Raw genomic sequence first — 144179 nt, forward strand, 5'->3', positions numbered from 1 at the left:
CCTCCGGTGGTGGCACGGTCAGCAGCCAGTCCCCAGCCCAGAGTCGTGGGGACGCGCCAGACAGCTGGGGTGCCCCAGTGGAGCGGGCCGTAGTCCCTCGGGCAGCTCAACCGCCCTTTGGGTTTTGGTTGCATTGCACACACAACGCACACCTGGCCCCACCGAGGAAAAGCAAAATAAAAACAAGCCAGGCCCATGCACTTTCTGGGGACCCGGCCCCACGGGGCATTGGAGTAGCGAGGTACAAACTCGGGCCACAGGGAAGCAAAAGCTGCTCACATGAAAGCCAGAACCTCAAATCCAGCGACTTGTAAATTGGGGTCTGCAAACACCCTGAGAAGCACCAGATATATTCCGGAGGTCCCTGACCCCTCTATGAGAATTTTAATTTTCTTTTGAACAAAAATCTTAAAAATTAATGTAAACATGCTCCACATCATATGAAGAGATCATCTCATAACTGTTTCTAGAGATTTTTAGAGCCACGTAGTATTTTTAAAAAGAATGGGAAGGAGGACTTCATTCATGCACAACATCACAGTATTCTTCTATGCAAGTGGGATGTTTGCAATTTTTCCAGTGGAGGAAAGACACAGAGTAACTGCTTCATCACACCACACAGATGGTGTCACTAAGCACGATATTCAGTGTTCGGTTCAGAAAAATAACATGGCAGATCGTATTCAAGAAAGCGTGCTCCCTTGAGTTTCATTGATGTAGAGACTTTCTGCAATTCATTAGTACACTGGTTTTGGTTAGAGTTATGTGAGGGCTATTAAGCATACAGAGCTTAAATAGTGTTGTGTTCATAGTTTAAAATTTAAGTAATATAAGTAAAATAATTTGTCATCATTAGACTTTTGGTTTCCCTTTTTAATTTATTGCTTTATTTTTTTTTAAGATTTTATTTATTTGAGAGACAGAATGCGAGCGAGGGAGGGGTGGGGGAGAGGCAGAGGAAGAAGCAGACTCCCCGCTGAGCAGGGAACCCACCATGAGGCTGGATCCCAGGACCCCAATATCATGACCTGAGCCGAACTCGGATGCTTCCCAGGTGCCCCGGTTTTCTTTTTTTAAAGAGAGGTTTATACATGACTCAGATTTTAAAATTATCACTTTGGTGTTCAAATTAGATATCCAGAATTATCTAGAATGAAGGTTGTTGATGCTGGAGCAGTCTTTCAGGGTTTAAGACTAGCCAAGAAGAGGGAACATGTGGGAGGTATCCTATCACTTGTATGTTTACTAGGAGCTGAGTTTAAGCAGAAACTGTTCATTACTAGTGTCCTTACTTGTGCCTGAAATCTTAGTTTCTAGTGCTTTGTGGTCAATAAGAAGTGAATTTCATGCATGTGCCAATGCCTAAAGGACAAAAGGAAATATGATTTGAACACACCCCCAGGCACAGCCCGCCCCCCCCACCCCCACCCTGGAGCAGGCAGGCAGGCAAGGTCATCACCCAGGAGTGAATGGTGGCTCATCACCCACTCTGTCTCCTCAAATCCTCCCCGGCCTCACTCGCCTGTGGGTTGCGGGTCATCTAGGTTAGGTCTCCGCTGTCATGCCATGAGGGCAAGAACCACAGCTTGGTTTGGGTCATTCTCAGAGCAGGGCAAGAGGTTTAGAAACGGTAGGTTCCTGCAAGTCATGAGCAGTCCATGAGGCGGCAAGGTGTCCCGCCCCACCCCCCGAGATGTGGGAACCCCACCAGGGAGCAAATCTGATCCACAGTCCTTCTGGTGCTTCCAGCAGAGCCAGTGTTTTCCTCCGGCACCAGCAACCCTCAGGACGGAAACCCCAGAGATCTGGGCTCTCTGCCTTCAGAGAAGAAACCTGGTAGAATGCTCTCATTCGGAAGGGGGTGGTTGGTAAAAGAAGATGGACTAAGGCTGGCAAACAGACCCAGACACTAAGGGAGCAAACGAAGCACTCGGAAGGGATTTTTCAAAAGCTGGATACTACAAGACCAGGTGGGGTGGAGGGTGTTTCCAGGGAGGATGGGGGTTCATACCATCCATCAACCATCCATCATCTCTGTCACCTGAGAGTGTCTGACCCCACCCCAGGTGTATTCGTGTGCCCAGGCTGCCAATAACAAAGCGTCACAGACAGGGGGGCGTCTACACAACAGGAATTTATCTTCTTACAGTCCTAGAAGCTGCAAGTCTGAGGTCAAGGTGTTGGCAGTTTTGATTCTCCTGAGGCTTCTCTCCTTGGCTTGCCCATGGCCACCTTCTAGCTGTGTCCTCACGTGGCCTTCTCTCTGTCCGTGCTCATCTCTGGTGTCTCTCCCTCCTCGAATAAGGTCACCAGTCCTGCTGGATCAAAGACCACATGTACAACCTCATTTAACATACGTACATCTTTAAAAGCCCTATCCCCAACTACAGTTACAGTCTGAGGTATTGGGGATTAGGACTTCAACATGTGAATTTGGGGGGATGCAGTTCAGTCCACAACACCAAGAAGATGGCATTGTACAAGTGTGGAAATTCTGGCCCCACACCGTGCCCTTGCCAGCAAAGGTCATGCAGAGCCCCGCACCGCCACCACACCCCCTGCCCCATGCCAGTTTGGTTCAGATTCATAAGAAGACTATGCACTAGTTCCAGGAATGCCCTGTCTCACCTTTCCCTAGCCCCTGACAAGGATGGGCCGACTCTGACCTTTGGCTCAGACTCCAATTTTTGAACTACAGGCTGTTGAACCAGCACTGAGCACTTGTTGTATCCATCTTTGTGAAAGTGGAACAAAGAGACTATTTTCGTGTTGACCTGTAGAGGCTAGGTAGGCCCCAATGGCCCTGGGCCCTGGGCATTGATCCCAGATCTGCTCAGGACAGCACAGGCCACCTCAGGTGCCCTTCTGGATTGTGTTTACCCAGACAGCTAGACAATATGTCCAGCTCGCAGGGCTGGCTGTCACACACACCGCCCTCAGTGCGCCGCAAGCTGGGTCTGTGAGTCACCTTCCCCAGACACCACTGATGCGAAAGAGCTATGGGATTCGGACTACTGTTAGCAGCAGTACCTGCCTCCAGACCTGCTCGACAGTCTCCATCCCCACGACTGTAGTGAATAGCGTGCAATTTCCACTGCCATTAACGACAAACGAGGTAAGCCAGACCAGCGCTTGCACCAAGGCCAACTAGAAAAGCTGGATTAGATATAAAAGTTTTTAAAGGCATCAGAGAGCTAACGTGAGACTGAAAACTTAACAGGACCAAGGTCTCACGGGGAGCAGAAGCTGAGGTAGGTAAGGCACGCGGTCAGAGCCTGGGTGTATTTGCTGATACACAGAGGGCGGCAGGTGGGAGATGAGCCTTGCTTTGGCAAGCTTCGCGGGCTACTGGGCAGGCACATGTAACTGCAGTAACATATGTATCCGAGATGAGTAAAGAATTCAGATTTTTGTAAGGTGCTCATATTGCCAAAAAAGAGAGAAAAATAATCATTTCTTTTCAAAACTTGAGAGCTCAAAAAAGTATTATAATCTCCAAGTTTGACCACTAAAAACCATATTTTGTAAAAAGTATAACTACCCAACTAAGAGAGGAGATAATGAGATCATTTAAAAAGAACTAAAGAAGGCAAGAAAGAAAAGAGAAGGAAACTTAGACTGGGACAAAAAGAAAATAATAATAGCATTTAAGCCCAAGTGAATTAGTAATTAAATTAAGATGTAAATAGACTAAATACGCCAATTAAAAGGTAAGCTGACTTGATAAAAACAAAACCCAATCATAAGCTGCTTACAAGAAACATGCCTAAAATAAAAAGAGAGAGAAAGGTTAAAAGTTAAAGTACGGAAAAAAAGACAGCAATCAAAAACCTAAAGAATGTCAAAGTAGACGTTAATATCAGGGAAAAAATAGATTTCAGGGTGCTTAGCTGGCTCAGTCGGTGGAGTGTGCACCTCTTGATCTTGGGGTTGTGAGTTTCAGCACCACTTTGGGTGGAGAGATTGCTTAAAAATAAAATCCTTAAAAAGAAAAAAATAGATTTAAAATCAAGAAGCAGTACTAGAGGTAAAGCGGTATTTCCTAGCAATAAAAATTTTGATTCACCAGAAAGATCTAGCAAATCTAAATTCATATGTGCATAATAAAATAGCCTCAAAAATGTAGAAAGCAAAATGTTGATGACTTAAAGAAAAAAATAGCAATTTTATAACTATAGTGAGGAGATTGTAACACATTTCTCCCAAAAATTTTGGGGAAACAAAAAGTCTGAAAGGAATTGAAAGGACATACATACCACTTCATTGATCCCACATGACCAATACCAAGCCATTGCCTAGTAAAATATCGGACTTTAAAAATAAGAAGGAGAAACATCTTTTGGACATCTAGGCAAAAAGACTGAGTAACACATAAGGAAAAAAAATTCAATTGTTCAAAAACATTTTGACAGCTACATTTTATGCCATAAGAAAATGGGTAAGATATTTAAGATACCCAAGGAAAGAAAATGAGAACCAAGGACTTTTTTACCTAACCAAGCTGGCTCTTAAATATAAATATTACAACAACAACATCATGCAAAAATGCAGGGAATGTGGGTTCCATCGCCCTTGCTTAGGAAACTACTAGAGAATGAAGTTTAGACAACCAAAATGACAGCTGTGTGTGTGTGTGTGTGTGTGTGTGTGTGTGTGTGTGTGTGTGTGTAAAAGGAAGGCTGCATGAAGGGTATAAAAGAGAGAGTATCATATGTATTAATGGTCCTAAAAGAAGAGGAGAAAGGTGTGGAATGGAATGAGCACATACACACAAAGTAATCTTTTCAGCTGTTTTAGTAACCAAATTTTGATGGTAGTGTATCATTTCCCACTGAAAGAAACCAGTGTCTCAAGGAGAAATGTCTGGGATGAGAATTGTACAAGATGAATCTAGAGTATCTTGTCCTAGGGGATGGAAAAGAAGCTATCAAAGACACAGGAGCCAAGTAGAATTGGCCAAATATGGGACAATTTGAGTATCAAGAACAATTACTGAACAGAGTGAAACATGAAATATGCCCACAAGTTTCCCTTCTCTGTGCATGACTTGCATTGACCCTTGAACCACATATGTTTGGGCTGTGCAGTCTACTTACATGCAAATTTTTTCCAATAAATACAGTGCCGTACTGTCAATGTACTTTTTCTTCCTTATGATTTTCTTAATAATAGTTTTCTTTTCTCTAGATTACTTTATTGTAAGAATAGAGGCTATATTACATGTAACATACAAAGTATGTTCATCAAATGTTTCTCTTGTCTGTAAAGCATCCAGTCAACAGTAGGCTCCTAGTAGTTAAGTTTTGGGGGAGTCAGAAGTTATACGTGGATTTTTTACTGCACCCCTAAACCCTACGTAGTTCAAAGGTCAACCGTATATATTTTTTTTCTTTTTTCATCCCCACACAAGCAAACAAATGAGCATTCTCCAGATTTGGGGAGCTCTCAATGGACAAGTCCATATTAGGCACCCCTGAGAAGCATTTCTGGAAACAGGAGCCCTACCACAGGGCTCACACTACTTGTTGGAGTTGGGGGTAACAAGGTTGACAGGAGGTGTTCGGAGACTTAAGGATAAGGTCCTACCCAGGGACAGGCTACACCTCTTTTTTTTTTTTTTTGCCTATTTGCCTTGTTTTTGTTTGTTTGTTTGTTTATAATATATTGAGTTGATTCAAAGGGCTTAGAGTCCAGTTGGGGACATATGTGTTTATGAATAAAAAAAAATGTAAGACTTCCTGGGAAATGAATATGCTCTCAGGCACATGTATCTTAAAGACACCATGGGCAGTAAGAGTTAAGGCGGGAGACTTACTTAGTGCTGGAGCAGAAAAACTTTGGGCTCATAATGGAAAATTTGGGTTTCCAGCTTGGCTCTGTGTGACCTTGGACAAACCCCTTCTACCTTTCTTCGTCCTCATCAGGAAGTCAGCAAAGGAAGCCTCAAAGGTTTGCACTGAAGCTCTTTGTCCACAGGAAAGTCTTATAGGCCTCTTGGTTAGGACCAACTTTCTGTTCAGGCTAGTGGGTGGCAAGGGAAGGGGCAGAGGCCAAAGAGACACAGTTGGCGGGGGGGTGCAAAAGAACCCACAGAAGAGCTCTAAGAAATCAAACAAGGGCAGGCAGGGGTGTCTGCCTCTCAGAAGGGGGCTTCAAGCTGCCCTGGATTCCCACTGGCTGAATGGGGCCAAGACGATCCTGTGTCTGGCAGGTCACAGCCCCCCGCCCCCACCCACTGCTCTCCACTTCCCTCAACCTTTAGTAAGGAGGCTCAATGAGTTCTATATCCCTGTCATGGATCTAAGTACTGCAATGAAAATTCAAGTTTAATTCATCCTAAATAATCATCCAGCCTGGCAGGATCTACATTTTTTGAAATCTGGACCCAGAAACCTGCTCTCAACCTAGGCTTGCTGATGAGTCCAGCCATCACGCTGCCCTTGTTGTCCAAGTGAGTGACTATAAAGTGTCTTGTTGACTAATCGGCACCAAGGGCTGGGAGGAGAGAAGGGAGGGGAAGTGTATGACCAGAAAGCCCAGAGGACCTGGGCTGGAGAGAAATCCTTAAGACACACAGAGGAGGTTGTCTTAAAATCCCATTGGCATCTCTTTTCCTTTTCCATTTTTTTTTTTAATTGGAAAATCTGAATTTGAACGTGTGCTTTGAGTCCCGGCCAAGCTGCCAAGCAATAGATCTGGCTGCCACAGCTGCTGCTTCCTATCTCTATGATGGGTCTACAGCACTGCTCTCATGTTATGGGGAGAGAAAAGAATCGTGTAAGGAAAGCACTGTGTGAACTCCAAGTGTTGGGCATTGTCTGTTCATTTCTTCAGACAGCTTCTGCAGGACCACCAAACACGTCCTGGGCACAGCCAGCAGTGTGGAGGGCAGCTTTCGCCCAGAAAATGACGCTCCTGCACATCCAAAGGAACATGTGACCTCATTACAAATTCTTCATAACCAATTCTTCTAGGTCACCCAAGAACCCCTGCTTGGCGAGGGCCCCAGGTCACCATGGATGTACTGGAATGTCCCGTAGCCTCATGGCCTGAGAAATATGATGCTGCTGGACTTTTCCAGGACCTCAGCGGGGAACCCCACCCCAGAACCTTCCATGAATCGGGTACTTTTTGATTTGTTTCCTTTTTCGATTTGTACCCACGAGGACCCTGGTTCCCTGCCACTCCCTGGGAGGAGGAATCACGCAGTGGTTGCTGGGCTGAACCTGGTTACACTGGCTCACTGGATGTCCTTGGGCAGGTCACACTGAGCAGCAACCTCTGGGAACCTCCCCTCTGGTTTCTCATCTATGTATGCAGCAGGGAAACCATAATTCCCCCTTCACAGGGTTTTTGTGGTGAGGATTCAGTAATTCACACAAGGACTGAACGATGCCTAGCGCCCTGCAAGTCTTCAAAATGTAGTAGTTAATTTCTCACGGGGAAAAGTTAAAGCTATGTGAAATGCTTATTTCTCGGAGGGGGAGAGAAGCTCATGGAGGCCCTCAGTTGTGACCTTAAGATATGGACTCAACATTATAAATGATAGCTTTTCTGGCTGGTGCACCTTCCAGGTCTGAGAAAGGGCAGCCAGATGGGCGCAAACTGACCCAAGCCTCAGACTTGAGGGGTAAGTTCATGCACAGGAGCCAGGAAAGGCTTGTCATCAACGTGGATAGTAACTGAAACCATCTACCTGCCCAGCAGGGGCTGCCAAGGACTGTGACTCCAAACAGTAGGCCTCAGGGAGACAAGCAAGGACCCCTTCACTCGTGCTGCTCACTTTACACACATTTAAACATTGTACAATGCATCCCACAGCACTTGACGCAGAAGTGTGAGGACCTCCCAACCCCCAGCCACGGCCACCCTGCCCGAGGCATGATTCAGTGTCCGGGCTTATTTATGAGAGACCATGAGTTCATTTCAAAATGTCAAATGATCCTTGGTGACTAATGGTCCCCGCTGTGCTCAATATCTTCACAGAGGTTGTCCTTCCATGCTCCGAGGGCCTCTGTGCTTTGGGAACATCCATCTGGGTGTCTGTTGCAAGGAGCTACGGTGTCATCAAATCACCCAAAAAAGCCGGGGAGCCCAGAACCTTCTGGGGTGAGCCCTGGGGGTGTCCCAGCAACAAGGCACACCCCAAAGAATGAGGGAGGCAATAGCTGGAGAATGGGAGATATACATTCCACCACCGAGAAAAAAATAAACGGTGCATTGGACAAGTGGGTCGCATGCAATGTGTTCGGAAAACAATTTTATTATTTTACCATTTTTGCCCATAGCTTACCCATTGAAACCTGCTCTGTGGGGCTAGCTCTGATTTTACCCATAAGTGAATCTCTGACAGGTTCTGTGCCTCTCCTTTTAAAAAGTCCTCTGGACACTATTTAGAAACTTTTATTATGGAAATTTTCATATACAACCAAAATTTTTAAAACGCTATAATGAACCCCATGTAACCAGTCACCCAGCTTCAATAGTTATGAACCATCTTGTCTTACCAGTTTGCATTTCCGCCAGACTTTGTGTGTGCTGGAATATTTTTTTTATGATTTATTTATTTATTTATTTATTTTAGGAGCAAGCATGAGTGGGAGGGGCAGAGGGAGAGAGAGAATCCCAAGCAGACGCCCCAAGAGTGGGACACTCAACCAACCAGGCGCCCCTATGCTGGAATATTTCAACACAAATCCTCTGGTTACTTTTAGAAACAAAATAGTCTTCGTTCAGTAATGAGTGAACTGGGTCTGGTGAAATAATCTAGGATTCCAAACTTCCAAACCTCATTTCAAGTTGAGGCTCACTCTCCCACCTGGAGGCTGCTGCAGGCTGGCAGCCTGTCTTCTCGGTTCCCGACTTCAAGGTCCTCCTCTTCCTCCCGCTTACAGCTCCTGCGGGGTGGGGTAAGGGAGAGGGGAAATGTTCCCGCTGGCTCTCAAAGGCTAAAGGCTACAGGGTCAGCTATGGCCCCACCGCAGCCTCCTTATATCTCCCCCATGCACATCTTGCCTACTCAGGACCGTGCCCGGAGCAGATGGGCGAGGGGTGGAGACAGACACCTGTCAGGTTGCCTGGGGTGGAGAGCAGAGCATACCGGGTAAACGGGACACAGTATGGCCACCCTTCACTATGAAGACATTTTTTTCAGTGGAAAGAGAATTTCGGTGGGAGGAAAGGAAGATATGCCCTGCTTGTGTGCACAAGGTGAAAAGCAGAATTCTCATTCCCACTTGCGGGACCTGGCACCTCGCTTGGGAATGTGGAAATAGTTGTCCCTTCTTGCCTTGGAGCTCTGCTATGCAATGTGGAGGCCACGAGCCACATGTGGCTAGAGAGCACTGGAGATGTGCCGTAGGGGCAAACCATACCCTGGGCTTCCAATAATAAAACAATACCTTACTACTTGTTTTAAAATTGATTACATGCTAAACTGATAATACTTTTATATTGCATTAAATCAAATGTACTATTGAAATTAATTTCACCTATTTCTTTTCATTTCTTAATGTGGCTACTAGAAAATTTTAAATGTAAAATTGAAAAATGTTACATTGGAGGCTCCCATCATATTTCTGTGGACAGTGTGGCCTTCGAGACTCACCTAAAACTGTGAGCGAAATTGTTGCATTTTAATATCGTGTTAGGAAAACTCCTCCTCCCTCCCCACCAAAAAAAAAAACTAATTGTCCTAGAGAGCCAACAAAGGTTTGATCTGGATGAGTGCCCAGTTGGCCCCCTTCCGCGTTACAGATGATAAAAGGGAGGCTCAGAGAGAAGTGACTGGTTTGGCTGGGGTCACTGAGTGTCACTGTGGAGCATGCCAGCGATTTCCAACTGCTCCTGCAAAATAGTGGGAACTACGGGGGCCAAACTTCCAGAAACCCCTCCTGCATCGCTGCCTCACATTGAAGTCTGCCAGTGTCTCCCAGCGAAATTCGGGGTGGGTGGGCGGGTCCGCGGGGACCCACCCCCCCACACACACACCTGCGCCCGGCTGGGTGTGCACCCGCAGACAGCGCAGGGCCCCGAGAGGTCTGGGCCTGAGGTCAGCAAAGCTGCAGACGGAGGCCGAAATCTGGCCCTCAGACCTGTTTTGATTGGCTCGCGACGTTTTACAGTTTTGTGAATCACTTGCCAACGTTTCAACATTAGGAAACGTCAATAAAAATATGGCTTCCACTTCTGCAGAATGAGCTCTGGCGACACGAGGCTGGTTTTCCTGCCTGGCAGCCACCTGCCGGCGCTCCCAGCGGCTGCCCCTCGGAGGTGGGGCGGTGGCTCCGAAACCCCATCCCCGCAGCCCTCACGCTGCCCGCCCTCTCCCTGCGGGGCCCTGGGGCAGCCCGCGCTCTAGTCAACTTGACCTGCCCTTCTTCCTGGAGCAGGGGTAAGAGGAAGGGGAAATGCTTTCCATACCTCGCTCCATCTCCATACCCCGCTCCATCGAGGCCAAGAAAGCAAAGCTAAGCCAAGAGGGCTTCGTGTTCCAGCGACAAAAATCTTTTCTCCCCAGCTCCTTCCTCACCAGGGACACCTGAGTTTGCCACCCACGCTAATTTCTTTCTGCTGCACCCAGGACAAGAGGGAAGGTGGGCATTTTAGTCGTTTGCCCTGAGAAAACTGAAGCCCTGGGAGGTGGCCATCCACCAGATACAGGGAGCTGTCTGGGAGTGGGGACCCCGAGGCCCAGGGTGTCTGAGATCTGGGGCTTCTTTCCAGCCCTACGCTCCAGGACCAAGTCACCAGCATTTGTTGGCCATTTGTTGGTTCTTCTGCCCCAGGGACAGATAATGTATCTCAGGGTGGGAGCCAAATTCGATGCCTCCCCTCCCCAATCCCCCCTCCGCCCCGCTTTTCCCAAGAGCCACATCTAGGCTCAGGAAGGAAAAGGGCTCGAATCAGCTGGGCTGAGGGCAGTCACCACTGGTAAGATGTTCAGCTTGGCATTTCTGCTACTTTCCCGACCATCAGGCCATCCTCTGTTCCTGATGGCATCCCACCCTCAGGGCACTGGAGCCCAGTCCTGTCTCCAGGATGTGGGGCCGGCCACACCCAGACACCTGCAGCTTTCAGAACAGGGGGAGCAGAGTCCCAGACAAGGCCTGCCGCGGGAGGTCAGCACTCTGACCAGAACGGGGCAGCCCCCCAAGCCAGGGCCCCTCTCAGCCCCCTCACAGTTGTGGGGACAAGTGCCCAGCAGGTACATGCTCCCAGCAGCTGGTAGAAGCCTATTCACTTCTAGTCCTCAAAACCGATGAATCAACGTGGAAACAGATACTTGTGCAGTCGCCTGGAGTGGGGAGCCGTGCTTGCTGGGTAAATGGCAAAGGATGTAAGTCCTTCATTTCACTAGAAAATGAGTGGAGAGAAAGCTCTGGAGTGGAAGGAGGTGGCGCGAACTTCTTTGACCAACCAGGTGAGCTCTCAATGCGGAATCCTTTGACCCTTTGTTTCTCCCCTTTGTTTGTTTAGGGAAAAGTACCACGCACCGCACCAGTGAGGCTGAGTGAAAAAAAACAAAAAACAAAAAATGAGCAATGTGTTTAGAATGCTACTTTTATGGTAGAATGAGGGGGGGGAAAAGAATCTCATTCAGGCTTGCTTGGATTTACATCAAGAAAATATGCAAGGATACACAAGAAGCTAACAAAAATAGCTGCTGGGGACAAGGGAGAATACATCTCAGAGTATACATTTTAAAATAAAATGTAAACGAAAAATACCACAAACAACTGATAAATAGTTTAAAAAGCAGAGGCGGAACTCCCACCCCTAATCCTACTCCTGTAAAAGCATATTCATGTGTGCTTATTCTCTGTTTTTATCCCTATTCTCTTATATTTTATACGTGCGTACAGCCACAGGGCACAGAAAAGTGTCTCCTAATTATTTCACTGAACATCAGAAGCGCTTCACAGGGTGCCAGGTAGGATTCATTTTGGTCGGATACATAAAATTCCATCAGCTTTCTTATTTCTAAAGACCCTCAGTCTGGGGCTCCTGGGTGGCTCAGTCGGTTAAGCGACTGCCTTCGGCTCCGGTCATGATCCCGGAGTCCCGGGATCGAGTCCCGCATCGGGCTCCCTGCTCAGCGGGGAGTCCGCTTCTCCCTCTGACCCTCTTCCCTCTCATGTGCTCTCTCTCTCTCATTCTTGCTCTCTCAAAGAAAAAAAATAAAGTCTATTTTTAAAAATAAAATAAAGACACTCGGTCTTTATTTCTTCCTTTGTACAGGGTTGATTCACTCTAAAGCTCATCACTCAGCCGAATCATGGGTGCGACCTGGTCTGTGGAAGAACAAAACAGAGACTGTCTCCTCCCAGGGCACAAGCAGAAAAACCCAGCCAGGACCCACGCCTTTCCCCCAGGCCACTGGGATTGCTCATCGACCTAACACAGCGGGAGTTCCCACCAAGGGTTTGCATACCCCTTAGAGCTAAGAGTTCTTTCAGATCTGTTTACCTTTCATTTTAAAATGATGAGAGACTCACAGGAAGTTGCAAAAATAGGACAGAGAGGGCCCAGGTACCCTTCACCCAGCTCCCCGCCCCCAGTGGTTACATCTTAGATTAAGTACAGTACAGTATCAAGGCCAAGAAACTGACTTTGATACAATGTGTATAGTGCTGAGCCATTTCGCCACAAATTCCCATAACCACCACCCCAGGCAAGATATAGAACTATTCCAGAACCAGAAAGGTTTCCCTCACACGGCCCCTTCCGCCCACCCCCAGTCCTGTCCCTGGCAACCAGGAAGCTCTTCTCCATCTCTCTAATTTTGCCATTTCAAGAATATATAAATGAGGGGCGCTTGGGTGGCTCAGTTGGTTAAGCGTCTGCCTTCGGCTCAGCTCATGATCCCGGGGTCCTGGGATTGAGTCCCGCATCGGGCTCCCTGCTCGGCGGGGAGTCTGCTTCTCCCTCTTCCCCTGCCTCTGTGCGCGCGCTCTCTCTCTCAAATAAATAAAATCTTTTTTTAAAAAAAGAAGGTATAAATGAAATCATACAGTATGTGACCAATTTGAGGTTGCCTTTTGGGGGCCTACTCCAAAATAAACTATTATGAATATTCATATACAGGTTTTTGTGTGGACATAAGCTTCCATTTCTCTGGGGTAAATGTGTCATTGCTAGGTCACACGTCGGCTTAGTTTTGTTTTTTTTTTAAAGATTTTATTTATTTTGGGGGGGTTTTATTTATTTATTATGTTATGTTAATCACCATACACCACACATCATTAGTTCTTGATGTAGTGTTCCAAGATTTTATTTATTTGAGAGAGAGAGGGAGAGCACGGCGGGGGCGGTGGGGGGGCGCGGTCAGAGGGGGAAGCAGACTCCCTGCTGAGCAGGGAAGCCCAATACGGGACTCGATCCTTGCACTCCGGGATCATGACCTGAGCCGAAGGCAGTCGCTTAACCAACTGAGCCACCCAGGCTCCCACGACTTAGTTTTGTAAGACACTGCCAGACCATTTTCAGAGTGTCTGTACATTTGACTTTCCTTGCACAATGTACGAGAGGCCCAGTTTCCCAGCATCCTCACCAGCATTTCGCAAAAATGGGCCAGCCAGAGCCTCTCCCAGACGGTAGCTGGCGATGTGGACAGGCACATTCTTTACCGTGAGGTGTATTATGTTTTGTTTTTTTCTGTATTTCTGATGTTTTATTATCTGGGGCCTTGCTGACCCTGGCAAGACTGCCCCTCGCAGGGCTAGCTGGTTCCTAGAAACAGCAAATGATTCTCCTGCCAGCAAGCCTTCCAGATGCAAACTAACCAATCCACAGCCCACGCCCCCAACCCCCTCCTTTGCTGGGCTCTCTCTCTGCCCTAATCACCCCAGAGCCCGCTGAAATGATTCAAAATAGCCAATCCTAAACTGCTTAGCCTGCTTACCTGGCTCATCCATGCCCACAAAAACCGTAGTAAAGGCTCCTGCCCTGGTTTTCTTCCTGCCCCTCTCTGCTTCCTCACCTGCATGGCCCTGCTGGAGGCGGTGAGGCATCTCTAGGGAAACGTGAGTAACAAATGATCTTTTCAATGGCAGTTGCCTCCTGATTGGTTGGCCTCACCTTATCTGAATAATAAACCCACATTTTAAAACAGGAAGGCAAAGTAGGCTTGTAGTTGCTGGTGGCTGCCCTTACCCTCCATGAGGAGAGCCTACCTGGGAACCAAGCTCATCCGAGGAAGCACAAAAGAGAGAGACAGCATGTCATTTCTGGCCCCAGATCAACCTGTCCCTGAAAAGCACCCCAGACTTGCTAGTGACATGAGCAGTCGCCTTTGTACCATGGTTGGCTTCAACTCTTTGGGCTTGGATGGTCTGTGCCTGGCCCCCCGACTGAGGCACAGATAGGCCATGGTGCTCTCCCCTCCCCGGGTGCGGAACTATGGTAAGACTCAGATTCCTGGGAGCGCAATCCTGACTTGGCCGCAACCTGGCAGAGAAAGGAGCTGGTGGGTGCTGGGCACAAGGCCCAGGTGCTAACAGGGAGAGCAGCTCTTCCCTCACCTGTAGGAGAAATGATTAGGCTGGATGTCCCCATGGGCCCTCCCTGCTCAAAGTCACTAGTTCTCTAAGTTTTCACTTCGAAGGAAAAATAATACCATTGACCCTTGAGCAACATGAGTTGGAACTGCGCGGGTCCACTTGTACACAGGGTTTTGTTGTTTTTTTAAATAAATACAGTACTGTAAACATATTTTTCTCTTATGATTTTCTTAATAACATTTTCTTTTCTCTAGCTTCCTTTCTTGTAAGAATACAGTATATAGTACATAGAACATACAAACTACGTGTTCCTTGGCAGTTTGTGTTTTCACTAAGGCTTCAGGTCAACAGCAGGCTATTAGTAGTTAAGTTTTCGCGGAATCCAGAGTCCTACTCCGATTTTCAGCGGTGTGGGGGTGCGGGGAGGTAGGTCGGTGCCCCTAACCAGACCCCCCCAGACCCCTCATTGTTCAAGGATCACCCGTACTTGCCTGCGCTTACCAAGCATTCACTGCAAGCCAGCCGCTATGCCGAGTGACTCAGATACAAAAATTCATCGAATCCTTACACAGCCCTATGAGGGGCGTGAATAGCCCCATTCTACAGATGAGGAACCGAGGCTCAGAAGACCGAAGCCCGGGCCCGTCAGTGGAAGAGCTAGGATCAGACCCAAGCAGCGGGGCTTGGTTGCTGGTGACCGGCCACTGAGCCCTGGCCTGCCTCTCTGAGACTCCCTCCAAAGGAAACCCTCCTACCTCTGACCTGAACCTGCCACATTCTCTTTCCTCTGTCTTTTCTCTCCCAGACCTACTCCTTGGCAGCTGATCCTCGACCTGCAGTGGGGTCACATCCTGATAAACCCACTGTGCGGTGAAAATCCTGTAAGTTGGAAATGCATTTACTGCAGCGAACCCATGGAACACCATAGTTTACCTCCTGTAAACGTGCTCAGAACCAGGGCGTGAGCCTGCTGTTGGGCAAAGCCTATTTTGTAAGAAAGTGTTGCTTATCTCAAGCAATGAGAGTGAAGAACAGAATGGCGTGCGGTACAGATGGTTGTCAGCGTGTCGGTGGTTGACCACTGTGACCCCTGGTTGACGGGGAGGGACGGCACCGCCCGCCCGGCATTGTGGGAGAGGGTCGTGCGGCCAGGGAGCCTCCAAGCCTCCTTGCCTTGGAGCTGGCGGGGGGGGGGGGGGGGGGGCTCTTCTGTAACAATAACCTTGAAGGTTCCTGCACCCTGGCTGGTGGGAGTACATCATTCTCCAGGAGCCATGTACCCAGCAGCTGTTTGCCTACCCACATGGGCCATGGGGGAGCTCAGGGGGGCCTGGGGCAGCCGTGCAGGCAGTCTGAGCTCTCCCTGCAGAGGCAGCTCTGCCGGAGGCCCGACACCCACAGCATGCCCTCCGCCGGCTGTCCCCCCCCCCGGGGGGTGGGGCGCTCCTCACCCCTGCCCCCCCACCCCCGGCCCGCGCTGGAAGGTGTCTGATGAGTTCAATCCTCCTGGGGCCTCAGAGGCCGTCCCTGTGGAACCAGGCCTCCCCGCCTGGAAGGAAGTGACTGCAGGGTCGCCCTGGCCTGCGCGGGGCGACTCGAGACCCAGGTTTGTGCCACGTCCTCTTCGCAGTTGCGGGACTGTGGTGGAGCTTCGGACCGCCGCGGACCAGCCCCTTCAGTTCCATCTCTGCCCAACCTCGCCCCCAGCACACGGTGCACACACCCCCAAATGCCCGCCTGTCGGGGGCCACCAGTCGGCACAGTCACTCAAGGACTATCCCTTCCAGCTTCGTGTCTAGTGGTCAAGCTGCCTCTTGCCCACACCGGGAGGCTTTCCATCCACGGGGTGAGAAATCCCAGCCAGGGTGACCTCCCAGGATTTGCCACGGCGGCGGCACTGCGCGCCCTCTCCACCAGGGGGCGATTGAAGAGAAAAATTCTCGGGCTGTTCCTGAGAAGCTTCCCCCCAGGCTCGAGGGCAATTTTTTCTAAGGCTCTCGTTCCACCGCCTGTATACAAAAAACCCCCCAAACAACATTTTCCTGGTCTCACCCTTCCACTTTGCCACTTATTCACCATGAAATTGCCTTCTATTTCAGTAAAATAATTTCTGGCTAACACGGTGGGGGGTGGGGGTCTTCCCTATGGATCCGCCAGTCAGTGAACTCCCTGCACATGGGGTCTTTAGAGCACTTTCCTTCAAAACTGTTGGATTCTCAGGAAACTGAGTCGCAGGGAGGCTTAGGATCTCTGTGCCTCACTCCCCCTCATCTTTACTACAGTGATCTTATTCCCTGATAAAGTCTTTATGAGGATTAAGTAATTCCAGGTAATGTGCTCACAACAGTGCGTGGCATGCAGTAAGTGCTTACTAAATGCCAGTCGTTTTTGTTTTCCTGCCGCCTGGGCCTGGCTGTACAATTTCCTCGCTGGCCTTCCGCTCTGCATGCTCAGGGCGGCTCCCGTAGCCTTTGAGCCACGGGGGCTCCTTGGAGAGCTGACGCCGGGTGGGGGGTAACGACTTCCCTTCTGATGCTCTGCAACCCAAGCCACTAGCTTGGAGGGGAAGCTTCCGACCCCTCGGGAGCCCCGCTGGGCCCCAAGAAGAGAAGGGGCTCAGGAAGCCTAGAGGCCTCCAAGCTGGACAGTCCCAGCGACGGGGCCTCTGTCCCGAGCAGAGCTCACTGCGCCAACTTCCAGGACCTGGCTTAGTTCCTCTGCAGGACCGAGGCTCTTGCGGACTAAAACAGGCTATCTCCCAGGAGACCTTGCAGCATCGGATTAAGCATCCTTACTATGCAGAAATCTAGGTGTCAGGAACATCAGAGTCAGTCTGGTTCCCAGGCCTTAGGGGGTAGCCCGTGTGTCCGCAGGAGGTGGCCCAGCTCACTCTGCGCAGGCCTCCGCCATCGGGCTTTGGTGCCACTCAAGGCTCGGACCGGAATGTCATCTTTGCAGGACCAAGTCTAACTCGGGAGGTGCTGGGGAAGGAGGGAAGGAGGAGCCTCTGAGGACCGACGCTCCCACCGCCTTCGCGGGGCAATGGCGACACCTGCTGGTCGTCGCAGGAAGCGAAAAGCTCGGAGAGGCGCCTCCCGCCTCCTCTACCTGCTCCCTGGTGGGCCCCGCGCTCCTTCCCTCGGCTCGCGGCCGCTGCTGGCCCTGGGACCGCGCTCCTCCGGCCCCTGCCAGTTCGCCCCTGGCCGCTCGCCCCGGTTCCTCCGCCCTTCCTGGGGACAAGCTGGCTCGGGGCCAGGGTCCCACTGGCCACACCTCCGACTCCAGTCTCCCCACCCCCCAGGATACCTGTCCCCTGACTGTTGTCTCCCCCATGAACACCGCTCCTGCCGACCCCCTTGCCTAGCAGATCTGGGGAATTTAGAGCCGGTGCTGAAGAAGAGCCCCCCCCCCCCAACCAGGGGACCGAAGAGGTCCTCTGCTTGAAATCCGGTCGTTGGTGCCCAGAGCTCGGAGCATCAGCCCTCCCAGGGGCCAGATCAGGGGCTCCCAGGACATGCCCCAGATGGCAGGGCCTGCAAGGGGTAAGAGGAGGAGGGCACTCGTGCCCAAATGAGGAGCTTAAAGCGGAGGGGGTGGGGGGCACATTGATAGGATGGTCAGGCCTGTATATCAAATCAGTAAAGGACATCCCCCAAACATACTGGTTTTCCATTAACAGTCTTCTGGTGGTGGTGGCCGGGGCTGAACTGTATTGACCCCTTCCTATGCACCGGCACGTTGTTACCTACTTTTACATACATTGTTCTCATTTCATCCCCACCTCAAACCTAAGACCTTAACTATGTCTGTTAATGTTGTCCAGGTAAAGAAACAAACTTAAAGAAGTTCCAGAAGTTGCTGAAGGTATAATAATGAGTAACCTCGGGCCTAACAGGTGCCAAGGCCCTGGTCTAGGACAGAGGCTCCAGGTGTCTGCCAGCTACGGAGTTACGGAACCCGTGCGGAGATTTCTGCAGACGTGTTTTCACTCTCGAGAGATTTTTCGCCTTACTTCCTCTCCTTCCTGAGCACCCCCTTCTGTGGGACCTCAGTGTAGCATGGAATGGCACCTCCAGCACCCCAGGAAGTGATCAGCAAAGTCCTGCTGCTTGAACCTTGTCCTGGGTTATTTCACAGTCACTACTATCCACTCCACATGCCCCACATGTCTTTCCAGATTGAGGCTCCGGTTCTCAGCGGGCTCCCCTCGGGACCCTGTGACACCTGCGGCCAGCATCTCACCCTGCAGAGAGCTGGCCTGAAGCCTCCCCCACCCCCGCTGCACAGAGCCCGGCTCAGTGGGCACACGCGACGTGTTTGAAGAATGAACAATGAATGTCGTATTAATTTCCTGCAGCTGACGTACACAACAAAGTACCGCAAGCCAGGTGGCTTAAAGCAGCAGAAACTTATTTTCTCAGTTCTGGAAGCCAGAAGTAAGCAGCAGAAACTTACTCTTTCACAGAAGTGCAAAATCCAGGTGTGGGCACAGCCATGCTCCCTCTGAAACCTGTAGGGGCGAACTCTTCTTGCCTCTTCCAGCGTCCGCTGGTGGCCGGTAATGGCTTTCCTTGGCTTACAGATGAATCTCGGGGCTCTGCCTCCGACCTCCTGTGGCCCCCTCCCCGCATGTCAGCCTGTCTCTCCTCTTCTATCCATAAGGACACTGGTCCTGTCGGGTTACAGCCCACCCCAATGACCTCGTCTTAACTCGATTACATCGGCAAAGACCCTATGTCCAAGCAAGGTCACAATCACAGCTCCCAGGAGTTAGGACTTCAACATATCTTTTTGGGGGGACACAATTCAACCCATAACAAGTGGCACTTTGCCTGTGGTCTGACTCAGTTACAACTACAGCCCTCAGGGCATGGTTTGTCCCAGCCAGCAAAAGGCCGGAGCACTTAGGGGGTGCAGGCTTCCCCACTGCAAAGATGTACTTGTTTCCGCTGAGTCCTGACCCTCCTCCTGGTTCATCAGGGATACTTTGGTGGTCTTGGTGATGCCTGTTTCTCCCTCTCTCTCTCTTTCATGTTAGGTGTTAATGTGGAATATTAACTTGGACTAAAACCTCTCCCTCCCGGGCAAGTGGCAAAAATTATTCTAGTGTCACAATGAGTCCAGGTGACCTGGCATCCTCACCAAAGTCTGAACTCCTCTGCCTTGTCTAGTCCAGACCCAACTCTGCGCTTCCGCCGCTGCTCATCTGCACACACGCTCTCTGGGGGGCCCCCCTGCACACTGCTGCTTGCCCTTCTAGAAAACGCCCACAGGCTTCCACATCCATTCCTTTGCCTTGTCATTCCTGGAATCACCCTTCCTGTGTCCATCTCTTCCTGCTGAAATTCTTCCCAATCTTCAAGGTCAAGTTCAAAGTACACCTCCTCCAGGAAGCTTTCCCTGATCCCCCAGCTTCTTTCACAGACTAGTGACCCTGGTTGACCTTCACTTAAGGCACTGACTACACGCTGCTTTGGCCTGAAGCAAATTTATGTCTTTGCCGTGCTCTCTCTACCCCTACCCAGCAGGAGAGAAGTAATGGAGAGGAGTCTAGAGGCCGTTTCCAAGAAGAAATAACCGAGGTTGCTGGAGATGCTCACTTGGAAAACAGAAGACATCCAGGAAGTTGTGTGCCCCCAGCTTCCTTTAATTGCTAACCCTATCAGACTATGAGCTCCTTGTAGAAACTATACCTGGGCTTCTCTGGAGGTGCTCTACACACACACACACACCCCACCCGTGCCTAGCACAGAACAGTGCTCAAAAATAACCTCCAACCCAATGGAAAAGATCTCTCTTTTGCACCCCTTTCAGGTGATGTGATAAGCAGAATTGTGAGGTGGATCCCAAGATTTCCTGCACTCCAAGTGTATCTCCCCTGAATAATCCCCAGGACTGTGAGATGCTGGTTTCACACCTGTGATTGGGGACATTATATGGCACAGTTGACCTTAAAATAGGGCGATTATCTGGGTGGGCCTGTCCAAAGTATATGGGCATTTTAAAAGCAGTTTTCTTCAGCTGGTCACAGAAGGGGAAGTCCAAGAGCTCAAAATGTGAGGGGTTTGACTCGAGGGAGGCCCTCCATGGCTGACATGGCCGCAAGGCAGACCCAAGTGCAGCTCCTAGGTCCCCTAGGAGCAGTCCCCTACCAACAGCTAGCAAGACCACAGGGACCTTGGTCTTCCAACTCTAGGGAAATGAATTCTGCCAACAACCTGAGGAAGCTTTGATGCAGATCTTTCCCTAGTCGAAGCCTCCAGCTGAGGAGGACACTCTGATTTCAGCCTCACGAGAAGCCATCTAAAATGTGTTGGACTCCCGAACCATGGAAACTGGGCGCGAACAAGTGGCAGTTGTTTTAATCTGCTCTGTGTGTGGTAATTTGTTACACAGCAGTAGAAAACTAGTCCAGGTGGTCAACTCTCTAAGGAGTGGACACACCTTCTCCTGCAAATGGAAAAAGAAAAGCAATGAGGGGAAATTTACCCTAGGAGGCATTAAAGCATATTTTAAAGCCAGAAGAACTTTCTTGGTATTGGCTCAAGGATACAGATAGATCAATCAGATCAATGGAATGCAGTAATGGGCCCAGAACGAAACATACGTAAATGAAAGTTTTGTTCACGATAAAGGAGGCATACCAAGAAATAAATCAGCGACCAAATGGTTTATTTAATAAATAGTGTTGAATCAATTAGGTATCCCTTTGGAAAAAATGGAAGTTTGGTCTCTAAATCTCACATTATATATAAATCACAATGGAATTAAATGACTGAAATAAATAACCATACAACCTGTAAAATACCACAATGTTACAAGACAGAAGAAGAATATTCGTATAATCTTTGAGTGGGGAAGGCTTTCCTAAGGAAAACATAAAACACAGAAGCTTGTAAAGGAAATTTCTGAGAGATATGACTCCATCAATTCAAAATTTCTATTAAACATTGCAACCAATAACAAAACTAAAAGGAAGGATCAGCCTGGAAGAAATCATTTATATATATATAACAGGCAAAGGATAAATATCCAGGTCCGGAATATATAAAAGCTTGTACTGATAAATTTTTAAATTACAAACAACTAGATTAGGAACAGGCCATTCACCAAAGAAGTAAGTGGACCATAAACACACAAGAGCTTCTTTTCTTACTAGTAATCAGGCAAAATCCAAAGTAAAATCACAACAAGGCATCATTCCTAATCGATATTGGCACAATTTCTAAGCTGATAATGTCCACTATGGGCAAGGCTGAGGGATAGACACTCTAAGACACATTGTTGAGACCTGCAACAGATAAGGCCTTCTGGGGGACCATTCAGAATTTTAAATGGGCAAACTTCAATCCAACAATGTGACTTCCAAATCTCCACCCTAGAGAAATATTGAGGATGAATGGTAATTATTGTAGCATTTTCATAATATTTAGAAACAAAACAGATATCCCTAATAGAATAGTGGTTAGATAAATTGTGGTATATCCACACTGCGGAATACTGCAGCTTTTCCCTATAAAATCTTAGGCAGGTCGACATGAATAAACATGAGAAGATCTGCACATATCATTAGCTGAGAAAAGGAAGTTACAGAAAAATACTGACATATTTTATCAATTGATTGAGACACACACCTTAACCCATTTCAACACCTCTGAAAATCAGAAGTCACCTTACAACAAATGGCTTAAGTGCTATAGGCTAAGGGCCAGTTGAGATACCGCTGTGTTGCCTGAGCATATGTGAGCCCTGAAAATTTCAGTTAACAAAACGATTTAAGGACCATCTGATGAAGGAACATGAGTCCTATCATCTAACAACTTTCTGTGAACTCCTGGGAAATCAAGAAAGTGCTAGCATCAGCAACTGTAACTTGGAAGAAACTCCCTGAGACAGTAGCAAAGTCATCTTTTAAGAAATGCTGCACCACACGGTTCTTGATGGCACATGGAAGGATACGGTGTGTGCAATCAGTCACCACAATTCGGGGCCAGGAGATTCGGGAGTCAGATTCTGAAGTCAGATTCTGAACATGCAGAAATTTTAGCAAACACCTGAGCCACCTTAGGTTTCCATTTAATGTATGGATTTGAGAAATAATACAAAAAAAAGAACCACTTTGTGTAAATAAGTCTAAACTCTTCCAATAAATGTCAAATAAAAATTCTAAGTGAAAAGAAAGCATATGTCATAGTTTACCTGGCAGTATATTCTCTTCTTGGTAGTATGTGTGTATATTATTATTGATGGCATCCTGTAGCTAATAAAATGCTGTAATATAACTCCACTGGTGTGAGCAGAAAATAAACTATGTGTATAAATATGAGAAAACACTAGAAAGACAGAAGGCTATAAAACATTGGTGAAGGGAGGGTGCCTGGGTGGCTCAGTCATAAAGTGTCTGCCTTCAGCTCAGGTCATGATCCCAGGGTCCTGGGATCGAGCCCCGCATTGGGCTCCCTGCTCCGCGGGAAGCCTGCTTCTCCCTCTCCCACTCCCCCTGCTTGTGTTCCCTCTCTCGCCGTGTCTCTCTCTGTCAAATAAATAAGTAAAATCTTAAACACACACACACACACACACACACACACACACACACACCACCATTAAAAAAAAAAAACACTGGTGAAGGGTTAGTTAGCTTTAGGGGGAGAAATGAAGTAGGAGGTGAACAGTAAAGAAATTTCTGTTATTGTGCTCTGTGTGTATTGGGATTTTTTTTTACAGTAAGACTGCACTAGCCCTAGGACATTTAAAATATATTATTACATATTCAGAGATTCTAAATATGTCGTATATTAATATACTAATATGACTATATATTAAATCACATGTATTAAATTACAAATCTATAGGAATTTAAATAGTATGGTAATAATACAGGAATAGGCAAACCAATGAAACTGAATAGAAAACCCAGAAATAGTTCCAAGTAGGTGGGAATGTGGAAGTGTGACCCCATTTATTGGCTGTGGAGCCAAGTACCTGCTACAGGAAGACTTCAGGGTATGACAAAAACCATGAGATGCTAGTTACGGCAAGAAGTCTAGTTCTTGCCACCTTTTGGCCTCTGGCCTCCTGTTAAGTCCCCAGGGCTCCTGGGTTCCTAGCACACAGCACAAGATGTGGCGTCTCTGGCTGGGTCCTGTGGTCTGAAGGGAGGCAGCCCTGCTTGGGGGAAAAGCTGTTTTTGGAGGGGATGTTCTGAGTTTAGCAATGAAGACGGAGTTTCCTGCTCCAGCCACGAACACAGGAGTTGAAATGGAAGCCTTGCCCAGCGCTCGATTTTTTGGTTGTTTTTGGTGAGGTTGATCCCTGCTCAGTAGACCTCAACTCCAGGTGTTACTTCTCTTTGTGACATGTTCTTTCAGTTCACACACGTTCATCTTTACCCATGGAACAATGCAATAAAATCTCTGAAGTGCTACAAGAAGAAAACTGTCAGCCTAGAATTCTTTATCCAGTGGAATTTTCAAAAACGAAGCCAAAACTTTCTCAAACAAAACTGAGAAAATGTATTGCCAGCAGAGCTGCCCTGTAAGAGATGTTAAGGAAATTCTTGAGGCATAAAGAAAATATGCCAACTGGCAACTCAAATCTACACAAAAGAATGAAAGTCACCAGAAATAGTAAGTATAGATGAAAATAAGGGATTTTTTTTTTTTGCTTTTTAAATTTCTTAAAAGATAACTGATGGTTTCATTTTAAGTGTTATAGTAATGACTTTTTTCAAGTTTTTTGTTATAGTAAGGACTTAAAAAATTTAATTTTTTTAATTTATTTATTTATAGCACGAGCAGGGGGAGGGGCAGAGGGAGAGAGAGGATCTCAAACAGACCCCACACTGAGCCTTGACCCTGAGAGCACGACCTGAGCCACCCAGGTGCCCCCAGTGGCTTTTGTTGTTGTTGTTGTTGTTTTTAATTTTACTGTGATAAGAACACAACATTGAGATCTACCTTCTGAACAAATGTTTTAATTGGACAAATGTCTTAAGCATCAGATGAGGGACAGTTAAAAGAGGATCTAAGAAGTAGAGAGGGAGATCGAGCAGTGGGTTCTAAGGACTATGTGCTGCTCGTGGGAACTTCGCAGGTTCCAGAAAATGACCTGCCACTCAAGACCACTCTTGCCTTTGCTCAGGAGTAACCGCAAGCACACTCACCGCAGAGCTATTTGGGGCTCAAAGCCCCAACCCTGGAGTTGGACACTCAGTAATGATTTTTAAGTTAAACTTTTTATTTTGAAACAATTATATAGAGTCACAGGCAGCCGTAAGAAAGTTACAGCGAAATCCCCCACACTAACACCTTGCTAAGCTCTAGTCCAGTACCACACCAGGACATCCACATTACCAGTCAGGATACACATTTCCATCACTACAAAGACCCCTCTGTTATTACCCTCTTACCCTCACGAACCCACGGACCTCCCAGCCTGTCCCTTCCTCAGCCCCTGGCAACCCCTGTATGCTTTATATGTTGCTGAATTCTATTTGCTAAAATTTTGTAAAGGACCTCTTTCCATGTATATTCATAGCGGATATTTTTTGCATTGTCTTGTTTTTTTAATCAGGAGAATACTAGCTTCATAAAGTGAATTAGGAAGTGTTCACTTCTATTTTCTGGAAGACTGTGCAGTTGGTATAATTATTATAATTATATATTTCTATAATTCTTTGGTAGAATCTCCAGTGAAACCATCTGGGACTGGAAATTTCATTTTTGGGATTTTATTTTTTAAAAATTTTTTACGTTTGTTTTTTTAGTAATCTCTGCACCCAGCATTGGGCTTGAACTCACAACCCTGTGATCGAGAGTCACATGCTCTTCCAACTGAACCAGACAGGTGCCCCTCTTTTTGGGAATTTTATAATTATGAATTCAATTTCCTTAACAGCTATAGAGCTATTCAAATGATTTATTTCATAATGGGTGAGTTGTGAAAGTTTATTTTTCAACAAACTGTTGAAAATTAGATGTCAAAATCAAGTTGACAAATTGGTGCCTAAAGTTGTTTTGTCATTCCATTATTATCCTTTTAACGTTTCCTGAGTCTGGAAGTGATATCCCATAGCCCATACTGGTGATTTATATCTTTTCTTTGGTCAGTCTTGCTAGAGGTTTGTTGACTTTACTAATCGTTCCAAATAACCAGCTCTTTGTTTCATTGATATTCTCTATTGTTTTTGTTTCAACTATATGGATTTCTGCTCTTTATTTCCTTCCTTCTGCTTACTTGCTTATTTGGGGTTTTTCTAGGTGTCTGAAGTTGAAGCTTGGATTTGAGATTTTTCCTCTTCTCTAATATTTCCATTTAGTGTCATAAATTTCCCTTTCAGTATTGAATTAGCTGTATCTCGCAAATATCAGTATGTTATATTTTCACTTTTCATTCAGTTCAGTGTTTTATGGGATTAAGTGTTTGTTTGTTTGTTTTTAATTTCCCCCATGGATTGTTTTTAGAAGTATGTTGTTTCTTGTTTCTATGTGTTTGGAGATTTCCTGTTCTCTATTATTCATTTCTAATTTGATTCCATTGTGGTCAGAGAATATCTCTGTTATGACTTCAATTTTTTAAAAATTTGTTGAGTTTTGGGTCTACCCAGGATATAATTTATCTTGGAATATGGTATGTCTGTACTTGAGAAGCATATGCATTTTGGTGGTGTTGGGTGTCTTCTAGATCTTTGATGAATTTACATCTAGTTTTTCTATCAATTTTTTAAGATGTTGACGTTCCCAACTACAGCTGTGGATGTTCATTTCTCCAGTTCTATCACTTTTTGCTTCACACGTTTTGCAGCTCTCTGGTTTACTGTACACACATTAAGGATTACTGTATCTTCTTGATGGGTTGGCCTTTTATCATTAAATAATGTCCCTTTGTCTCTGTTATTGTTTTTGCTCTGAAATCTGACATTAACATAGCCACTACTGCTTTTAATTTTTACCTTATATATATTTTCCATACTTTCAGCTTGCCTATATTACTATATTATTGAGGTGTGTTCCCTGTGGCCAGTTACAGTTAGATCATGTTTCTTAATTCAACTTGCCAATAACTGTCTTTTAATTGGTATATTTAGACCATTTACATTTAATGTAATTATTGATATGTTAAAGCTTGTCTGCCATTTTATTTTCTGCTTGTTTTCTTTGCTGCCTCACTGTAAGTTACTTGAGCTTTTTTTTAATAATTCCATTTTTATTTATCTACAGTATTTCTGATTGTCTCTACATAGCTTTTTCAGTAGTTTCAAATATTCCCTCTATATACATTTAGAATTACCTTAGGCAGTGTTATACTTTTTGCTTCAACAATCAAACATAAATTTAGAAAACTCATGATGAAAAGGAAAGCCTACTGTATTTGTATTTATGCTTACCATATTTTTTCTTTTTCCCATTTTCTCTCCTTTTATCATTTCCTGTTTAGAGAACTTCCTTTAGCCATTCTTTTAGGGTACATCTGCTGGAGAAAATTCTCTGGTCTTCTGAACCCGTTCTGTCCATCTGTCTGAGACCAAGTGGTGACCACTCAACAGAACTACATCAAAATATAGAAGTGGGTGCCATCCCCAAAGTATGGCCAGAACCAAAAATAATTACTTTTAGAATAGAAAGGGTTGAGGGGAAAGGACACTGCAATTTATCACAGTGAGATGATGGGGATAGGAAGGGTTTGAATGGGATTTGGAGTTTTGAGTTTACCATATGTGGGAGTTTTGATGAGGGAGGACATGGAATAAAGCATAAAGAATTAGGGGTCAAGAGCAAAGGGCAGAGATGAATACATACAACTACCCTTTATCCTTAAGTGCTTCATAAAGAAATGTTTTTATTTCCCCCAAAGAATGCCAAAATGCTACCCCTTTCAAGTTCTAGCCTAAAATAAAATACTGTAAACTTTAGGTCAGGTGAGAACAAGTCTCTCAGCCTAATAAACATCTCTGGAACTCATGTCAGCAAGATCAGAAATATTGATTTGGTCATGCAACTTATAAGTCATTGCCATAGAGTCACCTTACCTGACCTCATCCCCCCTACCTTGAATCCCAATTCAGAGAAGTGGGAGCTAGAAAGCTAATAGCTTTCCTTAATTCTTAGATGGGCAATGGCAGGGTCGCCAATTTTCAATGTCTATCTCTCCTTAAGCATCTTGGTTCTCATAATCCCTCAGCATCCACCCCTTCTCCATCCACCATCTCTCCACCCTGTCTCCTTTTAGAAATGAGAAAAGAAAGGGGACTGTTCTTCCATGGTCATATCTGAAATGTTGTATGTTCCATTTCAGTGGTCACAAAGCAATGAAGGAAACTGTTGTCCTCAAGTTTGAGAATTCTCTAAGTGATTAGGAACTCTTTCCAGATTCAAGACATCCACAAGCTTAAGAAAAAGAATGAGCACATAATGATTTAATTGGCTTTCTCTTTTAATCAAAAACATACTTTGTTACAGAGTTCTCAGGAAAGGTTCAACTATTTTTTAGCCACAGACTTCAACCAGGCAAAAGTATACAGAAAGCCACAGAGGAACTACCGGAGCTTTAGCTGACCAGTTTTCCCAAAAGCAGAAGCTAAGTGTGGCTCTTCTCTGGGTTTTGGCATAGCTACATTACTCTGATTTCAGGGGAGGAGACAGAGTTGGGAAATACCACCACCAAATCAGTCCCCAACCCCCCGTCACTTCCTCCAGATGGTTCTGCAGCCCACCAGGTTTGCATCATCTACAAGCATTCACACTGTTCCCTTAAGTCACATGTCCAAGGCATTGGCCAGAACCCCATACTTGAAGGAAGTTTCTCGACTCCCTGTTTATAGCCTTTTAACCAATCCAAGCCCGAGTCCTTCTAACAATGACAAGCAGCCATGGCAACAGCAGTTGGTTTCATTGTTTCCTCTCCAGCTAGCACAGAGCTGGCCTCTACCAGGACTCCCCAACCCCCCGACCCTTGACCCACTCCCAAGGAAGGCTCTCAAGGTCCTTGGAAAAACCACATTCATTAATTATACTTATCCAAGAATAGGCTGGAAAAGTACTCTGAAAGAACACTCCACCCAAAAGTCTTCTAATCAAAATGGACCTAAAAAGAGCCAAGAATAGAGGGAATGATCATCCACTGGTATTGTTTTCTTCTATCGTATGAACCACTTTAATTAACTGATGCGATTCAGAGGAATTTCCCTGTTTTGAACATAAAAGAGCTAAGAAACCAAAGACCAGAAGTAATGACCTCTAATATCATTAGGCATTTACAATAAGTTTTCATTTTAGTCAAGAAAAAATATTACCAGCACACAGCACTTAAGAGGACGGTGTCAAACACATACCAACCCAAAAGATGGAATGCCATGCATGACTCAAAAAAAGCCTTAAGAAACCTTTAATAGAGATGATGGGAAAATAAAATGAAGGTTTTTCCCCTCCTCTCAGGTTTTTTGTTTAAGTATTTATTGCAGCCCCCAAGGTGGTGCTAGGCCTTTGGTTAAATTTAAGTCTCAAGGACATATTATGTAACTTCTTGTCCATAGGAGAATAGTAATAAAATATCAAGCCTAATCTCATTTGAATAACGTGGAAATAAGTAAAAAGCCCCCTCAAACAGCAGAGCAAAAGTAAGGAAGAAATCAAAACCTGCTGCAAGGTAGGCAAGGTCACTTAAATTTCAGAGCTGGAAGAACACATCTAATCCAACTCCCTCATTTTACAGATGAGGCAACTGAGGCCCAGAGAAGGTAAATTACCTGCCCAAGGTCACACATCAGATTAGTGGCAGAGTGCAAGCCAGAGCGTACCTGGTGCCAGACCAGAGCCACTAGTTTCAGGTTGAACAAGAACACGGGCTCTGAGAGCTGAGAAAACTATCCACATCAACAGAGAGAAATGATTGTCTTCACCTCGGTCCTTCCTATGAGAGAGAGAGAGAGGGAGAGAGGAAGGAGAGAGGAAGGAGAGAGGGAGGAAGGAAGGAAGGAAGGATGGATGGATTGCGGTTCTTTCATTCATTCAAGTCTGATGTTAAAATCCCTGAAAACATCAGCAATTACTTTAGCTATTCCTTGGGGCAGGATATCAGACCCTCAATTCTCATAAAGGCACCTATAGGTCAAAAACATCTGTAGAGGAGGAAGGCCAGAAGATAGGGCTCAAAAGGGGATACCCAAACCAACAAAACAACCTTCCCAAGTTTATTTTTTGTTGTTGTTCGGCTTTTTTGCTGGTATCCTCTAGGCAACGGTACTGCTCTGACTACTGATGCTAATTTAGTGAGTCTTGTGACCCCAGTTTTTGAATGAGCAGCATGGAGGTGGAAGCAACAAAACTTCAAAATCTTTCAAAGGGGGAAAATATGAGTCTGATCCACTTCTCCATACCTCAATTACCTGGAACTCAGCAAAGAATCAGGAAACATTCTAAGCAAACTGATGTCAGACACCAAATCACTGAAGGCCTTCTCGGTACTTCACAGGAAAGTTTCTTGGGACCTTTCCTAGTTTCTCCTTGTGTTTTAAAGGTAGTTCTGGTAAGTCTAGTTACCTGGTTTTATTGCCCAAGCAGTTGGAAAAATGAATCAGAAAGGAAGGAAGAAACTCCGAAGGTTAGGTACAACACACGAAGGGGTCAGAAGGGGAGAATACTGGAGGGTATGTGTGTAAAAAAAAGTAAACGCTCAAAACCGTATGAGTCTACGACCATTTAGTTTATCAAGGCAAAACCTTAGCAGCCCCGAACATCTACAAAGACAGATAGGGACAAAAGAAATATGCCTAGTACGTTCTTGGATATACATATTAAATAACTCCATCAAAAAAAAATGGCTAAAATAAAAAAGGTTTACTGCTTAAATAAGGCAAGTTTGGATAATGCAGAAAATTCCATTCCACAGTGACAGCAGGTAAACAAGATAAACAGCCCAGCAGCACTGGGACAGGTACTAGGGACAAGACCGAGCCAAGGATGCTTCCATGAATGCAACCACTAACCTTATACATCCTTCCTGATGTATCTTAGGAGGAATTACCTAGTTGTCAGAAAAAAAAAAAAAAAAAGGAAAGGCTTGCACAAAAGATTCTCAGAGCCTATCTTCTATAATCTTTGCAAAGAAGAATTAGGCAACTATTTACAGATAGCTATCTGCAACAAGATGAGGTCTGCCTTTAGAAAGAAAAAAAAAAAGCATTTCCTTCCCTCTAACCCCTTCTCACAGAGTTACTGTAAAGATCAAGTGAAACAGTGTAATAAAGAGCTTTGAAAACTGAAAAGAAAGAAAGCATTTCTTCATGTTATTGTTGTCTGCTAGTCTTAGCTCAGCCCCATCTACTAAAAGTTGTTAGGTGATTTTACAGGTAATTGCTTTCATATACTCATTTACCTCAGTAACCTAAAATTCATCTTCCCAATCTGCTATCGTTAAATAAAATGCCAGTAAAACGACGTAATGATGAAGGGAGCAAACTATAGAAAACCATCAACAAAAAGGATTCTGCCCTACTCAGAATAAACTGCTTCTTCCAAAAGGCTCTGAACTAATCTAATTTTGCATAATAGCTAGTAACTATTGACTAGTTACCACCAAACCAGGAATAGAAATATTTCACCTCCATAGATGCGTAAGGAGCACCATGGGAAAATGTAAAATTTCCCTTCTCCAGATGGGCACAGTCAAAAAGATAACTGCAATAAACTTTTAAAGTAAGATGTCTATCATCTGGAAGACAGAGCATTTTATTTTGCCTTCAAAATTTCTATTACAAATATCCCCCTCTACACCACACCCTTTCCCACAAAAATGAATTTTTAACTTTGAAATACAATACAGCTAATATGTCTTCAGTTTACATGGATAATTTGAGTATGGTAATCCTTAAGCTAACCACCCAGCCTGTAAACCTACAATGATTACAGGAGGAATGGGATAGGAGACCTATTTAGTGGGTAGGTTGATACAAATGAGCCGTGCTTCTAGAAAAACAAGGTTATATGGCAGTGATTTATTATCATTATCTTTGTATACCAGGGGTAGCATATTATAAAAAATGAGATAGGCTATATCCCATAAAACAACCTACTCCCTGGAAAATAAAGGCAACACCATTAAGGATTCCCTTTGATAACGCACTGAAAGGCACTGGACCAAAGTGGAATGGCCTCATACTGGATTATAAAGGTACTTGGTTCAACTCTCACTCAGCTTTCAATGAAATTCAACATTTTGAGATATGAAATAGCTGGAGAAAATCTACCCAAAACCATATCCTCATAATAATCAGATTCTGAGAACTGCAGAAACTATCCTACCCTAAAGTAGCCATAAAATTTTAAACCTAGTGATTTGAGTCTTACTCATCAAAGATGACTACCTCTAAGAAATGGAAATACTGTTTAACAACTAAGCTCCTCAAAAATAACTGACATTAACATACTAGGTGTGTTCTCAAAAGCATGTGACTGAATCTAGGTACAAATATAAAGTAATTAATAACTAGAAGTACTCCTATGTACTGGTAGTAACATTATGGCTCTTAGCAGAAAGAAACCAAGACAGGTGGCTTGGCTTCAAAGACAGACTTCTTAGCAAATATTTTCCACATACTTTCCCCAGATGATTAAACATGAAAACCTTTTCCTTAAAGGAGAAAAGGAGGCAATGGATGATATCATAGCATGCTAATGATCCTAATCAAATAATCTGAATTTTTTAAATCTCTCCCTTCACTCCTATTCTTCATTCGCAGTAAAATAGACCTAAAGTCAGCAATTTCTAGAGAATGAAGATATTTAAAAAAAAAAAAAACTGCCAATAAAACTTAAATCACCATTTATAGATTAAAATTAGGTCTTTAACAAAAGTATCTGTAAGTACTCAAGAGTTCAAATGAGCCAGTAGAGAAATTATTTTAAAACAAAATTATTTTAAAACAAAAGACATGTAGCTCAGATCAAGATCTATGTTTACATCACAGCAATAAGCAAACTCAGTGGTTTCCAGAATGGTCTTACGAGGAAGACGTTCTGAGCAAGGACACAGACGACTTACCCATTTAAGTCAACAGAAGGATGACTATTATGCATAGTGTTTCTCAGATCTCAAACTTGTAACACACCTTAAAGAATCAATACACTTACGAAGGCCCTCCAAGCAAAAAGTAAAAGGATCTGAAAGATAACCCTTGGTTTTATTTCACACTATTTATCCTGTAGACAACCTATTTATCTTGTAGACAATCAGGCCTATTTTGCTACAGTAAAATAAAAGCTAAAAAAAACCCAAAAACAAAAAACAACAACAATCAACTCTACACTGGATACAGAATGTCCACGGGGAAGTCCTGGCAGAGTGTGAGGGAAACCAAAGCTGCCGGATAGTACGGGCTGCTGCCTGTCATTTAGAAGGTGTCTTGCTTCTGAGGTTGAACTCAAAAGTGCAAAAGAAAAAACTTTTTTAAAAATCAAACCTAGAATTCAACTTTGTACGTTGAGATTCGGTTTTATTTATGCTACTAGCTAAGTAAAAAGCATACATATTGTGTCTGTGGTACAGTCAATACATTTGCAACTTTTCTACGTAAATTCTCTATACAAAGTCACTGCCAACTGATATGATCATTGATGGCAAAGGGCTTAGAATAACCAAAAGGTATAAAAAAGTTTGCAGTCTTGCCCCAAGATACAAAAACTGAATTTTAAACAATGTCATAACATACATGATTTAAACAGTATACGAAAAAAAAGTCACACATCAAATCAAGTACAAAAATACCCAAACTACCTATTATGAACTGTAATGTTTCCATTATTCTGCACAGTATTTAACATAGAATTTAGCAGTTTCCAAAATACTCACTTAGTTTAAGCATTGCCACCTTTGTAGAACAGTGAGATATTAAATGGAGTGACACTGCTTTTAGTGTTTTTTAAAAATACAAAAACTTTCCTTATGAATTCATGAAGGAAAGAAATTCCTCTTCTAGGCTTCTTAGTGACCAACCTTGTGCCTAGAAATATAGAATACATCTACTGTATAACAGGGCAAAAGAATATTTCTTGATAAATAGTTATCCAACAGGGATAACAAATGTGAATTTTAAATGGTTTTTCTTTGTGGGGTTAATTGTAAGGAATTCTCAATATACACACAGATTAGTGTTTTGCCTTGGCAAAAATAAAATTGAAGTTGCAAGACCATCTGAATTGAAATCATCTTCACTAGTTTAACTTGCAAAAAAATATTTTGGATAAAAGGTTATAATACATTAACTATCTTATTTTTTAAACACAGAGTGAAGTTGCTCTTGGTAAAATTAACTCACCCACATGGCACAATATTTGGAGTAAAGTATGTTCAACAATAACAACTCGCACACAAAATAACCTAGGTGAATTAACTTTGAGAACTTCTCTCCTTTAAAATCAGCAATATTGAATTTATTCTGTAGAATAACACATGTATCAATGTTCTGCATATAAAAGTCTCTAAGACATTTTAAAGGGCTAAATTTTCCAGCACTGGAATGATTCCTTCATACATAACTGGTGAGGATTTAATAAGAATGTGTTTTTCCTGATCTTCAAGCTCTGAGCCATGCCTGAAAAGTTCTAAGTAGGAAAAAAAAATTGTTTTAATCCAGTTTCTGTCTGCTAGGAGCAAGGCAGCAAACACACTTTTCAACCCTTTATGAAAAGATAAAGCAGAACAAAAGTGAAATATATCTTCAGATTATAAACAGGATTGTATTTCGTAGTCCACCATCCTGACAATGTTAAGGGCCCCGACAGTGAAAGACCTCAGTCTAAAGGCTGTGGGTCAGCAATAGGCATGGTGTGAAGCACTTCATCTAAGAGCTGGAGGGCCCGGTGTAAGTGAATCTCGATCCAGCAAGGCGTTTCTTTGATGCTCTGTCTTGGGTAATCCGGTCCCCAGCCTTTCACGAAACTCATCCTGAGTATGCACAAGCGACGTAGGTCATCAACGCCAATGCCGGCAGCTGCTGACAAACCTAACAGAGAGGATTTGGAAGACGTCAGAGGGACAGGCTGGTATCTTCCATCCTCCCTACACCTTATTAATAAAGTGACCAGCTTTCTTTACTTCATGCTCCCCAGCATATAACTTCTCTGTCAAAGTGCCAAGAAGTACGTGTAGATCTACACTTTCGGACCGAAAACTTTTGGTTAAGACAATTCACATTCCACATGAGTCTTCTAGCTACCAGCAATTATAAAGTAAGTTACCACAATCCACCAACACCCCACCTATGTTTCTCTTTAGAAGGAGAGGTGAAGGGTAAAAAAAAAACAACTTGTTTTTAAGAGGTAGCACATGTCCACAGGTTGGTTCTAAGAACCTTACTGTCTGTCTGAACAGCCTCGTTCAAAATAAGACCTAACAGTGAGACAGTTAATAGTCCTGGTTCCACTAAGAATTCTTGGATGACCCAAAGGATGTCTGTCTCTCAGTTTCACAATGTCACAGAGACACCGTGCAATTACTCAATGGGGGCAGTAGTTAAGAATGAGAAATTTAATAACAGTTCTGGATTCTTTAGTAAAAGCATGTTTATAACATCAAAACTAGCAAATTAATGGTTTAGATGCTCAAATTTTTTTAAAAAGTCAAATTCTCTAAATTAAAAAGTCAAATTCTCTAAATGAATATGTCTTATCTACCTCTACACTGTAAACTCCTGAACATAAGTCACAAAGGAGATTCTGCAGCTAATTTTCCAGTCAGAACATACAGTCATATAGTCAATCTCCACTCATCAATATCACAGTGAATCTAATGGGAGGAGTCTGCATGTGCTGTAGAGAAACCTGCAGGGCCACTGCAGTTTTCTTAGCCAGTGTGATTTGCTTACCACACTGAAGAGGTTAAGAACAGGGGTTGAATGAATCACTAGTTATGCCTTCAGACGTGGAAGATGGGTGCCACGTGTTTCCATCATAAAAGTCTATAGTCAGGAGTTTAACTCTGCAGTAAAAAATTCCCCATCAGTGTGAAACCTGGCACACAGTTCAATTTTACCCTAAAATTAAAAAAAAGTCTACAAGTTATCAAAATACCACCCTCACTTAGTTTTCTCTCCATGCTTAGCATACTTAAAAACTTGGAGAGATACCTAATTCTGAAATTGAAATATGCTTTCCTTCTAGAATAAAGCCAAGCATGTCAGTGATTACAACCCACCCTTGCTGGTGAGGCAAGAATTAAAAGCATCAACAACAACAAAAAAAAACCAGGAGATTGATCAATATAATCTAACAATAACCCCCTTTCTCCTTTATCCCATATTCCCTTTTTGATACAAAAAGAATGAAAACAGGGTCCTAGACAAAGGGCAACTATTATAGAACAGTTTTTTGAAGTTCAAAAATGTTATTATCCCAGTAAAAAAAAAAAAGTTTAGTTTTCTATTATTGCCTAAAGTAACTAATCAACTGAGTGAATCAAGATAAAATGCCAACTATTACACTTTACAACAAAAAGCCAAAAACATACTTACTGATAGCTGGAGCTATTCCACCTACTGATCCGGGGCCGGGGATGTTTCCAGCCACGGCTGCTGCCTGAGCGGCGGCAGCAGCCTGCGCCGTGGCCGCCTGCTGCTGCATCTGACGGTGACACTGACGCAAGTCAAAGACCTTGAAACAAACAGTGGAAGTTCAAGGCTAGGAGTCCATCAGAAATGATGCCCCCACACATCAAAAACCAATGCACAATTTATTTAAAACTCATAGCTCCATGTAGCTCTAAGAAAATAATTAATTTAAAAATTTAAGTTTTTATGGAGATTCTAACCAGTGTTAAGAGAAGGGGACTAGAGCTCAGCAGGAGGCACATTTCACTATCAAGAGAGTTCTGGGTGCCACACGCCTCTACAGCCTTTATCTAGTTCAGTGTGGTCAGTCATTGTCCCCGTGAAAAACCCCCACCCTTTCATAACCGAATTGCTGAGAGTGCTCTTTAGGCTGAACTGATGGTCTTGGTCACATGCCAACTTCTTTATCATTCTAGCTATTTGGAGGACTGTAGTAAGTGGCACTGTCACTATTTAAGAAAGCATCTATATTTTTTAGAGATGTATACTTTAGTACATAGGAGCAAAATAACATGATTATCTAGGACTTGTTTTAAAATACATAAATAGGGGCACCTGGGTGGCTCAGTCAGTTAAATGTCCAACTCTTGGTTTCTGCTCAGGTCATGATCTCAGGGTCCTGAGATCAAGCCCCACGGTGGGCTCCACGCTCAGCGTGGAGTCTGCCTGTCCCTCTCCCTCTGCTCTTCCCCAGACCCCCACCCCAGCTCTCTCTGCTCTCTCTCTCTAATAAGTAAAAAAAAATTTTTAAATACTTAAGAAATAAAGAAAAAAGGATAGATCAAATATAAAATCTTAACTACTGAATCACGGTGATGGGTGTACAGGACTTCATTAAACTAGTTTCTCTACTTTTCTGTATATTGAAAAATGCTTATAATTTTAAAAAGTTTAGCTTTGGATCATATCACTAATATCTACTAATTACATGGGCTAACCTCTCTGGAGCCTCAATTTTCTTATCTATAAAATGGGAATGCTAAGAGTACATGCTTTTCACAGAGTTGTGGCAAACTCAGCATAATATACAGTAAGCTGTCAATAAATGTTAATCTAATATTTTGGTTTTGGCCTCCCCTGAACCATTTACCTTTCAGGACAAGTTAAGGAGTTTTTAAGTAATTTCAGGGTTGTTTACCAGCCACACCAAGGGCTGGTATACTGAGGAAGGGATTGCAACTTTTATCTTTATCCTCATGAAAGTACTGACATGCTCTTTAAGTAAGCAACAAGTTATGAATATCATCTTTTTTCTAGGAAAAAAACAACTTCCTAAAATAATGTATTTGCTTATATTTGCTTTTTTAAAATAGCACTGAAAGGGGTTTCTGGGTGGCATAGTCAGTTAAGTGTCTAACTCTTGCTTTCGGCTTAGGCTGTGATCTTGGGGTCATGAGATGGAGCCCCGTGTCAGGTTCCGTGCTCACTGAGGAGTCTGCTTGAGATTCTCTCTCTCCCTCTGCCTCTCACACTCATGCTCTCTGTCTCTAAATAAATAAATAAATAAATAAATAAATCTCTTTTAAAAAGCACTGAAAGACTAACAAGCAGAGTGGTCATCTACAGAAGCCGTAGGAAAGGAAACAAGGTCAGAGTAGAAACAGGCTACTCAATACAAACTTTTTATATTATTTTAACTTCTGAACCATGTGACTATATTCCTTATCCAGAGAGTACATTAAATTTTTAAAAATCCTCTTAGTATGCACAAAACCCAGTATGAGCAAGCGTAATTATCCTTGACCAAAAAAAAAAGAAAAAGAAAAAAATCAAAGAATGTATAATATACTTTATCAGATAAACAAGATATGGAACCCAAACCACTAATTTTCAGATGCCTTAAAAGAGAAATTCTGATTGTCTTTAATCATGATATTTGGTATTAAGAAGTAAGAACAAAGAACTATCCTAAGTTGCAAATTATATTCCTATTTACTTATTTCTCTATTCAATGCTGATCTTCTAGCATCAATGAAGGACAAAACTTAAACTATTTCATTCTCTGAAGAGGTATAAATTTGTCAAATATATAGGAATTACCCAGCCAAATTATAGTTCTAAAAGACTGCAGGATAGAAAGCATGAGAGTCAGGTCTGAAAATCAGAAATCTCACAATGCCCAGAACAGGAACCACTATTTTTTCAAGATTTCCCAAGAGTCCATTAGATTCTGAACTTTTCCGCTGGGCTATGACGTTTCAGAAGGCATTACCCAGCACGGCACAAAGCAGGAACTCAAATATTTGAAAAGCCAAACAGTTCTACAACCACTTTTTTTTTTTTTAAAGAAGGAATTAATAAACCTTCTATTTTAGAGCAGTTTTAGGTTCATCTAAAACTAAGCAGAAAGTAAAGAGTTCTCTGTCCCCACTCAAGAACAACATCCCCTGGCACAGTGATACATTTGTTCTAATTGATGAACCCACACAATCATCACCCAAGGTCATAGTTTACATTAGGTTTTACTCTTGATTTTATATATCAATATATATATATATATTTTATATATATCCAACACCGTAGTACGATAAAGAGTAGTGTCAATGCCCTAAAAATCCTCTGTGCTCTGCTTATTTACCCTTCCCTCCTTATCCCTGGGAACCACTGATATTACTGTCTTCATAGTTTTGCCTTTCCCAGAATGTCATGTAGTTGAAATCATACAGTATGTAGTCTTTTCAGATTGGCTTCTTTCACTTAGTGATATGCTTATAAATGTCTTGTATGTCTTTTCATGGTTTGGTAGCTCATCTTCTTGGTGCTGAACAATATTCCATCACGTGGATGTATCATAGTTTATTTACCCATTCACCTACTCAAGAACATCCTGGTTGTTTACAAGTTTTGGTTATTATTGGCAATTAAAGCTGCTATAAACATCCCTGTGCAGGTTTCTGTGTGGACATAAGTTTTTAATTTATTTGGGTAAATACCAAGGAGTGTGAATTTTGGGTGATATGGTAAGAGTATGTTTAACTATGTAAGAACTACCAACTGTCTTCCAAAGTGGCTGTACCACTATGCATTCCCACCAACAATAAATGCAACTTCCTGTTGCTCCACATCCTTGCCAGCATTTGGGCTGTCGGTGTTAGACTGGCCATTCTACTTGGTATATAATGGTATGTCATTGTTTTAATTTGCAATTCTCTAACAACATATGATGTCCAACATCTTTTCATATGCTTACTTGCTATCTGTATTTTCTTCAGTGAGGTATCTCTTCAGGTCTTTTGCATTTTTTAAATCAGACTGTTCTCTTATTGCTGAATTTTAAAAGTTTCCTATATTTTAGATACCAATCCTTTATCAGGTATGTTTTTTGCAAATATTTTCTCCCAGTCTGTGACTTACAGTTTTCTTGACAGCCTCTCACAGTTTTTAATTTTAATGAAGTGCAGCCTATCAACTGTTTCTCATGGACTGTACCCTTGGTATCATACCTAAAGTCACTGCCCCACCCAAGGAGATCTAGGTTTTCTCCAATGTTCTCTTCTAGGAGTTTTGTAGTTTTGTGTTTTACATTTAAGTCTTTACAACCACTTAAAAAAACTGTTTTAAGCATCACTAACCAAGTATGGTACGTATACAATCTTACTACCTGGAAACAGGGAATATACCTTACTTATAAACTCCAAGGTTTCAAATATGTTCTCAACATACTCCCACTCCCCACCATGAATCATTAAAAATAACCAATAGATCTTCACACATAGATTCCTTACAATGTTGTAAACAATCACAATTATGAATGTCCTAGCCTAAATCTAGACCAACACCAGCCACACATTATTATAGGTAGCCACAAAAATGAAATTTTAAAATATTATGACTTTTATCTGCAGATGCAGAGATGATTCATTAAGCACCTCAGCAAATCCTTCCACAGATTATTTATGTAATTAAAGCACTCAAACCAGAAAATTTATGATTACTGGCTATACTGCTAAGTAAAACCTGGGTCGCCTCTCTACTCTACACTGTATCTGATCCATTAAACCATAATAGATTTTATCTGTTATACTGGATGGCAAAATGAAGGCTATCATTGAAATGCAATCATCTTCCTTGCAGAATCTGACTGAGTTGTTAGTAAAAACAAAGGAACCAAAGGTTTAAATATCCTTTTGGGCTCAGATCAAAGTTATTTATTTATTTGACTGATTGTTAAAGATTTTATTTATTTATTTGAGGGGGGGCCAGAGGGAGAGGGACAAGTAGATTCTGCACTGAGCACAAAGCCCAACGTGGGGCTCGATCCCAGGACTCTGGGATCATGACCTGAGCTGAAGGCAGACACTTAACTAAGCCACCCAGGCACTTCCCAAAAGATATTTCTGATCACCATTCCTGACTTAATCACTTTATTTAAGCATGTTTCCTATGGTTACTCTCATATAAGTTTATTACAAACCTATTACTTAATACAGGTGAGTCTTATAAAGCTCAATGTGAACATCTTCAGGATACTGTCTTTCAACCAGGAGTCAAAATTTTGGCATTTTTCATATATAAGGCTTAATTACAATACTCTCAGTTTAAATCAACACCAAGAACTAGTAACCCAGAAAGAGAAACAGATAACTGTGTTGGTATACTGGGCATTTGAACATAAGACTGCATTAAGAATTTGCTAAGTTACTAGACCTGGAGATAAGAATCACAATATATGGTAATTGAGAATCAATTTAAGCTGGGATTATAATAACCTTCAACCTAGCCTACCTGTGGTTTGGAAGCATCCCCTAACGGGCGCCTGGGTGGCTCAGTTGGTTAAGCGACTGCCTTCGGCTCAGGTCATGATCCTGGAGTCCCGGGATCAAGTCCCGCATCAGGCTCCCTGCTCAGCAGGGAGTCTGCTTCTCCCTCTGACCTTCCTCTCTCTCATGCTCTCTACCATTCTCTCTCTCTCTCTAATAAAAAAAAAAAAAAAGCATCCCCTAACATATATGTGTTCAAAAACAAACCTGACTCGACAGCATCAGAGAACTGCAAACCAAAAACCAGCAAATGAAATCAAAATCAAAAACCTCACACCCACTAGGATGGCTAACATCAAAAAGACAGATAATAACAAGTGTTGATGAGACTATAGAGAAACTGAAACCTTCCCACACTGCTGATCAGAATGTAAAATGGTTAAGCCACTTTGGAAAACAGTTTGGCAGTCCCTCAAAATGCTACAAAGTTACCTTAAAATCTAGCAATTCCACTCCTAGGTATATCCAAGAGAAATGAAGACATACATTCACATAAAACTTGTACACACTAATGTTCATAGTAGTATTATTCATAGAATAGCCAAAACGTGGAAACTCATCTATCAACTGATGAATGGATTAGCACACAAGATGTGGTATATGGAGTATTACTCAGCCATAAAAAAGAATGAAGTACAGATATACGCTGTATGGATGGAGCTTGAAAACCTTCTGCCTAGTGAAAGACATCATGTAAGACCACACTATACGAGTTCATTTATACAAAATCTGCATAGGCAAATCTGTAGAGAGAAAAAGTAGATGAGTGGTTGTCTAGTGCTGAGGGAAATGGGGGGCACTGAGGAATGACAGCTAAAGTGTACACGGTTCCTTTCTAGAGGGATAAAATGCTTGAAAATTGATCGTGATGATGGTTGCATAACTGTGAATATATTTTAAAAAATCACTGAATTGTACAGTTTAAATGGGAGAATTACGTGGTATATGAATTATATCTCTATCTCAATGAAGCTGTTAAAACTCTGACTGCCCAGTAGTAAGCACCACAAAACAAAACAGATCTTACTTTTGAAAGCAGAACAGTAAGGCCACTTAGAATTCAAACATTTGCTTCATGTAAAGCTTGTAAAATGCCATTTCATTACATCAGATTTTCATGAATGTCAGAGGACTACAATGTCATGAAAGATTAAGGGAAAAAAATCAACATCTTAGAAGAAACCCCCCCCCCCACAATTTAGTTCTAGCTTCTTGGTTTATAAAATAAAAGAATGTGTCTCCGAACCTTGGTTTTCTTCATTTTAATTAAAAGGAGAAAAATGTGCTTGTGTGTGCATGTTTAGGGGGCTAGGGGGAGGTGTATTCCCAATGTGTGGGCACTCCTTTCAGAGGTTTGTGTTATCTGAATATAATTCACCCCAGTAATATTATCTCTGGTGGGAATACGACAATTTAAACAGCACTATACAAATCCCTTAGTTACTACTGCCTAAAAAATTCACAAATGAAGAAAATGCCAATGGTTAAGACTTAGTGTATACTTGCATCTCTTTTTTTCTGGCTAGTAAGAGTCTTCTGAAACAATAATATGCTTGGTAAACAGAAATAATTCTTTTTAAACCTTAAACAGTTATTATGACAAAAATGGGATGTTGGTTTTTACTCCACTAAAATGTCCTAAAAGATAGGGGCGCCTGGGTGGCTCAGATGGTTAAGCATCTGCCTTCGGCTCAGGTCATGATCCCAGGGTCCTGGGATCAAGTCTCGCATCGGGCTCCCTGCTCAGCAGGAAGCCTGCTTCTCCCTCTGCCTCTCTCTGTCTCTTATGAATAAATAAAATCTTAAAAAAAAAAAAAAGTGTAAAAAAAAAGTCCCAAAAGGTAATTATTGTTCATGGCAAAAGCCTGAGATTACCATAAAAATTTATCCATGACAGTGTTTTAGCAAGTGATGATATGTCTCATACCTCAGGGGCTTCTTAAGAGCCATCTGTACCAAAATAGAGATGTTACATTTATTTGAAAAATCCTAAAAATTACTTTAATTATACAAGATTCCACATTTTTAAAAAAAGATTTTATTTATTTATTCGACAGAGAGAGACACAGCGAGAGAGGGAACACAAACAGGGGGAGTGGGAGAGGGAGAAGCAGGCTTCCCGCTGAGCATGGAGCTCGATGCAGGGCTTGATCCCAGGACCCTGGGATCATGACCTGAGCCAAAGGCAGACACTTAATGACTGAGCCACCCAGGCGCCCCAAGATTCCACATTTTTTAAGCTCAAACGTTTTAAATATGACCCTACATTGAATAATTCATAACTCCCATCTGACACATAGTATATATAATCAACACCATAGTTCTTTATCCATTCACTGCAAATTACACAAGTAATCCAGAGATTTCCAAGTCAAGATGGATGAGTAGGTATGTATGAACAGCTTCTCTCTCTGCTATGAGCACAAAGGACAGAACTATTACAAGTATATATCCTTGAAGCCAACAGTAAAATTCACATGGAAATACAAAGAGCAGTCAATAGCCAAAACAATGCTGAGGCAGGACCAAGTTGGAAAACTCACATTTACCAATTTCAAACCTTACCACAAAGCTTCAGTAATCTAGTCAGAGTAGTATTGTCATAAGGAGTCATTCAGATCAATGAAATAGAATTGATAGCACAGAAGTAAAAGTAACGTTTACATTCAAGGTCAAATGAATTTCAACAAAGGTGTCAAGATAATTGATAAGGGAAAGAACAGTTTTCAACAAATGGTTGCCAGGACAAGTGGATGTTGTCATTCAAAAGAACAAAGCTGGATCCCTTCCTTACACCATATACACAAATTAACTCAAAATGGAGCACAGACCTAAATTAAAGAACTAAAACTATAAAACACTTAGAAGAAAACATGAGTAAATCTTCATGACCTTGGATTAGGCAATGGTTTCTTAGATAAGACACCAAAAGCAAAAGCAACCAAAGAATAGATAAGTTGCACCACATCAAAATTAAAAATTTTTGTGTTGCAAATCATATCATCAAGAAAGTGAAATGAAGGACAAGCCAAAGAAAGGAATATGCACAAATCATGTATCTTACCCAAAATATATAAAGAACTCTTACAACTCAATAATAAAATGACAAAGAACCCAATTTAAAAATGGGCAAAAGATCTGAATAGATATTTCTCCAGAAAAGATATACAAATAGCCAATAAGCACATGAAAAGATGTTCAGTATTATTAGCCATTACGGCAAATTAAAACCACAATGAGATGCCGCTTCACATCCACTAAGATGGCTAAAATAAAAAAGACAGATAATAACAAGTGTTGCTCAGAGTACAGAGAAACTGAAACTCTCATATATACATTGCTGGTGGAAATGTAAGATGGCATATAGCCACTTGGGAAAACAGACTTGGCAGTCCATCAAAATGTTCAACACAGACTCAATCTTACCATCCAGCAAATCCACTACTTATATATCCAAGAAAAGGAAAACATCTATCTAAAATCCTGTACAAGAATGTTCAGAGCAGCATTATTCATAAGAGCCAAAAAGTGGAAATAATCCATGTGTCCATCTACTGATGATGGATAAACAAAATCTACAGTAGAGAGCAGGAACTAAAGACAGGAGGTACTTGGGGTACAAGACCAAAAAAAAGGTGTAGAGGTTAGTAATTCAACTTCTTATTGTAATATGGAAAGAGACAATAGCCAGGCTCTCTGAGGGCTACAACTGGGTACCTGCCCATGATTTAAGTGCTGGTAAAATACTTTGACAGCTAATTCGGAAATGCACCTAGGAATAAAATTCTTGCCCATGGCAGAGATAAGCATCAGAAACCTATGTAATAGGAATTAGGCCCTGAGCATACCTGGGGATTGGAACTCAATTTCCTCATGGGACAAAATTCCTCTACCTCCTAAATAAAAGAACTGGTACTGAGATGTGGATCCCAGGGTGCCAGACTAAGGCAAAACTGCCCTATAGGGAAAAGCAATAACAGGGAGGAAAAAAATAAAAAATAAAATGAATTAATTCTCTCAAGACAAATTTGCCAACCAACATAAAATAGACTGTAAAGCATATAAGGAAATCCAACACCACTTAAAAATAACAATAAAGCACAAATAACTAAAATTTCTTGTGGGAAAAACTGGAAAATGCAAATGAAGATAATTCCAACTCCCAGAGACAATTCCTGGTAAGACACTGTGTACACGATTCTAGACTTGTAGGTGTATATAAAAAATGAATACAAATATCCTTGATATTATTTCTTTTATAAAAATAAGATCACATTCTACATATTATCAACATTTCCACATCATAAATATCCTATCAATAAACGTATTTTAATATTTTATTGTTCTATTCTATTCCACTGTTCTAACACATCAACAAAGATTCTCTATTGTCAAGATTTTCAACAGGGAATTACTATTAATTTTGTTAGGTGTAATAAATAGCATTGTGATTATGTCTTTTAGAAATATTCACCAATTAGTGATTTACATTAGAGTATTTTATGAATGAACTAACATAGTATCTGGAATTGGCTTTAAATTACTGGAGAAAAAAGTACAGTGATAAACACAATAAAGATTGATAAAATGCTGATGAATGTTAAAGCTGGATGGTGAGTACATAAGGATTTGTTATTTTCTCTATACTTGAAAAATCTGAAAGTTTCATATTAAAATAAGATCCCTATATCCTTTAACTGAACTGCAGTAACTGAAAATGAGATACTAAGTTTGTTGTTGTGAGGCCATCAAGCAATTCCATTTCTGTATATGCTATTTGACTGTATTATTTGTACGCTAAGCAGTTTCCTGGGAATAAGTGATGAGTTACAGTTAATTCCACTTACAATGGCCAACAATGAAGATGCTTAGGATGACTGTAAAAAACCTGAAATTAAAAATATATTTAGGCTTTCTAATTCCAACTATCTTTCTTTCAAAAGCGTGTATGTTATAAACTAAAACTGATACGGGTTGAATAAATGATAAACACCTCAGGCTTAATAAGCAAAATGATAAATAAAACTCATTTAATGTACAAAATAACTTTTTAAAACCTGGTATTGAAGAATTTTTCATTTCTCAGGTTCTTAATTTGAAAAGCTATTAATTTTAGAATTCCCCTCCATACAATCCTGAAGACTGGCTAAGATAAATTTCTAGAGTCTGATTTTTACCGTTCATGTATCAAAGGAAGGCAAATTTCGAGATTTCACTCAATATTTTCAAGAGCCTGTGTATTACTCTAAAACATGTAACAAATTTATTAGTAAAACAATAGGGCATGAATGCAACCATAAAACTAGATATAGCCAATCATGTCAATAAATGCCCCAGGAAATGTGTTTTATACACAAACATAATTTCTGATTATTTAACACATAAAAAAGACATTTTTCTTCTCCTCCCACCTCCATCTCAATTCTTTAAACAAATAGAGCTTTCTAAGTCTAAAATGTTTGAGTAAAAGTGCAACTAACCTTTATGTATGCACTTGGGTAGATCTTATGAACAGCATCTCCAGGTGCACGCCCAGCTTCTCTGTCTAAGTAGTAACTCTGCACAAAGACTGCATGGTCACTAAGGCACCTGACCCAAACATCACCTTCACCTTTACATTCCAACTGCACACCTTTGCCTATGTGCAACCTTAGGAAGAAAAAGGGAATTACATTTTATTTTGATAAGTATTTAAATATAAATTTTAGTTCAGATTATACAGCATACCAAATATTAAAATTAAAAAAAAATAAAAGATGTTATATAACACCATTACTGAAAGATACCCAACTGTTAACATTTTTATATATTTCCTTTTTTAATATCTCATTCATCTATAATTATGAGCATATATAATACTTACTCTGTGCCAAATATTTAATATAAATTCTCACTTAACCTTCACAATTCAGTAAGGTAAATATGATTATTCCCATTTTATAAATGAAACTAAGGCATATAAAAGCTTATAGCTACACTGTCCAAATCAACAGCTACTAGCTACATGTGCCCATTTAAATTACAAAATTCAGTTAATCACATGAGTTGTATTTTAAGTGCTCAACAGCCATATTTTAATGTAGGCAGTGGCTATTGCAGTGAACAGCACAGATATAAACTATTTCCTTCATCACAGAAAATTCTTTGACAGCACTGGCTTAGAGAGTAAGGAATCTGCCAAAGTCACACAGCTAGTGATGATAGAGCTATGACTATAAGCACACACACACTTCCTTAAAGATCTGAGATCATATGGTACCTAAAACTATGAATATTTTCTTGTAATATTTCATCTTAAGCATTTAGATTCACTATATAAACTTTTAATTAACATTTTAATACATAAAAAATGAAAGTTCATCAAAATTTACTTAACCATTTCCCTTCTATCATTTTTTCCAATATTATAAATAATACTTGCAGAAACATGTCCTCATTTTATATTATTTCCTCTCAATAGATTTGTAGAAATAATATACAATAAGAGAAAATACAGATTTGTTTCTAACTGGATACCAAAAGGTCTAGTTTACTATTCAAAACATAGAAACATCACTAACTTAAACAAAAGACCATTTTTATCATATTTTAAATAACAAACATCTATAATTACAACGCAATGTTTACAAATTCTGAATTTTCAAGATGACCTTTATCTATATTCAAAACCTTATAAATCTACATTGAAAAATGTAACTTCAAATAAATGACAACGTACTATGTTGAAGTTTTAAAATAACTATACAATCAACAATACCTTGCTCTCTCAATGGCTTCTGTCCTGTGAACATTGGAGAGTTGACCCAAGCAAAAGCGATCTCCTCCAGAAGGGTCCACATATCCATCAACAGTAACAATGGGGCAGCTTGAGGGAACCTTAAATGTCTCTCCTACTTGAACATCCATTTCAAAGTAAGCGATGGAACACCAATACTCAGGAGCTACAGGAGGTAGATAGGAGAGAACATCTACCCATGTAAGAGAACATCTACCCATACATTCATGTTCATTCCATAAGACAAAGCTTTTCCTAAAAGAAAGGGTGAAGGAAGGGGAGAAGCACCTGAAAAGCACCCAAAAGAATCTGATTAAAATGACAACGCATTAAAAAGTAGGCACCTCTATGTCTTCCATTTTTCAGCTCAGTACCTAAGCATTCTTGAACTCCAGTCATTTTTTAAAATCTGGAAATTGGTTCTTACCTCAAAGGACTCATCCAACTAGGAATTCAAAGAAGAGAAGTAATCAGATTCTAAAATTATTTTATCACAATGTTTCATTTGACTGTACATAGTTTCTATATAGTCTGAACTTTTATTTTTTTTAAAACACACAGACTCTAAGACATATTCCAGGGAAGTGTCCTTGAGTAACATCAATTTATGACATACTTTTATAGATCCCTAATTGAGAGAAAGGGCATAAGCAAGTCAGCCAACACAGACTAGAGTCAAGGTTAATTACACTCCATTATACAGTTGCTGAGAGCAGGAATTCTCAGCTGTCTCTTGGGTGAAAGGTCATTTGTCCCATCTGTATTTTTAGTGAAGTCAATTCATGTTAACTACTACAATTTTAACTTTGCAGATGTATTTAGTGTATTCATTTAAACAACAATAAATGACTTAAAATAACCTTAAGTGATTGGGCAAAAAAGGCACTATTTGGTGTGGTTTGCAAATATACTTGATCAAATATTTCTAATTTTTGTTTGAATAAAACTATTATTACACAGAGATAACATACATGGAAATTACTTGATTTTCCTTTTTTAACTAATTTAATAGATATACAGAGAGTATCTAGGAATTATTCTAGGCACAACATACACAGCAGTAAATAAGATAGCTATTGTCCCTATTCTCATGGAGATGCAGAGGCAGACAAATAAGGAAATAAATGAATAAGATGACTCCAGTAATGATAAACACTGTGAAGAAAATAAAATGGGGTGTGGGATAGAAAATGACTGGAAAGAATCCTTCATACTAGATGGCAGGGGTACATCTTATCTGAAAAGGTGAAATTTGAAAGACCATGTATTTATGTAAAGACTGTGAACAGAACATTTCAAGAAGAAAGTAAATGCAAAGGCCAAGTAAAAATGGATTTGACATATTTAAGGGGGGGGGGGGGAGGAAGGCCAGTGCCACTTATTAGAGAATAAAGTTTTCTGCTGATGGGGCACCTGGGTGGCTCAGTCGTTAAGCGTCTGCCTTCGGCTCAGGTCATGATCCCAGGGTCCTGGGATGGAGCCCCGCATCAGGCTCCCTGCTCAGCAGGAAGCCTGCTTCTCCCTCTCCCACTCCCCCTGCTTGTGTTCCCTCTCTCGCTGTGTCTCTATCAAATAAATAAATAAAATATTTTTTAAAAAAAGAGGTTGTCTAAGACAAGATAACAATTACCCAACGTTCTAGAAGCAGAAAACAGTAATAGCATTTAAAAGGGTCTTTAAACCATCCAAACAGTAAATTCTGTTACAAACAATGCCCTGAAGTCATGAATGTTTATAATGCTGAGTAAAAAATAAGGTCCAAGTACATGCATTTCCTAGTTCACACTGAGTAACATTATCCAGAAGTAAAGTGCCATGGTGAGCAACCTCTTTCCATGAGAGTCAATTCAGGAGAGAAAAAGAGAGCTGTATAACCTCTACATTTAAATAAGAAAAAATATACTTTTAATTATCATGAATTATAACATCTGCAACTGCACTTAAACCTTATTATTTTCCAGTCACCAAAGGGGTTTTTGTGTGTTTGCCTAATATCTCAGACACAATACAACAATGATGGTTACATAAAGCTGCATCTCTGAATGAGGTGACCTGCTACTACTGTGAAGAAGAGTTTTAAGAAACGTGAAGTTAACAGAAATTGGCATCAGAATTGCACCACAGATCAGGGATGAAAAAACAACCACCTGTTAAGAGATTGTTAAGGCCTAAGAAAGCAAGAGGAAGGGGGTTACTATCTGTGAAGACAGAGAACTAGAAGTAATCTAAGTGGGTTCCAGAAACCTTGGAAGTCCTGGGATACAATATACCATGTGAAAAACCTCTACTACACTCTCAATTTGCTAAACAGCCTGGAAGAAACTTTTTTTTTTTTTTTAAACAGGAGAAGGTTAATAGGAAACACTCATTAAGATTTTCTAGATCTCTCTTTGCTCTTTGCTCCAAGGACCAAATGCCATATTAAGCGACAAGCCTGCAGCTTCTCAAAACCAGTATTAACAGGAGGATGAAATTACTCAGTTCAGAGAGTTTTCTTAATGTCCTAATTCATATGAAAGGGAGTGGGGCTGTTATGTGCTTGCTGATGTTGATATTTTTAGCTTCTTGTTGCTGAATTAGTGAAGTTGAGCTGATCTCATGAAGCCTATGGACTGTTCATCACTGGCCAGAGAAAAGGTTTTTAAAAGGCTGAGTTAATGATTTTTTTTTTTTTTTTTTTTTTTACAATTTAAGAACTTAGCTAAAATACTTTTTTATAATGGGGAAATGTATTATAAAGCACAATTACACTGAAAAATATAGTCTCCAAGGCATTCTCTTCAATTTCTGAAATAAAGTCATTCAAAAAGTTAAAAACTTGGTCCAAGTGCCCAAGAGACTCATGAATTATTTCTTTTATTATTTAGATCTGAGTAAGGTGACCTATGAGAATCTTTTATCAACACATAAAGGCACTCTCTTGAATAGTAGATAGTTCCTAAGTACTAGAATATAACCTGAACTTAGAAATCTGTGGATTTTGAACCCATTTGTGAATTACCAAAACAACCTCAAAGACACTGAGGAAACTCTTCACTTTAATTTGTAATCAATATTTAATCAATGAATATATCTCAGCTTTAAGAAAAGCAAAAACAGAGCCCATAAAAAGGAAATAAAATGACTAACCTTTTCCAAAAATTTTTTTCAACTTAGTTATCAAAATCAAAGCATAAAAATCACCAAGTATAAGGCCTATCTGAAATCCTTAACACCAAGGTAATGACCAATAATAATTTTCATTTTCTACAATTTATATTACCTCTATTTCTGAAAACATCTATGTAACTGTCTTCAAAAATCATTTCTCAAAATAGATTCACTATATATTGATGATGTTTCATTATTTCAAATATTTTACATATTCAGAGGTATAGGCTTATTTCCTATCTAAATGGCCCTAAGTCTGTGGTAGAATATTTTAGCATTTCTTAATCGGACCTTAAGGGGCTGCATTAACCAGACACCTAAAACAAATATTAACTTTGTTTTATATTCATTTATGAAACAGGACTGCAGAGTTGTAAACTAACAACTATAATTTAAATAGAATTAAAAGTACTAGAGGGGTGACTGGGTGGCTCAGTTGGTTCAGCTCAGGTCATGATCCCAGGGTCCTGGGATAGAGCCCCACATCGGGCTCCCTGCTCAGCGGGGAGCGTGCTTCTCCCTCTCCCTCTGCTGCTCCCTCTGCTTGTGTTCTCTCACTTTCTCTGTCAAATAAATAAAATCTTAAAAAAAAAATATTAAAAGTACTAGATAGCAGGGGACGCAGAGATTAGGAAAGGTTTCCCAACAGTGGTATACTCCAGGTAGATGTTAAACAGAGTTTGCCACATTTAGGACCTTAGGAGTACCTGGGTGGGCACCAAGATGGCCCCTAATGATTCTCACCTCCTGAAATTCACATCCTTGTGTCATCCCCTGCCCACAAAATAATATCTTACAGAAATTATGATGTGACTTTTGAGGCTAAATCTTAAAAGACCCCAAGGCTTTGTCTTGCCTTCTCTTGACCACTTACTCTGGGGTAAGTTAGCTATCATGTGAAGACACTCAAGAAGCTGTATAGAGAGGTCCACACAGAGAGAAACTGAGCTTCCTGCTGACAATAACAATTTACCAGCTATGTGGGTAAACCACCCTGAAAGTGAATCCTCCTGCCCCAGAAAATCCATCAGATGACAGCAGCCCAAGCCAACATCTTGACTGCAACCTCATGCGACTCTAAATCCAGAGCAAACCAACCAAGTCATTCACAGATCCCTGACCTACAGAAACTAAGTAAGATAAAGAATTGTTATTACTGGTTTAATCAGCTAAGTTTGGGAAATACTCTATTTCAGAACAGCAAGTAACTAATATAGAATACAAGACCTATCACATAAAGATTTTTCTGCATGTGTTAAAAAAGTATAGAGGAATGATATAGCTGAGCAAGCTTGAGTACGTGGTTCAGGATGGTTAAAGCATAAAAAGACAAAGCTAGGAAAAGTATGCAGGGACCAGGATCAGACACTGTATTCTGCCCAGCTAAGGAATTTAGACCTTTTGGCCAAGCAATAAGTAATGAAAATGATGCAATTCTTTAGCAGAGAAATAATTAGATTCAAATTTGAAAAGAAATACTGAGTACGAACAGAGATTAAACTATGCCTACAAGCTCTCCCAATAGGGAGACCAGTTAAAATAGTACTCTTAACAGTACGAGAGAAGAAATGAAGAAAACAGTTGTGAGGTAAAACTCCTCTGGGGCCTGTAAGTATTCATAGCCAAAGAGTTCACAGCCAAATAGGTTCCAACCAGCTGATTCCACACTAACATCTGTGTATGCACAGAGCTAATTCCTTCTCACAACCACTCAGATAGAGACCTTTCAGGATCATTCTCACCATTAAGTCACTTTCTATTCTACTCATAGACAAAAGCTTTAATGCCAACGTGCAGTGTTCCAGATGTGTATCCTCTTAACAAGTTAATGCTATTCCCTAACCACCAGGAGCTGTTAGACCTCAACATCAGTTCTACCATGAGAAGAATGAAAAATCTATCAAGAAGCCAAAAGCAATTGCTGAATCCAAACTGAGTCCAAATAACCATTTCCAACTTCACCTCACCATCTCATTCAGGGTATGTCTTTCTTCTGAGCTCTGGTTATTCTCCCTCCTGCAGACCACCTTCCACTAAGCCATATGGACACTGAGGCCCCCCAAAGTGCCAGGAACCACTACTGACTCTCAATGATGCTGCCCTGAAGCCAGAAAAAATTCTCATTCTTAAGACTCTAGATTTTCCCCTCTTATCACAGCATGTTTATTCACAACAAATTAAGATTTGGATACAATGATTTTATTTATATGATTTCAAAAACAAGTAAAACCAATCTACTAAACTAGACTGCCTCATGATGCATTGATCACTTTCAAAGAGCAAAAAAAATAGTATCCACAAAAAGCAGAACAGAGGCACCTGGGTGGCTCAGTTGTTAAGCGTCTGCCTTCGGCTCAGGTCACGGTCCCAGGGTCCTGGGATCGAGCCCCGCATCAGGCTCCCTGCTTTTCCCTCTCCCACTCCCCCTGCTTGTGTTCCTTCTCTCGCTGTCTCTCTGTCAAATAAATAAATAAAATCTTAAAAAAAAAAAAGAACAGTGCTCTCTGGTAGGGAGGAGAGAAGTTTTTGACTGAAACAAAACGCACGGGATAGGAAGTTTTCTAGGGGTGTGGCAAATTTTAGTTATCAATCTGAGGGGTGGTTACCTAGGTGTTGGCTTCAATGTTATTCATGAGACTGTACGTACAGTTGTTTTACATACTTTTCTGTATATTTCTCAATAAAAATGTTTATAAAAAGGCAAGGCTCCTTAACCACTAAAAATGTTTAAAGCCACAATAAATACACAAATAACATACAGAAAAATCTACTAAAGAGGATTATTTAACTAGTAATTATGTACAGCTAAAAAGTACTTCTGCCCCACCCGTAGCATTTTTCTTCTAATCAAAACAAATATTATTTGCCTCCTAAATCAACAAAAAGTCTATCAAACTATCCACCTAATCTGGTGAGCATGGTAACTCTTTCTCATACTCTGATGCGATCACTGTAAAGCAATTCGGCTTTTTGATTCAGAAGCTCTTTAAATCTCTTAAACTGAAATATGAGAAGAGTTACAAGCTTGAAAATCTTACCCTCAATAGTTTTGGGATTTTTTAACATCCAGAAGAAAAATTAGAAAATAAAAAGTAACAAACAGAACACTGTTGAAGAAAATTATGTAGATCTATTTGAAGAACTGTAAGTTATCCTTTAAACTGATCATTATGCTTATTGTAGTTATGTTTTTAAAAAAATTTTATTGGAAATATATGCTCATATATTTATACACGAAACAATTTTATACGATTTCCTTCAAAATAATAAGTGAGGGTATGAATGAGACAAGACTGGCCCAGAGCTGTTAACAGCTGAAACTGAGGGATGAGTATATTGAGGGAGGGGGTCTGATAGTTGGTATATGTTTAAAATTCTTCATAATAAAACAAATTATTTTTAATTAGGGGAAAAATTAAGTGATGAGTGGAAATTAAATATTTGCAACTTTTTAAGCTAAGAAAAATAGATACGAAGGGATAGAGGAAAATCAAAATCTTATGTTTATGCTAAGAAGCCCTCAGTATTTTATTGAAATTTTCTGTTTTATTACTTCTATAGTTTAAAAAGATATATTCAAACTCTGAATTGAAGAAATCTATTTAGTTATTTACTGCTTTGAAGATTAATCAAAAAGTTTCTAAAAATTCCAATTAACCAGAAATTCCTAAATCTATCTTCTAAAACAGACACAGTGAATTATTTTTATTTTCAGCATCTACTTCAGATTCTTCCTTGGCTTTTTAAGCTACAGTTTTACAGCTGTTCTATTTTGAAACCTAGTTTTCTTCTGCTGCATATTTATGTATTCAATGCTAAAACCAGCATTTTGTTACTTCATATTTTAGCTGAAAAAAACAGTTGTCTTTTCTTTCACACAGTTAAAAAGAATCAAATATGGGCACCCTATGTGTGATTATTTATCAGCTACTCGTAAACTGTTGATTAGCTAATGCGATAAGCAGTATTATATTTATCTAAAAAGTTAGGTTACTCTGGAATTATACTAAAATGTGTGTGTGTGTGTGTGTATGTTTTAATTACTATAAAGAAAATCTAAATATAGGGAATCAATGTTGAAATACACTTACCAGGATGATTGGAAATGGGAGGCTGGAATGCAAGCTCATTGTGAACTGGCCCTAAAGAAAAGACAATAAAAATCCCATTTTTATTTATTAAAAGTTTTCCAATGCTAAAACTTTTAATAAACCTTACTTAAATATAACTACCGTACCTTAGGAGTTGTTTAGATCAAGCTTATGCAATGTCTAAAAATGTAAAAGCTTTGTTTAGATTACTTTATAATAAGCAAATACTCTTGAGTTACTTTTGTGGATATTTAAGAGCTAACATTTTAATGCTATGTGCCAAGTGCTATTAGCAATTTACAATAATTGTACATGGAAAATTTAATGTAAATTATAAATGAATTATTCATGTAACATAACAGACTATAATTTACAATGCAATATATGATAATAATTCAAACTGTTAGGTCCATTCTCAAAACAAGTGTTTAGGGTTTATTAAATTAAGGATATTTACGTAACAGAACAGTAGCTAAGATAATTGAGAGATTATTAAGTGTTAAAACATTGTGCTAACCACTTCACAAGAATTATTACATTTACTTCTTACAACATCTCTTGAGATGGATACTACCGTTACCCTTAAGGCTTAGTTAGTGGGGGTTATGTAACTTGCCAACGGTCACACAGCCAATTAAGGGTCCAAACTCAGCACCTTAACCACTATGCTTGGCCAGGCAGCCATAAAAAATTATATTCTCTAAAACATGGAAAAATAGTAACATAATTGAAAATAAGAAGGATACCACAATATATACACAGAATGATCCTTCCCCTCCCAAGTGTATAGACACCCATTTATATGACTGGAAGAAAAAATAAGACAAAATATTAGGAGTAGATATCTCTAGGTAGGAGGACTCTGGGTAATTTTTATTTTCTTATTTACACTTCTCTGATTCTTCCAAGTTTTCTTTGGTACTATTAATTTATAATGGAGGAAAAGGAATTTAATACATAAGAAAAATTTATGCTCTTGACTTCACTAAGCCAGATGAACAATGTTCCTCTTCTGCCTGAAACTACAAGCTACAATTATCAGTAGAGTCTCCCTCCCAATCAAGCTTGCACAGAGTAATGATAGATTCAACATCTAAGTGTCTACAGTATGCTGAATAGTATGATGAGGGAAGCCTTGAGATCTTGACACTCAAGGGGTTTCAACCCACTTAGGGTGGATATACAGATATACATGAGATATATACAAAGCAAACAAACAAATGAATGGAAATCAATGTGGTGTTAATGAAACATCAGCAAAAGAGAAATAAATGTGCTTAGTAAACATCACTCCTCTAAAACAAAGGTATGATAACAAAACTGTAAAAAGTAAATAATACTGTTTACCAAAAATGCTGAAAAGCAGTAATCATTTAATGAAACTAAATTGTAAGATGAATAAAAGATGTAAAAACATTTTAAAAAAAAATCGAAAGAAAACCAGTTCTCAAAAAGAAAAGGCCCTTACAACAAAAACGAGAGCTTACAGTAATGTCCGGGATGGGGCGGCATAGGCGGGTGGTGCTGAAGATGGCCGTTTTGGTGGTGAGGCAAATTAGGTGTGTATGGTGCGCTCCTACTTCCAGTCCAGGTGGTAGTGCTGTCTAAAAATTAAGGCCCACATGGATTAATTTGCTTTTAGAAAGCCTGCCTATTTTTTCTCAACTACTTAAAAGATTTTAAAAAGCATGTACATACTATGATGGTAAGTAGCTGGCTGACCAGTAAATCCATTCTGCTGCTGTCCTGGCTGAGGCCCTGAAGCTATCTGCAACAATCCTTCACTATGGCTGCCCGCCAGTATACTGGCAGGCTGACCTAGAGGAACAAGAAGACATTAATACGGTACATTGATCGATGCAATCCTATGTTTTTATACAGTAAATGAAGGACCAATTATATCTGATAATCACAACTATAAAGATGGGCAAAAAATGGAACTCATCCATGGTCTATCAAGTAATAAACCCTAAAGTCATCTATGAAGGCAAACCTTAACTTGAAAATGTCCAAAACTGTTCTACCTTAAGTAATGTCTAGCTAATTTTAGAGGATTTTTCCTTCATAAATATTCTTCAAATGCCAGCAAAATGCCACTATATGTCTAGCTTATCAACTTCAGAAGTACATCAGCTCATCCCTGGCCATGCCAAGTAGCTCTGGACCTTTCTGATTCAGGACTCCAGAAGTCCAGACTCAAGGAAATGTTGAAAACTGGAAATTCATTACTATCAGCACTGGTACTGGTAATGGCAAAATGCTAGAGTTTGATAAAAGAAAAGCAGAGCAGGCAAATATTTTAAATGGAATGTGATGGGTAAGGTGAAGTTTAGAAAAGGTCAAGCTCCACTGTTCAATCAATAGAGCACTGTTAGAAAAAAAAAAAAAAGAAAAACAAAAACAATAAACAAAAACCACAACAACAAAATATAAGTCTACTTTGAAATTTTTTCATGTACTTTTAAAAACCAAAAATCACTTCCTTCCAAGAACACTACCATCTTCCTGGATTGAGAGGAAATTAGTTACCCTTTCTATATGTAATATACCAGGAGGAGTAAGCTTTGTCTGGTTTCTATTCTACTCAAAACCATTCAATGATATTGCTTACTGAACATTTTTTTAAAAGATTGTATTTTATTTTTTATTTTTTTAAGTAATTTCTGCCCCCAAAGTGGGGCTCAAACCCACGACCCTGAGATCAAGAGTCATGCTCCACCAACCAAGCCAGCCAGGTGCCCCAACAACCTATATTTTTAAGGCTTTTTTTTTTTTAAGTGGAAAAAGCTTTATTTCTTCAAGCAAGCATTAAGTCAATTGTTTATCGCATTTGGGAAGCACTGAAATTTCATAACTGTTATCTATCACTGGCATCACTTCAATCTTTTCTCATCTAAATGGGAGTATAGATAGAAGAAAGGAAATGACACCATTGCTCAAAGTATCAAGGAAAAGGAACACTTTTCTCCTCTCTGCAAATCACATTTCCTTAAGGTGAGGATTATAAAATTAAAAGTTAAAGAGATTGTTGCAATAATCTCCAAATTATTTACTTTTAAAGATGTTTTTAGCAACCTCCCTCCCTACTCATCCCCCAAATTTTTTCCAAGTTATCTTTAAATGTCAAATACACTTTTACTCTTGCTTTTAACAACTATGCATGCCACAGACTCTTAGCTAGCTTATAAAAAGTGTCACTATATAAGCAAAATGAGATTATTTTAATTACAGATATTTAGAAAGAAAACCTGAAGATATTCAAGTGCAAAATGAACAGAGACTATAAAGTAGCCCACTGTGATTATCTGTACTGAGTATTTCCATTACACAATTCCAAGTATATAAGAAGAAATTAAATAATACAACTATACCAGCTCATTCAAAATAGTCTTCCAATTCCTGTTTTAATCCAATTTTTTTCTTTCTTTTAATTCTATCAATACACATTTTGAGATCTACAAGAACATTTTGTGACAAATTCTAAAAATAATCATCTATTCAATTAGAAAAATACATCCAAAAACTACCAAGAAAAATTATCGGAATTTCACTAATACCACTTTTTCTGGTTTTCAATAGGACTTGAATCCAGAAAATAGAACACTTAAAGCAAAGCCACTTTAGAAAGCATCAACAAAGGCATGCAAATTCAATCTCCAGATAATATCAATAGAAGTAATTAAGTAAGTGGCTGCGCTCTCACTAATCTATGCTTGGGTGGCTATAATATGCTTTCTTTTATTCTCCATCACTGACCACCCTGTCAAATATATTCCCAAGTTGGTTAATAAAGAGTAGACAGATAACAGAAGCACTAAGTGATTAAGAGGGTCCAGGTTCTAAAGTATGTGCTTAACCTATAAACTCCACTTAGAATATGTTGTCTATGGTGAGACTGTCATCTCATGCAGCAAATCCAAAATATATTGCTTTGAAGAGATGAAATGAACTAAAGGGGGGGATATTTGGTATACCATACTTATAAACTCAATTAGAGAAATCAGTCCTCTATTTATTCCAAAGATCAAATTTCCATTTTGAATCTGATCTGATATTAAAGTAACAGAATAATGCTCCCTTTAGTAGCTGCTAATAAAGTATTAGTCCAGATCTATCAACAACCTACTGCTGATGTGGCTTAGATACAATCTCCTTAGCAACCAGGTACAAATAACACCATACACATGCCAAGACACTGCTCTGTAATTAGTTAAAAAAAAAAGAAAAAAAAAGCAACTCCACTTGCCAAACAGCAAACTGTGCAACCTTTGGTAACTGTGAAAATAAACAGCAATATTAACAGAACAGAGTCATTATTGCCTTGATCAGTCCCCAAGAAAACATAAACCTAATAGCCCTCTGCCTCTATAATGTGGCAGAGAAAATGGCATCTCTATCATGGGAGGAATCTTTTTGAAAAAGACTTCTTGGTTAAAAATAATAATAATAATAGATACCTAGAATTTAGCTTTCTTTCAAAACTGACTAAAAAACAATGTCTATCTTGAGGGATATATGTTATAAACAACTTTGTCAAGATCCCTTTTTCTAAGTTTGTACAATGGGAGACTGAAACGACTATTATAAAGTAATATTCTGCCAGATAAAGCACAATAGAAACCCTAATTAAGGAAAAGCGTACAATTCAATTGACAGAGATTTTTATAAACATCTTGGTCCAAAACTACTTGTTAACTACTTAAACACTTCTCTAAAACACATCTGAAAGTGCAAGATGATTCTTACTTCTGCATGTAATAGTAGAGAAAGTACAAATTAGACCACTAATTTAAATCAGTATTATAATCAAAGTCATTACTTAAATTCTGAGTGACTGTACATCAACATAAAAACATTCAAGTAGATTACAAACACCATTTTTTCCAGGACCAACTGAAAAGCCTATTTAATACTTTTATCCTATAAAAGATACCACAGTACTTTTGATTTTTACTTACTTGGAGTTTTCCTCCAAGTAGATATAATTATTACATATAAATATTAAATAGGGTAAGATCAACTTGCTGACTACATTTGATTCTACTACTCACTTGTGGAAGCCACAGGAATGTTGGGAAAGTTGGTGGTGCTGGTAGCATTAGACTCAGATGGAGCTAACAGAGCTGGGGTGCTGTAAGTCTCCGTTGAGGCACGATTACTTGGTGGATGCTGGATGGTTTGAATTGAATGTCCTTCAGTGGATAATGATGGCTGTCCCTCAAAGTCATGAACATACTCATCCTTCACCAACATACTTGGTGGAGCTATATAAAAAATTAAACACATTTTAAAATCTTGTAAGATTCGGTTACCAGAAAAAAAAATCTTGTTAAGTAATACAACACCTAAAATCAACTATAGTGTAAATAACTCTAACTCAGAATGTTTTCATATTTGAAAAGAATACTACTTTATCCACAAAAACTGTTTGTTTAGAAGTAGGGATCTCAGATTATCAGTCAACCTGACTGACCCCCTGAAATTTGAGGACTACATTTCAACAACTTCCAGAAGTGGTCCTCAAGAGGTATTCCTTAGTTTCTGGATTAACCTAGAAGTAATAACCATCTTAAATACATGAGTTAGATAAAAACTAAATGGCTGGGGAAAAATGTTTATCCATAAAACCAAACTGAGATCAAGGACTTGGCTATATATCTTTTTGCTAATTTCACAGTGTAGAAATATGAATGGGATCTGATAGCTATCCAGTTCCAGGATTTAGACTTACTGTTAAGTGACATACTTTGAAAGTGAAAGGTACTGAATGTCCCCTACAGGGTTAGAACCAGAAAGAAAAATTCTAAATGGTTAAGTCAAACTGAAATTTCCTTCTGAAAAACCAAATCAAATAATGATGTTTGATAAATATATGTTGTGAAAAAATTCAATCAACATCTTTCACCTATGTGGTTACACCTTAATAAGCGAACCTAAACTCTAGCTGATACAACATAACACTTTTCCTTTAACAAACTAGAGGATGGTTGCTTTTGTTTTAAGGAAAAAAAGAAAACTTAAACTGCATTGGTATCAACTGTTCTCTGCCCAGAACCTCCCCATTTTTCTTAGTCTATTGCTTTGGGGTGTGCTTTTTATCTTTAGCAAATAACTCTTTACTGCTTCTAAACTAACACTAACCCAGAATTTTACAATCCATTGAATTCCAATACTACGTTCTCCTCTTAGAACAGTCAATAAACAGTCCACAAGACATTCTCTTTTCCATTAAGAATCAACATATAGCGCCCTTTATCTTTCCCTATGTCAATTTTTGAAAAAACTGGTAACACATAAATACCAATTCATTACATGGCCCTTTTTTTTAAGTAGGCTCCATGCCCAAAGTTGGGCTTGAACTCGCAACCCTGAGATTGAGAGTCGCATGATCTACCGACTAAGCCAAACAGGTGCCCCAACATGGCCTTTTTTTTTTTTTTAATGGAGACTATTTCAAAGCAGTAAGAATAATCCATTATTCAAATTTCTATGTACAATCTCTTAAAGCGCTTTTTCATGCATCAAAAGTCATGAAGGGGCACCTATATGGTGCAGTCGATTGAGCGTCCGACTCTTGGTTTCAGCTCAGGTTGTGATCTTGGGGTAGTGAGAGCGAGTCCTATGTCCAGCTCCACACTCAGCACCGAGGTTGCTTAAGACTCTCTCTCCCTCTGCCCCTCCCCCACCCATGCACACATGCACATGCGCTCTCTCTCAAATAAAAAAATCTTTAAAAAAAAAAGTCATGAAGATTTTGCAAAAAGTTTTTCTTCAAAAAATTCTAGGGAAACAAAAAGATAACCAAAAGGATGCTTAACGTAACACTACATATCAGTAAGAAAATTGGACCCAACTATTCATCACTAATGTTAGCCAAATTATAAAAATAAAAGAAAAAATCATTTGGGACAAAGTGGATATTACTGTTATTTACCCAATCTTTTTTTTTTTAAATTATACTTTTCAACAAAGTTCTATAATTCTCTTCATATTGATTCTGACATCTCTATGTAATTCCTGGATATTTTAGGGTTTTTTGTTACTATAGTTGACAAGGATCTTTTTACCAAGATATTGGTATTGCTAGTACATAAGGAGAAAGCTATTGATTTGAGAAAATGGTCAGTCAACTTGATACTCATCATTTTTGCTTTTCAGTTGACTCTTCTCAGCTTAATGTGCAATCATAACAACTAAACTCTACTTTTAAAGAGTTATGCCTCATAATACTTTCTTGCCTAATACACTGACTAAACCTTCCCCAAAGATAACTTTGAGACTTCCACCTGACTACAAGTCTCTTCAATCAAATAACTTAAAACATGTCCCTTAGATAAAACTGTAGGAATCAATGACAGATGTCTGCAGTTTATTTTTGCCAAGAGAAAAAAGGTAGGTTACAAAACACTATTGTACACTATGATCACATGCATGTTTTAAAAAATCACAAACTGTAATTTAAAAAGCAAGGTCCAGAACAAGTGCACAATATGCTTTTTATGTAAGAAAGGAGGGAAATAACACATGTATTTTTGCATAAAGAAACCCTGGAAGGAAACACCAGAAACTAATAAAATTGATTACCTGAGGTAGGGGGGAATGGGGGCAGGGGTGGGAGCACTTCTTTTCACTGTATACCTTTTTATAGTATTTTGATTTATGGACCATGTATTGCCTATTCAAAAAAATAAAATTAAAAAACATATAGTATATATTTTTTAAGTCCAGAATAACAGACACCAAACTATTAAGTATTTCTCTTCATGGACTAGCATTCAACAAATTCATTCACTGAATAAATATTTATTGAGCACCTATGTTCCAGGTACTGTTCTAGCACCCGGAATACATTCATAAACAAAAGAAAAATGTCTGCCCTCATGGAACTTACACTCTTCTATTTTTCTATTGTTTAAATATCTAATATTGAGCACACATTACTCCAGCTCGTCCTAGCTGTCTATCTCGATTTTAATTTAATCAAGTGTGGAAAATGCGACTTTCCATGTGGGGGTATAATGAGAATTATGAAACAATACTTGTAACTCATATAGCTCAGTACTGGACACAAAGTGTGTACTTGGCAAGTGTTAGCTGTTATGCTTTAACCATCCTGTTAAGAGCAATCATACATGTAATTGTAAAATGTTTTACGAGGAGTAAAGGAATGTATAAGGGACATTCATCACTATGCATCAGTTAAGAAAATTGGACCCCACCATTCATCACTAAGCTGAAGCCACTAGACTCACCCTAAGTCAGTGCTCTTCATCACCACCCACAGGCAGAGCACAGCACTTGTCTGATGCTACTGTTGCTGTCTTATTTACCTTGTCTTTCCTCCACTAAACTCTGAGCTACCTAGAGTGGAGAAAACACACCTTACTTATACTATCGTCCCTAGATCCTAACACAGTACCAAGTAATACATGCTTATTAAATATTTCTTAAAATGAATATGCAGACGTGTGGTCATGGAACGTTTCACAGAAGATATGAGATAGGCTGGAAATGATTACCCTAAGATTCCAACTCAAAAGCGAAGGAACTATCCCATTTTCTTAACGTTTTCTTTGCCTGGCTTTGTATTATTTCTTTGTCCAAATCTAGAAGGGGCTGTGAAAAACACCTGTTGTTTGCTGAGGAAATAAGCCACTGAAGCTGGCCTTTACAAACCACCACTAGGGGGATCTGCAAGGCTAAAACAAACTTAGAGCCACTAAAAAGAGCCTATCACCCACACAATCCGACCAAAGACAGCTACTTATAACAGCAGCAGCATGTTAGGATAAGGGAAGAGTGTAATGAGTCTTCAAAACTGGATCTCCTCACAACCACTCCCACTAAAAAGATTCTGATATAAGTATCACTATAGGCCCCCAATCCTTAATCCCTACTGAGCTGAATACTTTAATTCTCCAAAATCAGGAATGGAGAATGGTGAAGATCTGAAGGGTATTTACTTTCAAAGAAAATAAATAACATAATATCAGTATCTGTGTAGCAAAGAGGCCGGAATTTAACCAATCTTACAGCTACCCTTCCCAGGCCACTACCGTATTACCAACCCGCTATTCTCAGAAACCCACTAACCATTAGCAAGTACCAAAAGGCACTAGTCTTCCTCTATTATAGTGACATGGAAGGAAAGTGGACAGTAAAAACAAGTAGACTTTCATGCTCTTCCTAAATTTTGTTTAAGGTCAGATGATATTTCTGACTCACCTCTAAGATTCTGCAACAAGAAGCGCCAACCCACTAATTTCCCTCCAGAACAACTGCACATCTTTCTAAGATAATGGTGGTTCTTTATCAGAGTTGCTCTGCAAATTAATTACTTCTTATAAAAATTTTAGTTCATTAACATGTTCTGAGTAACAAAACTAAGTTTTAACAGATATCTGTTCTCAAATATTACACTAAAAAACAACATCGCCCCCCCACTGATTTCATTTCCCTAACTCAAAACACATTCCTTTTTAAAATAGAATTAGATCATCTATGAAAGTGAGAGTAGACTTGTTTTATTTACTCAAAATGTAACAAGATCAAAAAATGTTAATATATGTAGTTTTAAATCATACTTAAAAATATCTATCATTTCTAAAAATAAATTAGGGAGAAACAAAGAAAAATTAGAATATTGCTATTTCTAAAGGACATGCTCTACATGACTCCAAATTACCAAACATTACAGGTATTTATACCCATTTAAACTGGCTCTCTGAGATTTTCTTCCAAAATAGCCAGTTTTTACCAATTCAAAAAAAAAACTTTCTTTATACGTTTTATATTCCCCTATCATATTTTTTAGACCACTTGAGTATATAAATGGTAGTTCAAATCCAAAGTACCACCAGCCTATTTAAATCCAGTTTTAAGTACTGATGCATGCTCCCCAAAAATCTACATTTCCAAAGCAATGAGTATTTTTCTTGTAAATGTTACCAGCACCCACACAAACTAATTTTAGGTCAATAAAAAACAGAAGGGACAGAATAAAAGAAAACAGAGAAAGTTACAAGAAACAGATTACCTACCATTACTCTGCAGTGTTAATCCTGAGAGATCTTAATTTTTTAAAGGGGAAAAGAAAATGAAACATTAATCATTACCATGAAAATATTTTCCATTGTATTTAAAATTACAAAATGTAAATTTAACCCAGAGATTCAAAACTTCATGAACCATTTCAAGAAGAGTAGTATAAATGCTATCTGACAATACATAAACAATTCAATAATGCTTTCCATCTTATTTTTCAAAAACATTCTAAATGGGCAGAACATGAACCATAGTGTACACATAGTTTTAGCAATCAAAATACAAATCTATTCTAAAGTTCAAATTTAAATATTCATATTTCATTAAAAATACCTGATCCTTTAACTTTAGCTGAAGTCCTGGGCTATACCCAAATTTATAATTTAACGTAGAAAAATTAAAACACTACTGAGATCTCTTCCCTTTGTGCATCTGAGGATAAAAGCAAAGTCTACTTACCAATTCCAGGTGATACAACTCGTTCATAGTGATATGGATTCACACAGACACTATCACATTTTAGGTCAAACGCATACTGACAATATTTAACATGTTTGAGTTCATTTTTGTGAAGATCAGGCCACCTCCAGAGACGGGCATAGATCACATGAGGAAATCCTTTCCGACCGGCCACCTAGGAAATATAAATGACCATTTACTGATCATCAGTTATGCATTACACATTAAACAAGGCACTTTATATATATTCTCATTTAATTCATACAATCCTACATCAGTATTATAATCCCCATTTCATAAATGAGAAACATTTATGAACTAAGGTATTTTTTCAAGACCTGTGCTCAGGTTTTTAAAATGCAAAAAAAGTATGAGTTTGTTGAAGTAACCATTCCTAAAATCTAGAAATAAAATTTTTAAATCTAAATGACAAAGTATTTCTGTATGTTTCTTTAAAACTATTCAGCACAGGATGGGGCACCTGGGTGGCTCAGTCATTAAGCGTCTGCCTTCAGCTCAGGTCATGACCCCAGGGTCCTGTAATCGAGCCCCACATCGGGCTCCATGCTCTGCGGGGAGCCTGCTTCTCCCTCTCCCACTCCCCCCGCTTGTGTCCCCTCTCTCGCTATGTCTCTCTCTGTCAAATAAATAAATAAAATCTTTTAAAAATATATATATTCAGCACAGGAGATACATGATGTACTTCTATATAAAAATGTAATCAGTGAAAATGAAAAATTAAAAAATTTTATAAAATATAAGCTTTTAACTCCTTGAGTTTTAAAGATATGCCTGAACTCTTTTAGAGTAGTACCAAACATAAAATATCAGATTTCTAAGTTATAAAAGGACCAAGTATGACTCAGTTTTTAAAATGTACATAAAATACCAAAAAAAGAGGGAAAAAGCTACAAAGATGAATACCAAAGTGCTAAAGGTATGGGGGTTTCTTCTGCTTTTTATTTTATTTTCCAAATGTTTTACATTGAATTTTTTTCTTAGAACATTAAAAAACTTTTAAGATATATCTTTATTATATGGAAGAATATATTCTTCCATAGATTCCCATAATGCATATTGGTATAGGATGTACAGTATATGAAGAGAGAGAGCAAATGTTAAATTATCTAATAGTAACTTAAGAGAAAGCAAGAATTTTTTAATCTGCCACTACAAAAGACATAGAAAAACTCTCAAACAAGACTAACCTGAAGCCTCCCATCCAATGTTCTCTGTATGGTAACACATTTGCTAGGATGAGCTCCATTTGTAGTTATAGCTGTTATTAAAGAATCCAATTCATCTTTTTTCTCCTTCAGCTTCTTTACCAAACTTTCAATTGCTCTTTTTGCAAATGTTTCACTCTCTCCACCTTGTCTATGGCACATCAAACTATGTACAATGCTCAGACAGGCATCATTACTTGTTGGTGTATTTGTAATAGACATATTGTCCATTTGTTACAGTTATTTCTTTTAAATCAAATATGTGTCCAATTTCCGGAGAAATTCTGATCTTTTGGAGGCAGTGAAAAACAATGGCTAACGTTGCAAGGAAAAGTATTAGGCATGTGGTATTCAGGATAACCTAAAAAAAAAAAGAGAGAGAGACATAGACATTAAAACACATTTCACAAAGTAGATTCAGTTACTTGGGAAAAGATGGAATTGCTCCAGTTAAGTCAAAGACTCAATGCACATAATTTAAATTTGGTGCTTAGAGTTTTAAATAAATTAAAATGTTGCTGTTTTTGACATTCCAAAGTATATTAAAGTTAAGTTTTCTTGTTATTATAGGGGCATGCTCAATCAAGTCTTGTGGACAGAACTAATCACCCTAAAGTTAAATCTTAACAAGACTTTTTAAAATGATTGCTAATGAAGACCAGCACTTTAAAATATGCTAGACTAACAACTACTTAAACCTAAAAGTCTACCACTAATACACATGAAAAATTTACTATCACCTGTTACAAAATGCCGTTTATAAGTTAAAAAAACACACATCTCTTTAAAGAGACTACTGACAACAATGAAAAGATGAATACAAATTTTTAAATGGGCAAAGGATTTAATACCCATTTCTCCAAAGAATGGCCAATAAGCATATGAAAGATGCTCAAACAACATTAGTCATTAGGGAAAATCAAAACCACAAGGAGGTACCACTTCACATTCACTAGGTTAAATAAATAAAAGGGTAGACAATAATAAGCACTGGTGAGGAAGTAGAGAATGGAACCCTCATTCACTGCTGGTAGGACTGCAAAATGGTATAGCCACTTTGAAAAGTAGTCTGAAAATTCCTCAAAATGTTAAACACAGAGTTACTATACGACCCAGGAATTCCACTCTTTGCAATTCCACCCAAGATTACTGAAAACTTATGTCCACAAAAAACAGTATACATAAATGTTCGTGGCAGTATCATTCATAATAGCCCAAAAGTACAGTACAAATGTCCATTTACTGATGACTATATAAATGAGTATATCCATACAATGTCATATTATTCAGTCATAAAAAAAGAATGAAGTACTGATACATGCTATAACATGAATGGACCTGGAAAACATGCTAAGTGAAAAAAGCCAGTCACAATGGGGTACCTGGGTGGCTCAGTCATTAAGCATCTGCCTTTGGCTCAGGTCATGATCTCACAGTCCCAGAATCGAGCCCGACATCGGACTCCCTGCTCAGGAGTCTGCTTCTCCCTCTGCCTCCTCCCCCTGCCTCCTCCCCCATGATCATGCTCCGTCTTTGTCTCTCTCAAATAAATAAAAATCTTTAAAAAAAAAAAAAGCCAGTCATAAAAGGCCACATGTTGTATAATCCCATTTATATGAAATATCAGTATAGGCAAATGCATACAAAGAAAAAGTAGATCAGCGGTTGCCAGAGGCTACGGGGAACGGAAACAAGAAGTGACTGCTAATGGGTATGGAGTTTCTTTCGGGAGTAACGAAATGTTCTAAAATTGATAGTGGTGATGGTTGCACAACTCTGCCACTATACTGAAAACCACTGAGTGAATTTTAGAGTATGTGAATTATATTAGAAGTTATTAAAATAATAGACCAATGAATTCCTCAAAAGATTTTACCTGTAAAAGCAGTAAATTATTTTCAAAAGAAATCAAAATATAGAAAATGAATATTAATGAAGAATCTATTCAATATGTACAAAACTAAAGTAACTTATCTAACCTTAAGATCTCACATGGAATAAGAGAAGGCCCTGAGACTAAGAATAAATGAGATATAGCAGGAATGGAGACCATACCTTATGCTGATTTGTTTTTCATTTGTTTGTTGATGATATTGTATTCCATGCTTATTCTTTTATTTTCTTTCGCTATTCACCTGAATCATTAAAAATCTATCCCCCACCAGAGTGCCTGGCTGGCTCAGTTGGTAGAGCAAGCCACTCTTGATTTCAGGGTCGTAAGTTCAAGCCCCACACTGGGCACAGAGCTTACAAAAACAAAACAAAACAAAACAAACAATAACTAACTCATCAGTCTCTACCAAAGCCTGTTCCTCTTCTGATAACCTTTATTTGTGAAGCATTAATTCCACTCAATTACCCAGCACTGGAAAGCTTTGTAAATCATCTTTGACCTACTCTCTCATTCACTATCCTCACATTCTCTCACAAAGTTACATGATTCTCTACCTTAGTCATTTCTAGCAGTCTCCTCCTTTCTATTCTCCCTGATACTGCTGTAATTTTGGGCCTCCCTGGTATTTCTATCAATCACTTGGTATTTACTCATGCTCCCTCTACTGTTATCTATTTTACATAAATGCCTGCCTTTTCAACTAATTATAAGTCCAATGCAGAGAAGCAGTTTTCTTATACCTTTGAATAGTAAGCATTTGCCCACATTCAGTAAATACATGTGAAATACATGTTGAAGATACACTTTCTGAATAACCCAAGATTACCTGCCTGGGGTGGTGGGGGGAGTTGGGAGTCAGAAATCTGGATTAGAATCCCAGCTCTCACACTAAGTAGTTGGACAAATTAAGTTAAACTCTCTGAACCTGGATTAAAAGGTACATACAGAGCTCAAAGGAGAAAATCTACATGAAGGGCCTAGCACATAACGTTCAATAAAAAGCAGCTATAGGGGCACCTGGCTGACTCTGTTTATAGAGCACACAACTCTTGATCTCAGGGTTATGAGTTCAAGCCCCAGGTTGGGCATGAAGCCTACTTTATAAAAAATAAAAAGGAAGCTATAATCTGAGTACTAAAATGTTCACAGTCTGAATAGTAAAATGATTACTTTAAAAGGAGATTTATTTTTTACACATTCTTTCAGTGCTTATTCCAGATTCTTCTATATGGTTTTTATAGATAAAACAAGACACTTTGAAAGCCCAGATGTTTGTTTTCTTAGGGTACTATCACATGTATTATTACCAAATTCAAAGTATATGATTAAGGAAACAGCAATTAGATAGATAAAAAATAGTCTAAATTTGTTGACTGATACTTGAATTCCGTATTCTTTAAGTTGATTCCTCTTTCAGTTGAACAGTTATTTTCCTAAAACACAATATGCATTTTTCTATTTTTCTCCTATTAAAATATGTCAAAGAAAATTTAGAAGGGCAAGGACAGAAGTAAGCCACTCACCCAAGGCTCACAACTCAAAGGCATATAGGAGCCTGGCAAATTATATAAATGAATAAAATGTGGCAGGTTTAAAAAAAAGTACTGCAGAGCACAAGTGCAAATCCTTCTAAAGTAGGTAGCCACTATTTAATTCCAGTGGAAATGGCACATGAAAATGCTAGCCCACTGCTGCCAGATCTTCAATGCTCATTTGTGTATGAAATCTCATTTTTAAGTATCACCAACTTATTTGGGGAGAAAGGGGAGGAAGGAAAAGGGAGAGAAAACCACTGTGTATGCCAAACAAAACACACCTTTCAACTCACATCTGGCCCAATCTCTGAACGCCAACCTCATAACAATTTTAATATCTAGACTGAAAGATCTATGGTACAGGAATTGTACTTACCTTATTCATCATATATGCCCAACTCCTAGGACATGTAAGTGCTCTTTATTGACAAACGAATACCTTTCTGTATGTGCTTTCAAATTCATGTTCATGCTATTCCTTTTGCCTAAAACATCCAGTCTCATTTTATCCACCTGATTAAGTCCTAGTTACCCTTCAAAATGCAGTTTAATTGTCTCTCCCCACCCCCAATCCTGGAGAATGACTTTCCTGGTATGTTTACTGTGTATTCCCTAGTATGTTAATTATCCCCTCCCTCAAATTTAAAACACACTCCAATTACAACTCAACACATTATAGTTATTTGATTATGTATTTGTCTCACACTCTGTTGCCACAAATCTAGAAGTTCAAGAAAACAGCAAAACTTTCTCACCTTAGAAATTCCCAGCACCATGCACAGTTCCTGACATATATGAGGCAAACACAGATTGACTAGCTTTTTACTGTAGCATTTCCTTGCAACAAATTTTTTTTTTAAGATTTTATTTATTTTTTGACAGAGAGAGACAGTGAGAGAGGGAACACAAGCAACGGGCGTGGGAGAGGGAGAAGCAGGCTTCCCGCGGAGCAAGGAGCCCGATGCGGGGCTTGATCCCAGGATACTGGGATCATGACCTGAGCCGAAGTCAGACGCTTAACGAACGACTGAGCCACCCAGGTGCCCCTTTTGCAACAAATTTTAAAGAATATAAATACTTTTGTTGTTGAATTCATTTCTGATACTACTTTCAAAAAGATTTATGCTAATTTAAAAAGCAATTACAGTGTTTGAATGTAACTATTTCACCACACTCAGATGTTACCATCTCTAAAACTTAAGCTATTTGGGGGCCTAATGTTTTAATTGCACATTTCTTTGAAAACTGATAAAAATGTCTTCACTGGATGCCTGGGTGGCTCAGTTGGTTGAGCGATGGCCTACTGCTCAGGTCATGATCCCGGGGTCCTGGGTCCCACATCAGGCTCCCCCTGCTCTGTGGGGAGCCTGCTTCTCCCTCTCCCTCTGTCTGCCACTCCCTCTGCTTGTGCTCTGTATCAAATAAATAAAATCTTAAAAAAAAAAGTCCTCACTTTCTCAAACACCACGTTCTTGATTTCATGCCTGTTTTACTTCTATAACTACAAGTGCCTAAAACATAATGTAAAGTTCCCTGCATAAAAAATACTACCAACAGGGGTATATAGATGTTTTCCTTCATTAAATAGCTCTAGATAATAACATTCTAAGAGTGGTATGCAATGATACACAAAAGTACTAGAATGGTATAAATAAATTTATAAGTTCTGATTAGAACTCTAGCAGTATGATAGGGCAAGTTAACATGTCTTTCAGTTCTCTCTAAAATGGGAACAAGCTCTCCTTGCCAACTTTACAGATTCTCTATGGAATCAAATGCAACACTGTACATAAAAGCAATCTGGGAACCATAAATTGACCAACAAATATTGTATCTACTAGTATGGGCAAAGCACTCGATACAAAAAACAAGTAGCACATAATCAGAAAGTGGTTCTCAACTCTATCAGACAAACATCCCATTTTTGTAACTAACTTATACCACCTCCTCTTAGCCATCCTGAAACAAAGTTCTAACATCCTTACACATATTTTTTTAATTTAACAATGCCTTAATTGTAACATAAAGGAGAAAAAGATTAATATATAATAAAGTGTGCATTTCAATAAAAATGCTCAGGCATGGGGCACCTGGGTGGCTCAGTCAGTTAAGTGTCCGAATCTTGATCTCAGCTCAGGTCTTGATCTCAGGGTCATGAATTCAAGCCCTGCACTGGAGCCTACTTAAAAAAAAAAATTGCTCAGGCATGATGCTTGCACTTATATGTAGAACATCATAATTATGACAGTAAAATGACAAAAAATGACAAATTCAGACCTTCCAAGACAGGTGTGTTGTTTGGCAACTCAAATAGCACAATGGCACTGCAGATGGTGACATGGATTTCCCCGAACAGTAAATTCTTTATAAAATTCCAAACAAAACAACTTCAATTTAAGAAAACGAATTAAGAGAAACTTAATTCCTGAAAAAAATGAATATATATTAAGAGTTAGGGGCACCTGGGTGGCTCAGTCAGTTCGGCGTTTGCCTTCAGCTCGCTCAGATCATGATCCTAGGGTCTTGAGATCAAGCCCCACATCAGGCTCCCTGCTCAGCGGGGAGTCTGCTTCCCCCTCTCCCTCTGCCCTTCCCCCTGCTTGTACTTTTTCTTTCTCTGTCAAATAAATGTATAAAATCTTAGAGAAAAAAAAAAGATGGAGTTAGATAATTATAGGTTTACCTACATGAATTTCTGGGGCATGTGAAAGTGTTATGGGATGCATGATAATTCTTCACAGTCCCTCACATTATAGGATGGCATCCTTTGCCCCCATCTACCAATGCTCCTCTAATTTCCACAACATCCCTTAAAGTACAGTACTTATTCCACTGAGAACCACTAACCTAGAAGATCCAATCCTATCACTACACTAAGAGATGAGAATAGAGACAGCTACTAAACTGATTTGGGACTATAAGTGACAAAGCATGGGAAGTCCAGGGGCGCCTGGGTGGCTCAGATGGTTAAGCGTCTGCCTTCAGCTAAGGTCATGATCCCAGGGTCCCGGGATCAAGTCCCGCATCGGGCTCCCTGCTCCCTGGGAGCCTGCTTCTCCCTCTGCCTCTCTCTCTCTCTGCCTCTCGTGAATAAATAAATAAAATCTTAAAAAAAAAAAAAAAAGCAAGCAAGCAAGGGAAGTCCAGAGGTAAGAAGTCTTACCACGGTTTAGCAATAAAGCTAGGCTATGCTACATGGCAGCAACAAGCAAACCCAAAAGCATCAGTAGCTTAAAACAAAGATTTCCTGCATAAGCTAAACTATATGTCTGTCTCAGATAAACGGATCACTACTCACTATCATTTTTCAGGAATTAGGCTAACAAAGGCTCCATCACTACATATGTCCTCAAATGGCAGGGGAAAAGACAGGATAACTCATGCACTGTCATTTAAAAGTCTATCACTTCCGCTCAAATTTGGATTGGCCAATGTCATACGGCCATGCCAGTGGTTCTCAACCAGGAAAACTCTGTCCCTCAGAAGACTTGGCAATATCTAAAGACGTTTTTGACTGTCACAACTGGAATGGGAAGGTGGGAAGCAGAGAACTATTGGTATCAAGTAGTAAAGGCCAGAGCTGTTGCTAAACATCCTGCAATGCACAGGACTGCACCTCATGACAAAAATTTAGCCAGCCCAAAATGTCAATAGTGCTGAAACAGATATCCTGAGCCATGCTTAATTTCAATGTGGGGAAGGGAGACAGAGAAGTGCAGAGAGCCATCAGAATACTGGTGGAATAATACTAATAACTACCACATGTGAATAAGAATTTGCCAGGCTGAAGGAAAATCAGGAAAAGCAGAGGGATAAGAGTGCAGATGTTTTTCTAGAGTAGGTTCATCACAGGAAAAAGGAAGGAATAATGGCATTAGATTTGCATTAGAAAGAAAACTATAATGAAAGCATGGAGAATAACTTTGGAAAGGGGAAACAAAACTAGTTAGGAGACAGCAATCAGAAAAGCAACAGGCTCTAGATTAGGGGCATGGGCAATGGAAACAAAGGGGGAATCAATATTTCTAAGTAGAACAGACTAGATTTTTTAAGGGGTGAAAAGAAGGGACAGTCAAAAAAGGACCTATCTCATAGTTAACTGAATCATGAGAATAAAAGATTTAAAAAGGTAAGTAACATATTCAGTTTTAAATACACTGAGTTTGAAGAGCTCAGTAGAAAAGTTAAGCCTATTCAAAAGTCTCTAAAATACAGATATTAAAGTCTCTATAATAGAACAAACCATCCTATGGTGACAGGGGTAACAGGAGGTAAAAAGTCAGCAAAAGGGACCGAGGTTCATACTTATATCTGTCTACCTATTGTGTGTTTTGTCTCTAGCCTTGTTATTAATCATAAGCTATCACCTATTACAGACCACAGGTCTAAAAGGAACTCCATGGACTACAAAGCCAGATAACCAGGCTAATTAAGATACTCTCTAAAACTGGGGGTGCCTGGGTAGCACAGTCAGTTACGTGTCCAACTCTTGGTTTTGGTTCAGGTTGCGATCTCAGGACTGAGATCAAGCCCCACCTAGGGCTCTGCACTCAGCAAGGATGCTCCTCGGCACCCCCCCCCCGCACGCACATATGTGTGCGCATGCGTGCTCTCTCTCATAAACAAACTCTCTAAAATAAAATTGAGCACTGGTCTGAGAGGTTCTCATGGGAATTCATAAACTTTAAAGAACATTGACTTTTTTTTATTTCTCAGGTGTCTGTTTACTTTTGAATTATTGGCAGCATTAAAAATGCAAAACAAAATATGTAAGTATATTTTCTAGAAATTACAGGTATTTTGATCAATGATCAATAGACTACTTAATATGGGAATATGAGATAAGTGCTTACGTTTAACAAGGGAAAAAAAAAACCTGACTTGGTGAAATATCATTAGAAAGAAATTCTAAGTATAGGCTTACAAGCAGAAAACAAAAAGGTGTGCAGGCTTAGTTCAACTGCCTATAGCAGTAGTTACAGCCTAGATTCTAAACAGAGGAAGGTCTGAAAATTGGGGTTCCTTAAACTGAGGGTAACTGGAGGAGCACTCCAAAGAGCACAAAGGATTATGTGCACAGGTATTAATGATTATAAAATCTGAGATGCGAATGATACAATCAAACAAAAAGAATGTCTCTGTTAAAACTTTTAAGATGAACTACGAGGGACAAATTCAGAGATAAACTTCTTATTCACCCATAGGTCTTGGGTAAGTGTCATATTGGTATACCAGGCTTCACCTTAAAAAATCTTATTTAAAAATTAACTTTGTAACTAGACTTTCTCTGGGGATAATTTTGTAATGTATAAAATATCAAATCACCATGATAAACAGCTGAAACTAATAGGATATTGTATGTCAGTTATACCTCAAAAAAAAAAAGTTTGCTGGGGCGCCTGGGTGGCTCAGTTGGTCAAGCGTCCGCTTTCCACTCAGGTCATTATTCTAGGGTCCTGGGATCAAGCCCTTCATAGGGCTCCCTGCTCAACGGGGAGTCCACTTCTCCCACTCTCTATGCAGCTCCCCCTGTTTGTGCTCTCTCACAAATAAATAAAGTCCTAAAAAAAAAAAAAAGTTTGCTTCAATGGGGAATTAACCCCTCTGCATTTCTGAGTTGTATCATCTGGCCCCTTTGGTTGCTGCACCAGAAACAAGATCCCATGCCCTACCACATAGCATCTCATCCAGGTCCCAGAGGAGGGGGAGAGGCCAGAAACTCAAGGTGGTGACTGGTCGATCTGACTGTGCAGCAAACCCAATGACTGGTCACCTCCAGGTGGTAAAGCCATGTAGTCACAAACAGAAGAGGAAGACCAGAGCAGCAGCTGAAACAGAACAAGCTGCTAAAGATCTGGGAGGTGATGGCATCAAAAGAATCTTAGCATAAGATGTGCCTCTTCTGAGTATTTCATATCAGAGTTTCATACTGTTATTGATAGGGTGTTACAGGCTGAAATGTCTCCCCACCCCCTGCCAAATCTGTATGTTGAAGCTCTAACCTAACCCCTCAGAATGTGACTATATTTGGAGACAGAGCTTTAAAGAGGTTAATTAAGGTTAAATGAGGTCATTAGAGTGGGTCCTGATCTAATGTGGTTTGTGTCCTTATAAGAAGAGATTAGGACACAGACAAGTACACAAGAGAAGACCATGTGAAGACACAGGATAGAAAACAGAGCCATCTACAAGCCAAGGAAATAAACCTCAGAAGAAACCAACCCTTGCTGACACTTTGATCTTGGTCTTCCAGCCTCCAGCACTGTGAGAAAATAAACTTCTGTTGATAAGCAAAAAACAAAACAAAATTAAAAAACACATTTTTCTAGATTCATAAATTAGAGGTAGTTAAAAAAAGAATCAACAAAGTCCTCTAGGTGACACCTTGTTTTTCGTCAGCCAAAAATTCTGTAATTGATTTTCCAAGGAAAATCTCCCCATCTGGGCAGGTGGGATAATTCCCAGCCTCACTAACCAGGGTCACCTCCTAGCCACATTAGTTGTTTCCAAGATGGGAAAGGACCCAAGTCAGATCGATGACACAGCTCCAGGACTTCTGCTGGAACTACAGAGGGAATAAAAGTCTCTCTGCTGGACTTGACACTAGGAGTAGCCTGGAGATGACCTGAGACTTAAACAGAAAGGAAAGCAAAGCCAAGGGCACCTGGGTGGCTCAGTCCGTTAGGCGTCTGCCTTTGGCTCAGGTCATGATTCCAGGGGCCTGGCATCAAGCCCACACTTGGGGCTCCCTGCTCAGCAAGGAGTCTGCTTCTCCCTCTCCCTCTGCCTGCAGCTCCCCTACTTGTGCATGCGCCCTCTCTCTCTCCGTCAAACAGATAAATAAAATCTTAAAAAAAAAAAAAAAAAGGCAAAGCCAAGACAAAGAGTCCTGATGATACTGGTTGTGACCTAGGATCCAGCATTCTGAGGCCAGCTCTATTTTCAGATCAAGCCAATGAATTCCTCTTTTGACAAAGTTTGACTGCTACATGTTTCCTGGTACATAATTACTGAACAAAAATTAAATTAACATTCTCAGAATTAACAGTGATATAACACAAACCACATAAAAATTGGAACCAATCAGTAATCTAGTCAATAATACAGATAATTAGTTACTTTAAAATAGCAGTTGTCAAACTCTCTGATCTCAGGTCCCCTTATTTACATTCTTAATTATTGAGATTCCAAATAGCTTTTGTTTATATTCTAAAACTTAAAGGTGTTTAAATATGTATTTTATTAATTTAAAATAAGAAGTAAGTCCAGTACGTGTTAATTAGTGTTTTATGAAAAAATAACTATTTTCCAAAGCAGACAAAAATATCAGTATTCAGAGTGACACTGTTTTCCATTTTTGCTAATTTCTTTAATGTCTAACTTAAAAGAAGAGAGCTGGATTCCCACATTTGTTTCTGCATTCAATCTGTTCTGATATGTTTCGGTTAAAATACATGAAGAAAATGTGCCTCACATACATACATACTTGGAAAAGAGAAAAGTACTTTAATGGCCTTTTTAGATAATTATGGTTATTCATCTTTTATTCTTACTTTTTTTTTAAGATTCTACTTATTTATTGGACAGAGAGAAACACAGAGAGCACAAGAACACAAGCATGGGAAGTGGGAGAGGGAGAAGCAGGCCTCCGGGAGAGCAGGGAGCCCAATGCGGGGCTCGATCCCAGGACCCTGAGATCATGACCTGAGCCGAAGGCAGATGCTTAACGACTGAGCCACCCAGGTGCCCTATTCATCTTTTATTCAACTCAAAAATGCAACAAATGGCAATCCTTAAAGGTTAGCGGCAATGTGGAATCTGAAACTGTATCAATGAACTTCTTGGCTCTGTTATATAAAGATCCATTGGTGTATATTGTACTTTGAATCCATCTACCCATGCATGATCTTGTAACATCATGTAATGGTCACTGAAAAATACTGGTTCAATGAATTATACAGATCTTCCAAATGCTGACACATTTTCTTACACAATATTTTTTTTTAAATCACATTTGTTAATATCACCACCAATCTCATCAGAAAAGTCTTTAAGTATTACGCAGCTGACAAGCCCATGTGGCAGACACAAATTTTCAAATCTAAAATTTTCACTTGAAAGATCATATTTTATCACTGCCAACAACAAGTTATTCTTGAGTGTCAGGCCCACTTCACTAATTTTCAAGGAGATCCCTGACAAATATCCAAGTCTGACTAACTATGGTTCCTCTATTAGTCGTTCTTTTAAGTAAAAATAAGAGAAGTATTCCACTAAAAAAAGCAGCTAATTTACCTTGCAGTTCAACCACACAAATACCATTCCTAGAGATGAACCTTGTACTTGGATGTGCACAAGAACTTTATTCACACTTCGATTTAATCACACTGAATATTAAAAAGATAGGCATTCCAGGGTAGAGATTTTAAAAATAAAACTTTTTACTGCTTCACCAAAGATATTTTTAAGTGAAACAACATGTTTTCAAACGCTTAACGTGTGTTTGGCTGTGAAGAACACAGTAAAGATTCATAGTTTGATGCCACTGCCTTGATTCATGCTAAGGTGCCAGTGGTTTACCACCCACCACTGCTTCTTCACCATCAGTGCAAATGTCAACACAGAAAAACAGCAAGTAACATGTTTTATTATGAAAACAATTTTAGGGGCACCTGGATGGCTCAGTCATTAAGCGTTCTGCCTTCGGCTCAGGTCATGATCCCGGGACCCTGGGATCAAGCCCCGCATTGGGCTCCCTGCTCAACAGGAAGCCTGCTTCTCTCTCTCCCACTCCACCTGCTTGTGTTCCCTCTCTCGCTGTGTCTCTCTCCATCAAATAAATAAAATATTAAAAAAAAAAAAAAGAAAATTTTGACTTCATGAACCTCCTAAAAGAATAGGGTCATGGGGGGGGGCGCCTGGGTGGCTCAGTCATTAAGTGTCTGCCTTCGGCTCGGGTCATGATCCCAGGGTCCTGGGTTCGAGCCCCATATCGGGCTCCCTGCTCGGCAGGAGGCCTGCTTCTCCCTCTCCCTCTCCGAGCTTGTGTTCCCTCTCTCGCTGTGTCTCTCTCTGTCAAATAAATAAAAATCTTAAAAAAAAAAAAAAAAAAGAATAGGGTCATGGGGACCCCAGGAGTCTGTGGACTACACTTTGGGAAACATTATTTTAAAAGACTGAAAATTAAGATGAATTTTAATAACTGATAACTAAAAGATACATGTCATAAAACCTCTGAAACGAAGAAAACTATCAATTCATCCAGCTTATTCTTTCAAAAGAGGTGTTTCAGAATCCCTGCAGGTTAGCCCAGCACTACTAACTACATATCAAGAGTGGGGCCCCACCTAAAAAGCACTCTAAGAGTTTGAGGTGCTGTCAGTTTTACAAAGCACTGATCTAGTCTATACTAGCCTACACATTTCACTTTACAAATTACCAAAATGATAGTGAAACAAATTACAATATGAATATATGCGACTGATTAAAAAACTAATTGCACAGAAGTCATGTCATTTTTCTTTACTATTAACTAGCTGCCTAATTTCAACATCTATACACATAAAATTCTTCCTTTAATTTTAGTGAGGCATATCTATGACACAGAGGTACCTAGTGTGTTTATGTACAATGATACCTGGTTTATCTTACTCCATCAAGTACTACTTCCGGTCATCCTTTCATCAGATGATTGAATTATTACAATGATTAGCATCTACTGATATGCTCTAGAATTCACTAGCAAATACTACTGATAAATATCCTTAACTTTTACATTTACTTGAAAAAGATCTAAGTTCATCCACATTAAAATAAAGAAATCATACCTTACTACAAAAGACAAATATTCAGCAGCAGTCCTTAAAAAAACAAAAACCAAATGATATGCATTCTAAACATGCAAATTGGGGTTTGATGGATTTTAAGTAAATTACTCCATGCATCAACGACTGCAAAATAAAGCCTGTCACATATTAAAGCAAAGCAATAAGAATAAAATATCCAAAGCCTTTAAAATCAAGAAGTACTTTTTTTTTCCTAATCAGAGATTCCCATGCCTCCTCCACTCAATTCCCATTCTGAATCTGTGTGTGCTGGAATGGAGCGTGGGAAGAGAAAAAAAAAAAAAAAAAAAAAAATAGCTCTTCCAGAGATGAAGATGCATCTACTCTTCAACCAGCACTTAGGAACTACTGCAGGTGATGTAAATGGAGAACTGAATATGCCCTCCTTAGATGATTTCTAAAGAAATGCTAACTAGTTGGGCTTGCTGAGCAACTGTCTCACAGCGTATAACTTAACTCCTGACAGCAAAAGCTAAATGCATACTTGCCTCTCAGGAACCAGTGAAGCGACCAGTTAACTGGTGCCTAGAAAATTTATGGTTTCCAAGCAGATTAACCCCCCTTGAAGACCAAATTCCACTGGGAGTTTAGATGCTAATTTTGGCACCTAAACAAAGTCCTAAGTCTCTAAAATAGGAGCCCAAATAAGCATTTTAGAGTACTTTAAGAAAAAGATCAACTTCCTATTTAGAATAGTACTGCTATACCAACTTCTTATCATGGGAAATACAAGTCCCTAAAACTTGCTACCAGACATTTCAAATGAAGTGAGAAAATGAACAAAAAGGGGAGAGAGGGACAAATGAAGGGACAACCACTGGAGCAAAACAAATGCGGCAAATACCTTCAAAAGACCCATTACGTTAGATGTGAGATGATTTACACAGTACATATGTACGTCATTGTATTAAAGGATGGAAGTGAAACAGTTCAAAATATAGTTAGAGGACCCTAATAGCTAAGCCACCTCCAACTCTAATCTTGCTGCACCCCAGGCCAACTGAATCACAATTTTTGGCGGTGGGATCCAGTATTTTTCAAAGCTCCCCAGAAGATTTCAAAATGCAGCCAAGGTTGAGAACCACTGTCCTAAACCTTGGGAGTAAAAAAGCAATAAAAAGATGAACCCCACACTGTTACAAATTCTCCAAAGTGCAAACAATTTTCATTTAAAATGTAAATAATATAGTCTTCAAGCTTAAATGTATTTACAATTATCACCAACTTTAAATTAAGATGTTATAACAATCTTTACAATCAGTCTCTGGTATCTATCTATCTGACCTACGATATAATTTGCAGTAGCAAATAACTAAGACTTAAATTATAAGATTCTGACCACCTATCATCATCTTAGTTTTACATAAGTAAGCACTACCCTAGTTTCTATCCGCTCTCATGGTTAAAACAAATTTTCCTGGATGCCAATCACACCACAAAATAATGTCAAGGTGACACAACCTAAAATACCTTGTTCCTGAGAAACTGGAATTCAGCCACATTTCCCATCACCAAAATTACACATTTTAAAATTAGAAAAAAAATCCAAAAATTCTAAATCTGACTCATTACCAAGCATATGTTTTGTCATATTATGATGCAAACGGTATCATACTGAAAATTGTTCAAATGAAATCTACACATATTTAACTTTGTCTTTTTAAAACAATCAAATCTTCATCAGCTTTTGAGTAAAAATCCCAAAATCTGATAATTTTTTTAATGTTTTATTTATTTATTCATGAGAGTCAGAGAGAGAGAGAGAGAGGCAGAGGCAGAGGGAGAAGCAGGCTCCCCACCTAGCAGGGAGCCCGATGTGGGACTCGATCCCAGGACCCTGGGATCATGACCTGAGCCGAAGGCAGACACTAAAATTTGATAATTTAACAAAATTATAATATATCCTGCATTATGGTGATCCAAGTCCTTTAACTTTCATTTAGTGGAGAAAAGAATGAAATCAATGAAACTCTTTTAGTCATGTTAGTCTTACACATGATTAGCATCATTTCAGGGTCAACCTTTAATCACTTAAGCAAAACAAAAATTTCTGCCTAACTACACAATCTTCTAGAAAAAAAGGAAATCAAAACATGTACAATGAGCATTGAAATGGCCAACATAAGATTTTAAAGACCCATTCACTCTAAAAATCACTGAATGAAAAATGAAAAAAAGTTAGGCATGAGTTAGAGGTAGACAATGTAGAGCTAAAATAAGCTTAAACGTAAGAAAAATAAAGTACTCACCAAAATAGGCAAAATTTTAGGTGAGACAAATTATGCATTTTAAATATAATGAACAAGGCAGATACTGTAGGGTTAACTGCTCTAGTAGAGGTCTCAGCAATTCACAGCTCAATTAGAATAGCGTCTAATGATGTTACTATAACACCAGCTCAATCAGAAAAAAAAAACAGCTTCCAAGCCAGAGAGCTGGAGTGTGACTGGGCAGCATAAATCAGTTTAATACTTGCTCTTTAATTGGGGGGGGGGGGACCTAAAGCGGAATGCAGAAAAAAATAATTCACACACAAAGAAACAGCTTAAGCTTAAGAAAGTGAAGCATATATAGATTTTTAGAAATAAGATTTGCTGCTTCATAGTATAAGCAGAATTGCTTCAAGTAGCAAAGCCATCAGAAAGGCCAATGATCCACATAAAATGTATTCTAAAAATTTCAAATTCACTTTCTCATCCCAAATTTTCATTAAATCTGGGCGCCTGGGTGGCTCAGTGGGTTAAGCGTCTGCCTTCGGCTCAGGTCACGATCCCAGGGTCCAGGGATCGAGTCCCTGCTCGCTTCTCCCTCTGCCTGAAACTCTCCCTGTGTTCTCTCTCTCTCTCTCTTTCAAATAAATAAAATAAATAAAATCTTAAAAAAATTTTTTCATTAAATCTGCAACTGATTTGCAGTTCTTTTCTAAGCTCAAGATTTACAACGAGGGCACTTAGCTAAACAGAGAAGCTTCTACTTAGGCACTCCCACCACAAAAATAAAAAAATTAAGATGTAATACCTCTTTAAAGCAACCTCACCCAAAAACCTGGAAAGCAAAGAAAAAGCCACTTCTATTAACAGACTCACAAAATATTGTATCAATTTTCTCTAGAAAGGCTTTTAGTTTTAATTCCAACGACTTAAACCTACGTAATTCATTACCACCTTTAGACCTAAAAATACTGCAAATCGTAAATGCTTAGACTGCCTGTATTACCCCGTTCTGTAACAAGCCCTTTTAAGAAAACAAAATCGTTACTTTAACGTTAACAGAATATCGTATTTTAAAATATTAATTATATCAATCATTTACAACTTGAAATGTCATGTATTAAGCATATCAGAACTTTTCAAAAGACAAAATAACAAGTCCTTAGCAGAAAAAGCAAAGTTACACCTTAGAACTTCCTACGCTGTATTTCAACTGAAAGACATTTAGTCTCGGTACAACAAGGCAAAGGCAATTTATGAAATCCACAAATAAAATTTATTCCGATGCAATGTTCTAAATCTGATTAGTTTTTGAAAGTATGCATTTCTTTATTTTCTCTTAAGGCTACATGGTCTCTTCCAACAAAAATACTGAACCTATTTTTTAAAACCCACATAATCGAACTGCTATCGAGACTAAAAAGATGCTAATTCTTGCAAAAGTCAAAGGTTGTTAACAAAAATTAGCCAAGATTACATGCCTTTAGAAAATTAATTCAGACTAATTAAAATGATTCCACATTATCTTGTATTTATAATTCCGGAATAATCGGCAGTTTCACCTTAAACTGTGGTACAAAAATTAAAGGCATTAAGAAGCTAAATTCAAAATAAATAATCAGAAATAAATATGTTCATTAAAAAAATTTTTGCTAGGGTTTTCAGGGGGGAAAATAGCTATCAATCGCCAACAGAGTTTTTAAAAACCTCCCTATACCCGCAAAGAAATCTTTCAAGTTAACCAAACACACCCATTTCTTTGAAAATCTTGCCTGAGAAATTATAACCCCAGTTTGGGGCATGTGATGGAACCACCGCCCTACATCCTACACCAATTTCACGCTCAGTATTTGTAGTCCTAGCAATAAAATAAACTATGTCTTTTATTTTTTATTAGGAGTGGGTGGGGTTGGGGGTGGCGGTCAGTTAGGTGCTGAGAATGCTTCCCGCATACAGCCATCACCTACAATGCTCAAAAAAGTGAGTAAACAAATCAAAGCCAGAAACAAAAACTGGAATGACACAACCAGGAAGGGAAAGTAAAGGACAAAGAAAAAAAAATTTCCTTGAGAAAAGAAATTAAGGCAGGCCATTTACAACTTTCATTTATACCTAAAGCGACACACTCCAGCCTACCCAGCGCGCTCGGCTGGGGCGGACAGTGAAACTACTCAAGAACAACAAAGAGAAGCGGCGGCCGCAGCAGGAGTCCGGGTCCGAGTTTAACTTGATTCGGCCACACACCGCAAGGGGAGTTCCGGGCCGGAGGACCGGGCCCGGAGCCCGAGGGACGCGAGGCCCCGCGGCCCCGCCGGCCCTGCCTTGGGGCCGCCGGCCGGGCCCGTCAGCGGGCCGCGCTCGCTCTCCCGGCGTACCCGCCGGCCTCCCGCTCGCTTGCTGCCGCCGCCGCCACCGCCGGGAGCCCGCCCCGGGGCGGGGAAGCCGCGGGCGGGGTGCGCGGGCCCGGCCGGGGGAAGGGGAGGGGACATGGCGCTTTACCTGGGCTCGGGCGATGGCGAGCAGTGTCCGCTCTCCCGCCGCGGCTCGTCCGCGGGGGCGCCGGGCCCGTCGCTCCCCCAGCAGCCCGGAGCGCTCCTCGGCCCCCGCCCCGCCGCGTCCGGGCCAGGCCGCCCCTCCTCGGCGCCGCGCCACTGCCCGCGCGGGCCGCCTCGAGCTCCCGGGCCGCCCCGCGGCGGGGTGCCTCTCTCGCGGGGCGCCCGGCTCCCCTCACCCGCTCCCGCCGCCCTGGGCGGCCGTGGAGTTAAGGGGAGGGCGGGAAGGGCCTCCCGAGGAGAGCGGGCGGGCGCGAACGCGGGCTCCGCCACCCGAGCCGCTCCGTTACCGCAGCGGCGACGACGATCAGGGCCGTGTTGTTGCTGCCAACTTGTCGAAAGGACACTGAGCATGCGCGCACGGAGACCACATCCGGGTAATTTCAGGGTTTGGCCGTCCCCCCCGCAGCTTTCCTTTCTCCCGGCTGCCCCCGCCTCCCGCCCGGAGTGACGGGAGGGTCGCTCTGCGCCTGCGCCCGTGAGGCAGCGCCAGTCGGCTGGCTGCCCAGAGTCCGGTTCTGGGCTCCGGCGCTGGCTGAGGGCGCTGCCCCACTAAGGCTGCTTGGAGGGAGTTCATCAGAAGAATTGGCATCCCTTTGCAGTAAAGTACTCAAGCAGCGCGGGAGAGCTCGGAGTAGAGTGGGCGTCCAGTAAGTGTTTATAAATAGCGATCAGCCGGCCCTTGTGTTTTGAGGACCTGCGGGCACAAAAATTAGACTTGGCCAGCCAGCTCCAGGGTGAAGGTGGTTGTAGCGGTTTACTTTGGGAAGAAACTGGCAATGGCCGCACCTTCCCTTTCCACCAGCCCTGGATCACTAGATCCAAAGGTGTTTAAACTTGTCAGATCCTTTTTGGGCTTAAGAGATGCATAGGAGAGTCAAGGAATCACACATTTAAGAGTTTGGTCAGGTGTTAACGAAAAGTGAGTGGAAGAGATTTAGGTGGAACCTCAGAGTTGGAAGGGACCTTCAAGGACCTACAACACACCTGTTAACTAGGTTGGTAAACTCTGCTTTTAAATTAATACTTTATTTGAAAGTTTTCCAAGATGCATACATTTCTTTAATATTTAAAAAGTTTCAGAAAACATACTAATTATATATTTTTAAATTTTTATTTTATTTTTTGCTACCACCTAGAAAATACTTCCATTGGGGGGTCGCATGAAAACTAATTACTGGGAAGTTCTAAAATCATTTCTTAAGTCTGGTCACCCTCCTACCTTTCACACACAGTGTCCTACCCCCTACTCCCATGCTGTCTTCCCCACCATCACATCCTCTGCTCTTACCTCTTCTACTAGAAAGCCTCCACAAGTGTTGTCTTCACTGGTAATTACTCCTGGGGTTCAGGAAGACTTTCCAAGACTAGTTTTAAGGTAATTCATTTACAGAACTTCCACTGATATATGTACTATTTAATAAAATTGTTCAGCTGGAGAAATCACCTGAGGACAGAGCATCCTCTTTCAAAATTGTCCTCTCACCTGACAGAGCAAAGTAAAATTCTCACCCATTACTTAAGGTGCATCAACTCAAGATGTACTTTTTTTTTTTTTTTAGAAGGAGAGAATGGGGGGGGGAGGAGCAGAGGGAGAGGACAAGAGAACCCTAAGTGGACTCCGTGCTGAGAGTGGAGTCCAATGTGGGGCTCGAACCCACACCCCTGAGATCATGCCCTGAGCTGAAATCAAGAGTCCAACACTCAACTGACTGAGTCACCCAGGCGCCCCAGTCCAAAATGTAAAAACCTCCAGGGAAATTCAAAGGGACAATTCAGAAATTGATGTCTGTGATGAGAAAGTGAATGATCTGAATGAATGGGTTGTAAATTCTTTTGCAAGTCAGGTGGTTTCCAGTTCTTTCCTGTCAACAAAATTGAAGGAAGTTCTAACTAGGTGATTTGGTAATTGATCAACATGTGGTTTCTAGGCAGTATACCTCAAAAGGAGTTAAAAGTAACATTGCTATAGGGACACCTGGGTGGCTCAGTTGGTTGAGCAGCCAACTCTTGACCTCAGCTTAGGTCTTGATCTCAGAATCATGAGTTGAAGCCCCACCTTGGGCTCCACACTGGGGTATATGTGGAGCCAACAGTAACATTGCTATAACTAAACCTCTTCCATCACCATCTGTGTTAGTTATTTATTACTGTGTAACAATTTAACCACAAATTTAGCTGGGTCCTCTGCAAGATCACAGAATGAAGTTTGCCTGGGAAAGGATGCACTTCCAAACTGCTCTTGGCAGCGTTCAGTTACCTGCTGGCTGCAGAACTGAAGGCCTTAGTTCCTTGCTCACTGTCAGCTGGAGGTCCCTTCAGTTCTTTGTCATGTGGCCCTTTCCATAGGGAGTGGAAGCTTACTTACAATATGGCAGCTTGCTTCTTCAAAGCCAGCAAGGGGGAGAGTCTCAGTGTAAGACACTGGTAACAACCTTATGTAACACAATCATGTATGCATAATCACATACATCCTGTCACCTTTGCCATACTCTGTTGGCCAGAGGCAAATCACAAGTCCCACCCTCACTCAAAGGAAGGAGACCACACAAGGGCACGAATGCCAGGAGGCAGGAATCATGTGGGGCCCCATCAGAGTCCACTACACCATCTATTTATTTATGCAAATAATAATCCCTGCAACCCCAACCTCCTCAGAATTTCTCTTCAGATTGTCTTCACTTTCTTGCTTAAAGGAAACCTGACTTTCCCCTGGAACAGTGAGTCCCCTGCCCCCTCCCAAGTAGTGGGAACTGTGTTTTTGACCATAAGCCTCTCAGACTGTAGCTGGAAGTGGGGTAGGTGTCCTCCTTGCTCCTCAATAGACCATCCCCTTCTCCCCCTACTAATCTGCAGCTTTAAATCTTGTTATCCAGTACCCCTCATTGTCGCTTCCATTCCTCTTCGTTTTTTCACCATTTGCTCCTGTCAGTCACTCCAATACCACTTCTGTCTTAATCCTAGGTGCTTTTAATGTACATGTGGATGATCTTCCCCATACCCTGACCTCTCAGTTCTTTGACTTCTCCTCCAGGGATTTTGTCCTACCCTAACTCAGCCACTCACTCCCATGGGCATAATCACAGAAGGATTATCAAACTTTGCAACTTCATCATAATCATGATTTCAAACACCTTATACTCTGAACACCATCTCATATTTCCAAATTTCCTTGCAGCGATTGTTCAAAGTACATATCCACTCTCTCCCATCCTTACCCAGCTTAAACCCCTGGCCAATCACTGCATCACTCCCTTGCACACACCCTCAACCCCAGTACTTTCTTCCTCCGCTTCTGTGTGTGCTTGGCAAAACCACAATCCTGACCAAGCCAGCTCTCCACCTACTCCACACCGGCACCCTGCATCTGAAAGTGGCTAAAGAAAAACACAATCATGCTAGTGAGTTTCACTTTAATTTCATCACTCTTAACCTCCAATGGGCCATTAGTGCTGCTCCAGAATCCCACTTCCCTCCTCTGTTCTGTTCTGGATTTCATACCTCTCTGTCCTCTAACCTACACCTCCTTCCCTTTCATCCTCATTTCTCAGTTAACAACCTTGCTTCCTTTTTCATTGAGAAAATTGAAGCAATGAGATTAAAAAAAAAAAATCTCCACAGAATCCCATGATCTCATCTACCCATACCCATATGCCAACATCTATAACCTCTTCTCCACCTTACCCTCCATTATGTAGTTGAATTTTCCATGCTCCTAGCCAAAGCCAGTCCCTCTGCTAAGGCAACAAATCCCAAGCTTGGCTTGCCTAATCTTATCAGTGCTTCCCTCTATGCTGGGTCATTCCCCTCAGCTTCTAACAACTGTTATTTCTCCAATCATACAAAATCTCTTTGACCCACTTCCACTGTCAGCTACTGCCCCATTTCTCTACTTCAATTCCAAAACTCTTCTAAAAGAGTTTTCTATACTTTCTGTCTCTAGTTCTCCCCCTCTCTGTAGCAGAATACATGCCATATGATACAATTTATACAAAGTTCAAAAACATGCCAAATACAATGCCTGTGATAGGACCATATACATACGTAATAACATCATAACAATGCACACAAGGTTACATATGTGGCATATTTTAGGTATCCCACTGAGCAGGTCCCACCCTCTCTTAAAGCAACTCCATTCATGCTTTCATCGTTACCACTCTATCAAACTATTCAGGGCCAACAATGAACTTCATATTGCCTAAGTCCAATGATCTATTTGCAATTCTCATCTTAATTGACCTGTCTGTAACAGCTAACACAGCTAATCACTTGATTCACCTTTTTTTTTTTTTAACCATATAATCTCAATTTTCTTCCTTCGTCACTGGTCCCTCTTTCCCTGTCTTATTTCTTCTTTGTTGATTCTATCTCTTTTCCCAGACCTAGGGAATGGCAATGACCTAGGGCTCATTCCTTGGATTCTTCTCTTTTATATCAATACTCATTTCATTGGTGATCTCATTAAGTCTCCTAACTTTCAGTACCATCAGAGATAGATGATGTCATCATATATGATGACATTTCCAGATTTATATATTCAGCCCAGACCTCTCATCTGAACTCCAGATTCTGATACCCAGCAGTCTGCTATACATCTCAAACTTATGCCACAAACTGAAAAAAAAATATTCTCCCTCAAACCTGTTCAACCCACCAATTTTCCTATCTCAGTTGATGACAAGTCCATCCTGCAAATTTACAGATCAAAAACGCTAGAGTCATGCTGGACCTCCCTCTTTCTTTTACATCTCATGTCTAGTCTGGATTCAGAGCATCCCTTACCATCTCCACTGCTACCTCCTGGTCTGAGCCACCATCATCTCATGTTTGGATTAGTCTTCTAAAAGCTCTCCCTGCTTTCAGTCTTACCCCTTAGAGTCTGTTCTCTACGTAATAACCAGAGTGATCCTCCTAAAACATAAGTCAAATCATGTCACTCCTCTGCTTAAATCCCCACAATGGCTCCTCATTTCACTCAGAGTAAAAGTCTTTACAGTAGTCCTTATAGTAGTCTACAGGGTTCTACAAGATCTGGACCACCACCCCACCCCATCATTACCTTTCTAATCTCATCTCCTGTTATTCTCCTGGATGCATCTGCTGCAGCCTTACTAACCTCCTTTATTGATCCTAGAAAATACCAGCCACATTCCTGAGTTAGGGCCTTTGCATTGGCTCTTCCGTCTGCCTAGCACGTGTTTCCCCCAGATATCTGCAGTGCTAACTCCCTAACCATCTTTAGCCAAATGTCATCTTCTCAATGAGGCCGACCCTAACCTTTTTAAAATCACAACTCATTTTGAACCCTATGCTACACCCCAGAGCCCTCTTACCCTGCTGTGTCTTTCCTCATAGCTCTTCTAAAATGCTGTATTATTTACTTATATTTACGTTTATTGCCTATTATCTATTACCCCCACTAGAATGGTCCATGAGGGCATGGATTTGTCCCATAATGTTTACTAATATATCCCAAGTGACTAGAGTTACAATTGACAAATAGGAGGTACTTGATAAATATTTGTTGAATAAATGAACAGGGTGTTTCATGCTTCTATCCATAAACAATGAAAACTAGAAAGAGAGTTGATCTGAACTGTATCTTATTCCAGCAGAAAATATTCTAAATTTTAATTTTAATTAAGTTCATCAAAATTTATAATATTTTATGTTGTTTATACCAAGTAGGTATTAAAAATAGTATTTTTTTAAAGATTTTATTTATTTGAGAGAGAGAGAGAAAGAGTGAGCACAATGTGGGCGGGGGGGAGAAGCAGACGTCCCCCTGAGCGGAGGAGCCCTACTCGGGGCCTGATCCCAGGACCCTGAGATCATGACTTGAACCAAAGGCAGACACTTAACCGACTGAGCCACCCAGGCGCCCCTCAAAATTGTATTAATAATACAGTCAAAAAAATAATAATAATACAGTCAAGATGAATGTTTTAAACTTAGCGACTCAAAGATTTTTTTTTAATTTTTAGGGAAATATGATAGGGTGAGCAATAAAAGACTTTCCAGTGTAAAATCTCATATTATAATGTTCAGGGGCAAATGGAATGGAAATACAAGATAAGGAGAAAAAGAGTGATGTAGAATTTCTTTTTAAGAAAAGCTTGTTCATGTATTTTTTAAATGGATGATAGGTACATTATGATATTTAGATTCCCTTGGATACACTTACAGAATGATGTAACAATCTTATTTTAAAATGCCAATACTTATTATGCCAGAAATAACAAACTTGGCCATTATTTAAACTTAAGATGAAACATTTGAGATATGACCTTTAAAAGTACAAGAAGAAACATGGTTTCTCAAATTTCTTTTAAGAGACATGCAAGCAAGAAATTTTGAAGACCACAGTCCCAAAGCACTCCAAGCGACCTAAGCTACCACCTTTCCTGAGACTTCTTCAGGTGAAACATTTCAATCCTATATCCATCTCTGAGCTGGGCAGGCAAAGAAAGGCTTGAAAGCTTTCTTTCCCTTTTGTTTTCTTTGATGGCTCACCTCCCTGACTTGGAGCTTTTCCAGGGTAAGGAGAAAATAGAGCTTTTGCCTTTTTATTCCAGAGGTGGGGAAAGAGAGCCCCCACCTCCAGCCCTGCCCAGTAAGGAAGAAATAGAATAATTTTTAATACGGAAGTGACCTAGCAATTGACAGCTCCAGGCATGAGTTAGCACCATGACATTTCAGAGTTAACCCAATGTTTTTAAAAAAGAATCTAAGTTGCCCTTGAAAATCATTTAACATTGATTACCCTAAACAGTATAAGCATTTCCCACATTCCTAAAGCACTATAGTAAACTCTGTCATCTCCTTTGACTTAAAGTGAAGGAAATTAGGTTTGAGGGTGACAGATGTGCATTTGATTCTCAAGTAATCTGTTCTTTCAGCTTTATAGGAAGCCAAAGACTTGATGAAGAAAAGAGAAGATGGGTAGAGCCAATACTCCATTTTATTTATTTATTTTAATGTACTGAAAACTATAGTAACAGCTATCCATGCCAGATCCAGCAAGGGCCACAAAGGCAGCTGTGGACAGAATCCCAAGGGTAGGGAAGGGGTGGAGGCAGGAAGGAAGGAATTAGGTGGGAGAGGAAGGGAAATCACAGCCCACCTTTGTCTGGCCACAGTCCTCGAAGTACTAACAGAGACCAAGAGGCAGCTGAAAGCAGGGGACAGGAGCAGTACGAACCCCTCTGTCAGCCCTGACCATTCATGCAATGCACATTTTATTCGATACTTACCAGGTATGTATTACTAAGGGATTCGGAGATAAATTTACTGTAGTCCATGTAGTCCATGCCCTTGAGTAGCTCCAGTCTAGTGGGGCAAGAATGAAGTGTTAATAGATCATTCTGATGATGTGGACATGGACTACTGTGAGAAAAAGAGAGAAGGAGCAACCTAATCTTGCCTGTGGGAATTCAGAAGCCTTCATAAGAAAGTGACATCTGAACTGGACTTTGAGGTAAAGTAGGAGTTTGCCAGTAGAAAAGGACTGAGTGAAGACTTTCAAGGCAGAGAAAACAGCCTACGGATATGAAAGTGGTTGGCGTGTTTGTGGAATGGTTGAAAAAAGAATTCAATATATAGCCATAGAAAAACTTGAAAAAAGAATTCAATATATAGCCATAGAAAAACTTGCCATATACAAACAAAACAACACACAATATACCACTTATAAGAGGGTACACATTATAACATTGTTGGCCATAACAGGCTGTTGGAAAAACTCAAATGTTTACCCAAAGGAGACTGGATAAAATAAATTATGGCACATCCATACAATGAAATACTATATAACTATGATTAGAGTGGTAATTTTCACTGTACCCTTATGGAAAGATCTCAAAGGTTTACTGCCAAATGACAATATGAAGTCCAAAACAATGTGTATATTATGCTATCTTTTCTGTTAAAAAGAAGGAAAAATAATATGTGTTTATAACAACAATGGTTGTATGGGGTAGAGTAGGAACTGGATGGGAGGAAATTTTTCACTGTATAATTTCTTTTATTCTTGAACCCTGTAGATGCATTACCTCTTCAAAAAGTTAAACTGAAACTTGATTCAAACTTGAAATTCAAAGTGACTGGAATGTATGTGCTCATTCCTCTCCTTTAAGACTCAGTCGATAATCAAGGCGCCTGGCTGGCTCAGTCGGAAGAGCATGGGACTCTTGATCTCGGGGTCATGAGTTTGAGTCCCATGATGGGTGTAGAGATTACTTTAAGAAAATAAATAAGCTAAGAAAAAAAAAAAAAAAAACCTCAGTGATCCTCTAGGTTCCCTGATGTTTATCAGGATTGGGTGCCCTATCTTTCTGCTCTGACTAGGCTGTGAGTTCCCTGAGGATGGAGGTTCTCTTGAGGGCTTTCCACACAGCAAGTGTCAGAGAATGTTTGTTGACTGAATGCATAGAGAGAGTGAGAGGTGAGGCTGGAAAGAGATTTGGAGCCAAACTATGAAGGAAGATATGCTGGTAAGTGTGGAAGACAGATATGTTTGGGTTTTTACAGTTTTGCTGAGGTATCATTTACATTTATAAACTTTTTAAAATAGAGAGTTCGATGAATTTGGGTAAAGGTATACATCACACAATCCAGTTTTGAACAGTGCCTTCACTCCAAAAAACTGCCTTCTGCCCGTTTACAGTCAAGTCAATCCCCACCCCCATATTCCTGGCCCCAGGCAACCACTGCCATGCTTCCTGTTTTTAAGGTTTTGGTTTTTCCAAAATTCCATATAAATGGAATCTTACAACACGTAATTTTTTGCATCTGGATTGTTTCATTCCATGGGATGTTTTTGAGATCCAAAATGTTCCTGTGTATATCAGTAGTTAGCTCCTTTTTATTGTTCAGTAGTATTCCATTGTGTGTATATGCAAATCCATAGAAACAGAAAGAAGATCAGCAGTTTAGTGGTTGTCCGGGGATAGGAGGAGGGGAACTGAAAGACACTGGTTTCTTTTGGAGGTAATGGAAATGTTCTGGAATTAGTGCTGATGGTTGTACAACATTGTGAATGTATTAAAAGAGACTGAGTTGTACACTTTAAAATAGTTAAAACAAGTGCACCTGAAAATAATGTAACGTGTGTCAACTATACTTCAATACAAATAAATAAATAAACAAACAAATAAATAAAATGGTTAAAATTCATAGAAACAAAGAGTCAAATGGTGGTTACCAGGGGTTGGAGGAGACATGAGGAAATGTTGGTCCAAGGGTACCAACATCCAGTTATAAGATGAGTAAGTTCTAGGGACCTAACATGTAGCATGGTGACTTTAGTTAATAAGACTGTATTATATACTTGAAAGCTGCTAAGAGAGATCTTAAATATTCCCACCACCTAAAAAAAATTGTCATTATGTGAGGTGAATGATGTGTTACTAACCTTGTAATGGTAATCACTTCACAATGTATACCTGTACCAAATCATCACGTTGTATACCTTAAACTTACACAATGTATGTCAATTATATCTCAATAAAGTTGGGGGAAAATAAAATGATTAAAATGGTAAATTTTATGTTATGTAAATTTTATCTTAAAAACTTACATTTTGGGGCACCTGGGTGGCTCAGTCGGTTAAATGTCCAACTCTTGATTTCAGCTCAGGTCATGATCTCAGAGTGATGAGATCGACCCCCAAGTCAGGCTCCACATTCAGTGGGGAATCTGCTTGAGATTCTCTCCCTCTCCCTCTGCCCCTCCCTGCTTGTGTTTTCTCTCTCTCTCTAAAATAAATAAATAAGTAAATCTTTAAAAACAAATAACAACCAAAACTTAACATCTTAAGTAAGCATCACTAGCAAGGTTACTAAGCAAATAGTCCTTGGAGGCAGGCTGACTTGGTTCAGGTCCCCATTTAACTCCTTACCAGTTTTTGTGGGTTTTTTTTAAAGATTTTATTTATTTATTTGACAGAGAGACACAGCGAGAGAGGGGAGTGGGAGAGGGAGAAGCAGGCTCCCCACTGAGCAGGGAGCCCAATGCGGGGCTTGATCCGAGGACCCTGGGATCATGACCTGAGCCGAAGGCAGCCGCTTAACCGACTGAGCCACTCAGGCGCCCCACTCCTTACTAGCTTTTAGACAGTGGACAAATCATTCTAAGTCTCAGTTTCTTCACCTGTGAAACAGGAACAAAACCAGAGCCTGTGTCACTGAGCTGTAGGGAGGATTCGGTGAGATCATGCCTGTAAAGCACTTGACATTGTACTGACAAGAACCTAATCAGTATTAGCTAACTTTAAATCCACGTACACCTGTCATATGTCAAGTCTATAAGATGTCTGAATTTATTCAATTCAACATGAAGCAGGAACTATTCTCAATCTATAGGTGGTGAAACTGAACTATCAAGAGATTAAAAATAACTTGTTCCCATATTGAGGAACATTCTATAAAATAATCGGTCTGTAGTTTTCAAAAATGTCAATGTCATGGAAAACAGACTGAAGAACTCTTCCAGACTGAAGGAGACCCAATAGACATGACAATGAAATGCTGTGCATGATCTTGAGTTGGGTATGGAAAAATTGGGACATTATTGGGACAACTGACGCAACTGGAATATGGACAGTAGACTAGATAATAGTATTGAATCCATGTAGGTTTCCTGATTTGGGCAAGTATAGTGTGCAGGGCCAGCATTAGGGTGCGGTGAGCAAGGCTCCTAGGAAGCCCTCTCAGGGCCACTGATCCGATGTTGCTTGCCTCCCCCTGAATCTGGCCCTGGTGTTTCAGTGACATAAGAGAATGTCCTTATTCTTAGTAAGTCCACACTGAAGTATTAAGGGGACAGGCAGACCTATGTGTAGAACTAGCCCTCCATTAGTTCCAAAATAATATATAAGTAGAGAAAAATGTTAACAATTGGGGAATCTGGGTATAGGATATGCAGAAGTTTCTGTACTATTCTTGTAAGTTTTCTGTAAGACTGATTTTTTTTTTTTTTTTTTTTTTTTTTACTTTTTAAGTCACTTGCCCATGTAATGAAGTTCCTTTACTAGGAGAACTGGAATCGGAACCCTCTGTGGCCTCCAGCCCTCCGTACAGAGTGCAGTGTGGAGCTGTCCTGCAGCCCACATCTGAAGCCAAGACCCTGAAGGGCCTCCTGACCAGGTGCCTCTGAAAGGAAGTGGCCCAGGTACCATCAAACAGTGTTTCTTCCACTTGAACATGATCTTTAACATGATTGTGCAGATTCTGATTCAGTGACTCCAAGGTAGGAATGGAGTGTCCACATCTCTAACAGGCTCCTAGAGGAGGTGATACAGCTGGTCTCTGGACCAGAGCTCTAGAGGCAAGACCCTGGACCCAAGAGTCCAGACCTCTAGGGCCTCAAATGCACAGTTTCCTGAGGAGGGGGCTGGGGAGGAACACTGACTGATTTAGGAAGCAGTCCACACTTGCAATGCCACCTACTTCCAGTGCTTTTCAATGATAAGCTCCACTTTCTTTTTGCCAACCTGCCTTCATTCAGGAAACATGCAGAGTGAGCCTGCTGGGTGCCATGCTTTATTTCGAGTGAGGAATTGGATGGTGACGAGCATTCCCTGAACCACCTAAAATTTATCCAGCCTTTCCCTTCCCCTAGTAGACTCCAAATCAGCCTTAAAACTACACAGTTTTTGGTCCAAACAAGTGACTGTGGCATCTGTCTCACTCAGTGTGTCTGTCACAGGCACAAGAGGGAACATTGCAGGGAGGAGGGTGCTGGAAATAAAAATTTCATCAAAGGCAAAAACAAAACATTTTTTTAAAAGGTCGAGTTGGCATCCTTTTAGTGATAAAAGAATCTGATAATGAATATTTGTGCAAAGGGTTTGAGCTTTCAACTCTGAGGGGGAAAACATCTTACCCTAACATCACCAAAATCTTTTCTTATTTTTAGAGCATTTTTCTTGGAAGACAGCCTTGAGGAAAGTAATTAACTTTACCTTGGATGAAAATTGCAGTTACTCTTTTCTTTTAAAGGGTTCAAGGATAATCAAGTACCACCTTTTCAGGGGTGGAAATGAGGAATTTGAAGAAGAAGGATGCTGTGCGCGTTTGAACAGCCCTTACCCGGCATCTGCTCCTCGGGAACAGGCTGTGTGAAGGATGCACGATGCAAGACTCAGCCTTGCCGTCCCCTCCCCCAGGAAAAGGTGCCCGCAGAAGCTCCCAAAACACTTGCCTTTCCCTTGCCCCCAGTGGCTGTTGCCACCTCCCCTCTCTGCTGTTTTCTCTTCCCCTTTCCTTTCCCTGGTGGACTTTCACTTCCCGGGGCCTTCTGACAAGCCGCACCCAGCTGCTGGCTTTGAACTGTCCCCACGCTTCCTGCCCTCAGCCCCTTGCCACCCACGCACGGTGACCCCCGTGGGGGGAGCGCTGCTGCCCACGGAGCCTCCTCCCTGGACGGGCCCCCTGCTCCCCCTCGCGCGCGCGCGCCTGTCATCGGCAAGGAAGTGAGAACTCCACAGCCTCCGCAGGCAGTCCAGGCCACTGGCGGCCGTGGCTCTTTCTTCCCGCCCGCTCTTCAGGGAAGCTGGCTCCGGGGTCGGCTCCCCCTTGGTTCAACCGTACCACCGATCCCGTCTACGAAAGAGGCCCTGGCTCCGAAGCGCCTCTGCAGCCTGGACGCCCGGCCGGCCCTCCCCAGCTCACAGATGGCTGGCTTGGCAGGGGCGCTGCGAGTAGGTCTGAACTCGCCGGAGGCCACACGGGTTAGTTAGAATGCCGGGCCTGACTCCCTCAGCCACAGTCCACAAAGGCTCCTTGGCACGGGTTCTTTGTGGAGGGTTTGACCCAAAGGCCCAGGAATGCAGGCTTGTGCCGTCCTCCCCTACAGCCTGCCCTCCATTCTCACGGTTCCCCCCAGGAGCAAGTCCCAACCGATTCCTCAGCCAGGGAGAAGGCCCCGTGGACAAGCCCAGGCCCGGGCCCAGGGTTTGCCTGCCCTGCTTCCCTCCCTCCCTCCACCATTCCACGTCTCACCCAGAGGCCCAGCTCTCCCCTACCAACCACTCCAGCCCAGCTGATCTCATCCAAAAAGCCACAAGCCACCGTTCTGGCCCTTGATTTCCTAATGTCCTATGTGTGTTTACATTCTACTTCATTTGCAGACAGTAGCACAGAGGTAGAGATTAGGGATGGGCTTTGGAGTCAAATGAGCTCTTGTTCAAATCCTGGCTGCATTGCTGTGTGCCCCTGGGCAAGCTACTGAACCTTTCTCAGCTTTAATTACTTCCTCTATAAAAGTAGGTATAATCACACTTGTTGAAAATGTTATTTCCCTGAGCATTAAAGGAAAATTTTCTCATCCAACAAAAATTTACTGGTGTCTACTGTTTACCAGGCACTTACTGTAGAGGAGGGTACAGTGGTGTACAAGACAAACCCCTTGTCCTCGAAGTACTTACGTTCTGGTGGGTGACAGACAGTAAACATGTAGCCAAACCATTTTAGTGATAATTGCTATTTTAAGAAAAGACCAAAAAAAAAAAAAAAAAAGAAAAGAAAGAAAAAGAAAAGACCATAGAGAGTGATTAGATTTGGAGAGGTACAGAGTAGTATTTTAGATGGGGTGACTCGGGAAGGATGTCTGAAGAGGTGACGTTTGAGCAGGGATCTGAATGATGCAAAGGAGTGAGCTGTGCAAAATCTGGGGAGAACAGGTGTAAAGATCCTGAAGCAGCAATGAGGTCGATGTGTTCACGGAACAACAGTAACACCAGTGCAGCTAGAGTAGGGTGCAAGAGAAGAGCAAGGTAGGAGTTCAGATCAGAGAGGTAATATGTGAGGAGAAGGTTTAGCATGTAGTCAGTGCTCCATAAATTCTAACTATTCTTCAGGGGGTCTTATTTTCCCAACAAGGCTGTATGCTCCAATCACTGAACAAATATTTACTGCATGCCTACCAGATGTCAGGGACTGTGCTACAAGATAGGAATATGAAAATGAACAAGACAGATGTGGGAGAGGAAAATAAGAAAATGAGCAGGGTGCTGGGGAGGGTCAGAGACAGCTGAGGCTTCCCTCCTTCCAGCTGAGGGACTGAACTTAGCTCAAGGGCATCCTGATGCTTGCCGTGCTATTGTACAGTACTGCCCAGGAAAGTGCCCAGGGAATCATTCTTTGAATATTAAGAGATGGAAAAAGAGATACAGGGTAAATATGAACCAAAAAAACCTCCAGAGTAGCAATTTTAATATCACCCAAAATAGACTTTCAGGTGAAAACATCATAAGGGACAAAGAAGACTTTATATGCAGTTGAGGTCAATTGAATGACTCAATTAGTGAGCTCAATCTAATAAAAAGCTTTGTACTTTGAACAAAGAATATACATCTTTTTCAAGAATATATGGGAGACTCCAAAGATCAGTCACCTACTAGTCATGCACCTCAGTAAATTTTAAAAAATCAACATCATACAGCCCATGTTCTCTATCACAATACAATAAATTTGGAAACCATTAACAAAAGAATAGCTTCAAGGGGCCCCTGGGTGGCTCAGTAGGTTAAGCGTGGTCTCTTGATTTTGGCTTAGGTCATGATCTCAGGGTCCTGGGATTGGGCCAGCATCATGATCAGGCTCTGCTCCACTCGGAGTCTGCTTTTCTCCCTCTTCCTCTGCCCCTCCCCCCACTTGCTCCCTCATTCTCTCTAAAATAAATAAATCTTTTTTTTTTTTCTTAAGAATAGTTTCGGGGCACCTGGGTGGCTCAGACAGTTAAGCGTCTGCCTTTGGCTCAGGTCGTGGTCCTGGGGTCCTGGGATGGAGCCCCTCATCGGGCTCCCTGCTGAGTGGGGAGCCTGCTTCTCCCTCTCCCTCTGCTGCTCCCCCTACTTGTGTTCTCTCTCTCTCTTTTGAAAATAAAATCTTTTTAAAAAATAAAAAATAAATAATGGTTTCAAACTCCTAAAAATCTGGAGATGTAAAAAATACTACTAAATACTAGAATAAAGAAATTATAATAAGGGAAATTACAAAATATAATGAAAGTACCATGTGTCAAAGTGTACATAAGGTAGTAGTTAAAGGGGATTTGTAGTGTTATATACATTTACTTAACAAATAAGAAATATTGGGGCGCCTGGGTGGCTCAGTCCGTTAAGCGGCTGCCTTCAGCTCAGGTCATGATCCTGGAGTCCTGGGATCAAGCCCCACGTCGGGCTCCCTGCTCAGTGGATAGCCTGCTTCTCCCTCTCCCTCTGCCTGCCTCTCTGCCTACTTGTGCTCTCTCTCTCTCTGTCAGATGAATAAATAAAATCTTAAAAAAAAATAAGAAATATTGAAATCAAATGAGCTAAGTGTTCAGTGCAAAACCCCAAAGAAATAAGCAGGAAGGAAATAATAAAGATATGGCAAAATCAATGGTGTGAGGTGCTGGGGGAGCAGGGACAAAAGCAATAAATATGAATAACTAAATCAAAAGATGATTTTTAAAAAAATCCCGTCAAAACAATGAATCATGCAACACTACATCAAAAACTAATGATGTCATGTATGGTGATTAACATAATAAAAAAAAATCCCATCGTAAGATCAATAAGAAGCAGGAAGATATACAAGTAAACAGAACACAAAATTAAAAGGGAAAAATAATTTACAGGCAAAATAGGTGTTTTTAAAAAGATTATGAACTACTATACACCAATAAATTTGAAAACATCAATGAGAGGGATACACAGCTGGAAAAACAGAAAACACCTATCGACCCAAAGAGAAACACAAAACTTTAAATAGAAAAATAACCATTAAAAACTTTGAAATTGTGATGAGATCCTCCTGCCCCATGAGATATAAACATATATACATATTTGCCTATATTAAAAAACAGTGGGAAACTAAGTCATAAAAAATTTTTTTAAACTACTCATGAGGAGGAAAGAGACAAGGAGCAAGAAACCAGAATGCTCTAAATGTACCTTGTGTGAGTTTTACTGTAAAACTATGTATATCTTTAACATAATTATGAAATAAAATTAAAGTTAAGTTAAAAAGCAATCCCTAAGGGGCGCCTGGGTGGCTCAGTCGTTAAGCGTCTGCCTTCGGCTCAGGTCATGATCCCAGGGTCCTGGGATCGAGCCCCGCATTGGGCTCCCTGCTCAGTGGGGAGCCTGCTTCTCCCTCTCCCACTCCCCCTGCTTCTCCCTCTCCCTCTCCCCCTGCTTGTGTTCCCTCTCTCGCTGTGTCTCTCTCTGTCAAATAAATAAAATCTTAAAAAAAAAAAAGCAATCCCTAAGAAGTGAACACAAATTGAAACAAATGAACCTCACTGTTTGAAGTTGTCCGCACATGGAGGAGCTATTGGAAGTGACTTTAAAACAAGGAACTTGACTCTACAATCCTCAGCGGGACATAGCCTAAGGACAAAAGAACTGCAATACAGACATATACATACACATACAAATCTTTTTTTTTTTAAGATTTTATTTATTTATTTGACACAGAGAGAGACACAGCAAGAGAGGGAACACAAGCAGGGGGAGTGGGAGAGGGAGAAGCAGGCTTCCCGCTGAGCAGGGAGCCCAGTGCAGGGCTCGATCCCAGGACCCTGGGATCATGACCTGAGCTGAAGGCAGACGCTTAATGACTGAGCCACCCAGGTACCCCTACACATACAAATCTTAAAAACTATTTTTGTAAATCACATTGATGGTAGAGTCTTGGCATTAGTATTCTGAGACTGTTAGTGGTGTGTATTGCAGGATAAAGCGAATGAGTAATTATATTGGTGTTATTGAGAATTGAGACTTAACATGACAGAAAGGAGATATAGATGTTACGTAGATGAGGTTACATAGTCCTGAATTTGAATTGGAAGTATGTGGTAGGCAGAATTCTAATATCCCAACAGAGACAAACCCTTGAATAATCTCTTCCCCTTGAGAGTGGGCAGCACCTATGAATATGATGAGATATCACTCCTGTGATTAGGTCACATTATATGGCAAAGGGATATGATAAGAAAGGATATGAAGGGATTTTACACATATAATTAAAGTTCTGAAATCAGTAAACTTTAATCAAGGGGCGCCTGGGCGGCGCATCTGCCTTCCACTCAGGTTGTGATCCCAGGGTCCTGGGATGGAGCCCCGCTTTGACTCCCTGCTCACAGGGATTCTATTTCTTTCTCTCCCTCTGCCCCTCCCACCTCTGCTCATGCTCTTTCTCTCTCTCTCAAATAAATAAATAAAATCTTACAAATACATTAATTAAGTTAATTAATCAAGAAGATTATCCTTGGTGAGCCTGACCTAATCAGGTAGCCCTTTAAAAGAGGATCTAGAAGTCAAAGACTCTAGATGGTCAACCCTTAGACGTGATCACTTTTAATTCAGAAACAAAACAGACCGGCTAACCACCACTGCTGTTTGACACAAAAATAGAGAACTGACCAATGTAATGCCATGAGAAAGAGAGAATGCAAGGATTGGAAAGAAAGAGAGAAACATGTTATTGTCAATTATATGGAAAACCCAAGGGAATTAATAAATTATTAGATCTCACACAAGTTCAGGAATGTTGCCACATAGCAGGGCAACATACAGAAATCAATAGCATTCCTCTACACCTTCAAAACCCAGTAAACAAGATACCATTTATAGTAGTTATAAAACTATAAAATACATAGAAACTAAACTACCAAATAACGCACATAAAAATGTAAAACTCAATTAAAAGGCATAAAAGAAAACCTGAATAAACAAGAACATATTGTTATGTTCATTGCTAGAAGAGTTTAACATTATAAAAATAGCAATTCTCCCAATATTAACCTATAAATTAAACGAAATTGTATCATAATTCTAGGTGAAGAGAATTTGATTCTAAAATATACGTGGAAGAACACATATCTACAAATAGTTAAGATACATCTCAAAATAAGAGCAAAAGGGAGGGAATGCACCCTACCAAATAATGAGACATATTTCAAATCTAGAATAGTCAGAGTAGTGTGGTACTGGCACAGGAAGAGCAAATAGAGCAGGTATTAGTGTGGGGAACTTGGGATAGAAAGAGACCACTAGTCAGTGGGAAATAGATGAATTATTTAGTAGATAGACAGGAAAATTCTCTCACTCTAAGGAGAAAAATTCAGTTGAATCTCACAACATATGCAAAAAAAAAAAAAATCCTCGAAGCAGATTAAAGTCCTAAATTTGAAAAACTAAATTATAAAGCCAATAGAAGGAAATGTAGAAGAATATTGTTGGGACTTCAGGGGTGGGAAAATTTTCTTTAAAAAAGATGCCAAATGTGGGGCGCCTGGGTGGCTCACTCGTTAAGCATCTGCCTTGGGCTCAGCTCATGATCCCAGGGTCCTGGGATCCAGCCAGCATCAGGGTCCCTGCTCCTTGGGAGCCTGCTTCTCTCTCTCCCACTCCCCCTGCTTGTGTTCCCTCTCTCGCTGTCTCTCTCTGTCAAATAAATAAATAAAATCTTAAAAAAAAAAAGATGCCAAATGTACAAATTTTAAGGGGACCAAAAAAATCCACAGATTTGATTAAATTATTTGTCTTATGGACGCCATCATAAACACAATTAATAAGTGATCAAATGGGAAAAGTTGTTTGTCATATTCAAAATCAACACAAAATAAAGATTTATAATATTATAAAAATTCCAAGATAGCTTTAAGGAAAAGACAGCAAATCCAACAGAAAACAAAATGAGCATAGGATATGATGAGGCAATTCACAGGAGAAATCTGAATGACTAAAAAGTCTACTAAGAGATGTTTAAGCTCATTAGTAATCAGTGAAATGTAAATTAAAGCTAAATACTATTTTATATGTCTCATTCCCTGCTGGCAGTGAGTGGGGCACAGGATGTTTAAGGTGCTCTTGGTGGGAGTGGAACGTAAATTGGGCAGTCATTCAGAGAGCAGTTGGCATTACCAAAATAGGATGAGGTATCCCTGAAACCCAGCAGTTCCACTCCTGAGCTTTTACCCTCAAAAGAAACTTAAGGCTGTTGTGAGAATCGAGTGAGTTCCATTCAGGAATCAGTCAAATATTTGTTCTTCGGTCCCATCCTTTCTGGCAAACTCTTATTTCCGAATGGCTCTAAGACATTTTCACCTGGCGGTAATGAGGTTGGCAAAAGGGATTTGGATATGCAATTTCACAAGGCGAGTGATCGCCAAAGCAAACCCTGTTGTCAATCACATCCAGGTTAAAACTTCTAGCAGCAACAACACTGTGTACCCTTTCATTTCTACCCAGTCAACAGCAGCTCTAGTCTTAACTTTCCAGATCCAGAGCCCCTCATTGTTCCTCACTCTGCCCTAAGCATGAGCCCCCCCCCAGCCTCCCCAACCTCATCTACCATCATCCCTTCCTCCCAAGGCTTCACTTAGCAAAAACCATCCCCTATGGAGGTACCATTGCTGCCTCACAGGCATTTGCCTTAATAGGATCTCAAAAAAAATTGGGAAAGGGTGATGGGGAGAAATAGTACAAATAAAAAAGGCAAAAAAAAAAAAAAATGCCAAAAGAAGATATACAAGTGGCTGAAAGCACAGGAAAAGTGGCTCACTTGTAATAGTCATCAGTGAGATGCAGGTTAAAACCACAGTTAAAACTTAAACATCCTGTGCCCCACTCACTGCCAGCAGGGGCGCCTGGCTGGCTCAGTTGGTGGAGCTTGCGACTCGCCACGTCGGGGTCATGGGTTCAGGCCCCATAACGGGTGTCGAGCTTACTTAAAAAAACCCAACAACACCACAATGATTAAATTATCCTCTTTATGGCCACGAGGATAGCTAAAATTAAAAGGATTTGCCATCTCAAGTGTTGACAAGGATGTGGAGCACCTGGAGTACTAGGAGGAGAGTAAAATGGTTACAATCACTTTGGGAAACAGTCTGGCAGTATCTTAAAAAGTGGTATATCATTCATCATATGACCCAGCAATTCCACTTGTAGATATTTACCCCACCCCCACATGAAAACATATTTCTTCACAAAGACTTGTGCACAAATGTTCATAGTAGCCTTACTCAAAATAAACAGAAAAGGAAATAAGCCAACTGTCCACCCATGGGTGAATATACAAACAGATTGGGGTAAATTCATTCAGTGGTCTACTACACAAAAATAAAGTGGCATGAATTATTGATACATGCAAAAATGTGGTGTTTGGGCCACCCAGTTTGGGCATCTATATATTATATACAGTTAAATAATTAATTATGCTTGTATATTTGTGGTTTGGAATATTTACATTGCAGCTCTAATATTAACTAGCCATTCCTTGTGGTGTTTCTCAGATTCACCTGATAATAATTACATGGTATGGTAGCATGAATAATGGCCCAATTATGTCCATTCCTAATCCCTGGAACCTATGAATATTACATTATATGGCAAGAGGGACTCTGTGGATGTGATTAAGTTAAGGATCTTGAGGTGGAGAGATAATCCTGGATTATTCTGGGGGGCTGTGAGGTAATCACAATGGTCCTCATCAAAGGGACACAGGAAAAGTCAGAGTAAAAAATGATGTCATGATGGAAGGAGAGATTGGAATGTTGCACTATGAGGATGGAGGAAGGGGCCACTGGAACACCACCAGAGAGCCACTAGAAGCTGAAAAAGACAAACAGATTCTTCTCTCAGAGCCTTCAGAAGAAAACAGTCCTATCAACCCCTTGACATTAGTCCACTGATTTTGGACTTCTGGCCTCCAGAACTATAGGACAGTACCTTCATGTTTTAAGCCACTAAGATGTTGGTAATTTGTTACAGTGGCCATAGGAAACTAACACACTTGGAGTACTTGTTAAATATCCAAGTTACCATCCGTCTCTCCTGTATGTTCTGATTCCATTGGTCTGAGTGAGGAGCCTAGGAATCTGTTTTATAACAAGGGTCAAGGTGATTTTTATCCTCAGGTAAATTTGGGAACTATGGATGTAATGGACTGTGATAGCCCAGCCAGATTCCTCACTACCAATTTTCTGGGAATTAGACGCCACCTGCTTTGATTTGAATGTGGAGACATGAGCAAGAATTGACCAGTTCTAGCACTTGGTTGCCCTTGAGTCTTAGACTAGTCCACAGGCAGACACATGGCCTACGTTGGCTAATCACAATGCTTCTCTGGGAATTTATACATGGCAGCCATGCTCTTTCTTTGTGCTGAAATTGCTGTGCTAGGATGGAGTGTCAGTCTGCCCTTGCTGGCAACCATGTTCTCTGACTACATAGAGGAAGTCCATCTGTATGAGCAAAAGAGGATAATAAACAGAGGGGAGCAGAGTTAAAAGTTAGAAGGAGAGAGGGAAAAAACCCTGATAGCCTTTGAGCTCTGGATCCAGTTGCATCTGATGTTGGTACCATCCTTGTTCTTTTGACTTATAAGAAATCAGTAAATTCTGTTATTGTTTAGGCTCATTCAATTTGGTTTTAGTTCTCTGAAATACAGACTCCTATTATACTGGCGTGTTATGCAAAATGGATCTTTACATGGGCTTTCTCTTCACCCACTTCTATGCCCAACATCAAATGCTTCGTACTTGTCTATGCCAGTATATACTTGTCAGGTAAGAATTTATATGCTAATTGCATAGAGATTTTAGTCATTCTGTCTCTGCCGTTCAAGCTAACTCTTTAACAGTATAAATGCTTTCTCTCAACCACAAAGAGGCACTCCCCATCATCTAGATGTTCAGGCTACTTCTCTTTCTATTTCTAATCCTGCTCCCTCTCATCTATTCAATGACAAGCAATTCTGGGAGGGTGGCTCTCTTTCAGAGAAAACAAACTGCAAAACTCCTATGATTGCTTTTATTCAAAGTTCTGTCTACAAAATACCTTCTGTAGCCACATTACATGGGGTTTTATAGGCATCTTTAGCCTGAAGTGAGGAGCAAAGAGATCTTCGACTAGAAGATTCTCCCCCATTATTCAAATTACTTAATCGATGATTGTTTTTGATCTTTCAATTCCAAAGTTTCTCAGTTCTAGCAATGCCGTTAAACACTGTGATCTGCAACATTTGCCTGGTATAAATCCTCATTGCCAGGGGGATGAGGCTATAGCACTTACAAAATGAGATTGACCAAAGGAGGCCTTGGCTTTATTGAAGACTCACACACAGACCGCTGCTGGCAAATACTGCCTGGTCCTTAGTAGAATCAGGGTGTAAAACCTGATGGAAGAAAGTGGGAATTCCTAACTTTTTCCTCTGCCAGCAGAATGGAAAGGGCACTGTCTAGCAGTTAGGAAACCTTAGCATAGTCTTGGCTCTGCCATTTATTACCATTTAGTAAATTTAGGCAAGTCACTTAACACCTCTTAATTCTAATTTCTTCATCTATAAAATGGAATTCATCATATTCCCCTACCTGCCTGCCTCCCTGAGTGTTTGTAAGCATTAAACAAGGTATACAGATTAAGGTATTATTATGCACTATACAAATGTAAAGTTTAATTATGATGCCCTATTCTTCGACATCTTTATTCAAATCTGGGATTGTAAGATTGTGACTATTCTAATTACCAAGATTGAAAAAGTGAATTGCTTCTCATAAATCAATTTATTTAATATCCATATGTTATAATGAGTTAAGAATTACCATATATAGAGTAGCATCAAATTTGGAATGCCAGCTAGGATATCACTATATGTAAATGGTTGAAGATTCAAAGTATGGATGCACATAACAATGTATATAGATGTTACAAATTTCTGCAAAACATGCCTAAAAATGGTCTTCAGCAGATGCTTCTAAATTCTCTCTGGATTACAACTTTCAAACAAAACAAAAACCCAATGGATTTGGACCAGAGATCTCTAAAACCTCCTCCACCCCCACAACTGTCTTTATTTAGTCCTAAATTTAGAGCAGATGGAGAAACCAGCAAGCAAGACAATGCCTGCATCTGCTAATAAATTAATACTGCTGAGCCAAGCAAGTAGAAAAAGCTTGAGCAGTCTCTACACATTAGCTGTAAAGAAGGCAAGGGCCCTGGTTTTGAGGCATTTATAATCTATATAATTTAGACATAATACTGTTTGCTAGCATTTATTGAGGACTTATTATGTCCTGGGCACTATTCTAAGTGTTTTACTCTTTTTTTTTTTTTTTTTAAAGATTCTATTTATTTATTCATGAGAGACAGAGAGAGAGAGAGAGAGAGAGAGAAGCAGAGGGAGAAGCAGGCTCCCAAGGAGCAGGGAGCCCGATGCGGGACTCGATCCCAGGACCCTGGGATGATGACCTGAGCCAAAGGCAGACGCTTAACCATCTGAGCCACTCAGGCGCCCTAAGTGTTTTACTCTTAACAACTCATTTAAACCTGCCAATGACCCTATGAGATAGATACTATTATATGACCCAGTGTACAGAGGATGACAATGAATCAGAGATTAAAGGACTTTGTATGACTAGTGATACAGTTGGGATTTAAAAGATCACTCTCTTAGCCACCATGCTAAGCAGTTCTTCTAGAAAGACACAGATAGGAAGGAAAAGACTGTCTTAGAACCTCATTTAATATTTACAATATATTTTTTATTATTTTATATTATATGATTAGTGGTTGTCAGGGGCTGGAGGGAGGGAAGGGGAAATGAGGAGTTGATTTTTAATAAGTATGAAGGTTCAGTCATGGAAAGTGAAAAAGTTCTAGAGGTCTGTTGTACAATAATGTGTTATTAGTGATAGTTAACAATACTCTGATGTAAACTTAAAAATTGCTAGGGCAAATTTATGTTATGTGTTTATTGTTGTTTAGAAAGAAAGACAGACAGACAGACAGAAAGAAAGAGAGGAAAAGTAGAAGGTAGGAAGGAAGGAAGGAAGGGTAAAGCCTGATCCATCAACTGAAGAACAGCTAAACAAAATATGGTATGTCCATACAATGGAATATTTGCTATTCAGTCGTAAAAAGAAATGAAGTTCTGATACACAGATATAATGTGTGTGAACCTTGAAACATGCTAAGTGAAAGAAACCAAACACAAAAGATCATACATTGTATGATTCTATTTTTATGAAATGTCTAGAATAGACGAATCTATAGAGACAGAAAGTGGATTGGGGGTTGCCTAGGGCTGGGGGAATGGGAAGCTAGGGGGTGATAGCTAAAGAGTGAGGAGTTTCTTTTGAGGTGATGAAAATGTTCTAAAATTCAATGTGGTGATGGTTGTAGAACTCTATGAATATACTGAAAGTCATTGAATTGTACACTTTAAGTGAATTGTGGTATGTGAATTATATCTCAATAAAACAAAAAAAAATTTTTTTAATTGCATAGTGATTGTTATTAGTTTTCTATTGCTGCATAACAAAATACCACAAAATTAGCAGCTTAAAACAACACCCATTTATTATCTCACCATTTTGTAGATGAGAAGTCCATGGTGGGTGGAGAGGGTTAGAGCTATTGACTGAGTTTTCTGGTTAGGGTCTCCCAAGTTCAAAATTAAGGTATTAGTAGGGCTGAATTCTCATCTGGAGGCTCTGGGGAAAAAAACCCGCTTCATTCACATTGTTGGCAGAACTAAGATTCTTGCAGTTGTAGGACCGAAGTCCTGTTTTCCAGCTGGCTACTGGCCAGGCACCACTCTCTGATCCTTGAATGTGGCCCTTTCCCTTTTCAAAGCCAGAAATGGACTCTCAAATCCTTCTCATGGTTAAAACTTCTCTAACTTACCCTTCTGCTACTAGCCGGAGAAAATTCTCTGCTTTCAAATAGCACCCCGGACTGGATCAGATCCACACAGATAATTGCCGTATCTTAAGGTAAACTGGCTTGGGACTTCAAGCTCAATCATATTTGCAAAATTCACAGCAATACCTAGATTGGTGCTTGACTGAATAACCAGGAAATAAGAATCTCTAGAATTCTGCCTAGAATTTTCTCTTCAAAAAAGTTACCCTCGGGCGCCTGTGTGGCTCAGTTAGCTAAGCGACTGCCTTCGGCTCAGGTCATGATCCCGGAGTTCCAGGATCGAGTCCCGCGGTGGGCTCCCTGCTCAGCGGGGAGTCTGCTTCTCCCACTGACCCTCCCTCCTCTCATGTGCTCTCTCTCTCTCTCATTCTCTCTCTCAAATAAATAAATAAAATCTTTAAAAAAAAAAGTTACCCTCTGTTTTTTTTCAGCTTTGAGATATAATTGACATACAACACAAAAATGTTCTTAAATTTTCATTTTGATGTATAATGTACATATAGAAAAATGTCTAAATGACAACTGAATAGATTGATTATTTTCACGTGAAGGTACCTATATAACTCTCACCTAGACCAAGAGACGACAGACAAATTTAGGGATAAATGACATCTTTCCAATACTGAATATCACAAATTTATTAACATGTTATACAGTTCCATGTATTTGAATCTTCTTTAATATATCTCAATAATGTTTTAGAGTTTTCATTTAAGTTTTGCATATCTTTCATTAGATCTATTTCTAGGGTTTTGATGCTCCTATAAATGGTTTTATTTAAAAAATTTAAATCTGTTTATTGTTGGAATATAGAAATAAAATTGATTTTCCCTATACTGATTATCAGACATCTTGCTAAGTTCACTTATAATCCTAACAAGTTATCTGCTTATTCTTTTGGATTTTTCTATGTACATTATCATATCATCTAACAATGACAGTTTTATTTCTTCCTTTCTAATCCTTATACTTTTAATTCATTTTTCTTGCCTTATTACACTAAGACCTTCAAAGCAATGTTGTATAGAAGGGGTATTAAATGAGCATCCTTGTCTGTTTCTCACCCCAGGAGGAGAACTTTCAACATTTTATTACTAAATGTATGTAATATTTACTCTATTATTTTGCAGATATTTATCAGATTAAAGGTTTCCTTCCTGTTCTTTTTTTTTTTTAAGATTTTATTTATTCATCTGAGACGCAGAGATACAGAGAGAGAGAGAGAGAGAGCATGAGCAGGGAGAGAGGCAGAGGGAGAGGGAAAAGCAGGCTTCTCGATGAGCCAGGAGCCCTATGTGGGGCTCAATCCCAGGACCCTGGGATCATGACCTGAGCCAAAGGCAGATGCTTAACCATCTGAGCCACCCAGGCCGCCCCCCTTCCTGTTCTTAATATGCTAAGAATTCTTATCATAGGGCTATTAAATTTTATCAGAGGAGTGCCTGGGTGGCTCAGTCGGTTGAGTGTCTGCCTCTTGGTTTCAACTCAGGTCATGATCTCATGGGTCATGAGATGGAGCCCCACATTGGGCTCTGAGCTCAGCAGGGAGTCTGCTTGAGATTCTCACCCTCTCCCTCTGCCCCTCCCCCCACTCACATGCTCTCTAATAAATAAATCTTTTAAAAAAATTTATCAGAAAAATTTTGTATTTATGGAGATCATCTTACCACTTTTTCTCCATTTATTTTGCTAATGTTGTGAATAATATCGATTTCAAAATGTTAAATAAATCTTCCATTCCTTGAATAAACTCCCTTTGTCAAGATGTCTTATTCTTTTTATATATTACTGGATTCAATTAGCTAATTATTTTCTTTAGGGTTTTTATGAGTGAAATTAGACTGTAATTTTCCTTTTTTTTTTTTAATTTGAGAGAGAGTGAGCAAGAGAGAGAGCACGAGTGGGGGGAGGAACAGAGGGAGAAAGAGAAGCAGACTCCCCACTGAGCAGGGAGCCCAATGTGGGGCTCCATCCTGGGACTCCAGGATCATGACCTGAGCCAAAGACAGACGATTAACTAACTGAGCCACCCAGGTGCCCCCTGTAATTTTCCTTTCTTTTAATGCCCTTAAGTTTTAGCATCATGGTTATATTGACCTCATTAAATATGTCAGGAAGTATTCCCTCTTTTTCCATTTTTTGGAAGTGTTTGTGGAAGAAAGGTATATTTCTTTCTTGTTTAGAATGAAATGTTCAGAATGGGCAAATCGATAGAGACAGAAAGCAGATTAGTTGTTAGGCAGTAGATGAGTGGTAGAAAGTAGTTTAGGGCTATGAAGTTTGGGAGGAAAGTGGGAGTGACTGCCAAAGGGTACAGTTTTTTACGAGATAATGAAAATGTTCTAAAATGGATAGTGGTAATATTTGCACAACTCTCTGAATATAAGAAAAAGCACTGAATTGCATGGTATGTGAATTATATCTCAATAAAGCAGTTTAAAAATCTATCATTGGACAGATTAGATACTCCTTGATCTAGCTATACTTGATTAGATCCTCCTTCAATTTTGTTCAAAGAACAAAAGATTGGAAACTACTTACCCAATTTGTAAAAGAATTGATACCCAATCATTCATGTTTTAGCCCCAATGCCACTATTTCAATTATCCCCTTCTTTGGTATCCTGGAGCATTGTGCAATGGACCCAGAAAGGTATTTTGCCTACACTAGTTCTCATGAAGATTGATTTTAGGAAATACTTCACATGGAAGCATGCCTGTGTACCCTTAGAAAAGTCTTTGCATATCCCTAGAGATACAAATACCCTAGTTTGAAGACCAGTGCAGTAGCTATACTGCCTCTTAGTAGAGGCATGTGGGAGAAAATCTCATGTTCCAGTATCTACTAGCTGTATGAAGATGCGTTCTACAGCAAGGCCTTTTGTTGGCCAATTAGGAACAGCATTTGGGTTGCTGACCCAGACATGGGTATTTCTACAAGGTCAGCTTTGGTCCAGGATGTTTGATGGAGATATGGTCTCATTTAGACAAACCTATGATCTCTGGAAGCCACAACAATGGAGAGAATGACCTAGACAAAATAACCTTGGTTTCACTTGGTGACACCGAACTAAATGTTGCTTAGCTCTACCTGAGGTTGCCCAGTTTCTGGCAGTTATAGGGGGATTTATATAGCTGGGAAACTCGATCCCTTGCCTTTCCCCTTTTACTTTTTCGTGGGTGAATTTAATCTTTGTACCTGCCATGTCTGCTGAGTGTATAATTAGCATGCTGACATCTGAGCAACAGTTTCTCAGTCAGCTTTATTTAGGAGTGGAAATATTTTTTACTTTGGGTAAACTTAGGCACCCCCCCCTCAACTTCCTTATTATCCTGGATATGACAGCTTTTTAATCCTTAGAATATGTCTGTCAAGGGCACAGAAATATCTATATCCAGCTGTTAAAGTGGCCCTGTCCTTTAAGATACACATGAACGTGGCTCAACACCTCTCCTGCTTCCCCCTTCCATAGATTACATAAAGGTCAATGCTCTCCTTACAATTTCCGAAAATTCCTGGGAGATGTAGGCTCTGTGTTCACCTGACTCCAACTCCTGTGTATATACTAGTTTAGGGTTGTCTCACTCTCTCCTTTCTGCTGTCCCTTTTATTTATTTGAGAAAGAGACAGCACGCATGAGTTGGAAGGAGAGGGAGAGAGAATCTGAAGCCGACCCTGGAGTCTGACTCGGGGCTGGATCCCACAACCACAAGATCATGACCTGAGCTGAAACAAAGAGTCGGCTGCTTAATGGACTGAGTCACCCAGATGCCCCTCTGCTGTCCCTTTTCCACCCAGGTCAACCCAGTCAGGGAATTCAGAACTTGTTCTCCTTTGGTGTGCAGCGTTGAGGAGAGATTCCCTAAATCCTATGTGTCTATCAGACTTCAAAGACAGTTTGGGGGAATTGGAGGGACTTACTTCAAGCAACACAGCCACCAACACACTGAATGTCAGACATCTGTGTTTTTAAGGTTCTCCCACAGTTTCATTACCCTGCATGGGGCTTGGCCTTCTCTTCTCATTCTTTATTACCTTCGCTCTGACTTTTCAATGCCTAGCAAAACCCAACCTCCCAATTTCTTAGGCACAGAAACTTTTTCCAGCCCTTTCTCTGACTCTAGGTATCTGTCTGCATATATAGGACACAAAGTTAAAGCTTTAGAATTATTGTTTATAAGGATTTGCCTCATTAAGGTCAGACAACCATTCTTTTCCTCTCCAATTTTAGTTCAGAGAGTAAGGGTGAGGATTTTTCTTTGTTTTTAATATTGATCAGGAAAAATCTCTAGGAGAATGAGGTATTGTATCCTAATAGAACAGGATGGCAAGGAAAACTGAGCCAGTCACTACTATTTATTGAGTCCCTAGTATGCTCCAGGCAATGAGCTAGGAGCTAGGGCACAAAAGGCAACAAAATCAGACACAGTTCTGCTTGTAGGAAGCTTGCAGTGCTAGCGGGAAAGAGGAACATTAATCAAATACTCAAACAAACAAAACGAAAATATGAGTGTCACACCAGGAAGGTGGGGTGCAGGTGCTATTAGAGTAATAAGCTACCTAGTGGGAAGTCTGGGAAGGTCTCTCTGAGGATGTGACTGCAGAGCTGTGATCTGAAGGCCCAGTAAGGGTTAACTTGTGGGAAGGAGAAAGAACATTCCAAGCGGAGGGAGTAGTTCCCCAAGATGGTGCAACAACAGAAACCTCTGACAAAGGACTAAAAACAAGGCCCATGTGGCTGGAGCCGCAAAAATGAATGGCACTGTGAAGAAAGATTAGGTTGGAAAGGGTGGGCAAGGCAAGTTTTAAGTAGGGGGATTGTTAGGCTCAGATTTGCATTTTGTTTTTTTTTTTTTAAAGATTTTATTTATTTATTTGAGAGAGAGAGGGAGAATGAGAGAGAGCACGAGAGGGAAGAGGGTCAGAGGGAGAAGCAGACTCCCCGCTGAGCAGGGAGCCCGATGCGGGACTCGATCCCAGGACTCCAGGATCATGACCTGAGCCGAAGGCAGTTGCTTAACCAACTGAGCCACCCAGGCGCCCTCAGATTTGCATTTTGAAAAAAAATCACTTTGCAGTATGGAGAAAGGATTGGAATGTTTGTTTTTTTTTTAAGATTTTTTTTTTTTTGAGAGAGAGAGAGTGTGAGTGGGAGGGGCAGAGGGAGAGAGAGCATCCTTAAGCAGATTCCCTGCTGAGCAGGGAGCCTGACACAGGGCTCTATCCCAGGACCCTGAGATCATGACCTGAGCCGAAACCAAGAGTCTGCTGCTTAGCAGACAGAGCCGCCCAGGTGCCCCAGATTGGAATGTTCAAAAGGCTTGAGAGGAACTGTCAAATAGCTGGAGCACCCATAAGCAACTGACACGATTATTTAGGATGATCGTATCTACATGTGTTTTAATATAAATTTTAAACTAAATGAATATATACACACACAAATCATGCAAAATAGCAAATAGAACTACTACTATTAGGCTTATAAAAAACAGTAGTCCTCCGACCATCCCTCCTCATACCCCTCATACCCCCTTGCACCTTCCACTAAGGATCCCTTCCTCCACTCTTAACTATTCTTCTGGTATTTACTACACCCTTCTTTTTTCTTTTTAACATGATTTGCTTAAAGTGCTATTTATTTTCTAGTTTTAAGCATTGTTTACTTTCTCCTAGGGAAGAAAAGAATTTCTTGATCTTACCCCATGTCTCACCATGCCCAAACTCTATTCTTCTCCTGCCAAGAGAGAACATTCAAAGCATTACTAGCATTTCCTTTTTATTCTTTCCATGTAAGAAAAATTACTCTGAATCATTCATTCCCTGACAAATCAATCAATAAGGACAGAACCACTACATTTCACTCTAAATTGATATCTTTGTGAGGACAAAAGTACCTTCCCTGTACATCAGTCATAAACATACTTGAAGCCATAGGACTTGTACCCCATTAAGTAAAAACTGTTCAAATTTTGAAGTTGGCACAAGAATATTCAAGGAAATTACAGTTGAATTACATGTGCTAGTTCAAAGTCAAAATAAAGCTATTTGCACTAGGAGGCCAAAATAATCTTTAAAAGACAAATGTTTTAGAAGAGAAGTGTTCGAAAGGTCATTAATTGATGAACTATATCATCCACCCACAGAGTAGCAAAATAGGCCTCTCTCATGCTGCTGCAGAGTGTGAGCTAGAAAACAAGTGGGTGATTCCCACGCAGAGTCTAAAACAAGTCAGATGTTTTGAACGTCCAATAAATCAATGCTAAGGAAATATTCAGAGATACAAAGATTTATGCCCAAGAATATTCATGATAGTATTATTTATATATATAATGGAAAACAATCTCAATGCCCCCAAAGTAGGAAAATTATGTTACATCTATAGAATGGAATACAATAAAATCATTAAATTCATGCTTTCAAAGAACAGTTAACATCGTGGGAAGATGCTCATAACGTTAAATGAGAAGAACAGTTGAGGTCACCCTACATGTAAAAACATACACACATACATAAACATAGTATGTTTAAATATATATAAAATATCTATGCACACTCAATTTTTTTTTTCAGTGCATAGAAGAAGAGTTTTTTCTTCCAGTGTGGTTTGCTACCCATATATCTCAGAACCACCCAGAGGGCTTGCTAAAAATGCAGACCCTTGGGTTCCGCCCCTGACCAACTGAATTAGAGGCTTTGGAATCACAGCCCAAGGATTTTTGCCTACCTACACACCCTTGTCCACCCACATACTACCTTGTCCGCCTACGTACTACCTTGACTGATACTGACTCACACCTTCATTTGAACACCACTGAATGAGAAGTAGTTGCTCTCGGGGTGGTAGAATTATGAGTAATCATCTTCTTTCTGGAATCCTTAAAAAAGATTATCTACCAAGTGTATGCTGCTTTTTATAATAAAATCTCATTAGAAGTATATTAATGAAGCATGGGTATTAGAAAAACAGAGCAGATCCGGGGTCTATTTGGGCAAGTCTAAACACCTTCTGAGAATTAGAAATCTAAAGTAAGCAGGTACCTATAGATTCCTGACCATTGGAAAGCCAGTCTTGGATAAGGAAAATACTAAGCATAGATATGGAATTCATTACGTCACTAAGTTGTACTGGTAAAAAATGTAAATATAATAATTTTGAGAAGTATTAGGTAATATTTCTCCGTGTTCCAGGATGTCCCTTGGCAAAAGAGGATTCGGTGATCAAATAAGTTTAGGGCACAATACATTTTCCAATCCACTCTTAAGAGTCATACAACCATGAGCAGATTACAGGCTCTGGGAAGTCCAATATAAGCTTCATTCTTAATTCTAGCTCCACAAATTCTTAGAATGTGTCCTACCATTAAGAACAAAATTCTAGGCCAGAAGAGAGCCCAAGAAGCAATTCTCACCATGGATCAATACCCTATGCTTGATTCATCCATTGTATCAATTTGTTCCCACATTCCCATGGTCTCTGAGGGCTTAGCCCATATATTGGTAAGGCCTGACTTTAGGGCACAGCTCAAGTCAGCTGCCAAATAATGCTCAAGAACAGCAAAAGAGAGTGCCAGGCTAGAAGATTAGAGTGTGTGAAGGACCTGTATATTTACTTTTGTTTTTCACTATCAGTACCTACCACCTAGACAGTGAGCCTAAAATTTCTCTTATATTCACTTACGTAGTCCCAACACAGTAAAACCTGGCACTGGCACTGGCACTTAACTGGTACTCAGTTGAACAGGGCACCACCAAGCAGGTGGTCAAAATTTTTTGGACAAATAGAGTAATGAAATGGGCTAGGCTCAGGTCCTAAACTTAAGGTCCTAAAGTTTATGCAGTCATGATATCAAGGCCTCATTTCATTCAATAAACATTTCTGAGTGTTTATTATGAATGGGTAATTCCAAGAATGCAGAGGCGACTAAGATACAGTCTTTACCCTCAAGAGCTCCATACAGTAGTACTACCAGCCATTCCTGGATGTACAGGTTTGGGCACACATTAGGCATCTAATAAATGCTTGTTTTAACTGAGTTCAGAAACCAAGATACACTTTAAGCTGTCAAACTTTGGTGGTCCAAGAGTCTAGAGTAGGGTAAAATCAGACCATTCTGGAAACTGCTTCAGAATGACTGAGATCTTGAGTAACTAGACCCATCTTGATTATCACTACTCTAGGGACTCTAGAACCAACCAGGAGGCAAAAGTTTTTATGAGAGAAGCCCCAGAACCCAAAAGAATTTAACAGTATATACCATGATAGAATTTCTAAACATGTCTACTATAAAACTCTCAAGGTTCCTGAAAGGTTAATAGATAGTATGTGGTGAAACACGACTGAGAAACGGGTTCGAAACAGTTGACAGGCCCCTCTACTGCAGGACTTCTCAACACCTGTAAGCAATGTGCTATGTTCCTTTTATGCACTGTCTTATTTAATCTTCACAGCAATCCTACACAGTCTTATTATCTTTCCCATTTTAGAAATGAGCAAGCTGAAGCTCACAAAGAGTAAGTAATCTGCACCAGACCACAAGGTACAGAATGGGACTCTGAAATCATGTCTTTCTGGCACCAAAGATGGGTTTGTGATCATTCAAGCAGTACTATTTTTTTGGTATCGATGGGCACTAGAACACTTCCAGAGGGACTCACAACATAAAGTGTTTCCCAAACTGTGATGAGGAAATCCTTTTGAATGAATCTGTGCTTGAGATTAGCTTTCCATGTAATCCATTTTGAGTCAGAGATATCCCATGGCAGACAGAAGGGAGGTGGCAGGCAGCTCAGAAGGAAAAGCTAGCTTATTAAAACTGTGCTCAAAGAATTATTAAGAGGGACACATAAATTAAACCCCAGTTTAATAGATATCATTTCTTTACCTCCAGATTCATAAGTTACAGTTCATGGCTCATTTCTGTCAAATATTTGATACGATATTACAATCCCAACATCTTCACTTAGCTAGTTCTCTAATGTTTGTTTCAATAATTTGACTTAACCAGGGCGCCTGGGTGGCTCAGTTGGTTAAGCGACTGCCTTCAGCTCAGGTCATGATCCAGGAGTCCCTGGTTCGAGTCCCGCATCAGGCTCCCTGCTCAGCAGGGAGCCTGCTTCTCCCTCTGACCCTCCCCCGTCTCACATGCTCTCTCTCTCTCTCATTCTGTCTCAAATAAAATCTTTAAAAAAAAAAAAAAAGAATTTGACTTAACCAGTTCAATTCATGTCACTAATTTTGATAAAGTATATTCCCATTGGGAGTATAATTTTTAACTTTGCTGTGTATTTCAATAGGCCTACAATCTGCATTTTTGGGGTGAGATCATTTTTCACTGTACAGGACTGACCCCAACTTTGTAGGATCTAGCATCCCCTACTGACTAAATTCTAATAGTACTCTTATCCAGCACCCCCTCGCAGTCATTTTGACAAGAAACATCCCCATAATTTCTATGGGAATGGTGTCACCCCTAGCTGAGACCCACAGGTTTAGAACCAGAAAGTTCCAAAAAGGCATTAATTGAAGGATAAACACCTACCTTGACCCTGCATTCAGTATTCCAGCAAACAAATCAAGATTTAATATGCTAGCTTCAATCCTGCATGTATAATGTCTCATTACATTTTTCTCTATTCTGTTAATAACATGAAGAGATTCAACAAACTGCTAAAACACCACTTTTAGCCAGGAAGGCTGAGCCTATGTACCTGCCAGCAACAGCAATAGAACGGGCAGAAGCAAGCCCAGGACTTTGTGGGGGTGCTGCCTTATATGTGAGGCAGCTGCCGCACAACAGAAAGTATACCTGAATAGTCTATCATTTTGTCAAATTTGGACTTTAAGAAGGATGCTGTTTTCTTTCTTTTTAAAATGATTTATTATCAAAAAGCTTGCTCCCTCTCACTGCTGAGTCAGTCCAGCAATGCAGCTCTATCCTGTTGAGGATTATTAGGACCCAAATAATCTTAGACCAAAACCACAACCACAACCACCACCACCACCACCACAACCAACTTGACTGTTGGTTCAGGAACATGTTCACAGACATGTGAGGATGCATTCTGGAACACTGGGTTCATTTCTTGATCGGAATGCCAATCACCATAAAGTCTTCTGCTAGAGTCACTTCTTGGAGATCTAACACCGATTCAGCTTGCTTTTTTAGTTCTACGATCCCATCTGTTTCTCCTTCTCTGGCCAAGGCAACCGGCTTGTACCTCTGACTGAAGTGAGTCAGAACTAGCCTCTTTGCTTGGCACAGCTTGGCAAATGCAGCTGCCATCTGTGGTGTGCTGTGGCCGTGCTCCTTTGCTTTGTCCATCTGACCATCATCTAGGGTTGCTTCATGGATCAACAGGTCTGCTTCAAAACACAGCTTCACTCCTCCATCACCCACAACCCCAGAACAGTCACCCAAAATGCAGATTTTTCTTCCAGCAATAGGCTTTTTTAAGACATCTTGGGGAGAAATTGTAACTCCATTTTCCAGAACAACAGAAATTCCATTTTTCAGCTTCCCATAGGCAGGACCTGGTGGCACACCTAACGATGGAGGCAGATAACATCACATTATGGGACTGGAATTTATGACTTGTTAAGAGAGTCTAACAGCACAGCAAACGGAAAAGGCATCCAATTCTTTTCCTAATTGTTATAAATATTTTACTACTCATGGAAAGCTGGAATATTTATACATTTTTAAAAGTTCAGTGTTGGCTATTGATATTAGTGATGCCCTACTACTTAAAACATTTCCCAAGCACATGTGTCAGACGAGCTTTAAGCTTTTAAGTTCCACTAAGACTAAGACCTTCTCATAGTCAAGCTGCCAGCTTTGATTCTCTGCTGTGAATGGAGTAACAGTTTTTGAGACTGCTTTACTTAAGCTCATGTTTGAGTAAACTTAATGAGTCCATTTAAATAATAACAAAGTACCTACAGACTAACATAATAAAAAAATGGTTTGAGAGGATCATTTGGATCACAAGAGCAAGGAGCATTTCTGGCAATCATACATAATCAATCTTTGTAGGTTTGGTAAACCTTTTATTAATTACCTTATATTCATCTAGAACAACATGTGACCATCACTCTGAACAACATCTATAAACAAACACAATGTGTTCACTAATTCCAGCATGCGTCATTTTAAAGTTTCCCAATATAATTGTATTTCCACAGGCTTTTAGGTAAGAAAAATACCTTTGCCTAAGTCATTTCTCTTCATTATTTAGTATTTTGTTTTAGTCGGAGAAGAAGGAAGAGACTGCATAAAGAAACAAATACACAAAACACACCATCATGCTTTTGCAGGCTCTGCCGTGGCCATGAAAAGGAAGGAGGCGATGCTGGGGACAGAAGGGACCTAGGCATTGCTCCGAGAGAGGTGAAGACCCCCTCGCGCACAACGGCCTGGCATGGAGGAGGCACAAAGCCTCAGGGCGGGCCCAAGTCTGTCTCTGCGTGCTGGCTCCCGCCCACGAGGAGTTTGAAACAGTTGAGGCGTGGTGTTCTGAACACCAAATTAACTTAATCAAAGTTGAATGAGTAGGCAAGGTTGATAAAGAAGGAAAACCCTGAAAGTAGCTGGTTGCAGTCGCACGGCTAAGAACTGTGACAAAAATTCTCAGAGCAAAGAGGTCACTGAAAACATACTTCAAAAGGAAGACATGAAAACATAAAAGCCTAGACCTAAGACAATCACCACCACCCTGCCAACCAAGATAGCTAGCTAAAAATATGGATCCAGGGAGCTGAAGAGAAAAGGATTCACATATATACTTGGGTTTTGGTCTGAATAGCATCTTTTGGCCCCACATATTTCCCTTAATAAACAAACTTTAGGCAAGAGAAATGAGCGGAGAAAATGTCAGTTTTAGGCCTGGGACACAGGAAAGGAAGGTTATTATGATACTTCTAGCAGCCTCAGCTAACAACAGCTTAATTGATGACGAGGAGGGAAAAAAAAAACAAAACAAAAACCACCACTTACCGAGGTCTTTTAGTTTCTGTGCATTGAGTTTACCTGGGCGTTTCTTCTCCACAACTGAAAACCCAAAGGAGGGAATTCGGTGAAAGAGGCGAAATGCTTTTACAACAAACTGTTCGTCATCAACCAGAAGGTATGAGTTTTCTTCTGAGTCTAAAAGGATAGTTCTTCCTTGTCCCTCTTTGGGATGGCTGTCTGTTTTATTCACGTGCATAAATTCTTTTAGTTCTTCTGTAGGACACTGATCTGCTGTAGGCACCAGCTCGTGGACCACATAGGGGAAGACCAACTCTGTGTGAGAGAGTTCCATGGTTCTCCAGATAAAGTCTCGAAGCCCAGCAGGGCCATAGATTTCAATAGGCTGTTTGGTGACCACAGAGCCACTCTGCAGGCTGATTGTGCAGAGGAGGCCAGGAAGGCCAAAGAAATGGTCTCCATGAAGATGTGTGATGAAGATCTTGGTAATTCTCCCTTTTGATTGAGGCAGAGAAATAAAATTGGGAATTTTTCCAGAAGTAAAAACCCATACAATGCTACTTAAAACATGTATAACAACTTACATAGAAAGCAGAAAAATGAATTTAGAGTTCTATTTATCACCATAAACTTATTTCTTTGTATTTTGCTACATGATTCTAGAAGCAAGAACGACAGGCTTTATGGTTTTAATAAGATAGAACTTTTTTCATAAAAGATCTTCAAATTACATAGTATTGCAGGTTTAAGAATATTTTCCACAGTATGGAGGTTCCTCAAAAAGTTGAAAATAGAGCTACCGTATGACCCAGCAATTACACTACTGGGTATTTACCCCAAAGATACAAATGTAGTGATCCGAAGGAGTACATGCACCCCAATGTTTATAGCAGCAATGTCCACAATAGCCAAACTATGCAAAGAGCCAAGATGTCCATCAACAGATGAATGGATAAAGAAGATGTGGTTTTATATACACACACACACACACACACACACACACACACACACACACACACAATGGAATATTATGCAGCCATCAAAAAACCTGAAATCTTGCCATTTGCAACAACGTGGATGGAACTAGAGGGTATTATGCTAAGCGAAATAAGTCAATCAGAGAAAGACATGTATCATATGATCTCACTGATATGAGGAATGTTTAATCTCAGGAAACAAACTGAGGGTTGCTGGAGTGGTGGGGGATGGGAGGGATGGGGTGGCTGGGTGATAGACACTGGGGAGGGTATGTGCTATGGTGAGTGCTGTGAATTGTGTAAGACTGATGAATCACAGACCTGTACCTTTGAAACAAATAATACATTATATGTTAAAAAAAAAAGAGAAGATAGTAGGAAGGGAAAAATGAAGGGGGGGAAATTGGAGGGGGAGACGAGCCATGAGAGACTATGGACTCTGAGAAACAAACTGAGGGTTCTAGAGGGGAGGGGGCTGGGGGGATGGGTTAGCCTGGTGATGGGTATTAAAGAGGGCACGTATTGAATGGAGCACTGGATGTTATATGCAAACGATGAATCATGGAACACTACATCAAAAACTAATGATGTAATGTATGGTGATTAACATAACATAATAAAATAAAATAAAATAAAAGAGTATTTTCCTACATATCTTCTTGCTGAAAGAAAGAAAAGAAAAGAAAAGAAAAAGGAAAAATAAGAATGTGTACTAAAATAGTTCACTGAAACTAGATAGGCCTCAAATGTCAAAAGCATCTGACAGTTACAATGCCCTCTACTGCTTCCTCTGAGCATAACGAATATATACTTCCAGCAAAACAAATGTTCCCCTGGCTCCAACCTGACCAACACCTGAACCCCAAACTGCCATTTAAGGACTCCAGACCGGACAGAGATTAACTAACCAAGAAAGAGCCTGCCTGTCTGAGTGAGTTTGAAGGGGGAGGAGAAAAAGGAAGACGATGAGGCAGGAGGGAGAAAGAAGGCGGTGGGAGAGGACGGGGTGAAGAATCCAGAGGGGAGGTGGGCAACAGATGCTAGAATGTAGATCAGCGGGCAGACCCCCTACAGTGTTGTATAAAGTTATGTGGGCCCATACCTCCTTTCAGCATGAGCTAACCCAATGTCTTTTTCAGTGCATATTGGCCTCGGTTGTAACTTGACTTAGCCATTGGTAAACTGAATTTATTGTTGGTATGTGGCAGGATGCCACATTAGCATTTTTCTGAGATTCACCAAGGCATTTCAAAAGTAACAATCACAATTAACACAATTTTAGTATAACTGAGGCTTCTGGTCCTCGCCTCAAGGACCACCTATTTCAAACATTTGATACCATAAAAGAATAGGTACAGTTTATTATTATCATAAAAGAATAAGAATAGTTTATTGTAAAGTGATTTGTCTAGTGACATCAAGGCAAAAGTATTCTCCAAGTAAGCCTTCCAGAGTTGATACACCAAACTCAGGCCCCGGTGGTAGGGAACCACAGATTGGGCAGAGGCTGATTTGAGATCTGGAGAATCCTGAAGCACTCTAGAAGTTTCCTCCCTATGCTCCTTTTTGTTTTCTCTTTTTAGGCCTTGCTTTTACTGTCTTTTGACTTCTTGGAACCCTTTCATTCTCCCACCCTTCCTGCTGTCCGGGCTGCTGAGGCGCCCGTAAGTGTGACCTGAGGCCTCTGCAGACAGAAGAACTATGATGGTTATTGAGTCATGACCTCACGCTGACCTTACAAATGCCAAGTCAGACGTGCTGGGCCCTCTCCCTATCTAGCGCACAACAAAGCCAACACTGAACACCAAGACAATCTGTGAGCCCAAAGCAAGTGAGACAAATAAAGTAAGTCAAAAATTGCTTCCCAGTTACCACAGTTTCAGGGAACACAAACATTTCATTTTTCAAGAAACTTGATTTTGGAGGGAGAAGGAATGGCAACCATAATGATCAAAGTTAGGAGATGCTATCACATGAAGAAAGCAGAGTACATGAATTCCCTTTCACTTGGGAATAAGAAAGTTTCCAGGGTCTACATCATCCACAGAGAAGTGGAATACCAAACATCCCCTAAGTGAGGATGCAGTTACATTTACTGCCGTAGGAAAATGTATGCAATATAATTGTTTAGTTGAAAAAAAAAGCAGGTTACACCTAGTATGATACCATTTATGCAAATTGTACACACACACAAATACATCTGTACCATTAACATATCTACAACTATAAAAACTTTACCTATAAGGTAATTTTACCTATAAGGGGAAATCAGGCTTTTCTTATGTTTCTGCTTTGTTTGAATTTTTACAATGAGCATGTATACTTTTTTTTTAAGTTTTTATTTATTTATTTAAGTAACCTCTATACCCAATGTGGGGCTCAAACTCACCCAAGATCAAGAGTTATATGTTCCTCCAAGTGAGCCAGCCAGGCGCTCTGTATGTATACTTTTTATAATCATTTCATTACACTTTTGTAATACTTTTAATAATCATTTTTAAGGGAAGAAAAAGGCTTAAGCTCACTCTTTAAAATTATGGAAGAAATAGACATGACAAACCCATATTTGCTAATCAGATGCTTGCACATTAGGACCAAGGAAGCTTAAAGAAGTGTGTTTAGATAAATAAAAAGTACTTCCTTATAAAACTCATAAAATATTATTACCCCAGGAGGAGTATAAGCTGAAAGGGTTTCAATGAATCAAATAATGATAGGTCCATACTGGGTTGAGAGTAATCCAGATGAATTGAGGGTACTCCATTCCAGTTTGAGACTGAGGACTTTTGAAATGCTAGATAATGTCATAGATAATGTTCTGTGATTACCATCTTACCCTCCTCTCTGAGGCCAGGAATTTTTTTAGCCAATAAGAATTTAGTAAACTAAAGGTTCCCTTAGGCTTTATTTTATGTATTCTTTGTGAGGCTTAGCTTTGCAATATGTTTACTTAAAACATATATAAAATAGCTATAAAATATTAGAGAAAAATATTATAGCAAATAGACATGAGGTGGTACTCACAGCCCCTGCCTCTTGATGTCCATGTCCCTCTACAATTCCTTCTTCTTCAGTGTGGGTGGGACCTGTGACTTTTCTAACCAGTCAAATATGGGACAGGGATACAGTGTGATTACATTTTAAGATTCCATCTTGCTAGCAGGCTTACTCTTGAGTTTCTTTCTCCCTGCCTGGCAGTAAGGAATCAAGCTACCACTAAGCAAAACCCACATGATCAGGAACCAGAGGAGGCCTCTAGGAGCTGTGGCAGCCTTGGTCCTACAATTGTAAGGATTCTGCCAACAACCCGAGTGATCTCTGAAGCAGATTCTTCCCCATGTGAGCCTCTGATGAGATCTCAGTCCTGGCCACCAAACACAGATTGCAACCCAGTGAGACCCTGAAGCAGAGAACCCAGCCAACCCAGGCCCAAACATCCTGGCCCACAGAAACTATGAGATAATAAATGTAAATAAGATACGAAATTTATAATCTGTTATGCAGCACTGATAACTGATACAGGTATTAAATAACAAGTAAAGACTTATCCCCACACTTAACAGTTTGTTTCTGTTTTAATCATCCCACCACCTCAATTCCTACTGTCTAAAATGTGAAATATTACAGCCTCCACTCTAGCCTGTTTGTCCCTAAGAGTTCTCATGAAAGGAATCCCTCTGTGATCCAAGCAAATAAAGCACAGTATCTGTCCTCACTTCAGGGTCTTAGGTTGAACTGTGTACACCTCAAGGTCATGAGTCCTAACTAATATGCATTAGTTCCTTCTTCCAAAGCTCTGTTCTTGACTTCCTATTTGGGTCTGGGACACCATAACTGTAACTTGCAGTCCTTCACTTCTTCACCTAGACATTCAATCAGTTACCACCCCCTGCTAGTTGTATTTCTTAAATTGAGTCTCTCATCTTCATCCTTATGCCTACTTTCTGCTTCAGCAGACTCATCCCCTCTTCTCTTAGATGAATGCAACTGCCTTAAAACTGGTCTCTCCCAGGGCGCCTAGGTGGCTCAGTCCACTAAGCATCTGCCTTCAGCTCAGGTCCTGATCTCACGGTCCTGGGATCAAGCCCCGCATCGGGCTCCCCACTCAGCAGGGAGCCTGCTTCTTCCTCTCCCTCTGCTCCTCCTTGAAGCTTGTGCTCTCTCTCTCTATCTCAAATAAATAAAATCTTAAAAACACACAAAAACAACTGGTGTCTCCCAGGAGCACCTAGGTAACTCAGTTGGTTAAGCATCTGACTCTTAGTTTCGGCTCAGGTCATGATCTTAAGCCCCAAGTTGGGTTCCACACTCCGTGGGGAGTCTACCTGAGATTCTCAGTCTCCCTCTGCCCTGCCCCCTGCTCACTCTCTCTCTCTCAAATGAATAAATTAAAAAAAAACACACAAAAACAAAAAAACAAAAAACAAAAAAATGGTCTCTCCCAGTGTATTTGCCATAGAAAAACTCTGTCCTAAAACACAAATCAGACCACGTCATTCCCCTAAGAAACTTTTAATGGTTCCTTATTGCCAATAGAATAAAAAGGTCCAAATACCTTAGTAGACCATGGAGGACTTCATAGTCTGCCCTTACTTTTTCCCAGCATTTTTCTTGCTCATCTATCCTGGCCCACCACTCAATGATTTGGATGGTTCAATATTCCCTAAATATGTCACTTGTCTTCTGGAAATTCTATTACTTCTTGCTCACTTCATTGTCTGTTCCTTGAATGTCCATCCCTACTTTTCTCCCCGGAGAAACTTCTAATCATCTCTTAGATCCTAGCTCTACTGTGACCATTTCTGGGATGCTTTCTCTGAACACACAGCTAACGTCCTCCTCCTTGGTGCTCCAAAAGTATTTAGAAAGCAGTTCCACTGTTCTCTTTATCACATTACACTAGGTCTGTTTACATATCAGTTTCCACCACTAGAATAAGAGATCCTTGGATGCTAGAACTAACTTTATTTTAGTCATCAACGCCACACACTGTGATGAATCACAGGAATAATTTCAATAACTATCATGTATCAAGACCTAGTAAGTGAGGAACACATACTAAGTGCTGAACACCTTATTCATGCATCAACTGAAGAGGTATTTATTAGGCATCTACTAGGTATATATATGATCCTTGAGCTTACTTTATCATACAGGGAAATACACAGTAAACACAGAAACAACTATTTAAATAACAATTTTAGATATTGATGCTAAGAAATCAATAAAAATAGCACAAAGAAGCAGAACGCCTGGGATGAACAAGGAATTACTTAACCCCAGAGGTTCAGGGAAAGCCTCTGAGAAGATGGTATCTGAACTAAGATTTAACTGAGAGACAACCGTACAGAGAAGGGATTATTATATATAATGCTTATAACATCTCTCCTAAGTTGAGCTTTTATCTTCATTTTCAAGATGAGGAAAATAAAGCTTAAGTTCGTTGATCTGCGAAGGCCACAAGCCAAGACACAAGTGGGACTGCAACCCAGGCTGGTCTGACTCTGGGCCAAGGCTTTGCACCGCTGTACTCCTCGGCCTGGTGGAGTACTCTGGGGGGCCTTTGCTCACACCATGGCCTCTAGCTGGCAGGCTTATCTTCTCCCCAGCCCAGCGAATCCCTCCTCCTCCTTCAACAACTCACGAGTCACCTTCTTTGAGATACCTCCCTGATAATCCCAAATGAAAAAGAACATCTCACTCTCCTGAACATCTATTGTTCTTTGTATCCTCTTGTGATACTTACAACTACCTCCTGGTGGAAATAAGTATGTATGCTGCTCCTTTGCTTCTGGAGTATCCATGTAATATGCCTCATGTATCTCACTCCATCCTCCACCCCCCAAGCTTATATAAATCCTTGCTCTCAACCTTTATAGGAAGAACAAAAACTAAATAAGTAAAATACAGTGGGCGTGGCCGGATGCCTCAGGGCCTTCCAAATCTTGCCAGGGCTCTAGCACTGAGGTGGGATACAACTGTCAGGGCTGTTTCTGAGCAAAGGGCCCTAGGAGAGCCAAGACAATGAATAAGAAATAGTCTTAATGAGATAGCCGAATGCACACTAACCTGCTTTAAGCTGGCTTTTCATAAGCTGTGTCTGGGTCCCCTCCCCACAGTCAAAGAGCCAGCACTCGCCCTCACACCGAAGGACCAGAGCAGAGGCACCCCGGGTTGGGGATGGGTATGCTGCACCCGTACCCAGAAATGTCACATCCATAGACATCTTCCACCCTGCAATGAAAAGATCATCCAGGGATTATTACACATCACTGCTCAAAATCACCAAAAACACATTCTTGTGAGATTTACTGTTATTTACATTATCTATAAATATTACTTGTAAAATATTCAGGAGACAGAATTCTTGTTCTCTGATAGTTTTCCAAAGAAATACCAAGTAAGATTTCAGTAACTCTTAGTGAGTTAAAACCACAAGTTACCAAACTTTGTATGACTGCTCACACACACAAAAACAAACAAGTTAAAAAACTGCAAAATCCAGTCAACTAAAAACTATTGTTGAATCTCAACTATCTGATATTCTGGAAAAGGTAAAACTATGGAGATGGTAAAAATACCAATGGTTGACAGTGGTTTGGGGAGAAGGAGGGAAGAATGAATAGGTGAAGCACAGGGGAGGTACACTTGTTACTAGTGGTGGAGGTATATATTATTTTTATGTTTTGGGAGAGTAAGCTGGCAATATATATTACCAATAATAATGATACTGCTAATAACAACACATTTTAACCCAGCAACCCCATGTTTTGGACTCTACCCTACAGAAATAAAGGACCTATATACAATGATGTTTCTGGTGGTACTTTTAAGGTGGCTAAAATTTGGAAGCAATCTGAATATATTTCAATAGGGAAATGATTGAATATTTTATTGTACATTCATTCCATGAACTATTTATTCTGCAGTTAAGTCAGGTCTGTAAATGTTGTCCTGGAGGGATGACGAGAAAAGTTATAGATGGCTATGGCATGATCTCATTTTTACAATGCCCTGAACCTCTGCATTTACATAAGACAGAGATCTGCATCAAAGGATACACACCATATTGTTAATATTGGTTATCTCAGGGGTGATTAAAATGGTGATGGTAGGGAGTGGTTTCCTTTGAAATCTCTGGATTGGTTTTGGTTGCAATGAACAGTATTTGACGTCTTTATTTTTTTAAGATTTTATTTATTTATTTGACAGAGAGACACAGTGAGAGAGGGAACACAAGCAGGGGGAGTGGGAGAGGGAGAAGCAGGCTTCCTGCAGAGCAGGATGCGGGGCTAGATGCGGGGCTCAATCCCAGGACCCTGGGATCACGACCTGAGCCGAAGGCAGAGGCTTAACGACTGAGCCACCCAGGCGCCCCTTATTTTATTTTTTAAAATATTTTATTTATTTCTTTGACAGAGAGAGACACAGCGAGAGAGGGAAGGGGAGTGGGAGAGGGAGAAGCAGGCTTCCCGCTGAGCAGGGAGCCCGATGCGGGGCTCGATCCCAGGACCCTGGGATCATGACCTGAGCGAAAGGCAGACGCTTAACGACTGAGCCACCCAGGTGCCCTGATGTCTTTATTTTAAATGTATTTTATACTTAATTTATTTAATATTATTTAAAAGAAATGTGTCATAAGGCTGAACGTACTTTTTTAACTACGTATCACCTAATCTTTCTTACCATTTGAAGATACAGTCAGCCCTCCCACCCCCTCGCCCCCCACACACCTCACACTCACAGATGGTACATCGCTCCAACCCATGCACAGGTTTTAGGTAATTGCTAGTGTCCCTTCCATGTGTTATGCCACACTTTCACTTCCAAGATCAAGCCTTCCTCTGATAATTAGGTAATTTAATTTGCAGAGGCTTTCCTGTTGGGATTGCAGTTTGCAACAGAGGTGAGAATAATAGAATGTAGAAAGTTAAACATTTTAAAAGCTAATAAATGCAGAAGGAATAATAAAATATAATCACTTTGCAATCCTTAACAAATAATGGATCCAGGCCACTGGTACGGAACCCTGGAGCATATTAGAATCACCCGGAGAGCTTTTAAGCCTTATCAATAATTGGGCTTCATCACAGAACAATTAAAAAGGAAATTCTGCAAGTAAGACATGCATTTTAGTATTAAAAAAAAAAAATTCTTCCCCTGTGATTCTAACGTGCAGTCAGGTTTGAGAATCACTTGGTGAAAGGCTAATGGAGAATGACAAAGGACAGATCAGGCTGACCTGAATTCACTAGTCAAGTAGTCAGTCTTAAAAAAAATTTTTTATTATGAAAAATTTCAAACACAAAAGTAGAGAGATTAGTGTAATGCATTACCATATAACCACCACCGAGCTTCAACAATTATCAACTCATGGGCAATCTTGTTTGGTCTATATCCTGCACCCATTATCCAAGAATACTTGATAAGTGGTATTTGGTACTTCCATCAGGAAGCACAGGCTACTGGCTGTCTCTCTTTCTGATGTTAACAGCCACTAATGTTCATTGCCAGGATTCACTATTTCATTAGAGGTTGCCAAAAGGTGATATTCTCTCATGCCTCTGAAGTTATTAGCTGGCATCCTTCTGTAAATCCTCAATTAGTTACCCTGCAGTGCAATCTGTACAGAAAAGGTCCATTGACCAATCTTAACACCACAAAGAGAAACAAGATCTTATCTAACTCCTGGTGTGTTGCAGTACGAAGTACACAATAACCCTATGAGGTTTTCTTGCCAAAAAGTAGAACCTGAATCTGAAAAAAACTGTAACCTAAACACCAGTTTATTAAAGGACACCACAGGGATGGAAGGAGCAAAATCCAGTATGTAGGGAACTTTATAGAACAAATGAACAGTTTTTTTTTTTTTAACAAGTAAAATACAAGGGAAAAAAATCGAGAAGCCATAAGGAGATTAAATGAAGTAGAAAAGACGTGAACCAAACGTGGCATGTGTAGTTTGTCTGGACCTCAATTTGGACAAACTGAAAAAGAGAATTGGGAGAAAAGGAGACAATTGGGGAAACGTAAACGCTGACTGGATAAATGATAACATGAAATGCTTATTAAATTGATAATGGCTTTGTTTTAAAAAGGAGTTACTGTTTTATAAACATAAACAAGTATTTTGCAGATAAAATGGTACATTCAGATTTGCTTTCAAATAATCCAGTGAGGTGAGGGTTAACAGATGAAACAAGATTGATCTTATTCTCCTATGTTTGCAAGTTTCCATAATAAAAAGTTTAAAAATGAGCCAAATAATCAAAACCCTTCCAAGAGGTCGGGAAGGAATCAGAAATTAATGTATTTAACCAATGGTTCATGTTTTGTGACATGCACCATTCGAGGCAAGAAGAATTAAAAGTAACCAGACCAGATTTGGTCCCAGTATTCTTGAACATAAAACCAGCCGCTTGCTTTCTCATGGCTATGATCCACCCTGGATCAAGTGCACATTCCGGTCGAGAGCAGAGCACAGGACCACATACTGTCACCTGACACTCCCCGGGACAGTGGTTCTCGTCCCGGCTGCACATCACAATCACCTGGTGACTCTGGGGACTCAGCATCTGGAAGGCTTCCCAGATGACTCTAAAGGCGGCCAGGTTGAGAACCAGTTTCCATACAGGCAGCGCCAACCCTGCAATCACCCCGTGGTGCAGGGAGGGCGGATACTGCCTTCCTCCATTTTAGAGATGAAAGAACCGTGGCCCGGGAAGAGACAAATGGAGAGGCCAAGGCCGAGTCAGGGCCAGAGGCCAGGTCTCCGACCACCTGCGAGCCCAGGCTCTCCCCCAAGTCAATGTCTGTCTCCCGAAGGAGGGGTGGGCGGCGGCAGGGGCGCGGGGCGACTGGGGGATCCCGCCTCGGGGTCGGGGGTAGACAAGGCGCGTCCTCGCTCGCCGGCGCTCCCCGGGCCTGGGTCCTCCAAGCCGGGCCCGGCCCGCGGGTCCGGAGGAAGCTTGCCCGCCCGCGCGGCTCGGCCTACACGGCGGACGCGGAGCAGGCGGCGGCGCAGACCCTGGCCCGCCCCTCTCTGGCGCGCCCTGTCCCACTCACCCACTCCCCGAGGCCCGCGGCAGGAGCCGAGGGAGGCGCAGGCCCGCAGCAAGGCCCAGCCGTCCACCGGGCGGCGCCGGCGCGGGCGGAAGTGCGCCGCGGGCTGTGACTGCCTGTGGCCGCTCTAGGACGCGCCGGAGGTCCGCGCTCGGTGGTGCCCGGCCGGGCCGGCCTGGTGGGCTCGGCGGTGACTGCAGGCGCATTCTTGGTCCCCACTGGTTCCCCGTCCGCCTTCACTCGCCCGCACAATTCTCTGGGTGAGGTGGTAGTGGTCACTTGTGAGGACCAGAGCCCCCAAAGGGGAAACGTTTACTGTTCTGCTTTTTGTTTTTCCGTGTAATGTTTTCCAACGTGCTCCTCGAAGAGTGTTGTCCCCGATACTTTGTTCCTGCATATGTTTATTTTCTAGTCTTTCGCTGGGATGAATCTTTCTGTCTCTTAATCACTAAATCTAAACGTTTAAGTCAGCGATGCTGTAAGAAAAAGCGATGTGCCTTTGAATCAGAGTTCATAGCAGCATTACTATAGATCCCGAGTCTCCGTTCTATTCCACTTTATTTAGGTATAGGCTGGAATATCCGCTTTCACACAAGCACTGCAGTTATGTTCTCTTTGGGCACAGCATAGCCTGCTGGACGCACGAGTGAAAAGCCCGGGCCTGCTTTGTGCAGAAACTACACGTGGTGATTACCACCAAGACAAAAAACTCGGTTTAAATTCCAACTTAAAAAAAAAAAAGGGTATTTCAAGCTCCTATGCAGTGCCAAATGGCACTGATTTTTGCTCGACATACTTGAGGTAGTCAAAGTATCCAGCAGCTTCATAACAGGAATAGAGGTGCTGTGCCTGTGGGGTCTTTGAAACCACCAGAAGAGAAGGATCAAGAACCATTTTGCCCCACCCCATTTGCTTTGCCCAATAGACCATTACATATTTTACTTTTTGGCCTCTTCAAAGCCTTAATTCAAGTATTAATTGAGCTCTAGCTTTGTGGATCGTATTATTTTTGAGGCCGAAAGAATTTTTTAAGTATGATACAGCCCCTGGATTTAGAAGCATGCACTGAGGCTGGAAAAGTATGTGTTGGGAAGCCACCAACTAACAATATAAGGGAACAAATGAGAAGACAAAATGAGTGATAAAAATCTGGAAAAAGGGAGATTAGTGGATATGCAGTTAGTTAAAAAGTGGGGCTTGAGCTGGGTCTGGGTCTGGAAGGATGATTGAGACTTGGATTGGTGTTGCCAAAATGGAATGATAAATTGGATTTGGTCACGTGGGGTCTGACTTAGTCAAGTATTAAACACCAGAACTTGAACTTTATTTATCTTGACACTTGCTTGGCTTAGAAGGGCCCAGGAAGACATACGTCATTCCACATCTAGGTCTTGGTCACAACTGAGCTAGGATAGGGGTTGTCCACAGCAGTACTCTCCACAGACTCATCCATTCTGGAGCTATCTGCCTACCCATCAAGGCTTCCTACAACTCCTCTTTTCAGGGTTGTTATATCTTTAGAGAATCATGGATAGAACTTTTTGTTTATTTTTAAAACTTTTCATTATATGGGAAATTTTAAACATACATGAAAGTTGAGAAAATGTCTAATGAACCTTTATGTATAATGATCACTCACCTTCATTAGTACCATCTGGTTCATCTTGTTTCACCTACAACCAAATCCTTCCCCTTCAAAGGCAACAAAACCTGGATTATTTTAAGGCAAATTCCAGACACAATATCATTTTATCCATAAATACTTCTATAAGCATTTAAGACTCCTTTTTCTGGTAAAGTCTCCTCACTACATAATGATGGTGGGCAGTTTAGTATATAAATGTAAAAGATAAGTATTATTTATTTATTTATTTATTTATTTTTATTTAAGTAAGCTCCATGCCCAGTATAGAGCCCAATGGGGGCTTGACCTCATGGCCCTGAGATCAAGACCTGAGCTGAGATCAAGAGTCATCACCCAACCTACTGAGCCACCCAGGCACCTCAAGATAAGTTTTTTGGTGTTTGTTCTTTGCTTTAAAGATTTTATTTATTTATCTGAGAGACAGAGAGAGCATGAGTGGGGGGAGGGGCAGAGGGAGAGGGAACAGGAGAAGACACCCTGTTGAGTGGGGAGCCAACATGGGGCTGGATCCCAGGACCCTGAGATCATGACCTGAGCTGAAGTCAGACTCTTTTTTTTTTTTTTTAAGATTTTATTTATTTTTTTTGACAGAGAGAGACACAGCGAGAGAGGGAATACAAGCAGGGGGAGTGGGAGAGGGAGAAGAGGCTTCCTGGAGAGCAGGGAGCCCCATGTGGGGCCTGATCCCAGGGCCCTGGGATCATGACCTGAGCCGAAGGCAGATGCTTAATGACTGAGCCACCCATGCACCCCTGAAGTCAGACTCTTAACTGACTGAGCCCACCCAGGTGCCCCAAGATAAGTACTTTTTTATTTTTTATTTTTAAAAAAGATTTTATGTATTTCTTTGACAGAGAGAGACACAGCGAGAGAGGGAACACAAGCAGGGGGAGCGGGAGAGGGAGAAGCAGGCTTCCCGCCGGGCAGGGAGCCCTACGCGGGGCTCGATCCCAGGACCCTGGGATCATGCCTGAACCAAAGGCAGACGCTTAACGACTGAGCCACCCAGGCGCCCCGATAAGTACTTTTTTAAATACAACAATAAAATTATCGTAAAAAGACAATAATTCCTTAACATCAAATATTCATTCATTGTTTAAATTTTCCTGATCATCTCATAACTTTTTGAGCCTCATTTGTTCAAGTCAGAAAATAAAAATATACAATAAAAACATTAAAAATCTCTTTCAGAAAACTTAACCACAATGTTATTGTCTCACCTGACAATCTGTTAAAACACCCAATTACTTATGCATATCATCTAATAACTGTTCAGTGTTCAAATTTCCCTAATTATACCCAAAGAGTCTCATATGTAGGTGGTTTGTTTGAATCAATATTCAAAAAAGGCTTACACTGCATTTAGTGTAAGTTTCTAAAGTTTCTTTTGAACTTTTTTAAAAAGATTTTTAAAAAATATATTTTAGAGAGAGAGAGAGCACAAGTTGGGGGAGGAGCAGAGGGGGAGGAGAGACGGGGAGAGAATCTCACGCAGACTGTGCTGAGTGCAGATCCCAACATGCAGCTCAACCTCACAATCCTGAGATCATGACCTGCTGAAACCAAAAGTCAGATGCTTAACCAACTGAACCTCTCAGGTGCCCCTCTTTTAAACTTTAATAGTCTCTTTTCCCTCTCCTTTTTTCTGTAATTTATTTGTGGAAGAAATTGGGTCATTTGTCCTCTAGAATTTCCCAAATTCTGAACTGGGCTGATTGCATCTCCATGGTATCATTTAACATGTTTCTCTAACTCTTGCATTTCCTATCACATGGGAATTAGATCTAGAGGCTTGTTCTAAGCCTTTTTAGCAGACAGAGCTAATATATATATAATATATATATATTTAAGATTTTACTTATTTATTTGACACAGAGGGAGAGAGTACAATAGGGAAGTGGCAGGGAGAGGGAGAAGCAGGCCCCCGCAGAGCAGGAAGCCTGACTCGGGGCTTGATCCCAGGACACTGGAACCTTTACCTGAGCTGAAGGCAGACATCTAACCAACTGAGCCACCCAGGCACCCCATATATATTTTTTAAAGTGAAATAAATCATGAATTCATACTGATCTTTTTAACTCAAGTGTAAGATTATAGAGTTTTTACTTAATTTATTTAATGGTATACTGATGTCACTTATATAAAAAATCTTGGTTCCTAATAACATTAACATAATTTGATTTAGCTCCAGTAAAGTAACTCTAGCAAACCACTGGATATATCACACTAGGTATGTACGGTCAAAAAACTTTTTAGGTTACTTTTTTTTAAAGATTTTATTTATGTATTTGAGAGAGAGAATGAAAGAGAGAGAGAGAGAGAGTGTGAGGGGGGGAGGGTCAGAGGGAGAATCAGACTCCCTGCTGAGCAGGGAGCCCAAAGCGGGACTTGATCCTGGGACCCCAAGATCATGACCTGAGCTGAAGGCAGTTGCCTTCAGTTGGTTAAACTGAACCAGGTGCCCTACCTTTAGGTTACTTAAGAATTATTTTTTTCCATGTTGTTATGCCACCAACCTGATATACAGTTAGAATCTTTTATTTATTTTTCATTTTTAGGTATTTCTTTTTAAAATTTGTTTTAAATTATGTAAATTACTTACATGGGTTCCAAAGTCAAAATTATATTCAGAAAACTACTACTTCCTTCCCTGCGTAGGTGACACTTTATTAAAAACCAGTTTTAGAGGAACTTCGACTATGACAGCATGAAGTGCTCTATGGGCCCTATCCCCAGAAAAACTGGTTAAAATGATAACAAAACAAAACAAAAAACCCCCACAATCATTTAAAGTCTTTGGAAATGGTCCTAAGGAAATTTAACAAATGAAGAAACATTTTTTCAAAAACTCTACCAAAATTCAGTAGGAACAGTGAGAGATAATAGTAGTTGAACTGAGACCTGCTTCCTCCCTTTCCCCTCCTGAATCAGTGAGACCAAACCTCCACTCTAGCCTGGTGCAACCAATAACACAGGTCTCCCTCTCCTCCCAGCTCACAGTCAGAGAGTTATATTCTAGCAAGGGCTAGCACAGCAGCGTTTCTCATGCTGCCCTGAGCTACTGGCTGGTGAGGCTAAATTCCAAAGTGTTGCTAAGAAGTGGGATGGAGGCTTTAGTTTAAGCATGGCCTAGCGAGAATACTAGGGCCCTGATTGCCTTGCCCTGGCTCCTGAAGTGGTGGTTCCATGCAGGGAGGGGCCAGCCAAGAAGACCTGAGGTCTCTGCCTCCACTCGTCAAGTGCCCAGCTCCTAAATTGGTGGTGTCACTAAATGAGTAGCTTGCTATTGTCTCCAGCTCCACAGCGTTGGCTCGGAGATTTTGCCTGGAGGAAGAAGCAGACTGAAAATGTACCTTTTAATCTCTTCCAACCTGTTGGCTTCACTTGCAATAGACTGTGGAGACCTCAAGCTTAAGGGCACTCTTAAAATGAATGGAGATGATAGTGAAAGGGGGATTGGTAGAATCATTAGGCATGCAGGATAAATTGTCAGCAGGTAGTTTTCCTAAGAACGGTCAGTGAGCACAAGACAAATGGAAGGAGCTTACCTGAGGTGGAGAAAAATTCAAACAATGACTGGAGAAACTATCCCTACACAGGGACTCAAATTGGATTGCTTTAGTCCGTGGAAGAATTTATGCCCTGGACATTGTTGAAAACAATAGAGCAATCAGCTGGTCATCAGAGGAACTTAATAGATCAATACAGTTGGGGAAAGAGACGAGAGCCCTGCCAGGGCTGTGTCTCATAAGGGGAAATATCAGAGGGTTAACTCTGTAGGCAGATGGGGTTTGGGGGGGGAGTGGATAGGCTCCAGTAAAATAATCCAGCAATCACTAAACACTTGGAAAAGCAAATAACAATAACAAGTTTCAGAGGCTTGGAGTTGCAATATATTATCTAAAATGTGCAGTTTCCAACCAAAAAAAAAAAAAAGAAGAAATATAAAGAAACAGGAAACTGTGACCCTTAAAAAGAGAAAAAGTGGGCAACAGAAACTGTCTGTGGGAGTGACTAAGATGTATTGGTTAGACAAAGCTTTCCAAGTAGCCATTATAAATATGTTAGAAGAACTAAAAGAAATCATGATTAAAGAAGCAAATGAAGACATGATGACAATGTCACATTAAATAAAAAATATCAATAAAGAGATAGAAGTGATAATAAAAAAGAACCAAATGGAAATTCTGGAGTTGAAAGTTCAGTAACTGAAATGAAAAATTCAGTAGAGGGGTTCAACAGTAGCTTTGAATTTACAGAGAAGAAAGAATTAGCAAATTGGAAGCTATATTGACAAAGATTATGCAACCCAAAGATCAGAGGCAAAAAAATTAAGAAAAATGAGTAGTATCTCAGAGAAATATGTGCCACCATTAAACACACCAACATGCATATAATAGGAGTACCAGAAGAACCGGGGAAAAGCAGCAGAAAAAAATATTCAAAGAAATAATGGCCAAAAACCTACCAAATTTATTGAAAAAGTGGTAAGTCTTCACCTCCAGAAAGCTCAACAAACTCCAAGCAGGATGATCACAGAAAATCCAGAGACACATCATAGTAAAAGTGCTGAAAGCAAAGACAAGGAGAAAAGCTTGAACAGAAGAGGAAAATAACTAAATTATAAGGGAACCTCAATGAGATCAACAGCTGACTTCTCAGCAGAAACAATGGAAGCCAGCAAGGGTGGTTTAACATCTACAAATCTATCAATGTGATACACCACATTAATAAAAGAAAGGACAAGAACCATATGATCCTCTCAATCAAGGCAGAAAAGGTATTTGACAAAATACAGCATCCTTTCTTTAAAAAAAAAAAGATTTTTTTAATTTATTTATTTTATTTATCTGAGAGAGAGTGCACAAGCAGGGGGGAGGGGCAGAAGGAGAGGGTGAAGCATACTTCCTGCTGAGCAGGACCCTGGGATCATGACCTGAGCCGAAGATGCTTAACCAACTGAGCCACCCAGGCACACTGATAGCACCCCTTCTTGATAAAAACTCTCTACATTGTAGGGATGGAAGGAACATACCTCAATATCATAATAAACCATATATGCAAAAACCACAGTGAACATCATCCTCAACAGGGAAAAAACAGAGCTTTTCCCCTAAGGTCAGGAACACAACAGGGATGTCCACTGTCACCACTGTTGTTCAACATAGTACTGGAAGTCCTAGCCTCAGCAATCAGACAACAAAAAGAAATAAAAGGCATCCAAATTGGCAAATAAGAAGTCAAACTTTCACTCTTCACAGGCAACATGCTACTCTATGTAGAAAACCCAAAAGACTCCACCCCAAAATTGTTAGAACTGATAGGGGAATTCAGCAAGGCTGGAGGATATAAAATCAATGCATAGAAGTCAGTTGCATTTCTCTACACTAACAATGAGGCAGAAGGAAGAGAAATCAAGGAATCAATCCCATTTACAATTGCACCCAAAACCATAAGATCCCTAGGAATAAACCTAACCAAAGAGGTAAAGGATGTGTACTCTGAAAACTATAGAACACTCATGAAAGAAATTGAGGAAAACACAAAGAAATGGAAAAACATTCCATACTCATGGATTGGAAGAATAAATATTGTTAAAATTTCTATGCCACCCAAAGCAATCTACACATTCAATGCAATCCCCATCAAAATACCATCAACATTTTTCATAGAGCTGGAACAAACAATTCTAAAATGTGTATGGAACCAGAAAAGACCCCAAATAGCCAAAGTAATGTTGAAAAAGAAAACCAAAGCTAAAGGCGTCAAAATTCCAGACTTCAAGCTGTTAACACAAAGCTGTAGTCATCAAGACAGTATGGTACTGGCACAAAAACAGACGCATAGATCAATGGAACAGAATAGAGAGCCCAGAAATGGACCCTCAATTCTATTGTCAACTAATCTTTGACAAAGGAGGAAAGAACATCCAATAGAAAAAAGACAGTCTTTTCAACAAATGGTGTTGGGAAAATTGGACAGCCACATGCAGAAGAATGAAAGTGGATCACTTTCTTACACCATACACAAAAATAAACTCAAAATAGATGAAAGACCTAAATGAGAGGAATTCATCAAAATCCTAGAGGAGAACACAGGCAGCAACCTCTCGGACCTTGGCCACAGCAACTTCTTGCTAGACATGTCTCCAAAGGCAAGGGAAGCAAGGGCAAACATGAACGATTGGGACTTCATCAAGATAAAAAGCTTTTGCACAGCAAAGGAAACAGTCAACAAAACCAAAAGGTGAACTATGGAATGGGAGAAGATATTTGCAAATGTCTTATCAGATAATGGGCTAGTATCCAAAATCTATAAAGAACTTATCAAGTTCCACACCCCAAAAAACAAAAAATCCAGTCAAGAAATGGGCAGAAGACATGAACAGACATTTCTCCAAAGAAGAGGTACAAATGGCTAACAGACACGTGAAAAAATGCTCAACATCACTAGCCATCAGGGAAATACAAATCAAGACCAAAATGAGATACCACCTCACACCAGTCAGAATAGCTAAAATTAACAAGTCAGGAAACGACAGATGTTGGTGAGGATGCGGAGAAAGGGGAACCCTCTTACACTATTGGTGGGAATGTAAGCTGGTGCATCCACTCTGGAAAACAGGAGGTTCCTCAAAAGGTTGAAAATAGAGCTACCCTATGACCTAGCAGTTGCACTACTAAGTATTTACCCCAAAGATACAAATGTGGTGATCCAAAGGGGCACCTGCACCCCAATGTTTATAGCACCAGTGTCCACAATAGCCAAACTATGGAAAGAGCCAAGATGTCCATCGACAGATGAATGGATAAAGAAGAGGTGGTGTATATATACAATGCAATATTACCCAGCCATCAAAAAGAATGAAATTTTGCCATTTGCAAAGATGTGGATGAAACTAGAGGGTATTATGCTGAGCGAAATAAGTCAGTCAGAGAAAGACAAATATCATATGATTTCACTCATGTGGAATTTAAGAAACAAAACAGATGAACATAGAGGAAGAGAAGGAAAAATAAAATAACATGGAAATTGAGAGAGAGACAGACCATAAGAGACACTGAACTCTAGGAAACAAACTGAGGGTTGCTGGAGGGGAGGTGGGGGGGGAGGGATAATTGGGTGATGGGCTTTAGAGGGGGCACTTGTTGTAATGGGTGTTATTTGCAACTGATGAATCACTAAATTCTATCTCTGAAAGTAATAAAAAAAAAAACCTGAAATGATTAAAAAAGAAACAATGGAAGCCAGAAGGCTGTGGTATAATATACTTAAAGTGCTCAAAGGAAAAACCTGTCAACCAAGAATCTTATTTCCATCAAAGCTATTTTTCAGTAATGAAGGTGAAATAAAAACATCCCCAAATAAGCAAAACTGAGAGAATCTGTTGCTAGCAGACCTGCTTTATAAGAAATACTAAAGGAAGTTCTTCAAGCTGAAAGCAAGTGATCCTCAGATGGTAATTTAAATACACATGAAAAAGCAAAAAGCAACAGTAAAGGTGCACTCCTTGCAACAAGTTATTTTTGGGAGGAAGTTCCAAGCAGCACATCTCCTTGGCTACCATGACATGTATCAGCATAGAAATTTCTTCCTCCTTGCTTTTCACAGCTGTCTGATACTGAATGATTTATACCATAGTTTATTCAGTCAGTCCTCTGGGTTGTTTATAGTCTTTTGCTATAATAATGTGGTAACAAATAACCTCCTGCATAAGTTATTTTTTATTTTTGCAAGTATATCTTTGGCATAGATTCCTACAAGTGGGATTGATGACTCAACCAATAAATATATGTATAATTTTGCTAGAGAATGCTAAAAATACTGCTCTGGGGGTTATATCATTTTGCCTTTCTTTCTTTTCTTTTTAAGATTTTATTTATTTATTTGACAGAGAGTGAGAGAGAATGAGTGCACAAGCAGGGAGGGCGGCAGGCAGAGGGAGAGGGAGAAGCAGACTCCCTGCCGAGCAAGGACCCTGATGTGGCACTCGATCCCAGGACACTGAGATCATGACCTAAGCCAAAGGCAGATGCTTAACTGACTGAGCCACCCAAGTGCCCCTCATTCTGCCTTTCATTAGCAACTTACCAGAGGACCTTTTTCCTCAAAGCCTCATTACCATTAATGTTGTCAAACTTTGGGATTTTTGCCAATCTAACATTTTAGTGGAATTTAAACTTGCATTTATCTTTCATAAGTGAGCTATGTTGACTATCTGTTCATAAGTTTAAGGGTCATTTGACTTTTTTTCTGTGAAGTTTTTGTGCATACCTCTTGCCCAGTTTTTTATTGTAATGGTGGTCTTTTTCTTATGAATTCTTAGGTGTTTTCTACATATTAGGGGTAATAACTCTTTAACTGTGATGTAAGGTGTAAATATTTTCCAAATTTGTCATTTGTCTTTTTTTTTAATTTTTTATTGTTATGTTAATCACCATACATTACATCATTAGCTTTTGATGTAGTGTTCCATGATTCATTGTTTGTGCATAACACCCAGTGCTCCACGCAGAATGTGCCCTCTTTAATACCCATCACCAGGCTAATCCACCCCCCCCTCCCCTCTAGATGTCATTTGTCTTTTTACATTGCTTAACAACAGGAAGTTTTGAGTCAAAAGACAAGTTTGAGCCTTGATTTTGCCCCTTTGTATTTGGGTGAACTTGGTTAGGTTATTTAACTTTCCTGAGCCTCTGTTTTTCCCTTGGTGAAATGAGGATGATAATTGCTCTTCTTGCCTCAAACTTTCATTATAAAGACTAAATGGTGTTTGTTGAAAATGGTTTGCAAAGTGTTATTCAAATATGAGTCATTCCAAAGTGATACCTAGCACATCTAATAATATAATTTATACAGGTAGGAGAAAGCTGGCTTCTCTTTTCTCTCCCATTCTCTGCTTAGAGGTAACCTAGATATAATAGTGATCTTCTCAAATCAGTAAACGAACCGACCTATAATTACATCTACAATTGTAACTGACCTGGAATTAAGGGGGAAAGATAATGACTTTAATCACAAATTAGTAAAAGTGGTGGGTACGTTTCAGAGCCAACAAAGTGATAACATGGCAGACTCCACGACTTTATTTTTCTCATTCAAATTATATTCAGAAATGTTGATCATTCAATTATTTGAAATCAATCACTGCTTAAACCTACATAGAGAAAGAGCCCTGAACTGGGTGAGGAAGAGATTTTGAGACTATACAAAATAAACAAAAAACATGACCCAGCCCTTGATTTGCTCAAAGTATTGTTGGACGGGCTAATATTTACATACTTATAAGTAGCTGACATCTTAATTCAATGTCAATCAGAATTCTTGGTTATAAGCATAAAAATCAATTTGGGCTAATTTAAATTGCAGATTGAAAGGAGACTAGAGAGACCACAGAACTGAGAGAAAACATGAACTAATGGAGGTAGCACAGCCAAGGTCTTGCCTCTGTATCTTTGTGGGGCACCGCCATTGACGAACCACCACTTGATACTTGCCACTGTTTTTGGCAGCCACGAAGTAGGGAGTTGGAAGCTCTCCCCCCGACTAGCTTTGGCTTCCACAGAGGAAAGGAGCACATTCTATCCCCTGCAACACTATGCCTAGTGGAGAGGTGATAAGTTCAATGGAGAAAAATAGGGAGAAGAGAGAGAAGGCTGGGGAGTTTGGGTTGCAAACTTTAAAAGTGTGAGTTAGAGGAAACCTCACTGAGAAGTGACATCTGAACAAAGACCTAGAGAAGGTGAAGAAGCAAGCAGCAGAGATACTGGGAATGTCCCTGCAGAGGGTGCCACAAATGCCAAGTCCTGTCTGGAGTTTGCCTGGGGTGCTCAAGACAAGTAGGGCTGAAATAGAGCAAGAGAGCAGGGAGAGTAGCAGATGAAGTCAGAGAAGTGAGTGGTGACGGTGATGGGTGATCATGTAGGGGCTTTTGAGGCACTATAAGGACAATTGGCTTAGCCAGTTAGGGTTTTGAACAGAGGAGTGACTTGCTCCAAAAAGGATCACTCTGGCTTCTCTGCTGAGGACAGACTGTAGGTGGCTGGGGGGTGGGGGCACCAGTGAGGAAGGCATTGCAGTCACACGGGTGACCATGATTGTGGCTAGGTCTAGGGAGTCAGCAGGGGAGACACAAGAAGTGGTCACATTCTGGGGCACCTGGGTGGCTCAGTCGTTAAGCATCTGTCTT

The 144179-nt window shown here is 40.4% G+C and overlaps 3 protein-coding genes and 1 pseudogene across 8 annotated transcripts in view; 2 read left to right on the top strand and 2 right to left on the bottom strand.

Annotated features, from left to right (window-relative positions):
- Positions 1-13085, top strand: part of LOC148162257 (uncharacterized) — a 14852-nt gene extending 1767 nt beyond the window's left edge. The window contains exons 2-5 of the mRNA XM_088019529.1: positions 6975-7124; positions 11249-11422; positions 11865-11932; positions 12241-13085. Of these exons, the coding sequence (XP_087875655.1) occupies positions 7016-7124; positions 11249-11422; positions 11865-11932; positions 12241-12246 (357 nt within the window). The 5' untranslated portion in view covers positions 6975-7015 and the 3' untranslated portion in view covers positions 12247-13085. The remainder of the gene's footprint in view (positions 1-6974; positions 7125-11248; positions 11423-11864; positions 11933-12240) is intronic.
- Positions 13086-27914: 14829 nt separating this feature from the next.
- Positions 27915-84729, bottom strand: SMAD4 (SMAD family member 4). 2 transcript variants are annotated; one of them, XM_028098143.2, is made up of 12 exons: positions 84588-84727; positions 66587-66965; positions 65379-65553; positions 64916-64945; positions 59927-60139; positions 56574-56693; positions 56363-56479; positions 54876-54926; positions 47617-47800; positions 46340-46508; positions 36004-36142; positions 27915-34497 (listed from the first exon to the last, which is right to left on the bottom strand). In XM_028098143.2, the coding sequence occupies exons 2-12, from the start codon at positions 66833-66835 to the stop codon at positions 34286-34288; spliced, it is 1659 nt and encodes a 552-aa protein (XP_027953944.1). In that variant the 5' UTR covers positions 66836-66965; positions 84588-84727; the 3' UTR covers positions 27915-34285. The 2 variants fall into 2 exon arrangements, with proteins under 2 accessions (XP_027953944.1, XP_027953945.1); XM_028098144.2 differs by lacking the exon at positions 27915-34497 and adding an exon at positions 44708-44817 and having other exon boundaries at positions 36066-36142; positions 84588-84729.
- Positions 84576-97966, top strand: LOC114204952 (uncharacterized; annotated as a pseudogene). The gene is made up of 3 exons (XR_015766985.1): positions 84576-85017; positions 95643-95812; positions 96643-97966. The product of XR_015766985.1 is annotated as an uncharacterized LOC114204952 (transcript).
- Positions 97967-114778: 16812 nt separating this feature from the next.
- On the bottom strand, positions 114779-132424 carry ELAC1 (elaC ribonuclease Z 1). 4 transcript variants are annotated; one of them, XM_028098394.2, is made up of 5 exons: positions 132349-132424; positions 130028-130162; positions 128353-128517; positions 121334-121801; positions 114779-119883 (listed from the first exon to the last, which is right to left on the bottom strand). In XM_028098394.2, the coding sequence occupies exons 3-5, from the start codon at positions 128507-128509 to the stop codon at positions 119417-119419; spliced, it is 1092 nt and encodes a 363-aa protein (XP_027954195.1). In that variant the 5' UTR covers positions 128510-128517; positions 130028-130162; positions 132349-132424; the 3' UTR covers positions 114779-119416. The 4 variants fall into 4 exon arrangements, with proteins under 4 accessions (XP_027954195.1, XP_027954194.1, XP_027954196.1 ...); XM_028098393.2 differs by having other exon boundaries at positions 130017-130162; XM_028098395.2 differs by lacking the exon at positions 132349-132424 and adding an exon at positions 131835-132255 and having other exon boundaries at positions 130017-130162.
- Between the last annotated feature and the right edge of the window lie 11755 nt (positions 132425-144179).

This window comes from Eumetopias jubatus, unplaced genomic scaffold (genome assembly GCF_037043125.1).
Source record: "Eumetopias jubatus isolate StellerSeaLion01/CBP00866 unplaced genomic scaffold, mEumJub1_p1.0 scaffold_16, whole genome shotgun sequence".
NCBI classification, from domain to species: Eukaryota; Metazoa; Chordata; class Mammalia; order Carnivora; family Otariidae; genus Eumetopias; species Eumetopias jubatus.

Coding starts and splice junctions, on each gene's coding strand:
- SMAD4 (XM_028098143.2), bottom strand. CDS start 66,835: ATGGACAATATGTCTATTACAAATACACCAACAAGTAATGATGCCTGT. Junction 56,694..59,926: donor CATTCCTGTGGCTTCCACAA/GTGAGTAGTAGA, acceptor TTGTTCCTCTAG/GTCAGCCTGCCAGTATACTG. Junction 46,509..47,616: donor GAAGCCATTGAGAGAGCAAG/GTATTGTTGATT, acceptor TTTCTTCCTAAG/GTTGCACATAGGCAAAGGTG.
- ELAC1 (XM_028098394.2), bottom strand. CDS start 128,509: ATGTCTATGGATGTGACATTTCTGGGTACGGGTGCAGCATACCCATCC. Junction 121,802..128,352: donor GAAAAGCCAGCTTAAAGCAG/GTTAGTGTGCAT, acceptor CTCAATCAAAAG/GGAGAATTACCAAGATCTTC. Junction 119,884..121,333: donor ACAGAAACTAAAAGACCTCG/GTAAGTGGTGGT, acceptor CTCCATCGTTAG/GTGTGCCACCAGGTCCTGCC.